Source organism: Varanus komodoensis, unplaced genomic scaffold, assembly GCF_004798865.1.
Source record: "Varanus komodoensis strain SLA01 unplaced genomic scaffold, ASM479886v1 scaffold37, whole genome shotgun sequence".
NCBI lineage: Eukaryota > Metazoa > Chordata > Lepidosauria > Squamata > Varanidae > Varanus > Varanus komodoensis.
The window spans coordinates 3,248,827-3,393,005 of NW_025335889.1; the positions used below are offsets into that span (position 1 = coordinate 3,248,827).

Genomic DNA, 144,179 nt, shown 5'->3' on the forward strand with positions numbered 1-144,179 from the left:
AAATTCGGTGTTTGCATCTGCTGTATATAAATAAAAAGTTAAGGCCCTATCCATAGCATTATCAAACCAAAAAAAGTGCCAAAAGTAGTTGATAGAAGCATTTGTGAAGGAAAACCAGCAAAAGGTTTAAGCATTCACTTGTTTCACCCTGCCTAAGTTCTCTCACATCCACAAGGTGAATGAAGCTCCATATTTGCCTCTAAATATGTACTTATTTAATTTGCAATTTAATTGTAAAGGTTTATGTAATTTTACCTTTCAAGTCTTTTATGGACTGAGCCAAAGTTACTTGAAAAATGATCTTTTTCCAGATAACCTGTCCTACACTATGGAGTTCACTGATGAAGTTCTCCTCCCTTACAAGGGCAGTCACACTCTTGCACACAAGGAAGGGGGCCTTCACAGCAGTAGCCCCACACCTCTAGAATTCGCTCCCCGCTGGGGTTTTATCAGGATCTTTGCAGGTCTTCAGGGAAGCTCTCAAGAGCCTCCTGTTTTGATTATGGCATTTAAGGAAATTGGAGAAATTTTAGATATAGATTTAGAAATGTCAGAGAGCCAGTGTGACGTAGTGGTTAAGAACATGGGACTGGGACTCAGACAATCTGGGTTCTAGTCCCTGCTCAGCCATGGAGCCAACTGGGTGACTTTGGGCCAGTCACAGACTCTCAGCCCAACCTACCTCACAGGGTGGTTGTTGTGGAGATGAGATGGAGGAGGAGAGTGATGTAAGCTGCCTTGAGCCCTTTGTAGGAAAAAGGCAGGATATAAATTGATAGATAAATAAATAAAATGTCACCAAAAATGGTGTTATTACTGTTGATAGAAAAACAAGATATAAATGAAGCTAAGAAAGAATTGATTGTAAGATAATAGCAGTTAGGCTAGTGATAGCTAAATATTGGAAACAGAATTAGGTTTTGCAAAGGCATGAACAGTATAATGAAATATGGAACATGGTAATTAATGATAAACTGATGACAGAAATAAAAATTAAAAGAGGGTTAATGAAAGCAAATAAATATAATGGAATTTGGGAAGATTTTGTAAAAGCAGTACTGATAGAAGGCAAAGGCTGTAAACCCAGTCAAGATTATATGAACTTCTGGAGGGATATGGAAATAATTGAAGTATATTATATATTATCAATTGTTATTAATTATTATTGTTATAGTATGTGAATGGTGGTAGCATTGGTCTCCGGGGTGGTGGGGACACTTTATTATTTACTTTTGTTATTGTGTGTTATTATTGTTGTGATGTATTGTATTTATGGTTTTGTCAAAAAAAAATGGAGGTGGGAGAGGAGCCATCTGTTTTTGCTAGACCTCCTGCAGTGTCTTGGGGTGTTGGTGTTATTGATATCTGGTTTTTATTGATTTCTATTGGTCATCTTTTTAATGGACTAGGTCCTTAATAAGCATTGTGTTCAATTCTGGGCCCCTCATTACAAGAGGGATATAGCAAGGTTGCAATCAGTGCAGCAAAGGGCCACAAGGATGGTGGCTGGTTTGCAGGGGAAGCCATATGAGGAGCGACTGAGGGAATTGGGTCTCTTCAGCCTTGGGGAAACTCAGAGGGGACCTGTTACTGACATAGCAACATGTGAGGGGGGTGTCACACAGAGGTGAATCATGACCTTTTTCCCCCTACGGTGGAGGGCAGGACACGTTCCAATGGAGCAAAGCTCGGGGAACCAAGATTCAAGGTGGATGTCAGGAAGTACTTCCTGATGGTTAGGACTCCTAGGGTATGGAACGGACTTCCACGGGAAGTGGTTGAAGCCCCATCAGGGAGTGTTCAAGGATAGGCTGGACATGGTAGGCATGTCATGAATGGAGCTGGCTGCAGCTGGGGGTCAGACTAGATGGCCCTGGAGACCCCTTCTGATTCATTCTGTTTCTATGTTTGTATTTTCACTGAATCTACTTGGTGTGTTTATCTTGTATACCTCCTTGAGAGGGCTCCATGCTAAAACATAAGTTTAAATAAAATAGGTGTACATTGAAAAAGCCACACTTCTATCCCAGGGGCTGTAGGGCTGGAGATAGATTATCCCCTGGATCTACCAATATTGCTTTAAGCACTTTAAGGAGTCGAAGGATTTATGTACCAACTCCACAGCCCTGGTTGGCACATGCACAGGTACTCCAGCTGGCAAGCAACTTATCAGAGCATGAGGCTCGAGAAGAGGCACGATGGGTCAATGTAAGTAGATTGTGCTTTGCTGCAAATATGGGGTGCTTTGACTCAAAATCCAAATCTATTTTGAGCCAAGAATATTGAAAGCAGGCTACACTGGGAGGCTGCTGTCACCTTCTCTCCCTCGGCACAGACCTCTAACCTGAAACGGGTGCATTGCAAGGTTGTTGTGTGCTGCTCTCACAACCTAAGCTACAGTCCACTGGGGATAAAGGTGATGGAAAACAATGCGAAGTTGTAGTAAGCTGCTCTTAGCCTCAGCACAATCCCTACAATAAGGGGATTAATGGCACATCTCAACAATAGTCTTGAACAGGCATTAGAATAAGGACTATGGTGATTTTTCCAACAAAAGGTAAATTCGTGGAGTGCTATAAGACAGGAATGGAAAACATCTGGGAGTTATAGGTCAGAACATCTGGAAAATCACAAATTGCCTATCTCTGCTGTAGACATTAAAGTATTTCACACACATATGTGCAGATACAGAGCACCAAGTGTTGTCATAATTTATGCTTTATTTACCAAATGCTTTTTTAAAAATGTGCTTTGTGAACCCTTCAAGGAGCCTCAGCTATGGCTCCTCTTAAGTGACAGGATATCATGGCATACAAGAGGCATCTTTCCTAGAGACAGGGATGCTACATTCTATGCATAAGAGAACAAACATAAGGGAAGACACCTGAGCTGTCACCATGTGATCTTCAGGCTTTCATAGAATGGGAGATGACTCCTCCTTTGGAAAAGCTATTGAGCAGTTCCAACGCTGTAGAAGGAAACATCCTGATGCTTGAACAATTCTGCCTCTTCTCGAGTGGCAACAATCACAGCCCTCTCAGGAGGCATTAGAATGACCCACTCTTTGGTATTGAGCACGCACGTGAATTTGTCTTCCATTCCATAACTTCTCCCATAACGTATTTCTTTGTAGCAACCTGCCAAACGACGAAAGAATTTGGTTTGGATGTATTGTGTAGGTAAGCCCAAAAATGCAACGTTGCCTGCAATGTGAGCACCAAGGAGAGCTGCAGTGCTCAGCGCTGACTTTGCCACTATTGTGAAGTAAGCCACCCCAAATCAAGTAATCGGGAATTACCGCTTCTTTGAGAACTGCTCATCGATCTCTTCCAGAGATTGTCCTTTGGTTTCTGGTACTAAAAGATAAATAAAGAGAAGGGCCACCACTCCCACCAGTCCATAGAGAAGGAATGTCCATGATATGCCTATGGCATCTGCAAACAGTAACAGAACAGGATTAATATATGACAGAACATCACATTTGCTTGGATATGATGAAGTTTGAAATATAGTCCATTTATCAAATCTGAACAGTGCTGTGTGAGGCATTATCAATCATTACTTAACAGCATCCAGAGGACTTCCTACTGACGGCATCGTCATGCACCATTAGGAATAATGTGCCTGGATATGAACTTGGACACATGGCAAAGACACAGTCCATCCACAGGAAATGTCCCAGGAGTCATTCATTGTAACAGATTGACTTACATTTCTTGTAAGAAAATGGCAGCATTTTATTTTGCTTCATTGTCCCCTTTTCTCCCTTTGTTGTTCTGGCTTTGACTCCAAAATACATAATACAAAAAATTGCATTACATTACATAAAAAGGGAAGTATCACCGTAGTTGAAGTGTTATGTTGTTCTAAAAACACTCAGAATCAGCTGGATTACATATAGTTTGGCTTTACTTAGAGGATACGGATTATACAGTCTCAGAGAGGTAGTCAAGTGTGTGTGTGTGTGTGTGTGTGTGTGTGTGTGTGTGTGTGTGAGAGAGAGAGAGAGAGAGAGAGAGAGAGAGAGAGAGAGAGAGAGAGAGAGAGAGAGAGACTAGCTCATGTTCAACTTTGGGCTTGTGGGCCAAATCTGGCCCTCTAGGGGTCTCCAGAGAGCCATGCCCCCTTTCCCACAACCAGACTGTTTGGTGGTTTGCCAACATTTGTGCACACCCCCCCCCATTTCTAAAATGCTTAAATGCATCTTCTGAGGCTTAATTACCAGCAGTAAAAACTTTAAGCTAAAATATGCTAGCATTTTTGCTCTGAACACCACTAGAATGCAGTCCCTAATAGTTCTCTGACATTCTGTCTTACTTTTGGAGTGTAAGAGATTCAACATGCCTGCTGAATGTTGTCTCTCCATCTCCATGACCATTGCCCATGTAGGCTGGTGCTGACTGGTACTGAAATCCAAAACTTCTGGAGAGCACTCGGTTGGGAAAGACTGATTAGTTCTATGCTTAGCCTACAGTTTCCCCAAGAAACTCAAGACTTCCATCATTTTTATCCTACAACAACCTTGCAGTCTGATAACCATCTCAGGTTATCAGAAGATGACTGCCCCGAGGTGTATTTCAGCACCAGGAGGAGATTTGAACCTACGTCTCTCTGGTCTTAGTTTGTATTCTCCTCTGTATGCTTACCTGATAATGCCTCTTCTCGAGTGGCAACGATCACAGCCCTCTCAGGAGGCATTAGAGAAGCCAAGGTGCTGAGCAGGAGATTAGCCTAAGCATTTTCAAGGTGTTTCACAGGTGAAAACGAAAGAACACTCAGGCATTTGTGACATGCTTGTGCTTCCATGAAAGGTCACAGCCTGACCATATCCTGTTAGCCACTCTGCTACTAAGCAAACAGTCCAAAGAAGGCAGTGAGATTACTAATGGCTTCTAGTCAACACAGTCACATTAAGCTGGTTCTTTTCCATCTGCAGTGGATGCCAGTCCATGTCCCAACAGAATTCTAATTGCTGGTATTTATTTATTTATACATACATACATACATACCATTTCTATGCTGCCCCATTCGCAAAAAGCCTCGGGGCGGCTTACAACATTAATAAATAAACATAAATAAACAGTTATTAGACTTAAAAAACCGGAAACATCTCGGCACGTACATAAAAACCCCAATAAATACAGTTCATAAATTAACAATTAAAATAACTTTTAAATAAAAAGGTCTTGGCCTGGCACCGAAAAACAAATAACGACAGCGCCAGGCAGCCCTCTCTGGGGAGCGCATTCCATAGGTGGGGCGCCACCGCAGAAAAGGCCCTCCTCCGGGTACTCACCCTCCTAATATCTTTCACAGAGGGTTCCCAGAGAAGGGCCTCTGCTGCCGATCTCAAGGGGCGGGAGGGCATATATGGACGAAAGCATTCCTTTAGATAACCCGGTTCCAAGCTGTTGAGGGGTTTATAGGTGATAATCAACACCTTGAATTGAGCCTAGACTTCAATGGGGAGCCAGTGAAGCTGACGGAGAACTGGGGTTATATGAGAACAACACCCAGTCCCTGTCAGCAGCATGGCAGCTCTGTTTTGCACCAATTGAAGTATCCGGACCGTCTTCAAGGGTAGCCCCACGTAGGGCGCGCTACAGAAGTCTAATTGGGATGTTACCAGTGCATGTGTCACTGTCACCAGGCAGTCGTTCTCCAGGAAGGCTGATGGATCAGCCAAAGCTGAAGGAAAGCGCTCCTCGCCACCGCCGACACCTGAGCTTCTAATGACAGCTCAGGGTCGAGGAGCACTCCCAAGCTGCGAACCTTGTCCCTAAGAGGGAGTGCAACCCCATTCAGGACAAGGTCCAGGTCCCCCATCCCGAAGCCCGAACCACCCACCAAAAGGACCTCTGTCTTGTCTGGATTGAGCTTCAGTTTATTGGCCCTCATCCAGCCCATTACCTTGGCCAGGCACCGGTTCAGTACAGCCACTGCCTCACATGGATTGGTTGAAAACAAGAGGTAGAGCTGGGTATCATCAGTGTACTAATGATTCCGCAGCCCACATCTCCTAATGACCTCTCCCAGCGGTTTCATGTAGATGTTGAATAGCAAGGGGAACAAAATGGACCCCTGCGGAACTCCATGGCATAACTGCCATGGCACAGAGCCATAGTCCCCCAGCACCACCTTCTGGAATTGGCCATTGAGATAGGAGCGGAACCACCACAGAGCAGTGCCCCCAACTCCCAATCCCGCTAGCCTATCCAGAAGGATACCATGGTCGATGGTATCGAAAGCCGCTGAGAGGTCCAGGAGAACCAACAGGGACGCACTTCCCGTCTCTCTCCCTGCACAGGTCATCATACAGAGCGACCAAGGCAGATTCAGTACCATACCCGGGTCTGAAGCCGGATTGAAATGGGCCCAGATAATCAGTTTCATCCAAGAGTGCTTGGAGTTGTCCCTCTACCACCTGCTCTAACACCTTGACCAAGAACGGGATGTTGGCCACCGGTCTATAATTGGCGGCCACCTCTGGATCCAGGGATGCCTTCTCTAGGACTGGCCGGACTACCGCCGGCTTTAAAGGGGCAGGTACCCAGCCATCCCTCAGAGAGGCGTTGACAACCTCCAGGATCCAGGTCCCTATCCCGTCCTTGGCTTTCTTGAGTAGCCAAGATGGGCAAGGGTCCAGTAAGCAGGTGGTAGGACGTACTTGTCCAAGCACCTTGTCCACATCATCAGGCCGCAACAACTGAAATCCATCCATCAATTTTGGACCAAAATTATTAACATTCAAAAGTATGTTAACAAAACTATTAACATTCAAATCTCAAAATGGCTTGGGGCCAGTTATCTGGAGGAGCGTTTCTTCCCTTATATACCCACCTGGACCCAAAACTTGTCCTCAGCAAAAGACAATCTGGCATCTTTGCTTAAGGAAATCAAGTTTTTGATTATTAAGAAGGGGGCCTTTTTTGCTGTGGCACCTCAGTTTCGGAATGAATTTCCACGTTGTGCTCTTTCCAGCTCCCAGGAATTTTAGTCTTTCAGTCTCTGTTGTGTTACATCCTTTATTGTATTTTAAATCCTTGCACTGATGCTAGGTTCTGCTTTGGCTTTTACTTCTACTTTATACTGTGTTAAAACTTTTATGGTGCCTTTTATGCTTCATTTTATGCTTTTCTTTGCTGTGAGCCACCCCAAGAGTTTAGGCTATTGCCAGCATAGAAATGTAGCAAACAAAGAAGCAAACGAATTGCTGTGGAGAAAATCAACAGTGCCTATACTTACCAATAAGGTCAAGGAATGTGAGGCTGACCAGCAGATTGGCAGCCCAGTTGAAACTGTTGCAGAAGGCAAAGGCTCTTCCTCGTATGTTGACTGGGTAGATCTCACTGAGGACAAGCCAGGTCACTGCAGCAGGAGAAAGGAAGGCCTGTTAGCAAAACGAGAAAATATTGGTGGGGCTGTGGAGTTGCCACTTGTGTCTTCACTCATGTCACTTTTGTTTCTGGGGAAAGGTAGTATCAGAGCAGCTCTTTGAGGGGCTGCATCCCAGTGGCTGGCAAGTCCAAAGAGGGATAAAATACCTAAAGAGACCACCCTATTCTAGTTTCAGGCTCTTAGTGCCACAACTAAGCCTTAGGAGATACTTTTGAGCCTTCCATAATGGAGAAAAAAACCGCAGGAAAAACTGGCTAAATACCAAAAAATTGATGATTAGTGAAAGGGGGAGAGGCCATAGGAGGGGGCACAGAGTATGGGCTGGGACCCCAGGTCCAGTCGACACCTCTGTCTTAAAGACTAACAGAGTTATTGCGACATAAAGACTTTATGCCCCAAAGGAAATAAACAGGAACAAAGCATCAATACATCTATTGCAAATGCTGATAAACATCAGCATTAGCAGCAAGCTTCTTTGACAAGGAAGAAAGGAGGTGAGGGCTGGGGAAGGATGCAGGGCATAAAGAAATGGTGGTATACATTTGGAGCAATCATACAAAATAAAATTGGACCCTCTTTTAGGAACCTGCATTCATGGAAAACTGCCTAAAGTCTTACATGTAAACTTTTGAAATAGGAGCAAACACCCACCTACCAAACTCTATATGTTTGAAGAATTTCTTTATAAATGTCTGCATACCTACCTATATAAATAAAATTCTGACAGTGCTAGTTCCTGGAACAGCATGTCTAAAAGCAAATCTTTCAGAAACAAGTTGTAATCCGCTCAGTGAACATGAGTTGTTGAGCGGATTGAAAATGCACTACATGAACAGACAGGTGGGAAAAGCCCCAGTTACCACTAGGATTGTAGGAAACCAGATGGGCCCCTATCTCAGTTGCAAAGTGCTTGGTTCTGTTTAAAGATCTCTGCCAGTAAAATAGTAAAGGTCTTGATCCTGGCAAGCAAATGCTGGGATAGGTGGAGACCTGAAGGAACATCGGACTAACGGAGCTCAAAATAAAGCAACAGCCATCTCTACTGATCACCTACGAAGAGAGGTGCACATAGAGTAGCCTAGGGAGAACATGGGTCAAAGTGGGCAATCTTGTTATTACCCAAAAGTAAGACCCATAGAATTCAGTAGTGCTTACTCTCAGGAAGTGGGTATGGTACCACAGTCCAAGAGCAGGAGTCTCTCTCCCCCAAATATTAGAGTTTATGGCAGTATTCTCCAACGTGGTCTCCCCGGATGTGTTGGACCACAACGCCCACATTTTCCAGGTAACATGGCCTTGGCTGAAGAAGGCTGGTAAGTATAATTCATATACTTACATTTTTCCTGTCCTGATTTGATTGCAGCAAACAGAACTGCTGTAACTTAGAAGTACAATCACACACAGTCATATTGTGGGCTGCGTGGGCAGGAGGAGGATACTTACTTGGCCCAAATCCAATCGAGAATGCACTCACAAAAGCCATCAAGCTTAGCAATGTAATCCAATTTAGGAGCATATGTTCCATGGAAGGAGCCTCACCAATAGATGAATTGATGTTTAGCTGCTTTCGCTCTACTGACTGATTGAGAAAATAGGTTTGCTCAGTGTGTGAAGGAGTGTCTCTCTCTCCATTTTTATTACTAGCAAGAGTCTTGGCAATGGTTGCTGGCCTTGTGATGGCAAAAGTAATGTTTACGTGAATTTCACTAGCACCAGATGCCACTGGAAAGATGGATGCAGCTGGCTGCAGGGAGACAGAGTTTATGGGAAGATGAGCCGAGCTGAGCGAAGTGTTGCTTGACCCGCTGAATGTTTCGCAGTCTTTAGCCATCTCTAATGGAATGGAGCAGCTGGTCAGGCCAATAGCGGTAACGGAAAAGGCCATCGCCATACACCCAGCCATCAACAGCACCCTCCTGCCAGCCTTGTCTGCCAACACCATTGCAAGGAGAGTTGCAAGGACCTTCATCACTCCTAGACCAACAGAGGCCAGGATGGCGGAGGAATCACTCTGAAAGCCCACAGAGCGGAAGATCGTGGAAGCGTAGCAAAGGATGTTGGGCTGGCCTGTGAACTGCTGGAAGAGCACCAGTCCAAGGCCAACCAGAGTCCTGCTTCTCATGTTGTCCTTTGCCCTGAAAAGGTCCAAGAAAGAATAATGCTTCTCCTTAGGCCCCGGGGGCATTGCTTCTTCACCATCTCCATTCTTTGGGAGCCTAATGAGGCTTCTGCGAGTCTCGCTGTAGTGTAAAGTCGAGTGCTTTGGGAGAAACAGGATGCTGAGAAACTGAATGACTGTTGGGCCTACAGCCAGACCAAACATGTACCGCCAGCCCTCAGAGGTGCCTGCAAAGATGTAATTCAGAGCATATGAAAGCAAGATGCCCACAGTGATGCCAACTTCATAAAGGGAAACCAGCAGTCCTCGTTGATGGGCGGCCACCATTTCAGAGACATAGATACAGCATGCCATAGATGACAATGAGATTGCAAAACCTACAGTCATGCGCCCACATACCAGCCAAACCAGTGACCCGGCCAGTGTCAGGATGAGGCTGCCACACAGCAAAACTGCATTGCTGATCAAGATTGCATTCTGCCTTCCCTGTCGGTCAATGATGATCCCCCCGACCAAAGAGGCCAGGAGAGCTCCAATGAGCAAGGAACTCACAAGTACTTCCTGCTCAAAACAGCCAAGGCGAAAATCCACCTGCAGTTGTAACAAGGCCCCAGAGATGATTCCGAGCTCATAGCCAAATAACAGGCCACCGAGGAGTGAGACGGCTGAAGTCAGCAGCAGGACCCACAGTGCATGTCCTGTAAACCAAGAACAGCAGCAGTGAGACCTCATGCAGTTCGTCCATCTAGACACAACTTATAGGAAGTAGGAATTCATGTTTTTGTCAATACAGAATTAAGAGTTCTATGTGCAAACAAAAGCAAAAATCTGAAAAAGTAAAAGGATGGTAGTTCTAATCCAGGGGAAAGTAGCTGGAAACTTGGCTACATACAGTTTTAGTTAACCTAAAACTAAAGAGAATTAGCTTAACCAAAAGAGAATTTGCTTATCTCAAGCCAGAATTACTGTGTGCACACACCTGGTCCCTTCTGCAAACAAGATACTATCTTACTTAATGTCTCAACAGGGTACTGTTTAGTCACAGCCCATCTGAACTTGGAATTACAACGCAATCCTCTTCCTGTTTGCTCCTAAGCAGTAGAAATTGTATAGACTTCAACAGGACTTACTGCCAGCTAAGTGTACCTATGTTTGCAGTCTTAGCTGCAAATTAGTGTGTCCAAGTTCAACCCTTTCCTCTGCCATAGATTCGCCAGTTAGCTTCAGATCAGCTGTGCTCCCTCTGCTTCTGTCCCACGTATAAAGTACTGACTTCCTTACAGGGTTGCTGTAGGGTAGCCACCTCCGAAGGTGTCGCCCACACTGGCTTGGAATGATAGGAATTGCAGTCCAACACACTGGAAGGGCAGGTTAGGGAACACTATTACATGTTATATAAATGCCATGTGTAAGTATTCTAAAGTGCTATAGAAACACTTATTAGTACCAGCTAACTTTGAAAATAATGAAGAGAGAGATACTGTGCATTTCTCTTCTGCAAACACGCCCTCCATTTACAGGCAAGAACTACGATACTGCATGCCTCAAATACTGTGCTCCGTGCCTCTTGCCCAAGAGCAGCAATGTCAGACCTCTTCCAGCCTGGAGCTGAATTCAGTTTTGCCTTCCAGTAGTTGGCAGGGCTGAAAGCAAAAGGGATGGGAACAAAACTTAAATTAAAAGCTCTTATTGCTGGTAATTCAGCTTCAGGAGAGGGATTTCAAACTTTTGGGGGCTTTTGGGGAGAAAGGTTGTGCTAAAGCCGCAAGAAACCACCAAATGATCAGCAGGTGAGAAGGCTGGAGCCTCTGAGGAAACCCAGAGTGGCAGATTGGGACTGTGAGCCTGAGGTGCAACCCGTGTCCATAACACCTCATGAACACTTTAAATTTCTCAGAGTGGCAGCTGCTTCTGTACTGCAATCTGTTGATGTGTGTGCTGCAGCTCACCGCAATGGCAGGACGATGTTTTAAAAAAAGGCTCGTTGGCTCTGAGGAGGGAGCCACACTGCAGCCAGATGAAGACAGCTGCCACGCTGAATCCTCTTCAGACTCGGTGCTGCAAGTGCTGCTTGGCCTCGTCTCACCCAGATGTCTCCTTGCGCCAGGAGAAGTTCCCCTGATCCCTAATGCATTCCCTCCTGCTTCGGCCTCACAGAAACTAGGAACGGTGCTGACATTTTCGGCGTGAATGCAAGCCTTCTGGGAGACAGTGACACAGAGCAGAGCAGGCGGCCAATTCGCCATAGGGCTTCTCAGCTAACTGCTGCTGGCTGGTTTTAAACTGTCAACAGCTCACTGGCCAGGAGAGTTCTACCTATGTCTTTGTTGGTTTGTATTACTGTTTCAGCATTCGGTACACAGAGTGACAACATCTGTGCCACTTCTTCCTACCCGTCAGGAACCTTGCAGGTAACAAATGACTGATGTATTGTTCTAATACCCTTGATAGCTGAAAACAGACTTCTTCACCATGTTGACTACCCGGATCATCTCTCACTGTGTGTAACACTTCCCAAACATAGGAGAGCCAGATGCATACCAGTTGCTGGGGGACTTGGGCCAGATGGTGGTGTTGCACTCGTATTCTGCTTGTGCGATCTGGTGGGCAGCTGATTGGCCATTGTCTAGACAGAACACAGGACTAGATGGATCCTTGCTCAGATCCAGCATGACCCTTCTTATGTTCTGGTGAAGCCTATTTCAGAGCCAAATCAGCGTGGGATAATTCCAACGTACTGCAGCTGAGGTGGCAGAGATCCACTTGCCATGAAATTGCCTGGTGGTAGTGGGGTTTACCCGCTTGTCAAAATACATAATCGAAGACTGGCTGGCTTAAGGGGTTCTGCCGCACCAGGCAGGCAGGACATCCATGTGCCCAGGAGCTAGAATCCAGGTCAGAGCCCTCTGTGGTAACACAAAGGATTCTGGGTCAGCTGTCAAGCTAATATACCAGAAGCAGGCTTAGGCGCTCACTGTGGCTTTTTCTTCCACTCCTTCACCCTCAGCCCTGTGTCTTTCCAAAGCAGAATGACCTGCTCTGATTGCTAAACCCTATTGTGTTTCCTGATTTTTTAAAAAATCATTATTTTATTACTTATTATTCTCAAAAATGTGCAGTCTGGATCAGTTTTTTTAAAGGCCCCAGAAAACTGCACAATTCTCTGTTACTTGGCCATCTTTCCTACTTACAGATTTGCAATATATGTTATCTTACCTGGTCAATGTCCTTGTCTGTTTCAGCTATTCACTGTTTCAGTTGTCTCTACTCCAAAGGGGTTGAGAAGTGCAGTAAATAACATTTTTGTTTAATAACATAAGTAACAAGGAAAGAATGCTTATGGGTAGATTTATTTTCACACGGTTTTCAAGCTATCAGTTGGAAATCACGAGTAAAAGGGTGTGGGGGGAGTCGGTGCACCAAAAAGGGGTGGCAACAAGACCTCCCCTTACCTATGCAATCACCGCCTCAGTGCCCTCCACACTTCTGACACTTCCCTTGGTCCTTTGACAACTGAACTTACAAGCACATCGACCAGGCAAGTAGCATTTATTTCTGACAGGTGCAATTTGTAATTGTACAACACAGCAACTCAGCATGACTAGTTACTCATAATGGGTTCCTGTGTCATGTGAACCCAGTTGTCATTTTTGGAAGCATCCAGTGTTGAAAACCAGAATGTACTCTTACTACTTCTTTGATGCATTATCTTTGTTTTTGAGGTATGCTTTTCACATGGAGATAAATTCATTCTAACTTGACTTTTTTCTCTTAAATTGGTACTCCGGAAAGGTACCACAATGTCAATACAAGTTTTTGTTGAATCCACAATTCAGAGAAATCAGTGGTTGGTAGATCAAGGGTCCCATATTCCAATTGTTTAGTGATAAAAGATGTCATTTTATTTTGCAGAACCATTACGGATGGATCCAGATTAAATGAGTAGCATTTTAGTTCTACTGAAATTAAAGGGGACTAATTCATAACATGCTTTTCACAACAATGCCAACAGAACCTAAATAAAGTAGTCCAGATCTAACCCTTATGGTCCGATCCTATCACATGAGATATTTACTCAGCAGCATATCCCATGAAGATCAGCAGGACTTACTCTCAAATAAGTATCTATCAGAGTGTAATTTTGCTCTTTCAGTTCAATATGCTGGCCTAATTGTTCACCATGATAAATAGTCTGGAAAAACAATTTTGAATAATGGAAATGTTTCTCTTGTTAGGACTTTATATAATTATTTTTACAATCTTTAATGCATTTGGCACAGTCTATTATCTCATGATATCTTTGGTTAATAAATTTGCATTTATTATGTTGTCAAACCTCCATTTGTTTTTCCCCCTTGTGGTATATGCTGAAAAATCCTGACATCTGTGTAGCTCCTCTATTTCTAAATGCTTTGTATGGATAGGTAGCCAATTAGAAACCATTTTTGTTCAGGACAAGCAAAAGAGCTCAGCAAAAAACCGGAAAGGTCCGTTAGTTTCTACCTGGAAACTCTATTAGTACATATGGTGTTGCTGTGAATGTTGAGCCTGATTCAATTAGATTTGCATGCAATTTCCATTCCCTTTATGCCTAATAACAGATTGTGGGCTTTGATTAAAATGCACCTTGTTACTCAGACACTGCATTAAGCAAAAAGTGCAAGAAGCAAAGGCCGGGGGATAGCAAAGCAACAGTAGCTAGTAGAACGAAGCCTATGGCAGCACTGAGGGCAACAGCTCACTTTATGCCACCACACAGTTGGCATCATCATCCAATGCCCACGACGATGCCAGTGTGGCCTAGTGGTTAGAGTGCTATACTGGAACAGGGGAGATCCTGGTTCTAGTCCCCACTCAGCCAAGAAGCCCACTGATGACTTGAGTCCAGTCATAAACCCTCAACCTAAACTCTCTACTTCACAGGTTTGTTGCAATAGGGAGGAGGAAGGAGGGATTATGTAAGGCATCTTGGATTCCTTGCAGAAAAAAAGGTGGGATAGATACACACACCACACAGGTTAGGTTTTGTACCTCTTACAGTGCAATCTTATGCATCCCTGCACAAAAGCAGTGACTTACTCTCAGGTAAACATGCATAAGGTTCAGCAGCATACAAAACTCCCAGGATGGCTAACCTGATATCTGTTCTGACAACAGAATGCCAAGTAGCAGTCAAAACAAGATAATACATACATGAAATAATGATAATCTAAAGGTTTGTAGTGACCTAAATGGATAAATGTTGTCTATGGGGTTGCAATGGGTCGGACATGCTTTGTGACCAGCAACAACAACAAATAGATAAAAAAAAACTTTCAACAGATCAAACTGCAAGTAGGAACATAAGTTTTTGAATGTTACCTCACCTCTCACTTTTTGTGTTCTACATGAAGAATTTTTGAGTGTGGAGGTCCGAACATCCAGCCATGCAAAACTACCAGTCTTGAAATGGCTTAGGTTAGGAGCCCGGAGAGAACTAGCCAAACCCTCTTAGATTACTGCAAAGCACTGTATGTGGGGCTGCCCTAGAAGACCGCTCAGAAGCTGCAGCTCATGCAGAACGTGGCAGCCAGATTAATACCTGGGATCCATAGGTCTGAACATATTAGAGCAGTGCTGGTCTGCTTACACTGGCTGCCTGCGTGCTTCCATCCCCAAGACAAGGTGCTGGGTTTAACCTGTAAAGCCTTGACAATGCACTTCTTCCAACCACAAGCCACCCAGACAATGCACCCAACATCCAAGACTTTCCAGTGAGTGCCAACTATGAGGGAGGTGTGAGGGGTAGAAACAAGAGGGAGAGTTTCCCTTGTGGTAGGTCACCTACACAAAGATCTACTTGAGTCCCACCTGCCACCAGCTTTTTCCGTGTGACCCTTTTTTATCAAGGTTTAAAAGATATACTTGGCTAGCCAAGGGCTTCAGAGAATTATCTATTCTGTTTTTTAACAGAGCTATTCGTTATTGTATGTTTTTAGCTGTATGTTCTTTTTTTGTTTTAAAATATTTGTAAATTGATATGATTTATGGCACTATCTTGTATTATTTTTATAAACTGTTGTAAACTATCCAGAGAACTTCAGCAATTGGGCAGTATAAAAATGAAATAATACTAATAATAATCAGCTCCTGAGAACTTTAGTACTACATAACTGACAACTCTAATTTTCAAGATGTTTCACTGTTCCTGATTCTCTTCTACCATGACTTTTTCCCCGCCCCATAATTTTTGGCTGGGGCTTTGCACACACTACCCAGCCATTAAGTGATCAAAAGAAACTTTGCCAAAAAGGAAGGTGGGATGAGGGAGGTTAAATAAATGGTTGAAGTGAGTGTTATGGAAAATCAACATATCCCAAAATTTGGGAGTAAGGAGTCAGCAAAACTGCCATGTGAATATTTGGGAGAGGGCTGAGAATCAGTGTGGTATAGTGGTTAAGACTGTGTGACTGGGACTCAGGTGATCTGGGTTCTGGTCCCTTCTGGGCTGTAAAGCCAACTGGGTGACTCTGAGCCAGTCACAGTCCAGCCAAACCTACTTCACAGGGTTGTTGTTGTGGGGATATGATTCAGAGCAGGAGAAGAATGATGTACATCACTTTGAGTTCTTTAAAAAAGAGGAAAGGTGGAATATAAATCTAATAAATAAGTAAAAAGGAAGTTTCTAGCTCTATGATTTTAAATACTGTTGCAATGCTGGCATTTTTCAAAGTGGGAGAGGAAATGGAGAAACAAAAGGGCAGTCTGTGAAATATTTTAGTTGTCTAACCTTGCTGGTACACGACAAACTTGTCTGAAACTAGAGATGATAACTCCATGAGCAGCCAGTAAAGTGGCTGTAGAACTGGATAGGTGGAAGGCAAAGGGCATTGAAAGGTAAGGCCTTGCATCTTGAGCTTATGGATCTACAATATTTGCTTTTTAATAGAACCCTCTGCTCACCGTTCTTTTCCATGAAAAGTCACTCCACACGCTTTCTTCATTTCAGCAAGTTACTTTAGCAAAAAATAAATACAGGTATTTATTGTACCTGTTGTTAATTAGTTGTCAAAAACCCTTTGCTGGTCCTACTGCAAAACATCTGTGCTTGTGAATCCTGATTCATCTTTTACAAGCTCAAATCAAGAGATTACAATGGGTGTGTAAATTAAAGATGCTGGAATTACTTTAGCAGGAGAGTTTCTCATACAAGCAACTGATCAGTCAGTGTGTGAACAGAATGCTAGTCTAGATAGGCTTCTGGTCTAAAGCAGGATGGCTCTTATTTCCTTATGGTGGTTCTCTTGATTATTATGCTTATCCTGAGGGTTGAGGTAAGTAACAAGAAGAACCCTCTCCTCCAAACAAACACTAGAGAATATACATGGCATATAATTAAATTCACCGGGTTGCATCCATTGCTGGCCATCCACAAAGAGAATGGAAACTGTAGGTGGAATGCATTCCCCCTTTCCCTCAACCTCACAAAGGTATTCTAAAGGGTTAGAGGACCCTGTGGAACAAATCTGGAAGATGCATGAAAGGGTATCAAAGGCAAAGAAATTTCCCCACCATTTTTCAACTTAACTTTGACGTTGAAAGATTCACCTAAACTGAATCTTGAAATACTTCCGAAGGGTTGCAAGCCTATGCACACATACTAAGGGTAAGTCCCACTGGATGCTGTGAAACATATATTTGAGCAAACTTGTATAGGTCTGTGTTAAGGTTGAACCAAACACTGAATATTTCTTCCCCCAATTTGAAAATGGGTAGGAATTCAACTGAGGTAATTTCTTGCAGTGCAGAATATTGTTCCAAATATGTATAGCCACTTTTTTCCCAACATTTAAAGATTTAAGTAAGATATCACATCCTCTCCCATGAAAACCCATAGAGATCAATTCTTTGATCATGAACAATACAAAACTGAGTGGTCTAGTCAACACTGTGTAAGACAGAATGAAGCTCCAGGGTGATCTTGATAAACTTCAATGCTGGGCTGAAAGCAACAGAATTAGATTCAGCGGGGACAAGGGACAAGTGTGCCACCTAGGAAAAGAACTAAATGCATCGACACAAGATGAAGAATACATGGCTCAACAGAACTTAAAAAGAGAAAGAACAAAAAGAGTTATTGTGGACAACAGACTAAATATGAGCCAGCAATGCAATGCAGCTGCAAAAAGGGCAAATGCTATGTTAATGCATCCTAACATAGTATTTGCCCTTTTTGCAGAACTGTTACTTCCAAATCACTGGAAGTAGTAGTTATACTTATTCACTAGTCAGACCTCATCTATAATACTGTGTCCGTTTCTGGGCACCAAGATTTAAGGAAGATGCAGAAAAATTGGAAAGCAACCGGAGGAGGGCAACAAAAATGATCCAGGGTTTGGAAACACTGCCCTGCGAGGAGAGACTGAGGGAACTGAGCATGTTCAGCCTTGAGAAGAGAACACTGAGGGGGGACTTGATATCACTGTGTAAGAACCTGAACGGCTGTAGCAAAGAGGAAGGTCACAATCTTTTCTTACTGATACCAGAGTGTAATGTACAGAATAAACAACTCAAGTTGCAACAACCCAGATCCAGGCTTAGTATCCGGAAATGTTTCCTCACTGTCAGAGCGATACAGCAGTGGAACCAGTTGCCAGTCATGGCTCTCCCACACTAGAGACATTCAAAGAGAAACTGGACAATCACCAGAGTGGGTTGGTGTCAATTGGTGACCTGCGACAGCAGGAGGTTGGGCCTGATGGCCTTCTTGCCCCCTTCAACTCAACCATTCTATGGTTCTGTGAAATGAAGAATAATGTCATGAATCTGTGCACCAGATTTCATTCTGAAAGCCTCATGTTCAAAGAAGTTATCACTTTATAAACCAATAAGCAAGCCAGATATTCAGCAAGTGTGTTGCACCAGGGGCCTCACTTTACTAGGCCAGGAATTGCTCATGCTTACTCAGAAGTGCAGCTACCTTCAGCTGAACTTGTTTTGATGAATATATTTATAATATTTATTAGCCACCCAACAAAAAAAAGTTCTCCAGGTGACATTCAGAACATATTTAGGACTACTGCCTTACCAGTCTTACACGTGCATCTCCTATATGCTCTCTCTCTATAGATATGCTCAGATGTATGCCCCCTTGTACTTAACGGGCTTACACCAAACTAAATATGCACAGGATTGCAGCTGTACAAACACTTACTTGGACCTACACATTGTGCTCAAACTACAACTTTAATAGCAAAACTATGACTGTTTTTGGCATTAGCGCTGGAATTTCTGGCCTTTGCCTGAGCTCTCCCCTTTCAGTCGGGACCTAGAATTTAAAGGAGAAGGACAATTTTTCCTGAACCGACTTTGGGGGGCATCTTTCTTCCCTGCATTCTTGCAAAGCTGACAGACACAAACGCTCAGAGGGCAGTCTGTTGGGTAGTCTTAATGCACGCTATTCCCGGGATGGGACTGAGATGTCTGAACAAGAGAACGCCTCGGAAAGCCATGGGAGAAAAAAACACGCAAGAGGAAAAAGTTAAGTGTGCCTTCCTCTCCTCCTTCTGTAAAGCAAGCCAGCAAATCGAAGCCAGCACTAAAGGCAAACACTCCCGACCGGCCGCTGCCTCCCCCCGCCCCGTGTTCCCCACATCCCAGGCTAGGGAGGACTTACCCATGGCGCGGGACGAGGCACAGAGAGTTCAAACGCAAGTTTGCTCCCCAGTCCAGCTCGGCGGGCGAGAACGAAATCCCGGCGGGCCTCTGGGAGCGAAGCCTCAAGCAAGCGGTTCAGCGCTCTCCAGCCGGCGGTTGTTGCAGCGTGGAAAGGAGGCACGTCCTGCATTCCAGCGCCAGCAGCTCCGCTAGGATGCGCGCCCGGCCGGGAGTTTTTGGGCTCTTCCAAATACCGGATCGGGAATTCGCATTCCGGATGCTGCCCCTCCGTGTAGCCGCGACAAAGCAGGCACCGTGGCAAGCTGGGAAAGAGGGACCGGGCTAGGGTTCGCCGCGGACGCTGAAGTTTTCCTCCGGATCTCCGGGACGCTGAAGCTCCCCACGGGGCCCGGCCGCCTGCGCTCGCAGAAGGGGCTGAACAGCGCCACGTTGCTCCAGGCCTGCCCACTGCCGCGGGGTGGGGGGAGCCTTGGCGCCCACGGGGGCTTCCCCGGCAAGCTGTTGGGTTGGCGAGGAGATGCGCAAGTGCCCCCGCTTCCTCCAGGCGTAAAAGCTTGGAGGGAGCCCTGCGCGCCTCGGAAAAGGGACTGCGAGGCTGATCCTCCATGCTGGCTTCTGCAAGCTTACTGCAGTTCGCTGAGGGTTCTCCCACCCCCTATTGCTAGGTGCATACCTCAGAGTTTCACAGGTATTCAGAGGCACTAGTATGAGAGTGACAGACGGAATGGTTGCAAACACAACTATGTGATTTCAGGAAGAGTCACTGGAAAGGAGGAAGCTGCGTTATGCTGGTCAGACCATTGGTCAATCCAGCTCTAGCAGTCTGGATTTTGAGAGGCTTTAAACAAGCCACCAGGGCCGTCTGAATGCCTGGGCCTGATGGGCACTTGCCCGTGGGCCCCGTACTAATCAGTGTATGTTAACCCTTGGAAAATTGGAAAGCTTCCAAAATTAACAGTAGTTGTAGTTGTCGTAGGGGCCCGGTACATTGCTTTGCCCAGGGCCCATAATGCTGTTAAGACAGCCCTGCAAGCCACCCTCAGTGGCTCCCTCCTGCAGTGAATATCTTCTGACTATTATCCCCGACGGGTATTGTCCCTTTTCCTCCTCATTGGCAGAATTTGCTTGAGTTTTTCTTCTGAGGACGGGAGTCCAAAGAACTGAAGCATATGCTGATGTGAAAAAAAATGAAGTTCTCAACCTTGAAAGGTAGTAAAACTCCAGGACCAGATGGCAGGCATCCTAAGTTCTTAAAGAACACAAACGTTAAATTGCTGGTTTTCTAGCAAACATGTCATGTCACCAAGATTAGCTTCTGTACCGGAGGATTGGAGAAAGGCCAATGAAACAGCAGTTTTTAAAAAAAGGATCCAGTGTGGACCTGGGAGATGATAAGCCAGCTAGTTTAATGTCTGTGGAGGATTAAATGGTTCAAAGCATTATTAAAAAAAAAAAATAAGCAGGACAAGCCCTCCTCAAATGTAAACAATGTTGCTTCTGCAAGTGAAAGTAAAGTCTCACCAATTTGTGAAAGTTTTTTTGAGAGTGGCAATAAAAATATGGTGTTCTGGGAGGCATTATTTACTTGGACTTCAAAAAGGCTTTTGACGACATCTGTCACTACAGACTCCTGAGCAAACTTACTAGTCCTGGAATAAGTGGTGATATCCTCTTATGAATCATACCTGGGCTAAAGAACAGAAAGCAGAGAGTAGGAATAAATGGTAACTTTTCCCCATGGAGGAAGTTAAGTGATGTGGTTGGATAGTTAAAAACTCATTGTAGAAAGTGCTGAAAATTTCACTTAGGCAAATGTAAAGTGTTGCAAATTGGGACCAAAACTCCCAGTTTTACTCATATTCTAATAAGACCTGGGCTAACAGTAATTAAGAAAGAAAAATGCTTGATGAAAATGTTGACCCGGTGTGTAGCTGTAGTAAAAAGGGAAAATCCCATATTAGGTCTTATTAGGAAAGGATTGCAAATAAAACTGCCTAATTTTATATCAATCTATGATGTGACCACACTTGGAATAATGTGTGTAATACTGGTCATCACCTCTAAAAGGATAGCTTTAGAAAATATACAGAAATGTGCAGCTTAAAGGGGCTCAAACAACTCTTCTTTGAAGAAAGTTCATAAAAGTTTTGCTTAGCAAATAAGGAAGGAGAGATACAAAAGAGGTGTTTAACATTATGCATGGTGTGGAGAAATTTTCAGGGTCCCTCTTACAAAACTAGAATCCAGGTCATCCTATGAAACTGAATGGTGGAAGATTTAAGTTATGTTAAAGGAAGTATTTGTTCACACAGTTATTCACTTCCACAAGCTGTATTGATGGCCATCAATTGGAATGGCTTTAAAAGGGATTGGATAAATTCCTGGAGGATAAGACTGTCAATGGCTACTAGTCCTGATGGCTACAAGCTACCTCTGGTATCAGATCCAGTATATGTGTCCAGTTGCTGAAGAATGTGGTTGGGAGGAGCTAGATGACTACTGTATAGGGACTAGAATATGGACTAGATGGACCCATGTTCTGATCCAGCATGTCTCTTAAGTTTTTACTAATGGCTGTCTAAACTATGCTGTTTACTAGCTCAAAATTGGCATTACTGTAATTTTGTACTAGAGTTAATCCTACAAAGAGGCTAAATAAAGCAGGCCTGTGTTTGATAGCCAAGTTGGAGTACATGGTGAAGATAAACTAGCATGGGATGATAAACTCTGTATGCAAACACATAAGGTTAACTCTTTGGTACTGATAAGTGGGGAAAGTTAACTGCCCTGTTAACTTGCATTTATTTTTCCATGGAGAACAAGGAGACTTCTTGTGGAGAGTACACAGGTAGACTTCAATTCAGGCTTTCCTATGCTTTGTGCTCCCCATTTCTCCATCAGAATTACGAAGTACTGCCTCAAAAAAACAAACATGGATGGGGGAATCTGGTAAAAATTGGGCTGGATACAGTTGTCATATTTGGAATAGTTCCATTGCAATCAGTGGGACTGAATTGTGCCAAACGTGACAGCAATTTACTACAATGGGTCTTTAATGAGCATCAATCCAATCTAGTGAGGTCAGTGGGAAATGAAGCGAAGGAAGAACAATGCTTTCACCAAAACCGTTAGTCACAGACATCCTGGCAGTAAGTAGCCAATGAACATGTGAATCTAAACAAACTTGCAATCTCTCTTGAAAATACATTCTCCTGGATTAACTGAATATAGGACTTGAAAGTATGACTCAGTCAGTCAATCCTAGGCACAACTGCTAAGTGCTAAGTCCCGTTGAACTCAGTGGTACTTACATCTAAGAAAGCATGCAAAGGAGCAGCTGATAGCAGTTTATACTAGCTGCAGCACAGGAAGAGCAAATTATTTTGGTTGCAGTTGCCTTCTCAGTGTTAAGAATTTTTTTAATATAAGGAAATGCCATATTTGTGCAAAATAACTAATCATTCATATTAGGGTGATCAACTTTTTAAAAGTCAACTCCTCTTTATTAATTATAAAGATTTATATCCCACCTTTTTCTTAAAAGGATTCAAGAGAGCTAGCAAAGAATGACTAAAAGCAGAACAGAAGGAACATGAAGGTCTGGCTTCTGTTTCTTTAACAGAGTGCTTTACAGATATTTGCAAATGATTATTTGTAACAGTCATGACAGGTGTTTTGTTCTGTACATCACATCAGACTGATGCTAAAAACCACAGAAACAGACTAGGCTGTGCTCATTTTTTCTAGTTAACAACCCTATTCCAGAAGCACTATAGATTCAGAATTATAAACAAGATTAGCAAAATAGTTCTACCACTTCCTGGATGTTTCCCTGAGGCTGCTTTTCAAATGTGTTTATCATTGAAGTGTTAATCTAATGACAATGACATTCAATTATGCTTTCAAAAGATTAGCTCTCCTGTTTCCAAAGAAAAGAAACCTAAGTTGTTGGGCTATTCCTTTTCTTTCTTACATAAAGGCACTTCTTCAAAGTCAACATTTTGTCACCCAGTGTTATTCTGAAATATGTCTTGTCATACCATACAGCTTAATTCCTGGCTTTTGAACATCTGAAATTGCTGGCGGCAATAGAAATTCTATTTCCTTTCAGGGTGCTTGAAAATATAATTGAAGACGATCTGTTCTGATCTGTGTATATCACAGGGTTCTTTTGTTTTCTCTCACAATCGTATCACCCAGACTATATTTAAATGTGTTATAAGGGCTCCAGATGTTTTGCAAAATGAAGGTTGGCTTCCCATTCACCTTCTCTAATTTTAACTTCAAATGAAATAATTAACAGCATCCCTGAGCATAAAATGATCAGATGACATGAATAGGAAGTTGTCAGCATGGAGGGAAGTGGGGTTCCTTGCCACCTGCACTCTCCCAGGGATTCAAGTACGGCAAGTGAAAATTTTGGTAATTGCTTCAGTGACAGTGATTGACTGCAAGGTGGCCTACAGTTCTCATCAACCCTAGCTAGCATAGTCAATGATGAGGAATGAGCAGCACTATAGTTTTCCTGACACTTTAGCCTACACATTGCCTGATTTATGGGGCTGACCGCAACTTCTGTGCACTTTCAAGCAGCTTTAATTGCTGAAGGGTAGAAAATGATACTTTGAACCTGTGGAATGACAGCATAAAGTCCAAACATAATTTGGAGGAATTCATACAAGAAATCCAGGAATGCAGAATATGTATCTTGTGCTTCAGCACCAGAGTGTGTAGATGCCATATAGATGTAGAGTCATATGCCACTTCTAAACCCAGAGTAGATTATGAAATCTATTTTGGATTCCATGCTCTTCTTTAGACTTTATTTGTTCTAAAATATAACTTCAGTAAAGAGGCTAGTAGTACAATCCCATGCATGTCTACTTTGAAGTAAGCCCTGTGGAGCTCTGTGGGACTATCTTACAAGTAGATGCAGTTTAGGATTGCAATCTTGCCCTGAGGCCTGCTAGTTAATTATATAATAAACATTCTTTGAAGCCTTGTAAGTGTAGACAATGTGTTTTGGCACTTATCCAGGAGAAAGACATGGGGAAACTGGCAGAGCACCCATAGGTTTCAGGATGAGCCACTTTTACACAGTGCTTTTTTTGTAAGAAAAAAGGTGCCGGAACTCATGAAATTATTTACCTTTCGCACGTAGTCAGTCACTGTATACACACCCACACACGTCAGTTGTGTAACGAAACATGTGGTTGCTGCCTTCAGTAAGCACTCAGCACGGCCACACGACCAATCACAAGCCGAGCAGCACCACAAGCCGAGCAGCACCATCACAACCAGTGCGGACAAAGTACGCATGCATCGGATTCGACACACAAGCAGCCCACATGCACCGTTTTAATGATTTTGCCGCTGACCTGCTAAGCTCGACAGGGCGATTCAAATCCACGTGGACCAAACATCAAATTTTCAAAAGTTACTTTTAAAACTTGGAAAATCTGTTGAAAAAAGGTGCCGGAACTCCGTTCCAGTGCGTTCTATGACAAAAAAAGCACTGCTTTTACAAAATGTAACACTGCAGATTAGTTAGTTTGACTTTCATGATCTAAATCCTCAGGGATTGGAGAGAGCAGACAGCGAAGAGCGGCTTACAACCTTTGCAGTCAGGGTAAACTGGGAGGAGACCTGACAGGAAAGAGATCTCGTGACTTCATCCTGTGGCACATCATGTTTCATGATGTTTGATTTCAAATCCTTTTAAAAAGGATTTAAAAGCCACCCTATTCTTATAAAGCTGTGTACCATCTTCTCTTATGTTTGTTTCTTTTGTGGCTTGCTTGGCTCTTGTTATGCTGTCAAATATTACGGTTAACAGATGCAAAAAGAAAGACAGTACTGCTCCAGCTTTAATAACTGTTTTGAAGGGGGCATTTTTGGCTGGTGCAGCATTTTTCATCGCTGCATGATGAAATCCCGTCCTCTGCACAGTTGGGGGAATGTGCAGGAGCTCTGCCCTTCTTTGTACTTGGCCGCTCTGTCAGCTCATGGACTGCAAATAATCAAAGTCCACTTTTCAAACCCAACAGAATCGTTAGAATTTTCAACTGGCCACTGTGGCTCTGCCTTTACCAAAAGCAAAAGGTTGTTATTGACAGTCATTGTCACTGAGATGGGAAACGAGGCAATTCTATTAGACCTGCTGAAAGACTTTCCTCTTCTTCCTTTCCCATTCCTTTTTTTTTTTGGGGGGGGTATATCATATCTAAAGCAAAAGAAAAAAAAGGGAAAAAAAGCAGAGACATCACCCTGCCAACAAAAGTGTTTATAGTCAAGGCTATGGTTTTCCCAGTTGCAATGTATGGCTGTGAAAGCTGGACCATAAGGAAGGCTGAGCGCCGAAGGAGTGAGGCCTTTGAATTGTGCTGCTGGAGGAGACTCCTGTGAGTCCCTTGGACCGCAAGGCGATCAAACCGGTCAGTCCTAGAGGAGATCAACCCTGACTGCTCTTTAGAAGGCCAGATCCTGAAGATGAAACTCAAATACTTTGGCCACCTAATGAGAAGGAAGGACTCCCTGGAGAACAATTGACGGCAAAAGAAGAAGGGGATGACAGAGAATGAGGTGGCTAGATGGAGTCACTGAAGCAGTCGGCGTGAGCTTAAGTGGACTCCAGGGGATGGTGGAGGACAGGAAGGCCTGGAGGAATGTTGTCCATGGGGTTGCGATGGGTTGGACATGACTTTGCAACTAACAACAACAAAACCTTTTTAGAATGTAACCCTGCATGAAGGAACTGCCCTATATTTATTATATGTGATTTTATGTCTGCAAATGACATAAGCTTTCTTCAAGTCCTTTCACAGAGACTTCCTATTCCTCCAGTTTAGAGTTGTTCTTTATCCAGAATATGGCATCAATTCTGAAGCTGATCAGAAGAGGGCTCCACAAGTTCTTTTGTTAGTATAGTGTAAAAATGCTAACAGGCCAGCTTGCTTGTTAAGAGTTTTAACAGTGTTAACCCAGATCCCCAGTTCCGATTTGAGAAGCTGCCCCTTTTCATTGAGTCTTTCCACTTTCCTTTTGCACTGCACCTTGGCTTTTAAATAAACCCCCAAATTGAAAGGGATATGCTGGCTACAGCTGTACATTGAGGACAGCAAAGATTTTTACAGTGCAATCCTATACTTGTTTATTCAGAAGTTAGTCTCACTATTAAAGTGAGACTTACTCAAGTAATTGGGCAAAAGGTTGCAGTTTTGATGGTACTACACAAGTGTATTGGTACTAAAAACATGTAAGACCAAATGTCAGTATGTCTGGCACTGGACAGCCAGTGTGGTGCAGTGGTTAAGAGAATGGGACTGGGACTCAGACAATCTGGGTTCTAGTCCCTGCTCAGCCGTGGAGTCAACTGGGTGACTTTGGGCCAGCCACAGCCTCTCAGCCCAACCTACCTCACAGGGTTGTTGTGGGGATAAGATGGAGGAGGAGAGATGATGTAAGTTGCCTTGAGCCCTTTGTAGGAAAAAGGCAGGATATAAATCGAAAACTGAATAAAAATAAATAAATAAGTATTGCAAACTTTAGCCTGCTCTACAGATGCAGGTGGGTAGATTGCTGAAATGGTAGAATGGACTATATTAGTTCAGACTTGGGTAGTGGATCACATTTTCTCTCCCTATTCAAATTAAGTAAAATAACTAGCAGCTCAGGCTAGTATACTGTATTCCAGCCTATACTGTGTAGTGTGAAGTTATCAAATTGTAGGGTTCTTCTCAAAAAGGGGAAGATTAAAAAATGACATTCCCCACACTTGCAATAAGTCCATTCTCCCTACTCCATTCCACTATGTGTGGGTGTTATAAATGGTTGCTCAGCTGGTCACCTATGGTGAGCAACACTAATCTCCAAGTAACCTAGAAGTTTCATTTTTTGGCAGTGAGTTTTAAACAGGGAAGTTGTACATAAGGCTTCAAATTTATTATTTCATGCACAATATGCTAATAGTAAGCAAAGTATAATAAACTGACAATCAGTAAACAGACAATCTCAGCAAAAGCTGGGCATTCTAAACATTTGGCGTTTGTAGAATCCAGACCATCTTGCCTTCTTTCATAGGCTTTGCAGAGCAATCCTCTACGCACTTACTTGGGTAAAAGTGCCATTGGTTATTTCGGAGTAGATGTGTATAGAACTGTGGGGAGAATGTGTTCTATGGAACAAATACCTTATTTGCAATACAGCCCAATGGAGTTTAATAGGACCTAATCCCCAGAAAATATACATAGGAGGAACAAAATCCAGCCTCAACAATTTTACTAAAAATCACATCCCACTTAATTCAAAATTTGTACGGCCTGATGCATCTTTAAAACACCAGAGTTCAAATGCAGCTTGCTCCAGTCCTAAGCAAAGTTTGAAAGTGTGGGTACAATCCTTAGCATGTTTAAACAGTCAGCAACTACAACTCCCAGCATTTCCCAGCCAGCCATTCTGGATTGAGAACTCTAGAAGTTGTAAGCCCTTTTTTCTGGCGAAACATGCATAGAATAACGCCTAAAACAGTTTGCACAAACTGGGACTTACTTCAAAGTAGTACATATGAATAAGATCGAGCTACAATAAGCTAACAGACCAGGGGAGAAGTCCTACTGAACTCTGTGGGATTTACTTCCGAGTAAGTGAAGATAAGGCTTCATTAAACAGCAATATTAGTCATACTCAAACACGCGGAAGTGCCCACAAAGGGCAGATAAGAAGGGGTTAAATAACAGGGACAGGAAGGCGGACAAGAACTCGCCGCTTTCCTGGTTCGGGCTTCGGTAGTTTCCGTAACTTGGCCCAACGATTCCCGAAGAGATGTGCGAAAGGTTCCACGAGGAATTTGCGCACAGTACGTCGCATGCGTAGTTCTATGCGCTGCGCATGCGTAGTAAAGAGGAAGGAGTTGGGCGCTTGCTGCCATCATGGCGGGTCCAGATGCTGAGCGGGGAGCGGCGAACGCCGAGCCTGAGGTGACTCCTCCGCCCTTGGAAGGGCTGCAACTGATTCAGCAGGGGGCCGAGGCTCGGGTCTATCGGGGTCAATTCCTTGGCCGCCCAACCGTGATGAAGCTCCGTTTCCCCAAGCGATACCGGCACCCAGTGCTGGAGGAACGTCTGAGCCGGAAGCGGACAGCACAAGAGGCCCGATCGTTGTTACGCTGTCGACGGGCAGGTGGGGGTGTGGCTTGAGCAGGGATTGGGCGAAACGGGAACCAATGGGCGGGCTTTTAATTTCTCTTTTAACTAAAGTAGCTCTCGCAAAGTAAGGCGAGAAAATACTAGCTGTTTAGTTTTTTAAAAATGTGATAGAAATCAGTGCTAATACACAGCTTCGTTATATTCTGCGCTTGCTTGAAGCTAAAATTGTTTTTGCATATGCCTGGAACAAGCAGCACTTACAGAAGGCAATGTATTCCACGATCATAGTTTTGTTGTTGTTAGTCGCAAAGTCGTGTCCGACCCATTGCGACCCCATGGACAACATTCCTCCAGGCCTTCCTGTCCTCCACCATCCCCCGGGGTCCACTTAAGCTCGCACCAACTGCTTCAGAGACTCCATCTAGCCACCTCATCCTCTGCCGTCCCCTTCTTTTGCCGTCAGTTGTTCCCAGCATTAGGGTCTTCTCCAGTGAGTCCTTCCTTCTCATTAGGTGGCCAAAGTATTTGAGTTTCATCTTCAGTATCTGGCCTTCTAAAGAGCAGTCAGGACTGATCTCTAGGACTGACCGGTTTGATCGCCTTGCAGTCCAAGGGACTCGCAGGAGTCCCCGCCAGCACCACAATTCAAAGGCCCCAATTCTTCGGCACTCAGCCTTCCTTATGGTCCAACTTTTACAGCCATACATTGCAACTGGGAAAACCATAGCCTTGACTATACGCACTTTTGTTGGCAGGGTGATGTCTCCGCTTTTTAGTATGCTGTCTAGATTTGCCATAGCTTTCCTCCCCAGGAGCAAGTATCTTTTAATTTCTTGGCTGCAGTCCCTGTCTGCGGTGATCTTGGAGCCCAGGAAAATAAAATCTGTCACTACCTCCATTTCTTCCCCTATTTGCCAGGAAGTGAGAGGACCGGATGCTATGATCTTAGTTTTCTTAATGTTGAGTTTCAAGCCAACGTTTGTGCTCTCCTCCTTCACCCGCATCAAAAGGCTCTTTAGTTCCTCTTCACTTTCTGCCATTAGAGTGGTATCATCTGCATATCTGAGGTTGTTGCTATTTCTCCCAGCAATCTTAATTCCAACTGGTGATTAATCTAGCCCTGCCTTTCTCATGATGTGCTCTGCATATAAGTTAAATAGGCAGAGCGACAGTATACAGCCTTGCTGTACTCCTTCCCAATTTTGAACCAATCAGTGGTTCTGTGTCAAGTTCTCACTGTTGCTTCTTGGCGTGCATACAGGTTCTCAAGAGACAAATAAGATTGGTACTTCCATCTCTTTAAGAACTTGATTTTGAGCATAACTTTGCTAGCAAGTGAAATGAGTGCAATGGTGTGGTAGTTTGAAGATTCTTTGGCATTGCCCGTCTTTGGGATCAGAATGTAAACTGACCTTTTCCAATCCTGTGGCTACTGTTGAGTTTTCCAAATGTGCTGGCATATTGCTTGTAGCACTTTTACTGCATTGTCTTTTAAGATTTTGAATAGCTCAGCTGGAATACTGTCACCTCACTAGCTTTGTTGTTGCTCAGGCTTCCTAAGCCCATTTGACTTCACATTCCAGGATGTCTGGCTTGAGGTCAGTGACCTCGAGCCATTATAGTTATCAGGGACGTTAAGCTCTTTCTTGTATAGTTCTTCTGCATAATCATGCCACCTCTTCTTAAGCTCTTCTGCTTCTGTTAGGTCCCTGCCATTTTGGTCCTTTGTCATGCCAATCTTTGCATGAAATTTCGCTTCCTATCTCCAATTTTCTTGAACAGATCTCTGGTCTCCCTATTCTATTGTTTTCTTCTATTTCTTTGCACTATTCATTTAAGAAGGCATTCTTATCTCTTCTAGCTATTCTCTGGAATTCTGCATTATCTTTCTCTTTCTCCCTTGCCTTTCACTTCCCTTCTTTCCTCAGCTATTTGTAAAGCTTCCTCAGACAGCCATTTTGCTTTCTTGCATTTCTTTTTCTTAGGGATAGTTTTAGTTGCTACCTCTTGTACAATGTTGCGAACCTCCATTCATAGTTCTTCAGGCACTCTTTCTATCAGATCTAATTCCTTAAATCTATTTGTCACCGCTACTGTATATTCATCAGAGGTATGATTTAGGTCATACCTGAGTGGCCTAGTGCTTTTCCCTACTTTCTTCAACTTAAGCCTAAATTTTGCAACCAGAAGCTCATGATCTGAGCCACAGTCGGCTCCTGGTCTAGTTTTTACTGACTGTATAGAACTTCTCCATCTTTGGCTGCAGAGCACATAGTCAGTCTGATTTCTGTGTTGACCATCTGGTGATAGCCATGTATAGAATCGTCTCTTGGGTTGTTGGAAAAGAGTATTTGCTATGACCATGGTATTCTCTTGACAAAATTCTACCAGCCTGTGCCCTGCTTCATTTTGTACTCCAAGGCCAAACTTGCCTGTTATTCCGGTTATCTTTTGGCTTCCTACTTTAGCATTCCAATCCCCCATGATGATAAGGACATCAATTTTTGGTGTTAATTCTAGAAGGTGTTGTAGGCCCTCATAGAACCAGTCAACTTCAGCCTCTTCAGCACCAGTGGTTGGGGCATAGACTTGGACTACTGTGATGTTGAATGGTTTGCCTTGGATTCGAACTGAGATCATTCTGTCATTTTGGAGATTGTACCCCAGTACTGCTTTTCCTACTCTTTTATTGACTATGAAGGCTACTCCATTTCTTCTGATGGATTCTTGCCCGTAGTGGTATACCTGATGGTCATCTGAATTAAATTCACCCATTCCTGTCCATTTTAGTTCACTGATTCCTAAGATGTCGATGTTCAGTCTTGTCATCACTTGTTTGACCACGTCCAGCTTGCCCTGATTCATGGAACTTACATTCCAGGTTTCTATGGAGTATAGATCTTTACTGCATCGGACTCTCCTTTCACCACCACATACATCTGCAACTGAGTGTCCTTTTGGCTTTGACCCAGTCACTTCATTCTTTCTGGAGCTACTAGTACTAGCCCTCCGCTCTTCCCCAGTAGCATATTGGACACCTCCCGACCTGAGGGGCCCATCTTCCGGCGTCATATCTTTTTGCCTTTTGGTAATGTCCATGGGGTTTTCATGGCAAAGACACTGGAGTGGGTTGCCATTTCCTTCTCCAGTGGATCACGTTTTGTCAGAGCTCTCTGCCATGACCTGTCCGTCTTGAGTGGCCCTGCACGGCATAGCTCATAGCTTCATTGAGCTACGCAAGCCCCTTCGCCATGACGAGGCAGTGATCCATGAAGGGAGATCATAGTTTACTATTGTGTTATTTCTATCCGTTCCAAAAATTTTAACATTGATTCCTTTTATTAACAGTAAAAATATATCTAATAGTTTAACATGCATCTTAATGTGGATCTCTCCTCTATCCCTTGCTTTGGGAATTACAGAACTGTTCTTTCTATAAGGTTGTAAATATCACCATTCTCTGTGCAGCCTGTTCATTGCAGGGCGCTATCAGAAATGGGATTCAATAAGAAATAATGTTTTGACTTTTTTATAGAGCCCGCGCTTCCAAACTTCGTCTCAGTTTCTACTTCTATGTGGGGAACTTTAGGCTGAGAATATTCTAAGCAAGTTTCTGGTCAGTTGCAGCTGTTTTACTTCCTCAAAGCTTTGTTAAATGTGCTGGAATCAGAAAGCTCAGAACCTGAAGATTCTTGGTGTCCAACTTGGTGGTTTGTGTCAGCTTTGAGCTGAGGGACGTTATGTGCTCCTATCCTGAAACTCCTCATAAACACACTACAGGTCCCAGCTACTTTCCCCAACTATGTCACATTTCTCAGACTCCTTGGATTTAACAAGAGAGGGAAGGAGCCAAGATGGGCAGCTGCAGTTTGCTGTGCTTTCTGAGACACAGTTTTAATGATGACTGTAATAGAGCTTTAAGTTTATTAAGGCTGTAAAAGAGAAAGCTGGAGTTTGCCAACTCTGCAACTCAATCTTGTTTATTAGGGGAGATGTGATGTTAGAGCTGCCCTTGTGTCACATCCTATCCTGAACAGCAAGTAGAATTTAAGGCAGATTGGACAAATTTGGTTGCCTTGAGGCAAGATTCTGTGGTCATAGATGGTGAGGTTAAACACTGATACAAGCTTGAAATTGTTTTGTATATTGACTACAAAAAGAAGCTTTACACGGTCAGAAAACTTTTTATTTTATGATAATATATATTATTTTGCATGATCAGTATATTTAATGTGCACATTAATCTTTAATACTAAAGATTAATAGTGTATGATCCTTCTCTTTGTAGGAATTTCAGCTCCAGTTGTATACTTCGTAGACTACGTTTCCAACTGTATATATCTTGAAGATGTTGTGGGATCAACCACAGCCCGAGACTATATAATCTCTGAACAGCAATCTGGAAACAGTGCCAACAATCTTATTTTGTTGGCAGAGAAGATAGGTGAAATTTTGGCACAAATGCATGATGAGGATCTTGTACATGGAGATCTCACAACTTCTAACATGCTTTTGCGACCTCCTGCAGAAAAGCTGGAGTTGGTGTTAATAGATTTTGGACTGAGCTTTATTTCTGCTCTTCCTGAGGATAAGGGTGTTGATTTGTATGTCTTGGAGAAAGCCTTTTTGAGTACCCACCCAAACACAGAGGTTCTCTTTGAAGCACTTTTGAAGAAGTACTCAGCTGCATCTAAAAAATCAGTCCCAGTGATTAAAAAACTGGATGAAGTACGGCTAAGAGGAAGAAAGAGATCCATGGTTGGATAAAACAATGCAAGCAACATATAGAACAGCGAGGAGAGGTTTAACTCTTTATGCCGTTTGAATATTTTTAAGTATGTAAACTTATAAAATAAAATTCAGTAATTGTCATTGTATCATAATTTTACAATCAAGTTGTTTGTGATTTTATTGGTTACCTTATGATAGCTGAAAAAAATGAAGATTAATGCGAATAACTGCCGAAGGATACAGTTTGACTTCTGTGTCATCTGTCATACTTGTGTAAGGCAAACATTAATTTATATTGCAAATGTTAACAGAAGGCTATCATAGGAAGATTGCATTAATGTTTGACATGGTTTCCTTATGTCAGACTATGCCTAGGATAGACTTCTGGCCTTAAAGACCTAGTAAACAGCCTGACCTTATTTGGCAATTTGGCACCCTTAAGACTGCTGCTTATGAAGGGTTTTGGCTAGCCTCATTCAGCACTGGATCAGGCTATTGGGCTGTAGGCCTGTTCTTGTTTTCTTGGGTATAAACCACACTGAATCCAGTGGGAGATGTGTCTTGGGGGATTTCCTCAGGAAAATTAGGTGAGGGGAAGGAGCATGCAGGCCGCGGCCCCGTTTATGATGGTCTCTTCACTTTGTCATCTGCAAAACCTGACAGTGCTGAGGATGCATGGCCGCTTCGCGGGTGTGAGGTATGGTTTGCAGCTCGGCCCCCGCGTCCTTGAAACCCGAGCCTGTTTACCAGAAAGAGAGTCCAGCTCACCGGTTGTGGTCTACAGGGATCTCTTTCGGGTACCTCAACTGCCTAGAAGGCTGCAGACAAGCGAAAGCGAGTGGCTAAACGAACCGGGGAGAAACCGCACGCAGGAGGAGAGCGGGCGGGCGGGCGGGCGGGCGCACGAGGGCCGTCGCCTGCCCGCTCGCGCGTTGCCTGCGGATGTGCGGCGCAGCGCGCTATGTGCGCTCGCTCGCAAGGGGGCGGAGCGGCGGCTGCAGTGGCGGAGCGGCGGCGCGCGGGACTGCGGCGAGGAGCGGCGCTCCCGCGGCGAGTTCGAGACTCCCCCGCGCTTTTCTCCGCAAGCGTCCTAGCGCGCCCGGCTGCTCGTGTCGGGTGCGTATTCACTTACTTGCTAGAGAAAACGGCTCCAGGCCTAGTGCCCGTTTCCCCTGTGGATCCAGGGTTCCACCGGCCAGGGCATAATTTTACCCCACGGTGTCCATCCTGCGGCAAATAGGCCGCAAAGGGCGATCATCTTCTTCATCTCTGCTCAGAAGGGACCAGAATTCACTACCCGACACTGCAGGATTGCGTCGTCGTTGTTGTTGTTAGTCGCGAAGTCGTGTCCGACCCATCGCGAACCCATGGACAACATGGATTACTTAGTCCCACTGAATATAAGCCGCATGGATTCCAAAAAAAAAAAAAAGAATTAAACTTGCTCATTCAAATCCTGCATGTCAAATACTGTTGTGCAGGGTTGCAGCTAGCCAAACAGGCGCACTTTTCCAGGATACTCAAGTCCTCCCCCGCGGTGGTTTACCATTCCTGACCCCCAGCTTGGAGTGGCAGCTTTCTGTACCCACCTAACACGCTCCGTCCTCATTGTGCTTTGGGGCGTCGTTGCTTCCTTAGGGGTCCAAATATTTGTTATATTTCTGCAGCCTTTGGGGTTTCCCTGAAACTGCTGAAACCTTTTTCTTGCGCAGTGACAGCACCACTTTTGTTATATAGGGACTACGGCTTCATATATAATGCTGATTTGGAGCTAGAAGAAATCACCCCTTTTGCTGTTCTTTGAGGACATTGATTTGGACTAGATGGCAGATACTTCTCCACTCATGTTGGCTCAGATCAGCTACAACCCCACCAATCCATTTTTGGTAATATTTATTTTATTTCTATACTGTCCAACAGCTGAAGCTCTCTGGGCAGTTCACAACAATGTATCAAAATACAAAAGAGGTACAACAAAAATACAAACACAGTAAAACAAAATATAAAATTCCATTAAGATGGTTTAAAATCCCAATATCCAAAAATGTGAACAATTTAGACATCTGAAGCAATTTCAGTAAAATGAGACCTAATTAAAACAGCTGACATAACCCATCTATGAAATGCATTAATAGCCATTAATGCAGGAAGAAAATGTGGGCTGGCATGATCTCCCTTTTCTCCCTCTTCCCCATTTATGCTTTGATTCCCTTGCTGATGCATGACTTTCTGCTAAAGCAGTTTGCCATAACAACTCCTTTTCTGGCTGAGCATGATGCACAACAAAGATATTTTGCATGTGAAGTCCCTTCCATCACCTTGGCTGCATGCCGCTGACAGCTACACCTATATATATTTATTACATTTCTACTGCCCAAAAGCTGGAGCTCTTGAGGCAGTTCAAACCATTAAAACCATACAATGCAGCACCATAAAACTGGACATGAAACTTTAACAAGCTTAAAACAACAGTATAAAATCAAAGTAAAAACCATCAGCAGTATAAAGATTTAAAATTTTCATTAACTTTGGGCTCAGGTCAGAGTGGGAATTACTTCCATGTAAACATTACTGTGCCTACTTTACATAGGCTTGTAGACTGGCAGAAAGAGTAGCTGTTTCAATAGCTGTGCAATTTTAAACTGTGATCCTATGCAAACATACCTGGGCATAGGTCCTACTGAGCACAGTGGGACTTATATAAAAGTAATCTAACCCAAGAAGCTTTAGGGCACAATACTATGTGGCAGAAGTAGTAAGATTTTTTTTTTCTTTGAAACATGCAAAGGATTTCACTCTTCACTGAAAAGATCAATGAATAATGCTGGGAACTGTAGGACCTTTTCTGCCTAAAGTTTGCATAGAATTACACCCTTAATAGTGTAAGTTTATGAACTCAAAAGCAAAGGCTTGTAAATCATATATAAGACCTGGAAACTGTGTGACCCTTTTTGAAATTATTGTGAGTAGTGCACATTGTTTCAGAGACTGAGAGAGCCATGGGATAGCTTTCGATCCATTTATCAGCATGAAATCCTACTGGATAAGAGAGTTCGTTTTTCTTTGTTTAAACAAATAGTTCTGTTGGTGGAGAAAATAACAGGGCAAGCTCAGTAAACTGAAAATGTAAACTGAAAATGTAAACTGAAAACAAATGTAAACTGAAAATGAAATTGCCTCTGAGTGAGGCAATTCCAACAAGCAATCTGACTTGGAGGGAGAATAAAGGGCATGTCAGAAAGCACAATTTCTACTGGTTTTTAATAAATACCAAGTTGATTATTGAGTCTTATTTCTCGCACCGAGACTCAATCTCTGCGGCGCAGGATTTATCACTGGGGTGGCTGTCGCTTGTGCTGTGGGTGAAACCTTGCAGATCTCGGCCTGGTGGCCTACTAGCATAAGAACCCAAGCCATCCATTCTCTCCGAGGCAGCTGCATTCTCACTGAGTCGAACCTTCCTACTGACCTAAAGGTCTGCTTAGTAGCAGGAGCATCTATATGGTTTGCGCTCAGATGGGAACAAGTCTGGGATGTGGTTTGTGGGTTTGGGCTGTAAGAATGTAATGGTCCCCAAGAGGGACCGCTGTCTAGGAGAGACCTGAGTGCCATCTGTGTTTGGTGTGGCCCTTGCAACACCAACCTTTGCTGTCTCCAGGACACTTGTCTCATGGTGATATAGGCTCATGTGGCATGTTTCTCACCGTAGTTTGTCAAGAGCGGCTCACAAAAGATGAGAAAATGCTTCAACTGGGAGGTTACTGATTTGAGCCAGATTTGTTCATTATGTGCAAACAGGGATCAAGGAAATGAGTCATGAGGGGTTGCTGGCAGCATTTCCCAATGCAGCGTGACCAGATTCAGACCCCAGGTAGTTTAGGTAAAATGTGTTAACATCAACAGGAGTGTGCACAAAGGAAGGTGTATAAAATCAACAAACAACACGAAATGAAAATATAACTGACACCCAGCTTAAAATAACGTATTGACAATGACTTGCAAGTAGCAATACAGATATATAAAGCAGCAAGGCTAAACTTATTCTTGAGGATCTAGATTTAGCTAAGGAGTATCAAATAGGTCTTTCCAGGTGCTTATGTGTGATTGTGAGGTTTTCAACCCCACTCACTTTGGTTGGCTAAATAAATCCAGGGTTGCCAGCATACACAGAATCCAGTATCAGTTATATTATTGGGCATGACCTTTAGCTCTTTGGTTAAATGTTCTAGTAAGGCAATACTCCAAATTCTCCTCTCTCAGCTTTCAGTTGGTGATCTGCTTGTAGATTTCCAGTCTTACACAGATGCTATTCTCAGAGCAGGGCCTTCTCTGCTGTGGTGCCCAGACTCTGGAATGTACTTCCCAGAGAGGTATGCCTGGCACCCAGTTTATACTCTTTTCAGCGCCAGGCCAAAACCTTTTTATTTAAACAGTATTTTAAAATTTAACAACTTTTAACCTTCAGTCGCTCTTTTTGTTTTGTGATTTATTGTTTTGTTCTGTTTCTATTATTCATTAGAAATTGTTGTTTTAATTGTTCTTTTAAATATTGTAAGCCGTCCTGAGATTTTTGTATAATAGGATGGCATACAACAGCTTTTAATAAATTAAAATAGATACATTTTTATGAATTAGAACCCACATAGTCTGCAGGATCATCTGACAAAAACCGTTGCATGGGTTTCCTCTGTCCCTCCTTCTCCCTGCTTTCCCCTCGGTCTTCCAGCTAACGGCAGCCCCTATCCCAGGCTCTTTCCAGTAGAATTGGTGTCCCACAGGCCTGTGTGAGCTCACTATGCCAGTGGCCTTTCCCCGGTTGGTCCACTGTGTACGTGGTTGGGATGTGGTTTGCCTTTGCCAGCTCCCCTCCCTTCCATCCTCTCCCCTGACCGCCCCTTGTTAGCCGCCATCCCCTTTCCACTAATGTGAATGGAAGCGGTTCCGCTCCTTTTCGCTCTGCAGCTTGCACTGAGGATGGCTGAGTGGTGGGCACAGCAGTGGCAGCTGCTTCCCTCTGTCCCCCATAAGAAAAGACTGTTCCTCCCTCCCACCCTGTCGCCTGGAAATAGCCAGATTGCTGTTTATGCTGCAGTCGGGGCGGCCACCTGCCTGGCCGTGCCTTTCTGTCAGGGTTTGGCAGCTCTGGAGTGCCCTCTGGTGGCCAGAACCAAAGGGGGCACTGTAGCAATTGCAGGATTGGGCCCAGAACTTGCTCTTGGCCTCCTGATGAATGCCAAGTGGAAGATCTGGGGGAAGAGCTATCCAACAGCAAGCTTTTCTCTCCACTGGCTCTGCTCCTGCATCTTGCCTGGTCCTTGCTTGTCACGCCCTCTGCTGTTCTGGGATCTTGTCACGCATCTGGGGATGTGGTTGGGAAAGGCTATGTTTACATGTGGGAAGGAAGACAGAGCACTGAAAGAATGTGTAGAAAGAACACAGACCTTTGCAAATGCTTTATGAGTCCTGTCTGGTTGGATGGCTAAGGGTGCAATCCTATGTATAGAATCTCACCCTTAGTCAATAAGATCCTTGATCTCTCACCCTTAGTCAATAAGATCCTTGATCAACACTCGATTGATTGATTGATTTATATCCTGCCTTTTTCCTACAAAGGGCTCAGGGCAGCTTACATCATTCTCCTCCTCCTCCTCCATCTGATCCCCACAACAACAACCCTGTGAGGCAGGTTGAGCTGAGAGTCTGTGACTGGCCCAAAGTCACCCGGTTGGCTCCATGGCCGAGCGGGGACTAGAACCCAGGTCCTCTGAGTCCCAGTCCCATGCTCTTAACCACGATGCCACACTGGCTCTCTATCCCTTTGTGATGGCCTCTTGTGGGCATAACTTCTGGTCTGCTCTATTCTTCTGCATTTGGGGGAGGCCAGAAGTTATTCCCAAAGAGGACCGTGATAAAATGATATGAACAGAAAGCCATGAGGCGGAGCTGAAGTGAGACCTGACCTGCATTCCTGCACTCGTTCCCTGCAGGGTAGAACTCAGTACTCTGGCTTTTGGCCCAAGAGCATCATCTGTAAAAATACCACATAGGGTGGCAGAAGGATTAAATTTTGCTTACAGAGTGCTTTGAAGATGCTCATGTCTAGTTTGCAATGTTATTGTGCAGCTATTACAATGTAACCTTTGGCTGCTTCCTGCAAGTAACCAGAATGCTGCAACAAAGGTAGATCAGCTGCTGATTTTTTATGGGTTGAGAAATGTTCTAAAATATATTTTAAGACTCTCCTTGGACAGAGGTCCTTGCAACTCTTCAGGCATCATCACTGTATGTGTGTGTGTGTGTGTGTGAGAGAGAGAGAGAGAGGGCTGGGGTGGTGGCACAAGAATCCCTGCTTTTCTTAGTTTTTCCTTTTTTATTATTTTTAATTTTAAAAATAAATACCAAAGAAAAAGATACCAAGGAACCTTACACAAATATTACATATAATAGTAAATGCAGGAAATTTCACAAAAAGTCAATAATTATTATTACTTCTACGAAATTTATGAGTACAGTTTAAACTTATTAATGCTTAATTAGAATTAATGCTTATTTAAATTGATTATTAACAATTATTACATTAAATGCTTTAACATGGATATCGAGTAAGTGATCATTCATGTTACAGCATATCTACAAATTCACTAACAAAATAGTAATTGATTTTTTCTTTCCTTTCCTTTCTTATCTTAGTTAATGATTGTAGATTTGGGATGCAATTCCATGCACACTTACTTGGAAGTAAGCACCACTGAACAAAGTATGGCTGAGTTCTGGTATACAGAATTGCACTTTTAGTTTTAGTTCAATCTGTGGTTGCCAGCAGTAGTATGATGGTCTCTTCTCTGGGATCAAGGTATGTGCAGACTCCTTACCGGAATATGGGAAATGTCCACTAGAATGGGGAGCAACTATTGGTTAACACCTGTGATTTTTTCTTCCTAGAAAGAACATAGTTATAGGGTGCAACCAGACAGTAAACTGCCCCATGTGAAAGACTGATCTGCACACCTACTTGTTTTTTTAAAGTTACAGCAGGATTTTAAATCTGGGAAAAAATGTTCTTAGAATGCAACTTCTGTTGGTTTGAAAAATCAGTGATGGTTGATCCAGTCACCACATTTCCATTAGCCTACTCTATTCTCCCAAGATTCCTCCTCGATTTTTCAAGATCACTATCATCTTTATCATGACTAACCAAGCACTCCTAACCTCTGGTGAAGGCTCAAGGAAGGAAGAAGGCAGGGCCTGTCAGGAGATCCATGAGTGTTTGAGACTGTGGGGAATGTTGCCACTAGTCATAGTTCCAAACCAGAATATTCTGGTCAGAGGCAACTCGAGTGGCTTCAGAATTATCCCTGGTAACTACACCAGACTGGACCTTAGGCAGTGTCAGAATTTGGATCTTCCCTAGGGGCCTGAAAAACAAGACAGCCTGGTTCACCTTCCAAATATTGGCAGGATTACTGTGTGACCTGATTACTGTGGCACAAGATTAGCCCCAGTTCACTCATACAGACCACCTGGGAGCCACACACAATTTTTCTATACCGTCATTCATTGAAAATCTCGTGATGGCTTACACAATTTTTAAACAATTAAACCAACAATAAAACAATTAAAAACTCCTTAGTGCCACTACTTGATACTAAATAATTGAAATACCAATTAACAATTAAAAGCTGGATAAATAAAACGGTTTTGGCCAGGCACCAGAACAAATAAAGCGTCTCTGGGGAGCCACTCGGTATACCTCTCACTAGCTGGTGTTACAGTATAGTGAAATTACACAAATGTACGGATGATGCTAGACTTTCCTCAATGTAAACACAGTTGTGGAAAATATTACAGAGAGCAGGGGAGGCCCTGGAGGATGACAATATCATACAAACTAACTACTAACTACTGCTTTGAATAAGGAATCACAATAGCTTTGAATGTGGGAAAGGTTCATGTAGAAAGGTTCTCGGCATAGCCCTACTCCTTTAGCTCCTGTTATCTGCAGTGTGTTGTGGGTTGCTTAAGGCATAATGTGCACATTATGGATGTTTTCTTTCTTTAAAGGAATGGGTTTCTTGCAAGAAGACAGGCACTTCTGAGCTTAAAAATAACTGTTTTCCACTTGCGTAGATATAAACTACCAGCACACAGAGGCATCCACATCCTTGAGCTTAGTGACTGGATTACAGACGGTTTCAGCTGCACAGAGATCACTGATTGATTCCAATGTATGTGTTTAAAGCTCCACCTTGAAATCTAACAGTCAATTTATGGCTGTCATTATAATCATGATCATTCATTTTTCTGTATATAAAGAAATATCAAACTCAGGGAAAAGGAAAAGCTGAAGCATCCCTGGCATACCAGATTTCTGTGCCTAGGGAGAGATGATGATGATGATGATGATGATTAGAACATTTCTATGCCGCCCCTTGCCGAAGCCTTGGGGAGGCTTACAACACAATAAAATACAATACAATACAAAAAGATTTGGGATTTTGCCAGAGGGCAACCTTCTTACCTACTGCTTAAGGTTGTGCAGCCCAGGAAAAATGTCAGCACATAATTCTGTTTATACAAATTAGGTTTCTTGATTTTGTTGCAGTGGAGTTCAGAGCAATCTCTGCCTGTGTTGTGAAGTGCTTATGCTATTCATCTTCTCTCATATAATTTTGGTGTGGCAGAATTGTTTTGCTATACCTATTGTTTTTAATCAGACTGGCTGGATTCTATTATTCCTGAACTGTAATCCTATATCCAGTTAACTATAGGAGTAAGCTTCACTGAACTCAAGTGAGGGTTACTTCTGAGTAGGTATGGATTGTGTAGGACCACTATTGTTCTTATGAACTGCACGTGTGGTTTTAAAATATATATGTCACCTTGGGTGCCTTTGGGCAGGGGGTAAGCCTTGATGACTGAAAGACATGCCTAAAGCAGGCAGAAGTTACTGTTTGGTGCTCCTAGCAGCTTGTCTCACATTGTCCCATGCCACTTAAAATAGCATTAACCCATCAGAAGTTGATGGTGGGCTGGATTATAGTTCTCTGCAGTGCACTTTGTTCATTGTTTGCAGATACTGATGGAGATGGGCTATTTTATTTGAATGGAATTTAGGTGAGGAATAAAGTAGAGACCTGTTCTCCCCTGTAGAGGAAGGCAATGGAGCCAAGCTCAGGGAACCAAGGTTCAATTTGGATGCCAGGAAGTACTTCCTGACAGTTAGGACCCCTAGAGTATGGAATGGACTTCCACGGGAGGTAGTTGAAGCCCAATCGGTAACGGTGTTCAAGGATAGGATAGGCATGCAGATGGCAGGCATGTCATGAGTGGAACCGGCTGGAGCCAGGTATCAGACTAGATGGCCTGGGAGACCCCTTCTGACTCACTCAGTTTCTATGTTTCTAAGTTTAAGAAGGACACAATGGTATGGTAATGCCTGATGGCCACGGTCCTTCTGATGTTAGTGAACCATATGTAGGATTGCTAACTCATTACATTAAATCTGAATGTGCCAAAAATCAATAGGTATCACTTTTCATGCTTGGGGTGAATCATGCCAACTGATTAACCTTTCTAGATCAAGCTGTCTTTACCAGGTGCAACTAAGGAAGCTAAGTGAATAGCTGGCAACCTTGATTGTGTGCCATGATAGGATTCTTCTTTATTGGAAGAAGGCTGAACTGTGCTCATGAAAGAGATGGAAATTACACAGAAGCAACCAATGGACCGGACAGGAAGATGAAAGCAGCGAAAGGAAGCATGCAGCCTGTGTGGCCACCAGAGGTTGCTCTACATCTCCAGCTGGTGGATTTGGTACTATTCGCCTTTTGTACCTTGGCCAGAAAATTCCATTTGAAAATTTCTCTTTAAAACTTGGACTATGAAGGTAAATGACAGTTTCTGTGCAGTTTGGGGGCTTTGTACAAGAGCTACAAAATAAAAAGCTTGTGATTTTGCATAACAGGTCCTGGTGGTGTTGAAAAACAGGCCTTAAGTTACAATGGGCCAATTGAAGGTTAGACAAATCTGTCAATATTGGTTTCTCTTCATTTTTCATTCTTCCTGATTTGTTATAACCTGAGACCTTTTTTAGATGTTTGCATGAATACACTTTAGTCTGCACTTCTAGTACTTCCATTCTTGCATGGTTTCCTGCCCAATACATATATATCTTACGAGTAGTTTTCCTTGTGCAGAAATGGATAGATTGACTTTATCATTGAAGGAGAAAGAAGATACTGTCTTCTATCAAACTTGAGACTCTTTTTATTATTGGCTAGAGAAACGGGACTTTGTATAGATTTAAATATGTTTTTAAGTCATCATAAATGGAAAAAAAATGTGGGGGCTGACCCAGCAGGCCTGATGTTTTTGATGATTGATGTTGTTTTTAGTTTTTCTTTGTTTTTAGGATTATTTTTTCAAATAAAACTTATTATTAGGTTAAAAAAAAAACAAGTAGCTTTCCTAATATAATGCATTTTTATCATCACTGGCTCAAATGTATGCATTTTTTGCAGGTAAACCTTTTTGAATGGCAAACTTCTTTGCAAAATTCAGAGAAATGTGAATTTCAAAGGATAAGTGAGTTTTGGTTTGTGTATTGGCTCAGAGATGCAGTATTTCTCCCCCATCCTTAAATTCCATTGATTTCAGCAGTAAATCAACTGATTACAAGTTAGGAATGACAATAAGGATTATATTTATGAGCAAGAGCAGAATGGTGAAAGCTGCAGGGAGTGAACCTCATGTGTTGGGGTTGCTGGTTGGAATTGTGTGTATTTTGGAAGAGGGAATTGCTGTTATCTGAGCTGACCTTGTCATAATAATAAAAGCACACTGGGTTGTTTCTTCCTTTCAGTTGCTTGCTTTCAAAACTGGTACTCTAGATGGAAATTTCCACACCACATGGTTTGTTGTATAAGTGATTGTTCATGGTGCTCCCCAAAAGAAGATGTATTTAGTTAAAGATACTTATGAATCGCTTATATTAAAATACATTTCCACATGATGTACAAAACCATGGAGTATAAATACATAATTAAATACTGTGTGTTACTATTATATACAGAAGACAAGATGGTCTTTCTAGGCATGTTCTGTGTTTTCAGTAGGTTCCAAAATCTCAAGGGGGGTGGTGCCTGTCTAATGGGCAATGATAGGAAATTCTAGAATTAATAACTGATTTATGATGTTAAAATTCAATTAAATATTAAGTTCATATCCTCTCTTCCCTTCACTGGTGAAATAAGAAAATTATAATTCAGACTTTGGGTCAGCTAGTAGTTGGAAAAGAGAGCAAGTACTAGGGAAAGGTAGAGTGGGAATAAGAGGTAGAATTGCCACTCACCAGAAAAAAATAGTCAGGCTTGCTTCTGTGCTTCTAACAGCAGCTTTATCTGCACAAATCAGCAGCTGTAGCTATTCATGACAAGAAGGTAGGGCAGATTGAAGCTCAAATAGTGGTTAGGAGCACAGGAGAAGAGACTGGTAAAAATGCACAGGTAGTATGGTATCCCCTGTGTAATAGATCCAAGATCTACTTCCATGCAGAGTACAATGAACAAGGGCCTAGTGTTGCCTCCCCAACTCTGCTTCTCCTTGTTCCAGCTGCTGTCATTGCATCCTCTCTCTCTGTCTCTCTCTCCCTGCTGCCCTGCATTTCTGGAAGCCCTGTGCACCTGCTTGCCTGCCATTAGTGCACAAATGTAAAAGAGAGCAATGGGAGGCCGAGAGAAAGAAGTTGAGCCCCAGTGCACTAGGAAGGATCACTGGCATAACGGGTAGGTTCACACACCTGGCACTAACCCAGCAGCATAGTGCAAGTGCAGCACTCGCACGCTGGACCCAAGCCGCGTAAGCATAAGGATGGGCAATCTGTGCCCATCCCTTCAACAGTCAGGATGGTCACCTTACAGGCATCACCTTCATCCCTGGAAGAACACCATCTGCCAACTGGGAATGAAGGGCACCTGTCTGCCAGTGTGAACTGTGCCTCCTCTTTCTTTTAGCACCTGCCCTTTGTTTTTGCATGGCAACAATATGCACAGCATTTCTGGTCAATGACTGGTACATATCTGGGCAGCTGTTTGGTATGTAAGAACATCTTTTCCCAGGCTTTGCACAATGCTATCGGAGTGCTGCTATTTGGAAGAAAAGCAAGACCAGGGAGTGCAATAAAAGCATAAAACCCATTAATGTCTCAAGGTTACTGCAAAAAGGTCACTATTTACAAATAGAGGCATTCCTCAGCCACTAAATTAGCTTCTATACCTAAGCGTCTCTCTTTTTGTTGCTGGTGCTGTCTGCCTCATTATCTGACTGCATGGGAGAAGGGGTGATCATAGTTTCAGTATGATCTCAAGTACCCGTTCCTTTTCAAAACCCAGCTTGAACATTAGGCATTTCTCACTCCATATAGGGTAAAATTCTTTGCTGCAACCATCTTTATGATTGTGCCTTTTGTCAACTTGCAAGCATTCTGGAGAGATCTGCTCCAGTCAACATTCTGTTCCAACCTTCCTTTTACCAACTTTTTCCTTTTACCAACCTTCCTTTCCTTTTACCAAGGAACCTTCCTTTCTGTTCTAACCTTTTAGAGAAGCCTCCCCTTTCGAAGTCAAACACGATTGTGCTGGACTGATAAAGACAGGCTGTGCTCAGTTCCTGGCTTCTGATAATCCTCGAATCTCTCCTTGGAGTCCTTTCCAATTTGTTAACATCCTTCTTAGATTCAGCTGATGAGAGCTGAGTGAACACAGTTGACCAGATATGGGTTATCACACAAGTTGACCAAAACAATCTGATTAGAGGACTTTCTGAATGTAGACCTTTCAGTTGTTGGCTGATTTCCAACTCTGGCATTCTTCACCAGAATTGTTTTGATATTTTACTGCTATAGGCTTGACTCTGTCAGCTATCCCACCTTTCCATTGCCTCCAACTCTTTTGGTGGCTAATCTTTGAAGGAGAGAACTCATTTTCATACTTGTTTGTTGTTAATACTTCTCCGTCTCCCAGGCATGTTGCAGGGTCTATTTCATCAGTAGCTGGAACATGTGTTAAGATGTACTGAGGACACTGTGGAATTAAATGAAGAGACCAGGCTATTTTGCTTTTGGATTTTGCTCTTTGCGACATAAACACATTAGTGTGGCAGAAGGAAAATTCAGCTAATTATCTGCTGTCCTCTCATCTTTCAGTGCTTTGATCTGTTCTTCAGTTTGATTATGAAGCATGGAATGGCAGCTGTATCTTCTGCCCTTTTGTCCTGTGTCCCCACAGCTAGGATTCTTTTGCTCATTGCACTGTTAAAAGGTATATTCTCTTTCCATATTGTCAGTGTTTTTCTCCATTAGGGCAAGGAAGAAAAGAGCATTGCTGCTTGGTCATTACAGGAATCCACTTCTCTTGAGGTTTTTGATGTCAGACTGGCACAAACTGTAAAATTCAATGAATGAGACAAGGCTATGGCTCCACAAGAGCATCCTCTGGAAGCAACTTGTATCTTAATTCTGCTGGTCCACAAAGATAGGCAGGCAATTCCATCTAGGGTGGCCAGTTGTGTATTACCAGAAAAGAGTAATTTTTGCAGAGAACACAAGAGACAGCAAGAACTATTTGCACAGAGCTTGGACACAGAGCTATATATGTATTGGTAAAAATGTAGGAATAACAGTAATTCAAATCATTGTAGTGAAGACAGATCAAGTGCCCTGCATGCCTGCTCAAAGCTGCTGTTCAAGGACTAAATGCTGGTGGTCCTCGTTCTCCCTTCTTTGGTCTTTTGGCTTTAAATTAGACCTGGACTGAGCAGCCCATCAAATAGATGACAGGTTTAAATAGAAGACTGTCCTCTGACAGCTCTACAAAATCAAGAACTGCTCTCCATAAAGTTGGGCAGTTGATCCCCTTGTTTTTTTCCCAGTGTCCATGCTTTCTCAAAACAAATAGTGGGAACTTCTGGGTTAGGCATGGGTGGAGCTTCTTGCTTAGATTCAGACATTTTTCCCCCAGAGATCCACCAAAAGCTCCTGAACAATTTTAGAATCCAAACTGCATCATGATATTTCTCTTTGACTGCTGCAGGGATGAAGACTCCATATGTGAAACTCTAGGGTGTGTGGCTATTTTCCAAACGATCATCAAAATTGTAATAGTTGCTTGAAAACTCCAGTGTTGCAAAATATTGCTTTACTGAAAAAACTCTGTTATGAAATGTCTTCATGAACTTTCAACTTTTAATGACACATTAGTTATTTCCTCTGTTTATAATGGCAAGACTGTGAATGCCCATTGCATATGTAGCTAAAATTATGGAATCCACACATAATTGCTCTCACATCCCTGAAAATTTCTAAGATACAAATACAATATGAATGTCTTGTTTTACTGAAAAATCCCATGATGTTCATTTAACTGCAAGGATGCAATCTGATGGACACTCACATTACTACAAGCCCTTATTATAAACTGTTATCAAAGGAATAAGAAATAGTTGTATTCCTGCCCACTCATCATCATCATCAAATATCCACAGGAAAAAGTATCCAGGTAAACACTCCAAGCAAAGGTAGCTCCATGAAGACATACTCATGTTTACCTAAAATAAGGTTCTGTTGAATTTATTTGGGCTTCTCCCATATCCACCAGTGGAGAAAATATTTTTTAGAAGGAATAATAAAAAAAATAAGTTGTGAGGAAGGGAAAGCAGTGCTTCCTCCTTTGGTTTGACTGTATTGGGTGCAAAGCTGTTTCCCTCCAGTGATCATTAGACATGGTAAAAGAGATTACAGGTTTCGCCCCACAGGCACTTACTGTACACTTGTGATTTCTTACTCACAGTGGTTTGCAGGGGCTTTACACAATATCAGGCCTTTCCCACATTTTGCAGCTATTTTTGTGCTTTCTTTTAGAATGAAGATAACCTGCTCTCTCTTAGCTATAAAAACTAAAAGAAGTCCTCAAATGTTGACAATTGTGCTGTACCACAGTGCTGTGAAGGGAGAAAAAGGGTCCCCTCCTGGGGAAGAAATCCCAAGTGCAACGAATATGCTCTTGGTCCTGTAAAGAAGACTACAGAAGTAACCTTGGTGCAACGCTGGGTTAAAAGCTTCATTTAGAGAAGACCTAAGATAGTTAAATGAGACAGACCTCCCTCCCCTCCCCTCCCCCTTTCTCCCCTTCCACCAACAATCACTAAGCAAGACAGACAGTGAATCCATCGCAGTCACACGGCCAATTGCAAATACAATCTCTCTCTCTCCCTCCAAGATAGAAAGATGGTACTAAAGTGGCACGATCGGCCAGGCAGTGGGAACTCTGCTGTGGTGAAGCTACTTAATGTGGTTCTGGTAGGAAGGGGCCTTCTTGATAAGCTATTATTCAGCAATGCACAGGCAGAGAGGCAGCTTGCGGACTGGAGAGGGGAGTCTGTATCAGCACCCTCTGTCCCTGGTAGTCCTGCAGGAAGAACAAAATGCATCCATATCTGGTACTGAGAAGGGAGTGGTCCACCATTCCAAATTTGATGAAGTTGGTGATCCCCTATAAGGCATAGCTTGGACCTTGTAGGAGTTTGCCCGAGATCATCCTATTTCTTTCTTCCCAAGGCTGTGTTGGTGATGCATTCACCTTCATTTGACCTCAGCTACACCAGTGTGGTGGTATCTCATAAGACAGGAAGTAGAGGAGATCCGTAACTAAAGTACTATATTGGATTCACAATATTCAGGCAGGCTTAGCTTGTAGTTTGGTTATAACTGGCTATTCTTTGTTTATAAATAAAGCATACACTGTTTAAAAAGAGAATATGAATTTTACTAAATATGCAAGAAATATAAAAATAGAAAATCCATTAGCTAAAACTCAGTTGCACAACCTGAGTTTTTTAAAAGTGACAATTTTGACCATTGCCTTGCCTCTGGAACAGAAGAGCTTTGGGAATGACTTACCATATTTTATTTATTTAACATTATGTTAAGGCTACCTTTAAAAGTAAAATCCTCTCCTTGCAATATAAGGAGAACCAGTGTGGTGTATTGGTTAGAGTAAGGATTGTGGCTCAAGATAAGTTAATAATTGTCATTATTGTCATGTTTTGAGGTTTGTGTGTATGTATGGTTTAGTATCTGTGAATATACTTGGGGGTAGTAGATGGGGAGGAGTCCCTGTGTGAAGGCTGCATATTTTGCAAAGGGCTCTTGCTGGATTCTCACCCATCATCATCACCATCATCATCACCACATACAGAGGAATGTGCATAGCTTCTCCTGGGCAAGCCAGTCCTTACTTCTTATGAGTTATGCATAATCTGGAATTTGGTGCATGCTCCCTATCCACTCTGGTGGATGCTTTATGGTGGATCTACAAAAGTATGGAAGTGTGGATGCCTTCAGAATTTGTTCCTGTGTTTCAAAGGTCGCCTTCCTCTGTGGCTCTGAGAACAACCCTCGTTGTTTTAATTGCTGTCCTTATCGTTGTTACCCTTATCATTGTGACGGATGCGTGAGAAGGCAGAAGGCACGCAGCATCCTAAGAGTCACTTGATTCTCTGTGCAATGGAAATTGTTGCCGAAAGAGGACCAGGTGGGTCAAAAGGAGGACTTTTGCGTTGGCTGTGTGAGTTCCACACACCCCTTCAAACGCTTTGCACCTCCGTTTTCTCTTCCTGTGCAAAGGGCTCCCGGCTGCTGTGGATGCAGCGCCAGCCCCGCTCGCTCGACTCCTTGGTCCGCAGGACCGACCATTAGCCTCTCCTGTGCCCTTCGGTTGATCTGCTAGTTCACTCGCATGTTCCTGGGGAAGAAACACAGACAAACACACGCTCTTAACGAGGAAAGAGCACAAGAAACGGTCGTGGCTGGGTCTGGCAATCGGCAGAGGCGATTCCTACCCGGCACGTTGCAGCAAATAAGAGCCGACTCAGGCAGGATCTGACCCTATGGGATGCTTCCACAGCTCGATCTTCTTGCATGGGCCCAGCTGAGACGCGCGCCGCTCGGTGTGTCTGGGCATGTGTAACCCCCCTCCGCGAGGGGCCCAGGGAATCCCTCCGTCGCTGCACCCCTCCCCAAGCGCTGCCCTTCCTTCTCAAGGTCAGGCTGCTTCTCCCCGGCCCCCTAGCGGCCTGTGCGCAGACCGCCTGGCCAGCAGCCAGGTCGCCAGTGCGGCTCCTTGGCTTGCACGTGGCCGGGAAGCCGCCCCCTCGACCTCGGGCTGCCGGGGGCGGGCAGCCACGAGGAGGACGGCCCTTGCACAGCGCGGGAGGGGAGGGGAGGGGAGGGGAGGACGCGGCTTCCGCTCCGTCTGCTCTCACCGGCGCTCGAGGATGGAGCGGGAGGTGGGAGTCGGTCGAACGGGCGGGCTGCTGCGAGTCCCGTGCTCCGTGCCGCCGCCCCCAGGTAAGAGTCCGGCCTCCTCTCCTCTTCCCCCTCCCTCGCTCGGGATAAAACGGCGGGCCCCAGCGCCGCGGCCGGTCCCTCTGAAGCCGGTCCCTCGGGGTGCCTGTCGGGTTATGGCAGCGCTGGGAGCCTTAGTGAAGAAAGTGTGGAGTACACGCCGCTACTTGGTGCTGCTCTGCACCCCGCTGGTGCTGCTGCCCATCCTCTTCAGCCTGCCCCCGAAGGTAACCCTCTGCCCCTCCCTCAGCGCTCGCTGGCCCTGCCCCTGGCGGGAGGTCATCCTGCAGCGACCCCCTCGCCCCCAACTTTCCGCTTTGCCCCCCTCCAGAAAGCCCTCCTGCCCACGGTTGCTGCTTTTAGAATAACCACCTCCACCCATCTAGTCTCTCTCTGCTTCCACCCTGACGAAGTTCTTTAAAAGGAAAAGAAAACCTTCACCTTCATTTGCTTTCTTCTCTCTTCCCCATCACTGTGCTTAGGAACATAAGAGTTGGTCTTGTACCCATTAGTCTGTCAAGCCCACGATGGTCAACACAGTGGGCTTCAGGCAGGAATTGAACCAAGGACCTCCGTTTTTGCAGCCGCTGAGCTGTGGTCTCTTCTCAGCTACCCCCCCCCCCGTGCCTTTTTGCTTCTGGCATTGTAGTTGTTAAAGGCATGGGGAAAACCAAGTATTGGTCACTTAGCATATCCTGACACAAGTGAAACCACCTAACCTTCCTGACAGTTGTCTCCTTTCCCATCATGACCCCATTCTCACTGTGCTCCTGTCTTCAGCATTTGTTCAGCTTTCGCTGCTCTTCAAGTAACAGCTCTGCTTCCCTCATACATACTCAAACAGTTCCTTCATGCTGCCACAGCCAAGGGTTTAGCACCTTGTTCTCTTGCGATTACGATCTGCTCTTCTGGTACCCCATTAAGATAACATCCTGATTTCTGTTCTTACTTTCTCCACATCCACAGTCCAAGACAGTATCTTGCTTACTGCCTCAACCCAATAATCTCTACAGTAGCAATCTAGGCTTGGATTATAAGTACCACATGAACAATGTCTTGCTTTCTTCTCCCGGCACTGTGACTATCATGGCAGGGATGATCATGGGGCCCTATTAAGTATCGGCCTTTTGAGATCCATGGTGGCTTCTAACTGAAGGTTGAACATAGGACATAGAAAGTTGCCTTATTTTTAACCAGACCATGCTTTTAGTGGAGTACTGTCCACATTGGCTAGCAGTGACTTTATACAGTCCCAAGAGGACTTTTTCCCCTAGTCCTATCTGGAGATGCTGTATTGCTGAGTTACAAGCACTCCATAGACATTCCTTTTGGAATCTGGCTTGGATATTCCTTTGGCACCCACTCCTGTTAACTGCTACTTTACACTCTTTCCAGCCACTTGGGTGTATGGCCATATGATTAGCTTTTGTTAAACTGTTTCAGTCTATGTGTTCTGGATTGTCAGGCATCTTTCATTCTCCACCCATTGAAGCAACTGAATTTTTCATACGAGAATGCCATTGGTTTGAAAATATGGACTTGTGTTAATGTTCTTTAGTGCGTTTTTGCAACCAGTGAAATTGTGCCTCAATAGATATCTTGCAGCTTTTGAAAGGTTCTTCCAAAAAGCATCTTCCCACCGAGCCCTGTACAGCTCAAGTGACCTGAACCCAAAAAGAAAGCCCCAGCCCTCTAAAAATATACCAGATGCTTTTATTTCATTAGATTGTCTCTAGTCCCCTGCAGATGTTTCTGACTACAACTCCTAGCATTTCTGATTGTTAGCCGTGCTGCTTGAAACTGATGGGAATCAAAGCTTAAACCATCTGGCACCTGTTGGGGTGGGCTACATAGAAGAGTAATGTGTACTCAAGGTTACTGGAAAATATTCCATTCCACTCTGTAGCATACGAATCACAGTTCTGGACTTCATCTTTTTACAAAGCTAGGTTAGCTTTTCAGCTTCTAGAGCTATCTTTCATGTATGTCACAAGAAAATAATTACCCTGGGGAAACTCCCAGCATTTGTCTGGCCTTCCAGGCAAACTTTCACATTTGGTTGTCTAAGCTATGTGGAATAATAAAATTCTTCAGTTCTTGTTTTTCCATCTTCTGCTTTGAAAACACATCCTTTCACAGGCAATAGACAGAGGGTGCTCCAGAGGGGCCGCTCAGCAAAGAACTAACCGCCCTATCCTGCAGATATTTATTTGACAGTAAGTTCCACTATGTTTAGTGGGACTTTCCACCATGTTAGGTGAGGCTAGGTTTTACAGCTTAAGAGGGTAAGCCTATGCTTAGTAAATATGACACAGTTGTCAGATTGCTTTCTGAGCAATCCCCTTAAACCTGCCCGAAATACTGGCACTCCAGGTTGCTGTGAGAAATAGTAGGGGCTTTAACTACAGATCTGCTTATTTAGTTGTGTCAATAATATCTGTAAGTGATACATGTCCATGTATAGATAGATGTATAGGAATGAATATTTGAATAAAGAATTAGTAAGGAGAATGGTCCAGACATTTCTTCCAAATACTGGAATGGTCCACCTTCTTTTCCTTTTCTTGCCAAGTCCCTGTTTAGGCTTTCAAAGCTGCATTCATTAGCACGGAAGAGACCCGTTACTAGGACACACAGTTCCCCTTCTCCAGCAATATATGCCTTTTCTTTCTTGTCTTGCCTGCAGCTTCAGCCTCTACATCTAAATCTTTTCCACAATAGTTTTTCTCAGAGAATCTGTCATGATGTGCAGTGGAGCTAAGCACTGCTGTTTCTCAGGTGATGAGTTTTCCACTGTGTTTGTACATCTAGATTGCTCCTGCAGAGTGTTTGTTTTCTAGCATTTTTGTATGACTCCCAATCCATCCTTACCAATTAAACAGGATGGCTTGTAATAAAACCTTTTCCCTTCCATAGTAAGAATGAAATTGTTTTTATCAACTTGCATCTTAAACCAAGTGACCCCTACTTAAGCTTCCTGATGGCTGTTGCTTTGATTGGTTGCCAGGATTAAGAGGACTCACTGGAAATGATAATTTAAATATTCAAGTCAACAGAAAGGTGAAGATGGCACTGCTGTTTTTATATCTAAGCAAGCTGGCTGAGGACACTTCACCCTTGTTTTCCTCTCAAACCTTCTTTAACCCTGCACAAATATATGCTCATACAGACCAACATGGATAGAAGGAGTCAGCAGGGTATTCCTTTATTTCATTTGGCCCATCAGGAACATTTTATTTTGGTTTCTGTTCAGCATAAACAAAACTAGGAACAATTGCAAGATGGCCTTTTCTCATTTTACCCTCCAAAGAACCAGAAATGGTGTTTTAACCTCGTTGAATGCATGACACAACACTTTTGCCAGTCTGCCTGTGAAACCTTCAGTTCTTATTCCCTGTGACTGAAGCAGTGGACTTATTTTAGGTATATTCTATTATTAGGGCCAAAGCAGACAATGATGTTAAATGCATCTTCGCATTGATCCTGCTAGATCTTTAAAAATGCACATTGCACCAACTGGAAGTGGGTGGGTCAGATAATGAATGGGATCAGAGCAGGCTTGGAGAGGAAGTGTAATCTGTTCCTCCCTGCTGCAGTCCTGAGAAGAAAATCCACCTCTGAAGCTAGTTTTTGCATTGGGTGAAATGCTCCCATGCCAAGAAGCCACTCCGGGACCAGAAGAATGATTTCTAATTCCCTACTCCTTGCGTATCACAGTCTTACTGTCCTCTCACAGCTGATGCAATTTGCATTTTTAAAAACCTATGTGTTTATATGCAAAGATACATTTGTCTTCAGGTTTAGATAACTTTAACTAGGAAGGAATTGCTCAAATGGAAATTTTTGAGAAGGGACATTCTCACCTCTGAACTTTGTTCAACCGCTTTGCTTGTGAATATATTAACTTTCTAGCATTGTTGCAAAGAATGAGGAATACTTTTTTCTTTTTTACTATGTATTTATTTCCTGAACCTTCAGGCTGAGTGTTGCCTACCCAGACCCTTCTTATACACGTTGACCAAAAATAGTTCTTAGGTCTATTACAATTCTTTGCGACCACTTTCCCTGTAGTGTTGTAATTACTACGATTATTTCATCGGTATACAGTGCAATGTTAGGAAAAGACAACTCTCAGCCCCAAAAAAGTTTACACAGCAATTGTAGAGTAGTTTTGGGATTGGTCCAGCTCCAGCAACTTAGGCAAAATATACAGGATGTTTGCTGTAGCTATTCAGATGCTTTGGAAAGACAGCCACTCTCTGTAAGATGCACATACACAGCTTTTGGGCTGAGTACATTCCTTGTGTTACAGAAGACATAAGAGATAATTTTTCCATCCCTATTAGCTACAAATAGGAAGGAAAAAGAAAAGGGAATAACCTGTAATAGGAAAAGGACAAAAAAGAGTAACCAGAAAGATCAGTGGTGGTGGTGGTCACAGAGCATATTCCTTAAGAAAACTGACTTGGCAGTTTAAAGAAAGGGTGACTGAAACGGAGCACAATTGTTGCTTAGTTTTTCTGCATGGAATGGTGATGGGAATATGGTTTTCTTCACCCCTCATACTAGCAGACTTGGGGTCATCTGAATATTTTGCTTGGTGGGAGATTCAGAACAAACCAGTGGAAGTACTTTGTGCAGTGTATAGTTATTGTATGGAATTTGTGGCTAGGAGACGTGAGGATAGTCGCTAGCCTAAATGGCTTTGAGGGGATGGGACAAATTCATGGAGGGTACATCTGTCAGGGGCCACTCCTTAGATTTCACAGGCGATCTGGATTACCAGCCACAATAAAAGAGGGCATGTGCCATGATGCCGTCCCTCCCTGCTGTTTATGGGCTGCTTCCCAGAGGCATCTGGTTGATCCCATGTGGGACAGCAAGAGTCTGGAGCACATGGGCTTTGATCTGATCCACCAGATTCTTCTTTTTTCTCATACGTATATGATAGATACCAAAAAGGAAAAGGAGAAAATAGTATCCCAGTTAATTTGCTTTGGAAGTAGGTGGCCACTTCCTCATAGCCAAAAGGAGAAATGAATCATTAAAAAAGAAGATACAGGTTTGTGTCAAATTCATATGTATAGACATACCTGTGGAAATAATGAGGATAACTTAAAGAAAAGTACAGTACATCTCTGTCTCACAGTAGTGGGGAAGAGAGTGATTATGTGAGCTTGTCCTGGAGCTCACTGTTGATGGATAATATTAAATGTACTTGCTCTGTCTTGTAACCACAGGTAGACTGGAGTGCCTTTCCAGCAGGGTACCCTCCAAGAGAAGGATGCAAGGCCACTTCAGTTAGATGTTTTGCTGCTTAGTGTACAAGAATACAAAGATGTTGGGGGAGTCAATGTAACTAAGGCATCAATGAGGCTTGAGCCAGACCTGATTGGAGGAGATGTGAGGGGAAGGGGCACTGATGGAGAAAGATGAGGGAGAAATTAAAATATACATGCATAATGAATTTGTGGATTCCACAAGTATGTTGCTCATATTTACTTTGGAACTGGTGTTTCTGTAAATAACCTTCTCCCAACTGTACCGTCCAAATGTCTTACAGTAAAATTCTTGCTGGAAATTTTAGTCCAAGACATATAGAAGTCACAATACTGGGGGAAAGTTGCTTTGATAAAGGCATTTATTCTCTAGCATACAGTATCCTCAATGTTTGAACAATCTTTTGTTTGTTATTGCAAGACACAGACTGGAAAGGCTCTTTTAAAGGTTTTAGTAATCCATAATTTCCTTCTCTGAGTATTTCTTAGGTAATTTTAAGTGTAAGTGTAGTGTTTCATTTCGTTCAAAGAATAAAAATAGGATCACACAGCTTTCATTTAATTCTTTTCAGGAACTTATATCTCATTATATTAGGTAGTTGTATGTATAGCTGAACAAACAACATTATTAGTTTTTAATGCCTTTTGAAGCCAACACTGTTCTGTGTATTAAGGGAAAAACAGCAGTGGATAGTCTTAGGAATGCAGAATATGCTCAGAAAAAGGAACTCCTCTTTCTGATAAATCATAGTTATACTCTTCACATAGTACTTTTTTGTTTGAACATGTGCATTTTTTCAGCAGATGAGCAGATAATATGGGCAAGGTGCTGTATCTTTCAGTCTAACCTACTTCATAGGATGAGTGCAATGACGAAGCAGCAGGGAGGAAAAACCATACATGTTCTTTGGAAAAAAGGAGGATATAAGTGCAGTCAATCAGCCAGTCAGTCATGAGCCACCTTGGCAAGTTTGCCATTACTCATAGGGCAGCTGTTGAGAGTATGAACCTTCTTGGTTATTAAGATCAACAGGAGATGCCCTTTTGAAGACCCTTCCTTACGGAGGCCTGCTTGTTGAGGGTGCATGACCGGGCTTTCTCTTGTGTTGCTGCAAAGCTGGTATGCACTCTTTGGAGTGGAAATGGTCTATACTCTTTGTGCAGTAAAGGGTCAAGACACATCTTTTCAGAGTTGCGGTTATGGTCTTCAAGGTGGTCTTCAATGTTTTACCATGTTTTTATTTGGTGTTTGTTTTCATTTTTTGGACTTTTTGCAAGCCACATTGGTTTATTTATTTGGAATTTTTGTATGCCGTCCCATTCGCATAAGCCTCGGGACGGCTTCCAACATATAAATAAATATCTATACAAATACATATAAAAACTGGAAACATCCTGGCATAATAATTTAAAATCAATAAATAAAATCGGCTATTAAAATATCGTTTAAATAAAAAGGTCTTGGCCTGGCACCGAAAAACAAATAATGACGGTGCGAGGCAGACCTCTCTGGGGAGCGCATTCCATAAGTGGGGCGCCACTGCAGAGAAAGCCCTCCTCTGGGTACTCACCCTCCTAAAGTCTCTCATGGAGGGTTCCCAGAGAAGGGCCTCTGCCGCCAGTCTCAAGGGATGGGAGGGCAAATACGGAAGCAGGCGCTCCTTTAGATAACCTTTGGTTGGCTTCAGAAAGGCAGTATAGCATCCATCAAGGCTGCCGTCCTGTGTGTGGTGCCACTGATGGATGGAAGCCTGCAATACTGGGGGCTTCAGAGTATCCATTGTCCTATTGGGCTGCTGTTGGTAGGCCAGGAGGAACGATGGAGATGATTTTTGCTTCATTTTTGTAAATGTTCTTCTAAATGGGCCTCTGGATCTGTCTAGAACAGTCATGTTCCTGGGGGTGATGCTGGGTCTAGAGAAGCTGTAAGATTTCCTCTGTTCTGGCCTTCCTCTCCCATTCCCTTGCTGAACATTGCAGCCCCCCTCCCCTCGGTCAGGCTTACCTGAGTTGCTCAAGGTTGTTCTTGTGATACCTGTACTGTATATAGGCACCACAGTTCTTTCCCTATGGAAAGGATCACGTTGGAGGTTATAGAAGGGTCTACAGCCTCAGAAGCAGGTAGGTTCTGAAGAATCATACTCTTATGGATCTTAGGATGGTCTCCAGAGATCAGCTCAGCTCTCTAAAGAAATAAATTCACTCTGTGTCATATATCCATATGCAGGTGCTTGCTAATTAACAGCATTATCTGATCTCATTTACTACCCTGATCAGCTTTTTAAAATTTTTTACCCTTCTTTGTCCAGAATTGCTCCCTTGTCATGCCTATGCCTTTGCGGTTGCCTTTGTAACCCGTGGTGCCCCCTGATTCTCCATTGTCGTAATGCAGGGAATGTTATGGATGTAACTTGGCAGTACAGTATATTTTTTCTCCAGAAGATTTTGGATTAAATCTCTGACATCTCCAGTTAGGGCTGGGAAAGAGCCACTACTGGTCACAGTCCTAAGCCAGTTGGACCAATGGTCTGATCTGAAATAAGGCAGCTTTTCTATATTCCTAGCGTTGTGACATGGAAACAAAAATCTATAAAGAACTACATAGAAATTATACAATTTTACTGCCAATAATGAAGACATTGAAATTGAGAAATATTTTACATACCTCAGCTCAGTCACCAAATCAGATAGAGAGCCAAGAAGTGAAAAGAAGACTGGGACTTGGAAGGAGAGCAATGAAGGAACTAGAAAAAAATTATCTATTGAAAGGTCGTTTCATTAGAAACCAAGGGCAAGAGTGTTCACTCTTTGGTACTCCTGATCACAATGTATGGGTGTAAAAGCTGGAGAATGAAGAATGTTGACAAGAAGAACATTTATCCATTCAAGACATGGTGCTGGAGGAGAGCTTTGTGAATACCCTGGCCTTTCAGAAAGACAAACAAGGGGGTCCTAGATAAAACCCTAGAAGCAAAAATGACAAAGCAGAGGCTGCCATCATAAGAAGGCAAACCTCCCTGGAGAAGATCATACGAAGGAAAGTTGAAGGCAAATGAAGAAAAGGAAGACCAAATATGAGATGGATTGACTCCAGCAAGGAAGACATACACTTGAATTTACAAAATCCGAGCAGGGCTGTCATGAATAGCTGGAGCTGGGGGCCAGACTAGATGGCCCGGGAGACCCCTTCTGACTTGCTCTGTTTCTATGTTTCTATGAATAGAACATTTTGGAAGGCTTTCATTCATAGGGTTGCCATAAGTTGGGGACATGCCCATGCATATATGTATTTCCACTCCTCAACGCTGCAAGGAATCTGCTATAGTCTGATTCTCCTTTCCCAGCTACCAGGTTTTTGGTTGTGACTGGCTACCTTGCCAATCTGGAATGTGTGGGAAGGAAGAACCCAAATGTACTCCCCTGCTAGGTGTATAAGTCTTTGCTGCTGGAATCATATGATTGCATAGCTTAACATCAAACAAGGAGAATAATGTTTTTACTTTTGTACTTGAGAATCCTCTATAAAGGTAGAGCGACTTGCTTTAACATGGTATTCTCCAGCTGTGTTGGACAAGAATCCCCATGCTGGTTAGAGTTTATGGGAGTTGTACTCCATCGCACTAAGAGGACATAACATTGGTAAAGCTGCTATAGAGTATACAAAAACACCCATAGCAGAGATTATACTATCTCAGTAATAATTTGTGCTCAGAATAAACAGATTTCTTTGGGTCAGAAAAGAAAAAAAAGTCTTCCTTTGAGTTTGGCAGCCAAAAATGCTTGTTTGTTGTGCCTATGTAGGATTAATTTTTCTCGTGCTGAGGCGTAGGCTTTAGTTTGTTCTGCAAAACTACAGCCCAGTGAGTTGCTGCTGGGAAAATGGGACAGGTTACATTTTTAACAGCATCTTGGAAAATGCCAAGGGGGTCGGGAGAGGCAAAATCACAGCAGGCAAAGGAGGATCATGTGGTTGTTGGATTTCATGCAGCATATCAAGGAGAAAGGAATTTTGTGCAATAGTCATGTGTTTCTTAAGTGAGATCTAAGTTAGACGTGGGGCACAAGAATTTCACCAATTAGTTCTAAAATCAGTTCTGAAGAACAGCATGTGGGTTATTTGGTTGGCACACTAGCACTCAGGTTCTCAAACAGTGTAGCAGATGCTAATGGGTGTATGAATTTTCTTCTACATTTTTTCCTACAAGCAAATGATTATGCTGTTTTTGGTGGTTAGAGTGACTTTTGAACATCCCTGCTGGATCAGACCAAACACCTGTCTAGTTAAGCATCTTGTTCACACAGTGGACACCACTGTCATCGTCGTCGTCAGAATTCTAACCTGTCCCATTAGCTGTATGGCTCCCTGGGCAGGTTACAACAACAAAATGCAAAATAAAATACAGAATAAAATGCAATATAAAACAGCACTTCCAATAAAAAAATTAAAACCAAAAATTAAAAAAATGCACAAAACTGATGACATACCCACAGTTAAAATACTATTTAAAACAAGTTAACAATTAAAATGCCATCAAAATAAAAAGGTCTTCACCTAGTGCCTAAAAGAATGTAAAGAAGGCATTAGGTGAATCTTTCTGGAGAGCTTGTTACAGAGTTGGGGTGCCACCACAGAAAAGGCCCTTCTTCATGCCACCTCCCTCCTTATTTCCTGAGGAGGGTGTTCCTTCAGATTCCTCTGGGAAGCCTGCAAGTTGGACATGAAGGTCTTTTCTTGCCCTTCTGAAACTGGAGGCAGCATAGAGCCATCATGACTTGTAGCCCCTGAGAAATTTATCCTCTGCTTATTGGTCTAATCCCTTTTTGATGGTCTGTAAGCTGGAGGGTGTCACCATGCTTCATAAATGAACTATGGTGTTGTGTGAAGAAGTACTTCCATTTACCTGAATCTTCTGGCTTAACTGGATGACCCTGGCTTCTAGCATGTGGTTTTTGGAATAATGAACCCACCATGTGTCACAGTGGCTTCCATCTTGGAGGAAGCATTGCTTCAGATGTGAAGAAGGGGCACCCACAATGATGCAGTCTCAGATGTATTTGTTGGTAGAATGAGAGAGAGAGAGACTACAAACCTAGATTGACTACTTAGTTGTGGCCAGAAAAGAGGAAATGCAACACTCAAAAGGAGAATGAAAGAGGATACTGATTTGCCTAATAGTTACATATGTGAATTGATTCAGATTTAGAATAATATTTAAATAGGAATGCAGTATTGGGGAAAACTGACCAAATGACCTCCTGTCTACCTGATGCTAAGTCTGATGTCCAAGTGTGAGTAGTTGATGGTGAAGTGGACAACTGTTCAAACAGAGGACTGTCCCCTGACAGATCATTTGCTAGAGGACTGTCTTTTGTAAGGTAGCATGCCTTCTCCTACCACACAGGCTTTGCACTCTGTGCCATCCTGTTCTCCTGAAGGCCAGGGACCTGCTTCAGGTACTTAGACAAACAGCTGCTTTGGCTGCTCTTTCTTCCCCCCAGGAGATGGACCTTTGCCAGATTGGCCCTGTGAGGAAATGTACCAGTCCCTCATTACATAAGAGTTGCAATGCACGGTTTTCTTAGGAGGACTCTCCCCGTTGCTGCTGCCTTTAAGCCCTGCTTTGTGTGAGAAAGGGTCATATGTGCTGCCATATCCCATGTTTTGTTGCTGAATGGTTTAACTATGGAGCAGGAAGAGCCAGGACCCTCAGCTGGTACATGGCAAATGATTGCAAGAGGGGCCGGCAGGGCAGAGGGGCTGTTCTTGGCCAGGGCAAGGAGGCGCTTCTTAATGAGGTGTGCAAAGTGCTTGTCACTACAGCTTTTAATGAACTCTGTGCTCACTACCCAAGCTTGAAACAGGCATCCGCAAGTGCTGTAGGCAGCTCTTCTCAGTGGGTGGACCCGAGCCAACATGCTGGGCCACGTCGCAAAGGCTTCCAGCTCCAGGGATGGAACTGCTCCAGGGCTGCGTGGTCATCAGGCTCAGGTGTCACCTGCGAGTGGAAGAGAATGCGGCATGGCATGAGCGCCAGCCATAGTGCTGTATGGCTGTTTCCTCAAATGGACAGGGAAGCTCCCTTACCTCCCGGCTTTAAGAGGCTTCAGCTTGAAAGGCAAGGTAGGAAGAAGAAAGGAAGCAAAGAAAAAAAAAGAAAGCAAAGATGAAAACAGAATGGTATGCTAGAGGAAAGGTGAAAAGCTGTAGGTCCTGCTGGCAGGATGAGCAGGGAAGGACTCCTCCATCATCTCCTAGAAACACTCACTTCCTAGACTCCAGGGCTCCTAACATTCAGTAATAGTTAATGTTAAGAACATATTCCTGTAAAGCAGGGCTGGGCAACCTTTTAACCTAGGTGTGGTGAGTTGACTCACACAAACATACACACACACTCAAAGACACGCACATGCTCTCACACATACAGAATGTGTGCACTGTCCCAAGCACACAAGTTTGGAGTTTGAGACTCACTTGTTTCCTGGAGACAACTTCCTAAACCCCACAGAGGGCAAAACTGGACATGTTGTTAATTAAGTGGACATCTTCATGGACCCTCATGCAAATGTATACAAAACCGTGTGGTTGTGCTTGTGCATGTTTGTTCCTGCTTGGGTTTTTGCGTGAATGCACGCTTCCTGATTCCGCACTGTTCTGGTAATTGAGACTACAGGGCTATGTTTGTCTTGGCCAGGCCTGGAAGCAGGCCAGGCACGCGCTCAGCCATTGGGACCTGCTGGAACCCTGTGCTCTGTTGTGGTGATGTGGGTGGAGTGGGAGAACTTGGGGAGCAGTGTGTTCCTTGATGGAAGAATTTAAATTTGCACCTCCTCACCTTCCATAATGCTATGGGGGTGAGAAGTGGGGTCTGGAGGTATTCAGGATTCAGAAGAAATCTGATCCTTCTCTAACAGCCTCTTCCTATATCACCCAATAGTTGGCCCTTTGCCAGTGGTAGTGATACAATGGCATAGTGTTATGCCAGCATTGGCATTAATCCAAGAGCTGTCAGCAGGGACCTAATCTCTCCAGCCAGACTAATTTCAACATATGTGGCCAACATGTTGCAGCTTTTATTTCAACTGCAACAGATTGATTCTAAAGTATTGATTAAATAGTGTTAAGGTGTGCTGCATCGCCTCCTTCACTCCTACAATAGTTTGATGACTCTGTTTGATAAACATACCCTCTTAAAAAGAATTGGTGGAAAATATGGATGTTATTAGTTGTTTCCTGGAATGGCGAATATTTCAATTGCACGGTGGCTTGTGTAATTTCTTAGCTCAGGAGGATAGAAAGGAATGATTCAGTTCAAATATGATACATAATAGGCAGCTAAAAACTGAGGCAGTTGTGAAATTAATAATTACTTTTAGTGTGTCTTATTATCATTGTAAGTACTTTATATATAAGAGAACTAAAAATCCAGAATCCCTATTCTAGTCTTTGTGATAAAAAGGAAGAATAAGTATTATTTGCAGCAAAAATCGAGCAACTAATGACTTCTTATTGTTCCTCTTCTTGTAACTGCTCATTTCCAGTCACCATAACCTTTCAAAATTAGCACTGCATTCTGTCTGTTGTGGTGATTATTACTATTCATTACATTTGTATCTTGTCTCTTTAAAGTTACATTTTATATCCAAGGTGGCCTAGATAATTCTGCCTTTCTCCATTTTTCCTCGCTGCAACCCTGTGAGGTTAGGCTGAAAGCCAATGTCATCAGTGAGCTTAATGGTTAAGGAGTGGGGACTAGAGCCCAGACCTTCCAGTGGTTTTGCCCGGTTCTCTAACCACAACCAAAAGGAGGTTCTTACATATTATTGTACCATTGAAGGCAAGTAGATATATCCAGGTAAGAGTTGGGGTAAGGACATTGTGTTGGTGGCATGATTTTCTTTCTTAGTCGTGATTATGTTTTGTGAGGAGGAAACTTTAGGAGTTATGGCCTCCCTTGACATATGGTAGGAAAGATGTAGCATCTTTGGTATTAGACTGGTTGATAGTTGGTTATGCTGCATTACAGGAGTTGATACCATAGGCTAGATGGTGCACTTGTGTTACCAAGGACAGTGCGGCTATATTTCATTAGAGAAATGCTGTCTTGTTCAGCCCAGCATCATAGCGGCTCCTAGTAATTCCCACCGCAGCCCTTAACTAGCAATGAACAGCATTGGCAGTCAGTGGTTCAATGGTATATTTGGAAATGCAGCTGTTCCTCATGTCATCTCCATAACCATGGCTCCATAAAGAATCCAATAATGCAGGTTTCAGGCAGCTGTGTAAAGGGGAAGGTGAGTTCTTGAAGTTTTATCACTATCAGGAGCAAGTCTGTTGTAAAGCTAATGTGTCTTCTCATGCCACCTCAGCATGATTTATGTTCTAACGAGGAATAATATTATTGCTAGGAAAACTCATTTCCCCACAGCTGCTATGGAGATTGCACCTAAGATCAGAGGGGGCAGAGAATTCGGAGTGAGAGATGATATAGAAACATAGAAACAGAGTGAGTCAGAAGGGGCCTCCTGGGCCATCTAGTCTGACATCCGGCTCCAGCCAGCTCCACTCATAACATGCCTACCATGTGCATGTCCAGCCTATCCTTGAACACCCTCAATGATGGGGCCTCAACCACCTCCCATGGAAGCCCATTTCATACCCTTGGGGTCCTAACTGTCAGGAAGTACTTCCTGGCTCCACCCTAAATCTTGGTTCCCTGAGCTTTGCTCCATTGGAACATGTCCTGGCCTCAGCTTCCCTGCTCCAGTGCTCCATCCCTCTGAGTCCTGGCTGTGCTCTACCACTGTGGGTGACTTGATATAGTGTAACTGCTTCTGTAAAATTATAATTGCATGGATGCTTCAGGTCAACATGGTCTGACCACCCCCAGATATTTTGATCCCAGGGCAGAGCTTCAAGGTAGACGGGGGGATTTTTGCAGCTTCCCAATCAATAATATTGGAGAGTGGAGGTCTAACTTTAGGGAGCACCCCCCAAAGTTAGAGTCCCAAATCTTTGGAAGGGCATGTGCCCAACTACCCTGCTGCCCATGGGAACTTCCTGAAATAAAGATTCTGAGGTCCTCATGATCTGTGCTACATCTGGATTAGCTGCCTTTTTGTCCAGAAGGGGCTCCCCTCCAATTGCCCTGCAAATCCATCTGCCTGAGTTTTATGCCTTTCTTTCCTGTATCCATGCATCTCCTTTTTAGAAATAAAAGTGCCCTTCAGATACAGGATCCTCTAAAGACACATGTGCACACACATTCATACTTTAGAATATCGAACATATGTAAATTAGCATAGGCATTGTTGTACTGTGGACCTGAGCCCTGAATTTCTGGGTACCCAGAACACTCTTGTGGCTTGGTATTAAACATTTGGTTTGTACACAGGAGGACCCAGCTTCAGTCTCAAACTGAAAGGGGCTCAGGTGTCAGGACTGAGAAAGTCCATCGCTAAGAGATGAAAGAGCTGCCGGCAATCTGGGTAAACTGAGCTAGACTAGCTAGTGGTCTGATTCAGCATAAATGACCTTCAATTCTTCAGTCTCAGTCTTAATAAATAGTGATAATCTTTCCTCCAAGCATCCATTCTCACAGTTTGCTACAGTTGATGGTATGATGCAAATGTACATGTGCATGTTTTCTCCTTGGAAATACGAGAGGATTACATGGATCTTGGAGACCGGCTGCTAGGGTGGCCATATGTCATGCAAAATAGGGAACAGTCCTCTGCATTCTTCCCCTAGTGGAAAGGGTTGTACAGCTCAGTTTTAAGGTTTAAGTGGATAATGAAGGAGAGCAGCAGCCTTGAACTTGCCCATCAAGAGTTAGCAGCATCTGGGGAGTAGAATGAGCAGATATACAGCTCATCTGGTGATGGACTTCCATGATATGGTGAGATGTATTGTATTTCTATTCAATTGACAGGAATAATGTCTAGATTTGCATAGGTACATACACATAAACCTATTTAATTTTATATAAATCTGTATCATGTTTTGTCCTTTTTGATAGTGCATTGCCCAGAGTAGGTGATTACTGAAAGATTACCTACAGACATTAGGCAGGGATGTTGGATCTGGAATGGGAGGCATTAGGTAAGGACCGTATGTCTCCTGGTGACCACTCTCCTTGTTATTTGAATGGTCTGTGGTACATATGCACAGCTGGTCCTCAAGTCTGTGGGTTTATTTAGATAGGAAACTGATAGCTTAATGGATATTGCTTCTGTATTTGAGCAAAGACAAATCCCTTCAGTTGTTCCTCAAGGACTGAAAGCCAACTTTCAGTTTTATGAATCAGATGTAGTGTTTGAAGCACATTATCTGCCATCAATCAGCTACCATGTTTTTGTAGGATCTCCATTCCTTCAGTGAGTTTTGTGTGCATTAGGATAGCTAGTCAAGTGAATCATCAGTCCTGGGCCCACTTCCCCATAAGTGGATATTATGTACATAATAACAATCAGCTGGTAAGCAGGCCTTGGTGTCATTTTTTCCATTAGGAAAATCTCTGAAAGCCATAACATTCTTCCCTTTTTCTTATAATAGAGGTGATCGCATTATTTATTAAAACATTTCTGTGCCGCCCCTTGCTGAAGCCTTGGGGCGGCTCACAGCACAAATAAAATACAATAAAATACCAAAATAACAATATAAAATTAACAATATAAAATAAATAACAATATAAAAGAAGTCGCCCTGGCCAGATAAATAAGCAAATATTGTTAACAATTAAAATGATGTTTAAATAAAAAGGTCTTTGCCTGGCGCCGAAAAACAAATAATGACGGCGCCAGGCAGACCTCTCTGGGGAACGCATTCCATAGATTGGGCGCCACCGCAGAGAAAGCCCTCCTCCAAGTACCTACCCTCCTAATTTCTTTCACGGAGGGTTCCCGGAGAAGGGCCTCTCCCGCAGATCTCAAGGGGCGGCCGGGCATATATGGATGTAAGCGCTCCTTCAGGTAACCAGGACCCAAGCCATTTAGGGCTTTATAGGTCATCACCAACACCTTGAATTGGGCCCGGAATTCAATGGGAAGCCAGTGAAGCTGACAGAGAACTGGAGTCATGTGACCATAACGCCCAGTCCCCATCAGCAGCCTGGCAGCTCTGTTTTGAACCAACTGAAGTATCCGGACCGTCTTCAAGGGAAGCCCCACGTAAAGCGTGTTACAGAAGTCAAGGCAGGAAGTCACCAGTGCGTGTGTCACCGCCACCAGGCAGTCATACTTCAGGTAGGGGCGCAGCTGATTAATCAGCCGAAGCTGAAGGAAAGCGCTCCTCGCCGCTGCTGTCACCTGAGCTTCCAATGAAAGCTCCGGGTCGAGGAGCACTCCCAGGCTGTGGACCTTGTCCCTAAGAGGGAGTGCAACCCCATTCAGGACCAGGTCAAATCCACCCTCTCCGAAGCCCGATCTGCCAACCAACAGGACCTCTGCCTTGTCTGGATTGAGCTTCAGGTTATTGGCCCTCATCCAGCCCATTACCTTGGCCAGGCACCGATTCAGCACAGCCACTGCCTCACCTGGATTGGTGGAAAACGAGAGGAAGAGCTGGGTATCATCAGCGTACTGATGATTCCGCAGCCCACACCTCCTGATGACGTCTCCCAGCGGTTTCATGTAGATGTTAAACAGCAAAGGGGACAAAATGGACCCCTGCGGTACTCCATGGCATAGCTGCCATGGCGCAGAGCCATAGTCCCCCAGCACCACCTTCTGGAATCGGCCGTTGAGATAGGAGCGGAACCACTGCAAAGCAGTGCCTCCGACCCCCAATCTCGCTAGCCTATCCAGAAAGATACCATGGTCGATGGTATCTAAAGCCGCTGAGAGGTCCAGGAGAACCAACAGGGACGCACTCCCCCTGTCCTTCTCCCTGCACAGGTCATCGTAAAGGGCGACCAAGGCAGATTCAGTACCGTACCCGGGTCTGAAGCCGGACTGAAATGGGTCCAGATAATCAGTTTCATCCAAGAGTGCTTGGAGTTGTCCCACCACCACCCGCTCTAACACCTTGCCCAGAAACGGGATGTTGGCCATTAAAAACTCAGAACCTTGTGTAACTCAGAAAAAATCTTGGTTGGCAATCATTACACAGTTAGAAAATTAACTAAATCACAAGACAGAAAAGCAACTTTGTATTTGTGAGCAAAAAATGATTTGAACTTTAATCAAGCGAGATAATGATTTATTCTCAAAAAATCATTCTGAGTCTTGGTTGAAGCTGGCTAGTGGGTGCCTTAGAGCAAAGTGAAGCTTGGTGAAGGTGGAGAAAGGTGGTCAACAAGGGATGCTGCTTCCATCACTTTTCCATTTCCATAGCAACAGGTGTACTTTGATCATATCAGCCACATGGGCACGCAGAGCATGGACTTTGGCTTTTTAGAGCCATATCTTAAATGTGAAAGGCAAGAAATTGGATTGCTCTGATTCATGTGTATTTATAAATATCATGGAGGAAGAAGGGTAACCAAATCTACTTTGGGTGGGAAAAAACTCAAGATAAAAAGGACTGAGAATTACATGTAGAATGGCTTAGTGTAGTGGAAGCAATCTAAACACAAATTCACTATGTTCCAATCTCAAGACTGAATATGCATTCAACATATTCATATCTCTTTTAGGGGAGAAACTGCATGTGGTTCTCACCTCAAAGCATGTATTCTGCATGGGCATTTTGGGGGATGGCTTCCTCCCCTAAAGCAGGTTTGGTTGCACATATCAAATGAAAACATTGTCCCGGTTATGTTATCTGTTCATCATGTTTTTGATGGTGTGAATGCAGGGAGAGGTAGTTGCAGTGGCTGCCCAGCAATGGTGGAACTCCTTTGTCTCCCTTGTGCTGCATATATTTGTGGGATCTTTCCATTGTTACTTACCTTGATCCTTAGAGATGAGGCTAGCCATAAATCCAGATGCAGAAACTGAGCTGTCCTTGGCCAAATAGTTGTGTAAGCCTTAAGCTCCTATTCATAAAGAAATAGAGATGATAAATTAGTGACCTACTTCATAGTGTTGGTATCAGAATGGTTAAGGCTATAAAAATAAAGACTGTAGAGGGCTTTGCACTTCCCCAAGTGCTGTTGAAGTTAATTATATTATCACTTACTTATTGTTCATTTTATTTTCTTGCAGGAAGGAAAATGTCTCTACGTAATTCTGGTGATGGCTATATACTGGTGTACAGAAGCCCTACCATTGTCTGTGACTGCTCTTCTTCCCATAGTTCTCTTCCCTTTCCTTGGTGTTCTCCCAGCCAGCAAAGTTTGCCCCCAGTATTTTTTAGACACCAACTTCCTCTTCCTGAGTGGTTTAATCATGGCAGCTGCCATCGAAGAATGGAATCTGCATCGCAGGATTGCACTGAGGATCCTTATGCTGGTGGGAGTCCAGCCAGCCAGGTAACTGATGAAATTACCATGCTTGTACTTGAATTTGTGCCCAGAAAGAGGCGGACTGATAAGGGACTGATTATAGTGTACCTGTTAGAAGGATCTGTCACTTAAGGAATAAAATAGTATTGTGAGGTCTACAGAAAGCTTCTTCATAGTTCCTGGTGTAGCTTTTCCTATCATATTGTTTCAGCAACTGTAGAAAACAGCTGGTGGAATTTTCTTTCCTTTGATAAGAAAGGAAGGATACGTGAGCCTTCTCAGGGACTAGACCTGATAACTCATGATGGTAGATAACTTTTAAAATCAATCTCTCTCTCTCTCTCTCTCTCTCTCTCTCTCTCTCTCTCTCTCTCTCTCACACACACACACACACACACACACACACACACCGTATTAAGCAACTATTCAGATACACCAATGCTACAAGTGAATAAAGGCCCTGTTTTATACATGTTTAGGCAAAAGAGGATATTCAACTCCCAGAATGGCCCAGGCAGCATGGTGTAACTCATCCATATTGCACTGTGTGAAAGTGTTTAAAGCTGCAATCACATGCCCCCTTATTTGGGAGAAGGTCCTACTGAACAGAGTGGGGTTTATACGTATCCGTATAGATATGTACAGTGTACTGCACTGTTACTCTCTCTTCAAAACTAATGAAACCTTCGTGATTAAAATTTGTGATTAAAGTTTGCCAGAACCCACCTTTAAAAAGTGAAGTTATAGATAATGCAATCATTTTTTATTCTTAGCACATTTCTGGTAGCACACACACGCACAAAGCAAATTATCAGGGATCATTGGCACAAATTCCAACTATTAAATCACAGAGACGGTTCCTCTGCTGAGACTGAGTTAAATGACTTCTGGGATGATTTACCATATGGCATGAATGAAAACTAACCCCTGGGAGAGTGTGTTCACAATTAATGCAATTCAGCACAATTCCTGTATATCAGGGATACAAATTCTTTGATTATGTGTAACTTTAATGCTAGGCTTAACTTCAAAAGGTGCTGCGCCCCAGGCATGTGCCCAGCTTTGCAGTAAAGCATCTGTAATTGTGGATGTAGTGAAGAATGGAGGGGGGAAAAGTGAGCCCAGAAGTGCTTGGTCTGAGTGATAATCTTTCCTTAGCCAAGGTGATGTTTCCACACTTGCTCAGGGCATGTGTGCCTGTGGATCCTTCCAGAATATAAATGAATGCGGGAGGCTGAATAGCTCGAGCCTGCGGTGGGGACTGTGCCCTGCTCTGATTCTTGCTGCAGTGTGTCTGATAGAGCTGACCCAGAAATTAGAACTGTCTCCAAATACACAGGAGGGCTCCATTCATTACTCCTGGTTGGTTACTCCCAGTAGCAGAGTGGCCTTGTAAGGTACATGGGACCAGCAAATAAAAGATCAGAACTTGTTCTGAAATGGAATTATATTGAGAAAATAAGCTAAGCAGCAACTCAATGGTTTGCTATTGAAGGCTGCCCCATCAAGAGGGAGAAAGAGAAGGGGGTGAGCATTCCTGCTGCTAAAAACGTTGCAGGGTGGATTGTTTTAGTTGTCTACAAAAGAGAAGGAGAAAGAAATTGTAGGAGGAATTAAAAAGCATGGGGAAATGAGCAAATGCTCAGACAAGAAAGCCATGCCTTTCTTTCCTTGCTCTTTGTCCAAACAAAGTAGGAGGGTGGGGGATCCTTACCATTACAGTCCATCAAAAAAAGAAGGTAAAGGGTAAATACTTTCATTGGTGTCCATGGGTTTATGGCCTTAATTTACATAGTAGATGTGCAAATGCAAAAACAGTGGCACTGAAATTTGGAGTCAGTTCATCAGCGTTTATTGCAAGAAGACATCTGGCATCACCTGGAGTTCAGAATTTTGGGCATGGAAGAATGGACACCCAGCTGGGAGCTCTAAAAACAGAAGGTTCACTTCCGGCATAATGTGCAGGAAGAGACTCACTTTGATAGCTCATTAAGAGCAGTCGACACATGTTTAGTTGCATAGTTCTGATTGAGTTCTAGGGGTTTTGTTTATTTGTTTTACGGATAGCCAGCATGCCCCCTCCTGTTCTAGACCAAGTGGCTATCAATGGGCCAGGAGGATTTTAAGCCTTTTCCCTGCTGTTTGGATCAATCCAGATTAGGATCCCCATGACAGCCATTTGTATTGCCCCCAAAGCTCTAACTGAAATGAAAGGAAACTCTTTTCTTTGCAATGCAAAGTGCAGGTGTTGAGTACCTTACTTACACTGGGCACATAGTAGAATTAGAAACAATTAAACCTTCTGTGGGTTCTGATTCAGATCAACACTCCTGTATTGACTATTTGTTTAAAGAAACATGCACCCAAGGGCAGAACTATTTGGCAATGTCATATGTAGTTTCGCCCTGATCCACAAACAGTTAAAGGCTTGTATGACAAAAGAGTCTGCAATGACAATTTCCAAACACGCAAAAAATAAGTTTGCTTTTTATGATTGTAGCTGTCTGTCTTGATGGTCATGTTTCTATTGAAGGCGTGGGAGGCAACTGTACTGCTAAAGCGTGAGTGGAGGTGGGGTTCCTCTTTAAAAAGAATGTGGAAAATTTCTAACTTTTTCCTTTGACAAATAAATGAGCTACTTGATCACTTTTCTAATCAGATTAACACTTATTCCTTCTGGACTTCGACTTCTCACAGAATATAACTGAGACAACTTTGTTCTCATAATCTTAAGAGGCCTTGGTATGGGAGTTCCTCAGTTGGAACAGCAAAATAGGGACCTCATAACTCTGGCTGCTAGGCCTTACCTTCTTTCTTTTTATAGGCTCATTTTAGGAATGATGCTGACCACTTCCTTTCTGTCCATGTGGCTAAGTAATACAGCCTCTACTGCCATGATGTTACCAATTGCAACTGCTGTTCTGAAAAGTCTTTTTGGAGATGAAGGAACATCTAGGAATCACAACAGGGACAAGGAAGAAAACCAAGGTAAGTCTGACTGGAACCTTCCAAGATTGCTAATAATTAGATTTCTCTTTTGACAAATATAAACTCATTGGCTTCTGAGGTATCATAGAAAATAATTCAGGCACCCCGCATTGATAGAATATTGCATTTTGGCCGTACTCAAACAACATACTCAAACATCAGTACTAGGAAAATGTGATTCTCTATCCCACTCCACAGATTCATAAAGGTAGGTATTGTGATCACTTGGAGATGCACTGAAGACAAGATTAGCTTTGGATTTCAGTGCTTTGGAAGGTAGGCTGTTTGGGCTTAGATTACTTTGAGCAAGACCTGCTTCAGCTCAGGCTGGTAGAAGACTCTTGCTTCAGAAAATCTGAGGCTTCCTATGCCTCTTCATTGATACATACCATATATTTACAATTTTAGGAGAATCAGATGAAATTGATCTACTTGGAAATTTGCCCTTTCTGAGTGCTAGATTTCAAACAAATAGGTACAGAGGTTTCTGTGCTAAGCCTTTAGATTGTAAAGATTTAAAAACACTGGTCAGAAGGTAGATTGGGATCTACTAGTAGTTCTCTAGAAGATTTGTAGTAGATCTGCAAAGATATCTGACTCCAATTGTTTAACAATGGCAACAGCAAAAAGAACTCTCTCTCCAGGTTCTGAATTAGGCCACATTAAGAAAACTTGGGAAAAAAGACCTGAAAGCTCATGTTTGGTACAGAGAACAAATCAAGAAATATTTGCCCTGGACATGAGCTTAATTTAAAATGTACATCTGCACCACTAGAACACTGTTTGGCATCTGGGTCTGGTTGGTGAATCAGCAAAAAACAACTAAGATTCTGGAAGCCTGATGCCTGTTTTCCTTTGGGGCATGTGATACTGTGCAGGAGATGGTTTTTCTTCCCTCCATGAATCTGAGATGACATCTCTCCCACCTCAGATTCCCTGCATGGTGCAAGCGGATCACATGGCTTTAATCCAGCTTTTGTAAAACAGCTCTGCTGGCTGGCTGGCTGGCTCAGGCTGGCTGCTGCTGCTGCTGCTGCTGCTGAGTGCAAGTGTTAGGCTAGATTGCAGCACTGGGGTAAAGGTACTCAGAGCCTCGTTCAGCCTTCTCACACCTTCAGATATTTTGGACTTTAATCCTTATCAGCCTTAAGGTAGCATGATATTAAGAATGCTGGAGAGCACCAGGTTTAGGAAAGCTGGCCTGCTGCATGATCATATAACCCTTTCCAGTCTCTTAGTTTTGCATGTTTTAGAGCAGAATGTTGCCACTTTGGTGATCTCTGCAAGTAGAGCTCTAATGACTTAAATTGTGGCAAAAAGATCAAGACTTTCCCAACCTGGCGTCTCCCAGGTGTTTTGGACTTTGTCTCCTATCAACCAAAACTATCTAGAGGGCAGCAGAAGTGCTATGGGAATTATCTCTCCCCAAATGAAGCAGAGATGGCAGGTGTTATCTTTTGAATTTAAAGCAAGCACAGTTAGTTTTCTTCTGATACGTATTGGGGGAATATGAAAAGATAAGTCAAACAGGTCATGCATGAAATGCTCGGAAATGTAGAAATGGTTCCATCTTCCTTTTTTTTTTTTTTTTTTTTTGGTCTATCCAGAAGAGACAGTTCAGGAACAAGAAATATCTACCTTTTGTATGCCCCCAGTAAGCTAAGGGGAATGACTTTATTTCTCCAGTTGTCAGCTAAGAATGAGAACAATTTGTCCCTTAAACCACATAATTTGCTTTAAGAAACTACTTTCCCATCTAATGCATCACTCCAATATAGTTCAGAAGTTTTCTGCTGGATGGATAAGCTAATAATCTGTTGATATTATGGCAGCTGTATGCGAACTCCTGGTTGTTGCATATGCTTTCTGTAAGTGCAGATAAGCGACTCAAATATAAGAAAACATAGTCTCTTAACACATGGGAAACCTGTAGCGTTCCAGATGTTGTTGGGTGTTAGCTACCAGCATCCCTTATAATTGGCCTTGATGGCTGGAGCTGATAGGAGTTGGAGTCAATACCTAGAGGGCCAGAGATTTTCCCAGCCTTCCTTTAACATGTAGCAGAAGAATATGGACGAATGACCGACTTCTGAAGGCCTAGAAGCCTGCTTCCCCCAAATAGTCTAACATTTTGAAATCTAATTCAGCTAGGGCAGGATATATTTATTTTATATCCTACCCTTCCTCACAAAGAACCCAGGCCAGCTAACAAGCTATATAAAACACTGTACACCATATTAAAATCACAACTCTGAAAAAATGCAGTATATGATAAAACCATCAGTCAAAACACAAGTAGAGCACTTGCCTATAAGCTCAAATCCTGCACAGATAAACAAGTCTTTGACTGGCTTCTAAGTAACAACAGAATGGGGGACAGCCAAATCTCTACTGGCAGAGAGTTCCATAGCTGGGATGCCACCACTAAAAATGCCCTGTCATGTGGGGTAACCCTATGGGCCACATTTTTCAAGGGCGCCACAAGCAAAGCCTTTTATATGCATAAGATTTCTATGGGTTTTATAGATAGTGCAAGGACTAGCAACCTCTGCTAGTCAAAGACTGTACATATTTGTTAATTTCAGAAGGCCTAAGCATGTGTAGGGGCTTTTCAGCCTCCCCAGTTCAGCAGTAACCCCTTTGAAGAGCGGTACCCGAAGTCACAGGACAGGACCCCGTGGAGTAATATTCCATTAGGCAACGGGGCTATCATGGACAGCAACATTTTGCACATGTGCACAGTGGCCATTGTTTGGGCATCAGTGGCTATATTATAACAACTTGTACACAACTGGAGATGTGAATAGTTGCAGTGTATAAAATAAAGAGGATGTGCAGTGTGTTATTTATTTTCATTTATTTATTTTTGGATTTATATCCTGCCTTTTTCCTACAAAGGGCTCAAGGCAGCTTACATCAATCTCCTCCTCCATCTTATCCCCACAAGAACCCTGTGAGGTAGGTGGGGCTGAGAGTCTGTGACTGGCCCAAAGTCATCCAGTTGGCTCCATGGCTGAGCCGGGACTAGAACCCAGATCGTCTGAGTCCCAGTCCCACGCTCTTAACCACTACACCACACTGGCTCCCACTGTTAGTATTCTTCTTTGTAATTCCTGCCTGTTTGTTATTGTGGCCATAGAAGTGAGCCATATTTGTATTGCTTCAGTAAGAAGTAGCAATTTCAGTGCTATTGAAATAGTGGTGTAGAACATGGCATTGCGAAAGGCACCGGTTCACTGAGCAGCACTAGACCTTCATGCCTTTTAGAGCAGAGTGGGTTAGTCTGCAGACTTTGACCACAGTGTGCTTTCTTCATATGGGGAAATGGGTAAAAGTAGGCCACGTTTCCAAATGGAAAAGTTTGTGCTGGGAAATCTAGGATCAAAAGGGCATTTGTTCTGTACAAATAAATGAACAATAGAACATTCCAGGGTTTAGTGATCCCAATCCTGGCTCTCTGCTAAAAATGCATTAATATAATAAACCATGGAAAAAGGCAACGTCAAACATTTCGTTGAGGTATAATACCTTGGTAGTTTCCTGGGTTCCAGAAAAAACAAAACAAACCCCCTAATGTTTCTGTTCATCCAAAGTCATGAAAGATTCCAATATGCTAGTTGGCCTAAAATTGCAGCAGGTATAATGGCTTCAAGGTGAAATGTCCCAGGTGTTCCAACTGTATCTTCACAAGGCACAAAGTGGGTGGTACTTTAAAGCCCCAGCTAACCCTTGCAGCCTTCTTTCTTTTGTACTCTAGAGAAAGTGCGGGAGCCCCAGTTGTGGTTGAAAGTATTGATCCAAAGGCAAAAGTGCTTACTGCTGACCAAGAATGTCTAGGAAGAATCATTTCAACTTTTACAATGGGAAGAACTCATGGAAAAACCAGGAAACCATCAAACTGTCAGAACAAGAAGGCAAGGCCATATGGAGGACTGAATTGGTCCCCCTGGAGGGCCTTTTTTGGCCCATGGGACCAAGTCCTGATACCTCTTGCACTCATTGGTACCCTCATCTGCCTATTCCTCCAGTCCTGGCCATGCCCAGAATAATGATTGAGCTGATTTATCATCCTCCTGCCAGTGAATCCCATCTGGTGCCTTATCTTATGTTTATACCCCTTACTTTCTTTGTGGTCAAACAAATCTGAGCTTCTAGAATATTTGATGTCTATCAGTGATACAGAAACGTTAGATTAGTTAAGCAATACCTTTTTATGGTGCCAGCTAATTGCATAAAGAATTGTGTGCAAGCTTTTAAACTGCACAGGCTCTCCTAGGCAGGGGCAATTGGAAGAAAAAGAAAATAAGAGACACAAGACTGGTTCCTGGACCTGCATGGCTGGAGCATCAAATGGTGTCTTGAATTTGTGAGTGAACTATTACTGAGCAAACATCATTAAGGACGCTGTCCAATGTAGCTGCCCAGAGCCCTCCAAACTTGGTGGATTGCAGGCATCTAGTAGAAGGTGGGAGGCAGGCAGAGTCTAGGATTGCTTCTGCACTCTGTCCTCTTTCTAAGCCTTCTCAGTGTTTCCCCCCTGCTTCCTAGGGGGACAGGCTGTGACACTCTCAGGATGCCTTGGAGGATGCTGCTGCCTAGCTGCTCTTCCTGTCTCCCCTGCCTTGTTAGCTCCCTTGTTTTTGGAGCCTAGCTTGGAGGGCATTTTCAAGGTCAAAGGTGGAGCCCTAACCTATCCCAGGGCCCACAGACAATTGTGGGGGGGGCACAGGATTATACCCTAAGATGTCTTTAAATTGCAGTTGGGGCCAGATGCTTATTTTTTACCAAGCCAACCTGTCAGAGGCAAGTCTCACTTTGATCCATTCTGGATACTTGCCTGTTTTATTTTGCCACCACTCATGGCTGGGATTTGTAATGTTACTTTTTTCAAACAGCAGCTTCCCCTGCTTTAAATATGGTTGAGGAAGTGTTCTTTGTGTAGTTAAAAACTCTCTGGAAATCTTGCTTTTTCAGCTTCTGTACTCCAGAACAAATTGCATGTAGTGCCAACAGAGACGCAGCTTCTAGCAAGTACTGATGAGTAAGTTAAAATAAAGTTTCTATGAAAGTTGGAAGAGGAAGGCAGTGATCATCAAATATGATTCTTTGTCCTTGTGCTCTCTCCTATATACCGTATTTTTCGCTCTATAAGATGCACTTGACCATAAGACGCACCTAGTTTTTAGAGGAGGGATCCATGGAAAGCTTCCTGATAATCACAGGCACATTCCCCATCACTTCCCCATGGACTTCATTAAAAGACGGGTTGCCATTTGAAAACACACACTGACCTGTGATTAACAGCTCTCACCTGCGCCGGAGGAGGGGGGCGGAGCAGGGTGTGCCGAGCGCGTGCCAGCCAGGTGTGGTGCAGCCGGGCTGGCAGTGTGCCAGCGGTGGTCTTCCGGGTGGCGCAGCGGTGGCGGCAGGTCTTCCCAGGCGGTGGGGGTGAGCACTCCGTCTCTCCGTGCGGCCGGTGGGTTAAAGCCCGCGGCTCCTCCTCCTCCGCATCTCTCCCACTGAGTGGCACAGTTCTCACCTGCACCGGAGGAGGGGGGGCAGAGCAGGGCGCACTGAACGCGTGCTGGCCAGGTGGTGCCACGTGGTGCCGCCGGGCCAGCAGCTTCCCAGGCGTCGGGCACACACATATTCGCTCTATAAGATGCACAGACATTTCCCCTTACTTTTGAGGGGGAAAAAAGTACGTCTTACAGAGCGAAAAATATGGTAGCTATTAAATGTATTGAAACCCTGCCTCCGTCTTTTTATCTAGTTACCTTCTTTCTCTGTCTGATTCTCTGTAAAAGAAAAACAGAACCCTAAGTTGGAGAGAGAGGTGGGAAGGGAGGGAGGGGAAGACAAAGAGGAATAATACTCTTGCTGATGCTGCAATTCACTGTTCAGATAGGGCATGATTCATCTGACAGCCCTCTTTATCACTGGTTGAAGACCAGTGGATGCTATTTTCCAGTATATTTTGCAAAAACAGCAGCTATGGAAATGAGAACAAGCAAATGAAGCAATTCTAAGTCATTTGGGAATAATAGATTACATACATTGCCACCATGGAATGTTTTCAAGGAAAGACTTGACTGAGGAGAAGGAAGTCACAATAGAAGTTTCTACAGATGTAAGGAAGGAGGAGGAATTCAAGACAAATGTTTGGAAAGGCTTCCTCATCTCGATCCCTTATGCGGCCAGCATTGGTGGTACAGCAACACTAACTGGAACTGCACCAAATCTCATTCTTTCGGGACAGCTGAAGAGGTATTGGGGAAGGGGATGGGTGGGGAACTGGATACACCTTGGTGTTGATGAGAGGAAAGGTTGGTGATGACCTATAAAGCCCTAAACGGCTTGGGTCCTGGTTACCTGAAGGAGCGCTTACATCCATATATGCCCAGCCGCCCCCTGAGATCAGCGGGAGAGGCCCTCCTCCGGGAGCCCTCAGTGAAGGAAATTAGGAGGGTGGTTACTCGGAGGAGGGCTTTCTCAGCGGTGGCGCTTAAGTTATGGAATGCGCTCCTCAGAGAGGTCTGCCTGGAGCCGTCGTTATTTGTTTTTCGGCGCCAGGCGAAGACCTTTTTATTTAAGCAGCATTTTAATGTTAATACTATTGAATTTTATTTGGCCAGGGCGGCTTATTTTATTCTAATGTATATATTTTAATTGTTATTTTTTTAATTTATTGTGTATTTTATTCTATGCTGTGAGCCGCCCCGAGGCTTCGGCAAGGGATGGCATAGAAATGTTTTAATTAATAAATAAATAAATAAATAAATAAATAAATAAATAAATAAATAAATAAATAAATGCCCTGGCACTGACCTGGTTGGCATGACATAAGGTGCCCTGCAAGTGTCCACTGTGTTCCAGCTTGTCTTCTTAATTACTCTCACTGGACATAGTTACATGAGAATCCGGGAAACATGACTTGCTTAGGTGGTTAATAAACCATCCAGTGACCCTACAACAAAGCCTGGGTGTACCAGGAGAGGCAAGGTAACAAATTGGCCTCTGGACTTGTACAAAAATGACTCTTAAGCAATGAGGAAGGAGAAACTGGTGCTGTGCTCTCATGTTGGCTAGATGATGGGTGTTGTAATCCAAAACCTTTGGAGAGCATCGACATTCTGTGAAGTTATTTTATAAGTAAAGCATATTTTAAAAAACACATCTGGAATGTTTGTGTGATATGATTATGCTTGGTAGTCTTGATTGAAAGGGCTTTCTTTACCCTCCATTCACTGGGCTTTCTCCTTAAAGCTTTTTTCCAGGATGCGATGTTGTGAATTTTGGCTCTTGGTTCGTATTTGCGTTTCCCCTGATGCTGCTTTTCCTTTTTCTCGGATGGCTGTGGATCTCCTTCCTTTATGGATGCATTAGCTTAAGGTACTTTCAAGTCCGATTTATTTGACTTTGGTTTCAGCTATGGTCAAAGTAACCAATTCAGCCGAGCTTTTGCTAAAATGTTTGAGATGTTTTCCATGGGATTACTCTTGAACAGGCCTTCTCTTTCATAGTTGGGACCATTTCTATTTTCTTGTTACGATACAGGAAAAGGAGGGGAACACCTAGAACCATTTTTTAGAAGAGGAAAACTGATGCAGGCCACCTAGATCAGGGGTTCTCTGGCCGGTCGTCGCATTGGTGCAGAGGAGACTGTGCATGGTAGTTCTTGGGATCTCTCTCATGTAAAACAACTGGGGCAGGATGCAGCCACATTAGTGTTGGTAAGGGTGAGGCGATTCAGTCATGTCATGCCTGTGGTGTGCTAACTGCTCTGGTGGCCAGTGCATTTCCGAGTCCAATTTAAAGTGCTGGTTTTCGTCTCTAAAACCTTAAATGGTTTGGGACCAAATTATCTGAAAACTGCCTTCCTCTATATCAGCTTGCCAGCACTATAGGATCAACAAAAAGGGTCCTTCTCATCTACCTACCAGGTAAGCAGGTCGATGGATAATCACATGTACAAGGATTTCTGTGCTGTCCCAGAGCTTTGGAGTGAGTTGCCATTGGGGGACTGCTACACTCCGACAGTTTTATGTTCTTTTAAGAAGAATATAAAAGAGATTATTTTACTCTGGTCTCCTCCTGATAATGTTGCTGCTTTTTATTGTGCTCTTGTCTTTTTATTTTGTGTTGCTACTTGTAATATTGTATTTATTTTATGTGTTTTATTGTTGCATGCCACCTTGGGAGGGCTTCTGCCCTGAAAGGTGGATAAGAGCTATTTTAAATAAATAAATGGCAAAATTAAGGTCTTGAACTTGGTGTAAGAACTGTAGATCAGTCTCAGTCCACCTGTTCTGCATACAGAAGGTCTCAGCTTCAGTCCTTGGAATCTGGTAGGTTGGGGAAAGACCTCTGTTGAAACCACAGTTGCTGCCAGTCAGCATAGCTCACACGTCTCCAATTTGAGACCCTCCAGTCATGTTGGACTAAAACTTCCAGCTTCCAAGGTTGAAGGTCATGCTGGCTGCAGGTGATGAGAGTTGTAGTCTGACACTTCTAAAGAGTGCCAGATTGGAGACAGAAAATACTGAGCCAAGCAGACCATAGTCACCAAAAGTCCTTGTGGCTGAATGGAACTGCTATATTTTCATTTGAGAAGACCTAATCTAGATATTAGTGAAACCTATAACAATGAAACTTAAAATAACCGAGGGTGTTCAAGAATAGGCTAGACATGCACATGATAGGCATGTCATGAGCAGAGCCTGCTGGAGCCAGGGGTCAGACTAGATGGCCCAGGAGACCCTTCTGATTTGTTCTGTTTCTATGTTTCTAAAAGAAAAGCATATGTAGAGTTAACATTAATAAACAATAATATATGTAAACTGTAGACATGTTATGCTCTCAGTAAATAAAGCATAGCATTGAAAAACTGTATTTTAATACTTACCTCAAAGATTAATTTATTAGACTCAAGCGGAGTAGGATGCAAGACGGGAATGCAAGATTTTATGGTGAATAGATGTGTTTTTTATTAACTTTTATCAATATAGCTTTCTATGTAGTTCTTCATTTCTTGCTGCCTTCTAGATGTTTTGGACTACGACTCCCATTAGCCCCTCACAAGTTTAGGAAAGACTGCTCTACATGTTCTAGCTTTATAATTTTACTTTTGCACTTGGTAATTTACTTATTTCTTTTTTTGCTTGACCTGAAAATTTGATTATGATTTCTTAAAAAGGCCTTTGTGCTTTGATGGCAGATTCAATGGCATGGTTTACTGGTAATAGTAAGCCAGGATTGAGTATTATATGCATGAGGCTCTTCAAGTCCTCACAAAACTTTGGGCTTGTGCTCTGTCTCTTTGCCTCTCCTCCTCCCATGCAGCCAGAGAGAGTAATTAACTATGGTTCACTTCCTTGAATCCTTGCTTGTTATTACATAGTAACCAGGCATTTGTGGCTAAACACAATCACTGAACAAGCCAAAAACAAGTCCTGGTTTTTCTTCTGGCTTGTTTGAACAATCAACAGTTCATGTTAACCTATTATTCCTGGCTCGTACATAACAATAAGCCAGGGATCAAGAAAAATAAAACTGTTTAATAATCAATTCTTTCTTCCAGTCATGGAGGAGGAGTCTGGAGGAGGGAGTACACAAACCAGAGGCTGTGACTGGGTTTGCAGTGACTCAAGCACATCATGCTAAATTATGGCTTAGTATTACATAAAACCCAGCACAAGATCAATATAGATCATCATGCCCTGATTCCTGAATTGCTGTGCCAGAAATTTATTACCAAGTTACAGTGGATCATCAGGTGATATATATTGGCATAAGTTTTGAGCTCCAAAGTTTGCAGTTTTGATAAGTTGCTATAAAAAGGGCAAAGTGCAAAGAACAGATTTTTAAACTGTTTGCTTTATAAATCTGTTCCTTAATGAGTTCTTTAGCCACATGGGCCTTCATTTCATGAATGAAGAATGAATGAAGCTTGGCATTTGTGCATATTAAGTTCATGGGAAGAGATCTAATATTTTTCAGGAGCAGAGTTTTATGCTGTGCTAGTTTTGTAGGTTTGGGTATAAAGTCTGCATTTTGAAATTTGGCCCAGAACATGTTACATTTGACAAGGATTAAGCTTCAGTGATTTCATTACACAATTTGTTAATCGGTAACAGAGCAGTAACAAGTTTTATCGTAAATCTGTTGCTAATCTTGCTATTTACATCCTCCCAAAGCTCTCTGGACTCCTTCACACAGTGCTTCGATTAGAGGCATTGCTGATGAGTTGCATATAGCTTTTAGCCAGTCTTCTGTAGTTTTTAAATACATACATTCCAATAGTCATCTCAATTCACTACAGACATTAAAAACATAAAAAGAGTCACACTGGATCAAACCAAAATTCAGTATAGTCCAGCACTCTCTTCACAAATAGCTACCCACCTGCCCAAATTCCTCAGCAACTGATGTGCATAGGCCTTTGATACTGTAGGCAGCATATAACCATCAGGACTAGAAGCCAAGGATAGACTTCTTCTCTATAAATTTGCCTTATCCCCTTTAAAGCCACCCAAATTGGTGTGGTAATGTGGTGGAAGTGAATTCCATAGTTAACTATGTATATAAATGTAGATGGATACGTGTACATAAACTGACAGTCCCAGCTATTGCAACCCTTCTTTATAAAAGAGTTGCTTCGGCCTTTGATCATTTCAGTGGCCCCTCTGTACTTTTCTCAGCTCTACAATATCCTTTATTGAAGGTGTGGTAATCAGAACTGGTCACAGTATTCCGGCTCTGCCCACATGACAGAGTTGCATAAGAGGAGTATGATCTGTGTAGTTCTATTTTCAGTTTCTTTTCTAATTCTACCTAATTCAGTGTACAAGTGTGTGTCACTTTATGCTTGTATAGACTGAGCAGCATTTGCCATCTGATGTGCATTCTCTAGTTTGGACACGTTCTTTTGGAGTACTTTGCAATTCCTTTTTGTTTTAGCCACCCTAAATAATTTAGTGTCAACAGCAACCTGGGGGCCTCACTGCTCCCCTGAATTCTGGCTCACTGATGACCAAGTTGAAAAGTGTTGCTTCCTGTATAACTCCCTGTGGGACCCCGCCATTTACATCCCTCTATTGGGAGAACTGACCATTTATTCCTATCTCAGTTAAACTGTTGTATTGTTAAAATACACTTCTGACATTCTATAGCCTACTATTAAACCTGCAGAGAATATTTATTATATATAGCAAAATGATATCAGTTCCATATATGGTCCCTATAGCTGCCTATTTTTCTATTAGGTAGATTAGCTTCAGATGTGCAATTTAGATCAGAGAATTGGTGCAGGGGTAGCTATTACATTACTACAAACACTATTGCTTTTAGTAATGCACAAAACACTATTAATGGTCAAAGTGCATTACACACATTTTTGCTTATTTGTACACTCAGCAGGATAACACACTGTTCACTTTTTCTAGATAAGGACTAGTAAGGCCAAAAAACAGAGAATTGCCCAGGAGTGTCCATAGAATTTATTGCTGTACAGGGATTTGAATTCAGGTACAGTGTTCCTCAACATTGTCTAGCTGCTTGATTTTTAAAGTGGAACTTCTTGATGCTTAGGTTCTTGTTTAAAAAGAAAAAGAACATAATTGGAAAAGAGAAGGAAACTGTGTTACAAACTTATTTCCCTAGAATACGTCACTTTTTAATCAGCTTGCTTCCCATTTTGCTTAAATAGCTTAAGTATAAACAGGCAACCTTTTCCTCTGGAATACTCTTCTTATTCATAAGTTTAAAAGAGTCATATTCGTAATTTTAACAGAACATATAATATAGGATAGACTATTCTTTTGATGGGATGTGCTTGGTTAATGGAAATCCAGGGCTGGCGTCCCCAAATTGGCACCTCCTAGATGTTCTGGCTGAGAAAATGGGAGATTAATCCAATATACTGGAGGGCAGCAGGATGGGGAAAATGGATCCATGGGATAGAACAGTCTTTCATATGTAACATCTTAGTGGGTGAAGAAGAGAGATGAGAAACAGGGAAGGTCAAACCACATAGGAGCCCAACACTGCTTACTAAAGAGTTTTAGCCTGATTAATAACCAGTGGCACATGAGTATTTCAGCTGTTACTTCTCAAAATTCCTCATATTTTGTTTGATCATCAGTGAGCACTTTGCACTTCGACTACCCAAAAAATGTGTAAGTGAAGGAGAAACTCATGGGAACAAGAAGATAGAAACATAGAAACAGAGCAAGTCAGAAGGTTTCTCTCAGGCCATCCAGTCTGACCCCTGGCTCCAGCCGGCTCTGCTCATGACAAGATGCAGTAGCTCTGTATCCCTGCCCCTGTGTATGCTGGGCATGCATCTGGCAGTTTGCCTATTTGCCTTTGCAGAGCACAGCTTGCTATGTCATCTGAACCAGGCAAGTAGGGTGGCTTCAAAATTACCTCCTATTCGTTGTAGGACTCCGGGGTGATTTTGAAGCCACTTCCTGCAGTGTACCATGCCTTTACCCAAACCTGCCCACTTTCTTATCTCTAGGGAAGATGCATAGAGGTGATAAATTACTACAGGAGGTGCGATGAATCATTCTTGTGAATGCAGGTTTAAATAACCAATAAGAAGCTTCTTCTGTGAGTGTGGATGGTTTGAGGATCTTCTGCCTAATTTCCAAGAGATGAACTTCATCCTTCTTTGGATGAGCTTGGAGAAAGGGAACAAACCAACAGCAAAATTCCTATGGCTTGCTGAGCCTTTTACAGTGCAATCCTAGGAATGTCTCCTGAGAAGTAGACCAAGCTGGACCCTTTTGAAGTGACTGCCCACTTAAACTGACCCCTGACTCTGGGTGGCTAACCTTCAGTTTCAGATTCTTTCTCTAGGGTGGTGTATCTTACAAACTTCAGGGGAGCAACTAAACTTTTCAGTGCTTTTGCATTACTGGAATAGCATTAACATAGTTTCAAGTTTGAATTGCTTGCTTTAAAATGTGTTTTGTCATATGATACTGTATTTTATTTTTTTAATGCATTGAAGTAGGATGCCTGGCTGTAACCCTCTGAACTCAGCTGGTTATGGGCATCCAGCTGAGCACAGGAATAGCACAGAGGCAAAGCTTGCCTGTAATCATTCCCTACCCCACAAAGAGTCCATTTCTCTTGTCTCTGCTTGCAAGAAGGAGAGGCTGAGGCACTGGCTAATTTCTTCGAAGAACAGTGTTGCCTTGCTTCCTCCCTCTCCACATCTTCTGTCTTCAGAACTGCAGCCCGTGCAGAAAGGAACTCGCTGTGAGAGAGGAGTTCAGGTCCAGGCAGCACCTGCCAGCCATAGGATTGCACCCTAAACTGCTATTCTTTAGTGCAACACATTTAAATATAAAGATACGTAGAGATGACTTATAGGAAGGAATCCTGGGAGCTTTTGTTTGATGAGGTGCTGAAATGCTATCCACATTCCCACTCATGGCATGTCAACTGTCATGGCACACCTTTTTAAAGATCCAATTTATGTTAGCAGGGGCTCCCTTTCCCCCTCTCTGTGGTTCTGTACGTGTGATACGGTCGTCTGCCCCTGTGCTGGCCCAGGTTTTGGGGACCCTCAGCCAAGAAACTCTAAATGGTCCCCTTTGTAGCTTTTCAGTAACCTTGTCACCAGCTCCTGGTGCTGCTTTTCCTTCTTTTCCTCGGCACTGCTATTACCTTCATGCTTGCCAGGTAGAGAGTCGGTGAGTCAGCAGGCAGTGGCCTTTACTGCTCCTCCTCAACAGGACTGTGGAGTGTGAATCCCTTGACATGCCAGCCCTTAATACCAGCTCTGGTCTGCCCAGCTGTCTCTCAGCATCAAGGGACACATAGAGTCCAAGCCAACACTCTCTGGTGGGAAGGTATATGTGCTTGCAAATGTGAGAATGAAGCCTTTCTTTTCCTCCTTTGTTGTGTGTTGTCAGGGGCTGGAGAAAGAAGAAATCGGATATACGAGCTGATGCAGAAGCAAGAGCCAGAGCAGTAATAACAGAGGATTACCAGAAACTGGGACCTATCAAGTAAGTCACAATGAGAAGCAAACAAGATGGCAAAAATATCAGGAGAGGAAGAAGCAGCTGTGTACAAGAGGCCTTTTAAAGCTTGTTTTCATTCTGAGACTGCAAGTAAGACTGGCTGGGGGTTAGAAATAGCCTTGAGCATCAGGTGATTGGATTTGTAAGGGAGAATCAGTGCTTGGGAGAAGGGCAAGGGCTGCCCCCCCTTTTTTTGAGGTGGAGTGACAGCAAATGGTATCTCCCCCCACAGAGTGATGGTGCGTATGCAGGGCTAGTCAACCTTGGCACCTGAGCAAGAAAAATCCAACATGCACTTCTACTCCCTCCCAGTCACTAACAATGAAATAATACTACGTTAAATATTTCATACTTCTCTGTTTCACAGAATTAAATGTCTGTGGCAGCTGCCTGACTGTCACTCATAGTAGGTCTGACCCTGGGTTTCTCTCCTACTTCCCATTTCTTTCATAGAAATCACAGATGCACAAATCACAGATGTATATGATACTTTTTGTAGGTTTTTTTAGTTTGCTGTGCTGATCTTGTCTGTCTGTCTGTCTGCATTTTATTTGAGAGGGATGAGAAATGTTTTTTGACCCCAAGGGACAGATGCAGCAATAATCTACATGGCAGTGGCAGTAGAAGGCAGCAGTAAATTTGCTCCCAAATTTACTATCAAATACACACACAGCTTTCCCTCTCCTCTCCTCTCCTCTCCTCTCCTCTCCTCTCCCTGAGAATAGCCTATGGTGGGTTGCTTGTTTTCTAATCCATGTTACTCCCAACAGGAGATCAAGTGTCCTGCAGCTTATTTCTCCCTTAGTCGTCTTAACAGCTGAACAATGGCCTTATGGGAGAGAATTCTGGTTTGGGCAACCAGAACAAGCCACAGCCAAGGCCTCTGAATGTTACCTGCAAAGTATAGACTGCCCACTTACGTGTTGCAGTGTGAGAAACCTCTGTCATATCTATTCTTTGGGGCTTTTGGTGTTTATTTTTAAAGGCACACTAGTTCCCAACTATGGTTTACTTGTTCAAGGAGCGTTAGCTCAACTTGTGTCTCTGCAGTGAATTTTAAACTGTGGCATCAGCTTGAAACTTGGTGGCTGACAATGTGTTGCTTAATTAACCTGTTAAATTATTTAAGCAAAGAACAAATTAAATCTCCAATTAGCCATTCTGCTGAGTTTTGGACATTTGTAGCACCAGTGTGCTCATGACTGATCCCACAGACAAATGAATGATGAACTGAAGTCTCCATGAATAATAGTGTATGTAATGATCACAAAAGCTAGGAAAGTTCTGCCCAGGGAATTAAAGGGGTTTGATTTCATAAATTATGCAGTGCCAATCACTCCTTTCATTTTCATAGTCCAGCAGATGAAATTAGACTGATTGCTTTGAAATGTACTTTAGCCATGCAGGAAGCTTGCTTTTATGCTTGAGTACATCCACACACTAAAAAGAAATGGTGAAGACATAACAGCTTGCTTGCTCTGAGACTCATGTGGGGGCCTTTGTTGTGAGCTTCCAATGGGCAATGAAATACATACATTGGTGACACCCCTGTAACATGCTTTATATGGTCATGACTTTAAGGATTCTTTAGAAAAGTTTTATTAACTTTTCTAATAAAACTTAGAAAAGTTATACTCAAAATACTCTTGTCCATTTTTTTCTGAGGCAGGCAGACAGAAATATTACACCTCTTCTGCAACTACAGCATTGTCTGCCAGTTTGTTTCCCAGATGAATTCAAGATGATGGCTTGGACCTATCATGCCGCAGAGAGTCTGGGCCTGGACAATGGGGGGGGGGGGTGTTTTTCCACAGGAGTCCTGCCCTAGTACTTGGCAAGGTCCTAGTTCCATTTTTTAGAGTGCAAATGTATGCATGCCTATTCAGAAGCAAGTCCCACCATGTTGAATGGAACTTATTCTGTAGCACCCTACTTGGCTGCTTTTTGAAAAGGAACAAAACCTAAGCTGTTTGATGCTGACCAATTTTAGCCATTTGTTCTGTTTCCTTAAGTTGTTATCTTGTGAACTGCTTTGTAAATTTAATCTGTAAACACAGGTATATAAATGCAGCAAAATAAATACATTGAGAGAAACCGAACCTGAAAACTACTTATAAAGATTTCAGCATTAGTGGCTGGTTATGAAAGAAATTAATCCCCTGCTGATCCATTGAAGTCATTATATACCAGTAACCTGCAAAGTGTCATTGTAAGAATCAAAGGTGCTTTTTAATTCTAAGAGCACAGAAAGTCCATTAAACAGCCACTGCCAATTTGATTAGCAACTCCAGATTATTTTCAAATGGTTTATTTATCTCTCCTTCCTTAAATCAAATAAGTGTGTGTGTGTGTGTGTGTGTGTGTGTGTGTGTGTGTGTGTGAGAGAGAGAGAGAGAGAGAGAGAGAGAGAGAGAGAGGGGGGGAGGGAGGGAGGGAGGGAGGGAGGGAGGGAGGTGAGGGGGACTGCTTTCCACCTTCCCTTATGGTACTAGAATGTGAGGTCATCCCCTGAAGCTGAATGATGGGTGGCTCATAAAATAAAAGCAAATAAAAGCATGGACTTCTTTGCACATAGTACAGTTAAGCTATGAACATTCCTACCACAAGATGAACTTGCTCAGATTTAGACAGATTCGTGGAAGAGAAAGCTACCAATGGCTATTACTTGTTGTGTATATTACCTCCAAAAATAAGGTACCGTAGCCTGTCAATACTAGTCAGAGGGGTATTCTGCACACATCCTGCTTGTGGGCTTCCATAAATATATGGCTATCCATTGTAGGAAGAGAAAGTTGGACTGGAAATGCCACTCCGTTCTTTAGATACTCATGTGTTTCCTGCAGAGAAAATCCAAAGCTGCTTCAACATTTCATTCCTCATTATACTGCACTGCCCTTTCAGTCTTAGCCACTTTCCATCCATCTACTGATTCTAGGTGAACTTGATCTCAAGCAAACCTGGTGAAAAGGTCTTAATTACAATGTCTCACCATATTTCCTTCTTTTACAGGTTTGCTGAACAGGCTGTATTTGTTCTCTTCTGCTTATTTGCTATCCTGTTATTCTCCAGGGATCCTAAATTCATCACAGGTTGGGCAAGCTTATTTTCACCAGGGTAAGAGTCAGTTTCTTATCATTAAGCTGCATTTCCCTAAGGACCAGTATTTCTTTTGCTGTTGACGTTTGCAATTCATTTCTTTTATACTACAGAGCCAGCCTAGCTGATCAGCTTTAACATTGTAAGAAAGCCTTTTTCCTGATCTGCTTTGAAGAAGGGGGAAAGCAACAGCCATGACAATAGTCTGGCTGTAGATCACATACATGTTAAGCACCTCATATTTTGGGTGCTAGAAGTTCCAAGAACTTGGGTACCAGAAACTCAAAGGTCTTCTGTCCCAAATCCTGAAAACCCGCTGTCACTCATGGCATACAGTCTTGGAGAATAATCTGGTTCAGTACTCAAGGCTGCTTTTGGCTCATCAAAATTAGAGGGGTATACAAATGTTAGAAAGCAATACTTATTGTTGGAGTGGCCATAAGAATATGTCCAAGTATTTTTGATAAAGGACAACTAATGGCTTTCTGTAGGACCACTTATATAGGCATCTTTATTCAGTCAGTGTTTGTAGCCAACATGGCCTTTGGACTTTTCTACAGTCCACTCAAGGGTTTCCTCCAATTTCTTGAGGCTTGAGGGAGACAAAACTTTCCCAACCTCTTAACCATGGAAGATGGTTGTAGGACTGGGTCTCAGACAATAACCAATAGTCAAAGTATTGCTGTTTAAAAAATGCAGGCTTTCCTTTTGTATTATCTCCATTGTGTATGTTTAATGCTTTACTCTTGAGTTTTCTGCTGGAGTAGCTACTTATTTTAGGGCTGTAATATGCAGAAAAGATTTAGGCGCAGAAATACAAATGGTGTGGGTTCCTGAAACCAGATGTAAAATCTTAGTTTTTTTTTAATGAAACCTGGTTACTTATTCTCCCTTCCTCCATATTAGGTTTGTCACAGATGCAGTTACTGGAGTCACAATAGTGACAATATTGTTCTTCTTTCCTTCAAAAAAGCCATCCCTTAAATGGTGGTTTGACCTAAAAGGTAAGACTCTGGCCTATGAAACCTTGAACCCAGCCTTGTCATCTGTATTTTCTGTATAGCTGACCATAAAAGTAAGACTCTGTGTACAGAGTCACTAGGTCATGACTATTCACTCATACATGGCTATTCACTCACTCAAACCATTAACTCATACAGAAGCTCAGAATATTCAGCCAAGCAAACAGGAGAGCAAGATGGGAATGGATTGGTCTGACATCACAATTGGTCTGACATTCACTGAGATGGCTTGCATGTCACACTAAGCCACCCATGATGAATAACCCATGATGGTACTGATTGAAGGTCAGACTCTCCAAGATCTTGTACCCAGCTCACTCTTCCCTCCTGCTGCTGGCATGCACCCAGGTGCTTTTGCCATAAAATTGCCATCCTGCAATCTTTTGCTCCGTTCCTAAACCGAGCAGCCCTTTAACTCTTGATCCTCTTGGTGCTCTGAGCTTGTCTCACCTTTGCCGGATCCTGATGGAAGGTTTTCCTATCCATCCCTCACCACTTGGCACACGGAAACAAGTCTTTACTTGTATTTTTCAGAGAAAATGCGCAGATCCTAACATTCCCTTTTGTGGTTTTGTTCCTCTTGCACTTGTTCATGGAGAGTATGATTGTGGTCCCGCTCATCCTCTCTCTTGCTTGCCCTTGCATGGGAGAATGCGGTTGGTGTCAGCTGCTCTGCAGATGCCTTGACCTGCTTGCTTTGCTTCCTCCTGCTCAAGTCACAGAACAAGTAGTCATTCAGTTGTCCCTAGTCATGGTCTGATGAGGCCAAAAGTTCTGCTATGGGCCGCACAGGGAAACCTGCTTGGCAAGGCTCATAGTGGGGTGGAGATGAGTCAGAGAGTTGAGACAATTGAGGTGCCACGGAATGGTGCCATGGCTGTGGAGGAGTCGCTGGTGGGGGAAAACAGCTGTGGTGCAATGTCGGGATGCAGCTTGTACTTGTTGGCTTTGGTGCAACCAGCATGCAGTAGCATCTGCCTTCCTGCCAGTGGTGACAGTTTGCTCCCGTTGCCTGCTCACAGACCTGAGGCTGCCACGCCTTGAACAGCAGGTGCTTTTCATTGTGATGCAAGATGACAAGACATGCCCTGATCAGGACCCTTTTAACATTTTCCTGTTTGTTAATTTCCCTGGGAAGCTCATATGTGCACTTCCCTGATGCTTCAGTAGCAGTGACCAAGTCCTGCAAGTGGCAGCCAGTTGGCTCCATGCCTGTTTTGGAGAAGTGCCATCCATAGTGCATTGGTGGTGGCAGACCTTCCTCCAGTTCCTCTTCCCTTAGCTAGATAGAACCTGCAGTTTCCAGAATCAGTTGCTCTGCTGGTGGTTTAGGCTGTTCTTCTTCAGGTTCATCCTTTCCTTCAGGGCCTTCAGTTGCCGACTCTTCTGGAAGGACAGTGCAGGATGGGTCACTAGGATGTGTGAAGTCTAATGGGATTGACTCTCCTCCATCCCTCATCTGGGACAGATCAGGGAGAAGGGCCCTTTCAAGTTTACCTCCCACATCTTTCAGGTTTCACTCACACACGTGAGAAACTGCATCACCATCTGGTCTAGAGAGCTACTGGGATACACCCTGTCCTACTGCTTCTCTGGAGACAGATGCTTGGATGGGAAAGGTGGGAGAAACGTACTCTCTTGAGTGGGCCAATATCCATATCTCCCATGGCGGGGGGGGCAGCTCTGACTGCACTTTCAGTGGAAAACTACTCCCAGTGACTTTTCAGATAGTACTGCCTACATTGGTTGTTTCCGATAGAGTATTTCTAGGTCCATGTAGAACATTAGGTGGACAGGTTGCTTTTCTTGCAGCAATATGTTGAGCTTCTTGTGCTTGAGGAGGTGAACTTGTGCCAGAAGCGGAGCAGGCAGCTTCCAGGGACAGCTGGGATGGACTGATAGGGCATATTATAATTCCCAAAGGCTCTGGATAGAACTCTTTCTGTGGTTGGCCAACAACTTGGGGTCTTGAATTAGGTGCAGCTTGGATGCTGTGTGGCTTGGGCGTACAGGATACATGTAGCCACTCAGTATAGAGTTCGACACAACTTGCCATGCTCAGAATCAGGGACAAGGGATTGGGTAGGAGAGAGGCAGGCCTTCATGGCATGATACCTGACTGCCTGAATTTGGGGCAAGGCAGTCCTGCTTCTAGCAGTATAATCAGGCATTGCATCCCTCAAATGAAGCACAATAGTCACCAGCTTTTCATAGAATGGCAGAATGTGTGGCATGACCCCAGAGCACAAGTTTTAAGTTGTGATTTCCTTACACATTTTCTTCAGGCAGTGAAATTGTTTCTTGCACTGCAAGGTGGAGTGTAGAAAGCCTCAGATCTGGAAACAAGGGGGAAAGATGATCATACCTGGTACTCTGCCAATATTCTTGAACCTCAGAGCTCTGTGAATGTGTCAAGTTTCTTCTGATTTCAGAAACAGACCTGAACTTTCTGATGCTCTTGGGACACCTCAGTTATGGTCCCAGATGCATCAAAGTCCTACTCTTGCGATGCTTGATTTGCAGGATCCAGAGGGGGAAAGGATAGTGTAGGTGAGGACTCAAAGTCCTCCTCCCTCACAGGTTCTATCCTAGGGTTTGATGAAAAGTGCTCGATACCAGGCAAAGGTGGTTCAACTTTGCCTATTACTATGCCTGGTCAAATGCCTCTCCTGTTCTAGCTTCATCTCTTCCCAGCCTGTGGGAGAATGGACAGGCTTTGGGTTCCTATGCATAGAGAAGGCCATTATGGGGAGGACAGATTTGGGCTCAGTTTATAAGAAGGAATAGGCAAGCAGTAGTGGAAAAAACGTAAGAAAAAGGTTTGTGTGTGTTGATCTCATTGCAAATCCATTGCACAAACAAAATGAAATTCTACACATGATTAAGGATCAAAGTACTGCCTATGTTACTTCAATCAAGGCATTAATTTTCATTCTGTCTCACCATTTTTCCTGCAAGGAATCCAAGGCAGCTTAAAGAATCCTCTTCCTCCTCTCCATTTTATCTTCTCAACAACCCTGTAAGGGAGGTTAGGTTGAGAGCCAGTGACTGGCCCAGAGTCACTCAGTGAGCTTCATGGCTGATTGGGGACTAGAACCAAGGTCTCCTGAGTCTCTGTCCAGCACGCTAACCATTTCCCCATGCTGGCTCTTAAATCAGAGGTTTCTTCTCCAGGCGCTTTTCAGAAACCTTGATTTTATGTAGGTTAATGGAGGCAGGGTGCAATGAGTACAAAGTGAACTTGGCAGAACTGCAGGTTCCTTCAAGGTCACTGTGTCAATTGTTCACAAGGGAAAGGAAGAGGGAGAGGGAGGTTGCTGACAAATGAGGTGACAAGCTTGCTTTGAGGTGGGGAAGAGAAAGCCAAGGGAGGACAGATCTATAGCAATGCAGGCTGTTGCCAGGCAGAATTTGGAAAGAGATTGTTTGCAAAAGATGGCGTTCATTATGGCCACTTTTGCTCAACAGCTTTTCAACAACCCACAATGAAGTTGCACTGCCAGTTCAGACACCTCACTGAGCCACCAGGAGGGCAGAGTATCCTAAAACAAGTTAACAGGGCTAGGTTTGGATGGCAGAGCACACCATGGTGGGTTGTCATGGCATTCAAAGAAAGGCTAGTAATTACTGCATGTCCTAGCAATGTTAGTCCTTTTCAGGTGGATCTCTTTTCCGGGTTAAAGACCCCCAATTCCCCAAATCATCAATGTTCTGACTGCACCTCTGACTGCACCTCTGTGCCAGTGCAATGCTTCGCAAGTAGAACATGGGACAAATTGCTTGCAGATGTCTAGAACATGAGTACAGAGATGAGGCTACAGAAGATGATGTGGCTTGGCTTGTTCCTTGTTCAACACGAGGACTTTAGCAATGCCAAGGAACAGATCCATACTTACCTTTCATCACAAGACCCCTTTCTTGTGTAACAGGATGTCTCACTTTACAAAAATCCATTTATGAGCTTTTACGGATTCTCCTTTGCCATAAATTTCACAATCTTTGAGCAGTGAGTAGAAAATTAACACTGCAGATCCAAAGGGCAAATGAAAGAAGGACGAAGCCCATCTGCTGGGACAAGGTAAGAGATATGCAAACATTACATTGTAAAATACACTTGACAAATATGCCTGATATTTGACAGATGTAAATATGTGCTACAATGTAATGCTGGTTCTGTGGGCAATCTACACAGTGATGCTACAGACCTCAGTGTGTGAGATCCAGAAAGAGTGGCTGAGTTCACACAACTAAGCCTTCGGAGGGGTGGTTTAGCATGTTAGGTAGAATCCCTCCCTCCCTCCCTGCATGCGTGCGTGTGCGCACACACACACACACACACACACACACACACTCTAGGTGATTTATAAACAACTTCAACTGCCCATGGCTTAGCATGTCATCTGAACCCAGGTGACACAGTTAGGCATCGCCAAGCCAAAATATTAGTCCCTTGGTAAGAGTGACCGAAAGGGTTGCCAGTCTGGCCAAGGAATTCTGGCTGTCCTGCACCTCCTGCTCTTCAAGCTCCACTCAAGGCTTGAGATGGGAGGTAGGTGGTGAGAGGAAGGTCTGCTGATTTTGCTTCCGCAAGGGGAAGCATCCATACTGGTCCTTTCTACCTGCTCCCCAACCTTATTCAGAAAGTTCTCACTAGCTGGGTGGGAAGTGGCGGGTGGTGGTGGCAGAATCCTGCCTATCAGCATCATAAGCAGAATTGCCTTCTCCTAACCCAGCTTTGCAAGTCGAGTTGGGAGTCTGGGCAGCACCTGAGAGGTGATTCTGGCCGTCAGCACTGAGCATGCGCAGGACACTGACCAGCAGACTAGCCCTCCCCAACCCAGCTAGCAAAAAATGTATGAGTGGGGTTGGGGTCTTCTGAACCAACCTTAACCAGATCAGGACTCCTGAACTTACCCTAGACTAAATGTGCATGCGCACATGTGTCCCTTCATGGCTGTGTTTTGGCTCTCAGTATCTTAGTTTAGAGGCAATTATCTTTCATTCTGCTCCAGGTCTGTGCTTTTCTAAGCACCCGTGATTATTCTTTAAGCGCTTTTGGAAAATCTGCAGTGCTGGTGTGAACATCATCATCTGAAACCTGAAATATTCATGTACAGCAAGCCTCAGGCCCATTTTCCCTTTGTCCATGCAGCTTTGGCTGAAAGTCCATAAGTAGTTTTCTGCAGAGGCACTTAGCCTGTCACACAAAAAGGACTTATTAGCCACTGTACCTCTCTGCTTACACCAGTTCATATTTATGTTTCGTTTTGTTTTGAAGCCTATATGTGGGAATGGTCACATGTTTTTTTCAGGGTACAAATATAAAAAAGGCATTTGGTGCTTGTGCTAAACCAGGGGTGCAAGGCCCCCAGTCTCTATAGCTGCAAAGCTCCATTTCACCATAAAGTGTCTTCCAGTTTCCGAGGGGATTGTGCTAGGGACAGCTCTTTGATGGCAGGATCCATCAAACCCTGTGAGAACGGCCCTCAGAATGACTAGTTGAAGATTACCTGCCAGCCACTCCCAGAAGTCTCAGTGACTGTCAGAGAGCCCTTGGTCTGATGGTTTCTGAGCCTGGCAGGGGGCACAGAGAAACGCTGTTTGCAGGAAGGAAGCAATGCTGGTAAAATTGGTGTTGGGACTCATACATAATAAGTAACCGTATGTAGCACACAGAAGTGTATGTCTCTATGTGTGTTTCTATATGAGTATGTGGCTCCTTGGCCCCTGCTAACGCAAGAAGTGGCCCTTGGGCCAGAAAAGGTTATGCACTCCAGCATCAAGCTGTAGATTAGCACGACGTGAACGAGACTACGTGGATTTCAGGCTTGCATGTTCTTACCTCCCCTCCTCTGTGACATTATGAGGAGTTCAGACATGTTTGCTTCTGTTTTCCCTAGCTACAGCTCATTAGCTTGTCAAAACTAATGCGTTACAGTTAATAGCAACCATGGTTTGTTTCAAACATGGCAGTTGGTAACTTGACATGACAAGTTGTGTTAAGCAAAGCAGAAACAAAAGCTTCCAAACTCCTGGCAGCTGCACTGGAGGCGTGGAAGGAGGACCACCTCAGCCCCATCTGGGCTCATTCAATAATGCCACACTTTGCTTTATAGCCATTGGGTGCCTGGTGCAAGATGCCCGAAGTAAAATATATATTGGCATGGCCACAAGAATTACCTTGATTGATCAGAATGTTTTCCATTTAATCCAGGAAGAAGGGCATTGAAATATATCTTTTGTCAATATGCTTGGTATTTTTCACTGTATATCACATTTCTATTTAGTTTTCACAATTAATATTCATGAATATACATATCTTTCGTAAGGAAGATGAATCTTCCTTAAAGCTATCTCAGTTGCATTGTATAGCAGCAAAACCAGTCAGTTAAGTGTTGAATTTTCTTTTTCTGTCATTTATTTATTTATTTATTTATTTATTTAAAGCTTTTATAGACCGTCCCATTATTAGCATCTCGGGACGGTTTACAGCACAGATAAAAATGGCACAGCATCCAGCAATTCACAATAAAATCACAGTTAAAACCAATTAAATATTAAAATAATGGGAGAATAAAAAGGTTTTTGCCAGTCACTGAATGAAGGAAAAAAAACATTGACACCAGGCAAACCTCTCTAGGGAGCGTATTTGATAATTGGGGCGCCACTGCAGAGAAGGCCCTTCTCTGGGTAGTCACCCTCCTAATCTATTTCATTTGTCTGCCCTGAATGTGCCTCAAGTTTTAGAATAGCTTTTCCTAAGTTGGTATTCTCCAGATGTTTTCGACTCCTAACTCATCAACCTGAGCCAGGAGAGTCAGTGGTCAGGAATGCTGGGAGTTGTGGTCCAAAACATCTGTAAGGCAGCTGGTTGGGAAAGGTTGTGAGAGATACAGTGGATTCACACACATCCTTTGACTTTTCCCACTTATTGTTGCATTATAACCTGGGACTGAAATGGATTTAACTGGCATTTTTACCACTTGATGTAGATAAGTTACCTCAACACTGTGAAGGTGTGAATTTTTTTAAATTGTTCCACAATGTTTATGTAAACTAAAGCAAACTGGCAGTTCTCAGTTGCATACATGTTCACTCCTCTGAGTCAAGTCTATAAACACCTCTGGCAGTGATTATAGCTGCAGGTCTTCCTCTTGGATCAGTTGATATGCTTTGCACATCTGGATCCTGTACCTTTCTGCCCTCTTTCCAGACTATTCAGAATTGTACATCACCATCAGTTCCTTCAGTTTTCATTGTCTAAACTAAAAATGCTGAAATGTGGTTACTGCTATATTATTCACGTATGTTCTTTTTCACAAGTGTGACTAAACATAACTGGGAGAATAATAATGTTCAGCCATGAGGCTCAGGGCAAACCTAATGCTAAATCTCTCTTCATAAACCTCTTTGTCTAGCGCCAAACACTGAGAATGAACCCTTGCTATCGTGGAGAAAAGCCCAGGAAAGCGTCCCTTGGAATATTATCATCTTGCTTGGAGGAGGCTTTGCTATGGCCAAAGGATGTGAGGTATGCCGCCAGTCAAGCATTTGCCTCACGTCCCTGGTTTTCTAAGCACACTTGTTGCAGCTCCTGACACTGGATTGCTGCAAATCCATTTATGACATTCACTGTGTGTGTGTGTGTGTGTGTGTGTGTGTGTGTGTGTGGTGTTGTGTATATAAGTAAGATCAGGACCAGGTTTCTCTTAGCCCTTTATCCCATCACTGCAGTCCAGATGAAGATAATCTCTTAGCTGTCCTCCCACACCCCAAACAGCTGTTGTTATTTGACAAAGAAGCCACCATTGGTATCAATAGCACTTTTGCAGGAAGAAGCTGTTGTAGGGGATAGGATGGATTTTTGTTGAGTCTGAACTGCAGGGGAAAGGGGGTACCCCCCCCCCCGCCCCGCTGCCTGCACTGCAGGCCCAATCCAGTTCAGACCTGCCCTGCCTTCCCCAAGCTTCCTTAAAAAGAAAACCATCCACACAGACACCCAAACGGAAGTACATGTTGGATTGTCTATTTTGGCCCTAAGGACAAAAACAAAGGATACTCCATGAAGTACAAGAAGTAAGGTAGTTCGTTTGGTTTTTTCCCCCCACAAGATCATTGTTCATCACTTTGGGAAATGTTACAAAGCCAGCCAGGGTTTTCAAGGATGTACCTTCCTGATAGCTTCACAAGGCAAAGCCATTATATGAAAATGGTGAAGAAAGTCAAGGAGGCTCTGCCTCAGAAATGCCATGGAAGATGGTGTTAAATTGAAGTTGCTTCATGTTTTAGAGGACAAGTATTTATTTTTATTTAAGTTTTTATATGCTGTCCAATAGCACAGTCTCTAGGTTTTTATATGCCATTCAATATCGTACACTTCCTGATAAAGTGTCATCCTCTGTATCATCCTACCAGTTTTTACCATGGCAGGCAGAGACAAGTAGTAAACTACTCATGGGTTTTTGATCTCATCACAAGAGAAGAAAGCCTTTGGTAAGGTCAGCTGCCATTGATTTTTTAACAAAACCTTCTGGATTTTCTTCCCTGCTTTAGGAGTCAGGCTTGTCTGTCTGGATTGGAGGTCGGCTTGATCCTTTGGAGAACCTCCCTCCTCCTCTGGCGGTTATTCTCATCACAATCGTGATTGCGATGTTCACAGAATTCGCCAGCAACACAGCCACAATCATCATCTTCCTGCCTGTTCTGGCAGAACTGGTAAGAGCGAGATGCAGAGTTGTCGCCCACGTCGCAGCAACTCAGTGGCACCAGCAGAGACGTTTCTTTTCACAAGCGAGGTTGACATTCTCTCAGATGTAAGACCTGCCTTCTTGCCTTCACCACGCAATCAGTTTCGGGGGGGGGGGGACCTCTTTTCAGATTGTGCACTGAATTAAATCAGCATCCACTACAAGTATGAACAGGTGGCAGTGCAGTTGATACCCTCCCGACCCAGGACTGCCCTGTTATTTTATGTTTTGTTTATAAATATTGGTTTCTCAGAAGACTTTCTCCACCTCTGTGCAGAATCCCATCAAGCAGTACTACGTAGGGTTAGTCTTTCATTGTTTGGAGACTGACAGGTCTTTCTCCATCTCTTCTCTTGTAGAACTAAAAGGAACTCTTTTCCTTTTTTGACTAAGGGGAAATCATCTAATCACCATCTAGCTGCTCATGTGGCTAACTGAAAAGGGAAGCATAGAGCAAGTGAAACAACAAACTAACTTCTTTTGGTCTGTCTAGAATCATCTGGTGGAAGCTTGTGCAAGAACTTCGCATACGTTTCTAGTCTTCAGGAGCTTTATCAGCAATCTGTACTTCAGCTAATACGTCATAGTGCAACTTCCCTTCTTTTTGTTTTCTTTCAAGGCTATCCGTTTGAAAGTGCATCCTCTCTACCTAATGATACCAGGGACTATAGGATGTTCATTTGCTTTCATGCTTCCAGTCTCCACACCCCCAAATTCAATTGCCTTTGCTTCTGGGCACTTGCTGGTCAAAGATATGGTGAGTTGTTTTATATATAATAGAGCAGGGTTGTGTTTGGCAAAAAGTAGCTCTGTAGATATTTTGGATTTCATCTCCCAGAAGCCTCTGCTAGTTTGGCCAATGATCAGGAATGCTGGGAGCTGGACTCAAAAAACAAACAAGCAGGAAAAAACACCTGGAAATTTTGTTTCTGATGTAGAACAGAGAAAGGCTTCTGTTTTGTCACAATGTGACTGCATTGAATTGGCAGCAGCCTTCATCCATCCCAGTTATCACTTGATTTATAGATGTCTTTTCACAGAAAATACTAAGTGTTTTATGGTGGGCAGTAAAGTCTTCTGTATGCAATGGATATGTAAGTATGTCTCAGGCAGACTGAAGCATCCTCCCATTAAGAATCTTTGTTCAAAGGACTAGGAAAGATCACGGTAGGAGATTTTTGGATAGTTAGTCAAATGGACCAATGCTCTCATTCAGTGGGATGCAGTTTCATGTGATTTTGATGAGCCTTGAATCCATTTCTGCTGGATCGCACCCAGAAATCTTCCTGACTGATTTGTAGGAGCATGAGGGGAGCTGGGGCACAGAAGGCAGAATGCGCACTGCAAGGTAAAAGGAACATCTGCGCATGGCATTTTAAACAGCAGAAGCATTTCCTTCTCTGCTGTTCATGCACGGTGTCTTGGCTGGAATAGCCTCCGGACCACAGGGAATAGGAGATATTTGATCCTTTCTCTGCTCTGATCCATCCAGAACTGGACTCTCAGAAACTACTTGATGCATTGGTGCTGCCCTTTGTGGGCTCCCCTTGAAATGCAAAGAGCAACTTCGATAGGTTCAGGCCTCCAGTGGCTGCTATTTAGGAACACGCATATTAATGACCTCCAAGCAATTAATGTCGCATTTAGGGTTATTTTCACATTTAGTTTGGCTTTCTGCAAAAAGTGGATGGTTGCTGTTCTTTTGTGTTTTTCCAAGAGCTAAGAAGGAAATCAGAGCCCGTCTTATATTGCTTTACATGTAAAAGAAAAATAGTTCCTTAGAAAAGAATACTCTGCCAGCTATTTGTGCACAGGACTACAGGAGTTGTGTAAGTGTTATATATATACAAATGTACATTGGGTTAATCAAAATTCTTTATGCAGCGTGCAAATTAAAAACAATAAATGCTGGTGCTGCTGCTGATGGTATAAAAGCAAGCTAAAACCATCACCTCCCAAATTAAAACCAAACGTAAACCAGCAGCTGGTATAAAGCAGGCTGTACATTAAAGAATTTAATCTTATTATTTGTTGTCATTCATTTTGGGGCTTATAGGGTCCAAGAATATGAGCTGACCACTGCCTTGTCAAAAAGGACTAGACAAAAAGCAAATCTACTAATTATTGAAACTTAATTTCCCCAGCAGATGCTCATCCAGTATTGCAGAACATACATTATCTTTCTCATCCTTGTCTAAAGTAGCCCATGTTGTGAAAACTTCCTGACTTGTCTATTCCAGTGTTCTCTACATGGGGCTTCCCTTGAAGACAGCCTGGAAGCAGCAGCTGGTGCGCAGTGCTGTTGCCCATGTATTGGTGGGGCAATGAGATATGAACATACTGCATCCATTTTGAAATCCCTGTGCTGGTTGCTAGTGAGCTTCCAGGCCCCATTCAAGGCCCAAGTACTAGTTCCCTGAACGGCCCTGTTCATAATTGGTCTGCATTCAAACCCCTGATAACTCAGGCAGGATTTCAGTTGAATATTATGAGAAACCTCTTCATGGTAAATGCAGTTTGATGTCGGATCTCCTTAATTTTCATCACTTTCTTATTGGAGGTCTTCAGGTGAGGTAAGATAGCTATCTGTTAAGGATGCTTCAGCTCTAGATTTTCTGTAGGGGGTTGAATTAGATGGCCTACAAGACCCTCACCTCAAACCCAAGACTCCTCCATAATGGAGAACACTTTCTAAACCAAGAATATTTAACTCCCCCTTTTCCTTCCACAGGCAAGAACTGGTCTGCTTATGAATCTGATGGGAGTTATGCTTCTGAGCCTGGCCATCAACACTTGGGCCACAAGCATCTTTCAGTTGGGCACCTATCCTGCCTGGGCCAACATCCATTCAGAAAATACAACTGCTCTGCAGATGGATGTGCAGAACATCACATTGAACTCATTGAGTAAATTATGAATGTTGCAACCTTGTTTGAGCAGGGGGGAAATCCTCTGTTCAGATTGTGCACTGAATTAAATCAGCATCCACTACAAGTATGAACAGGTGGCAGTGCAGTTGATACCCTCCCGACCCAGGACTGCCCTGTTATTTTATGTTTTGTTTATAAATATTGGTTTCTCAGAAGACTTTCTCCACCTCTGTGCAGAATCCCATCAAGCAGTACTAGGTAGGGTTAGTCTTTCATTGTTTGGAGACTGACAGGTCTTTCTCCATCTCTTCTCTTGTAGAACTAAAGGGAACTCTTTTCCTTTTTTGACTAAGGGGAAATCATCTAATCACCATCTAGCCACTCATGTGGCTAACTGAAAAGAGAAGCATAGAGCAAGTGAAACAACAAACTAACTTCTTTTGGACAGGAGAACCATTTAAATATTGCATATTGCATATTCTTTACCAGTCTATGAAGCAAAAATAAAAAGAGATCTTTTGATCTCCTTTATCCTGGGGGATGACTATTTGGCTGCATCAGTTGCTCTTTGGGTGGAAGAGCCTGGAACAATTGTGTTGATGAAATTACAAAGCCTTGCCCCGAAAGATAGCCAGCAGCTGAAGATTTTGAAATCCACTGGAGATAAAAGTAGAGGACTGAGGGTGGAGATACAGAAATAAGACTATGATAATTAGAAAAGTAAAACATTTATCCCTGTCTTGTAAATGCAAGCATAGAATTTAAGAATGTAAGAACAACATTCCAGTATTCAGAAAGCTGGGGATGAATTTGGAGAGCGCAGCAACTGGGCACCCAATTTGATTGAAAAAAGATGGCAGTTAGTGGCCAAAGGATTCTTGGTACCTCTCAGACCACACTGTCATTTCTTGTTGCAGAGTTTGATGACATTTTTCAGCTGTTACTCCTTTTTCAGTAGACTCCCCCATAAGATTAGACTAGCAGGGTCAGGCCACGTGAGTGCTCTTAGCTCACTGTCTTTCACATTTGTGCTTTACTTCCACAAAATAAATTTTATGCATTTTCCTTAAATACACGTACTTCCTTTCCCAGAAATTACATGGCTAGGCATTTTAATTCTACATGTACTAAGCATTAATTAATATTCTTAATAACTGAATGCTTACTATTGTACCAGATACTTATTGACCCTGCCTTGCTTTAAAAAAATGGTGTAACGGGCTAAGAAGAAGGGAGAACGGAGAGAGAATCCTTGATACCGAATTGTGGCACAATCCTGTATTTGGCATAGGCTGCCTGTTAAAGAAGAAATGCCTAAGGGTGCAGTCTTATGCAAGTTAGACAAAATTATGTAAATTCACAGATTAGAAATGACAAAGGAAAAGGATTTTAATGCAGGAGTTGGGGCGGGACAATGCCCTGAAAGAGGAACGAGAATGCCTACAAGTCTAGGCGAATCATGCAAAATCTTGTACCCTTTCAATAAAGTATAACACTTTGATCATTAAGTCCAGGAAAGGGCATGTAAACAATGACTGACCATAAGAAGCAATGTGAACTGTAAACCCTCCTTCTGAATATAGCAGCAGCAGTGGATTGTGTGAAAAGTGGCAGTTTTGGTACATTTTTCAGACCTGTGTTATAGCCCTCCAGATCCCATCTATTATCCAGATGACATTTCTTCTGTTTGTCCTGCCATATTTCTAGTGATGGTATCCTGACTATCTACACACAGTGCTGCCATTTCTAATGAAATGTTGGAAGGTGCTTTATGCCATTGGAGGTCCATCTTGTGGTTATTTGAGGCCCACACAAAAAGCTATCAAATCAAAGCAGGTAAATTCCTATCCTGGTAAGCAGAGTGAGGTCACTGTGGACAAGATCCAGTTAATGAGATATAATCCAATGTAAATAGAAAAGTCAAGGCAGAAGAAAGCAGGGCTATGGATAGCTTTCTGGAGCCCTGCTTGGTGGACCGATCCACTAGGACTGTAGGAGGAAGCTGTCCCAGTAGGAAGTGAAGCCAATTTAAGGCTTATGTAGTCTGGAAAGACGTGTGATGTTGTCAGCTCTGTTTCTCCTGGAGAAGCCAACTGGGCTGATTTTGTAACCTGAGACTTCTGCAAGGCTAGGGAGATGGTGTTTCTTCTGGGCACTCATTCTCTGAGCACAGGATGATGGCAGGGCTTGTTTGTGTGCGAGGGCTAGCCCTGGATAATCCACTAACTGCTTAGCCCCCAGGAAGTAGCCTGTGCCTTACCTTGAGTTTCATACTGGACAGAGGGCCGGGGTTTTGACATACCTAGCTCTATATTGTCCCATCCAGCTGGCTGTGGATCTCAAAGATTTTAAACTGGATCTTTTTCACTCCTTCCTGGATATGCTAGAGAATGAACCTGGAATTGAACTTTGGCATGAAAAGTGTGCGTTCTACCTGTGGCCTACAGTCCTTGTTTGGTGCTCAGTATTGGCATGTTTATCAGGATCAGACCCAGGTAGAAGTAATCTTTAGATGCCAGGATTTGGAAAAATGTGTGGGCATTATATGTGATCATGACACTTGACATGAAGATTATTCAAAGGCTTGTGAAAGACAAATTACCATAGTACTTTAGTATGAAATGTGGTGCTTTCCTCTACCACATGGTATTTTACAAAGTTTGGGTGTTGCCAGTTATGTCCACCAGTTGTAAAATCTGGCATTGACTTGCAGATAAAGCATTAGACTGGTTTTATTCTTGCTCAGCAACTAATTCACAAGACGAATGCATACAATTAAATGTTTTAAGCATGGTTCCGGAAGATACTTCCCCCACACTGTGACCTAGGTTTCAAAACTTGCTTTATTTTAAACGTGGTATGTAATTGTTTATACCTATCTATACTCAGAACTTACAAACGTTTTGCAAAAGCACATGAGATACAGTGGTAACAGATGAGTTTGCCAAACTCAAAACTGAATCAAACTGGAAACAAAAACCTGGTTTTATTACCTTGGGGCAGAAAAATACACCTACATTCATCACAGGAGGGAACTTTCAAACCAGCTTCACGACACTTAAATGTTACAGTGGTCTTCACTCCTAAGGCATGTCGCTGCCTCACAGTCACATTTCAGATGGGGATAATGGTGACCTATTCTACTTCCTAAGTGATAAATTTACTACATTCAGTTCCTGCTGCTAACTAGAGAATTGTGGAAAGGTAGTGCAATGACCTATGTTGACCGAAGATCTCTTTAAAAGTCTGTGCTTTTGCGATAAAGGTGGCCACCAGAGACATGCTGCTTTAGTGGGCATTGTGGAGGATTATTTGTGTTCAGGTATTGATGGGAGATTTTTGATCTCTATATATAAAATTGATTAGCTGGGTACTTTCAATGAAAGTGTCTGTAAATGGACAGTGATCCATTGTAATCCAGATTTTACAATTGCTGTTGTAATCCAGATTTTATATTATGTATTGAATGTTTGCAGAAGGACTGGACAAAGCAGTTGAAAATTGGTGCTGAATGCATGTTTTGGAAGACATGACAATGGAAGTTGTGCTGAGCATGGGAAGGAGACTTGAGAGTGAATTCTTGCGATGATGTAGAGGAGAGTGACTTTGTAATTCTGTGTTATTGTGCCTTATTTAGGATCTGTTCCTGGAATATACTTGGTGAATACAACCATTAGACCCACTTCTCCCTCTTTCTTTTTACCGTAGCTGTGGTTGATGTAAACATTGCATCATAGATGCGAGGGTAAGCCAGAGGTCAAGCTGAAAGCACCAGATCAGTCTCTATGCCAAAGTCTCATGATTATGAGGACTTAAAATAATGCCCTCTTTACCCTACTGCACTGTTGTGTTCTGCATTTGTGAGTCACAGAGAAGGACAGTACTTACATCTCTTTTCTTGGTAACCATCTGTTAAGCTCATGTAAAGTTTCCATAGCATCAAATCAGAGGCATAAGTTCATTGGTGTAACAGACACTGAATCATAATCCATTCCCATTGGCAAACCTAAGCTACAATCCTATGCACTTTACGCGTACTTCTTATCATCTTCTGAATAAAAATGATGATAATTGACAAAACATTGAAGCCATTTGGGAATTCTGAGTGACAGGGTAAACAATTTATTTTAAATTGTTTACACCCCAGCTTTTCTCCTAGGAATTCAGGGTGGTTAATAACTAAATTAATAATTGTTTTTTAAAACTCAAAGCAAAACCCAGAAATAAGTTCAAAACAACAAGTGGAAAATCACATGCCACATGCCTTCCTAAACAAAGAATAGTCTTCAGCAGCTTGTAGAAGGCCATCAATGAGGAAAAGATTGATTCCTTGGAAGTGATTTTAAAAGCCTTTCAAGGGAAACCCATCTCATTTAGGACCAGTTACTGGAACCCCTGCTCTTTGTAGGGTGGCCACTTCATATACCCAGTCTGTGATTTGCATTGAAGAGCAGCCCGATTACAGAAGTTTAGGCTGATGCAGCTTTTCCAGATATAGAGGCAAGTGGAGGAAAAGAACCTGTTGAATTTTTGGGGCATCAAGTTGTGATTAAAAGCATGCGCATGGTCAGTAAAAAAAGTGGGGGAGGCAATTTTGTTCCTCCTCCTCAGCCCACAAACACTGCTCTTCTTTCAGCAGTCTTGCACCTATTGTTGCATAAAGACTGTTAGAGTTTGGTTTAAGAAATCCAGTGCAGGCACAAAAGTGAAACAGATACTGAAGCAGCAGCGCAGTAGCTATTGGTGGCACTGCTTGGGGGAATTCTTTCTGGCCTCTGCAGGACAGCATTAAGGAATTAATATTGTTGCGAGTATTTTTAATATACTATACAGGGAGTTAGTACAGGTAGTTCATATTGTTACAATTGGGACAACTGGTGCTGTGAGCTTCCTGGACACAAATTGCACATCCTTGAACTTAACCTGATGCCTGCCACTGTCACTATGTTTAATTCCTGATTGGGAATATTTTGTTTCATTTTTTTAAAAGGTTGGATTGTTACTCATCCAAAGCCTGTAATCGTCCAGTACCCTGGTGGTAATTCATGTCTGGAGAGATAGATTCACATCCAGGAGAGGGTATTTGAAGTGTCCTCTCCTGGATTTAATTTCAATCCAGTTAAATTACTGGATTTAACATCTAAGTCTAGTAATTGCATGAAGATGACTCCAAGGCAGGGTTAGACATGCACACCTCCTACTTAATAGAATTGATATATAAGCCACCCAAATCCCAGGAGTGGCTATAAACGAATGCTGATTGGTGTAAATTTTGCTGTTATCATCTCTTAAAGCAAAGGTTTACAACTTGGTTTTTCATACCGTGTCAATTATTATGCATGCACTACTAATAATGCAATGCAATGCAGAATGCCTGTCTGTAGGTAACACAGGAATAGCTTTCACACCCTTGCTATCTCCCCAGAAGTCTTCAGACTTTCTCATTGTTTCCCCTTACTAGAGTGGAAACTCCCACGATCTCTTTGACATTGTTCAAAGAGATGGAGCAACATTCTGGGGTTGTGAAAAAAAGGAACAAGAAAAAAACATTTGACATCAGATAGTCTGCCAGGCTGGGGGAGTCTCTTCAGGCTACTGCCCCTAGAAGTTACTACATCTGTGGGGAGAGAGGGCAGGATCCCTGTATTAGCTCCTGTTGAGCAGGAGAATCGGAAAATTCAGTTACATGCTAGTTTGTTGGTCTTTTGTAAAATCTCCCAGCTGGATATGCCTTCACTGTTTGGTTATTCCATGGAGTATGATGCTAGATTTCTACAAAGAATGATTGCCCGGGGGTGGGGGGTGTACACTCTGCCTTGCAGAGGCTGTCCATCCTCAGGCAGTTTAGCCTGGCCTTGGAAGGTGTGTCCCTTGTGGAATGTCTGACCCATAAAGCAGGAGAGCACAGCCTATGACCTTTCTGATGTTGGACTGCAGCTTCCATCATCACTGACCATTGACCATACTGGATGAGGCTGATGGAAGTTGGAGTCCAACAGTTACTAGCCAGTTCAGTTCTGTGGTTATCAGGAGACATTCTGGTATTACCCAAGTTTTCAGAGGTCCAGTCTGTCACAGCTCAGAAAAGACCCCTTAGTGTTATAGCGCCCACTCTCTGGAACTTGCTGCAAGTATAAATTCACCAGTCAACAACCTTTCTTGGTTTTCCTTATCTACTGAAATAATACCTTTGCCAACAGGTATTGTCAGGCAGGTAATTTAGTCCTATTTATGAAGACTTCTTTTTGTACATTGCTTAGAAATCCCTTTAATGTAAAAGTCATAAATAGTGTTAAATAAATAAACAGCACCTGGAATGCCAAAGGTTGCTCATCTTTGCCTTAAAGGCTTAAAAGAGGGATACCAGGAGAATGATGTGAATATCCTGGTATGTCTGTGGAATGACAAGGGATCAGCAGTTTTTTATCCAGGTAGAAATACAGTTTGGTAATTGTTTCCTTCATATGCATTAAGATACTCCAGAAAGTCAAGATCTTCAGTTATATCACCAATGGTTTATGCAAAGTAGCAGACAGTTCCCCCTTTAATAATCTGTGCTCTCTTTTGCGTACTCTCTGTCTTTTCATAAAGGGCCTTGTTTCGTAGAGGGGAACTCTGTTAACACCTACAGATCTACAAAGAAGAATTTTATACAAACTTTAATGTTAGTTACCTACTAGAGAGTGACTAAACCAGTTCATCAGAAGAGGGTACTTTTGCACTGAGTATTCATATCAGAGTTCATTTATTTAACATGCACAATCATCAGCGTTTAGGTCAGTGGTTTTGCAAAAACTTGAATCCATGTCCAGAAAAGTGGGTCCAGTGACTGGCTATGGAAGAAAAAAAGATGCCATAAGCCTAATTCCCCTTCACACATTATCTGTATGAATGTCTGCACAGGGCTAGAGTGACACTGGACTTTTACAACAGCCCCTCAGTTGAGCTCTGCCATTCCCCTGCCTACCAGTTGGTTTAAGGAGGAAATGTACAGCCCTCATGTGACTTGCTAGTCATGGATGTGATGAATCCCTGCAACTGACTAATGAGGAGGACTAGTTCTTTGTCTGGAAGCTCTTTGCAGATCTTACCTCCAAATTCTGGTTTGATTATAATCAGTGCTGTAGAGGAATGACAGTATCTGGCCACAAGGAGTCAGCATTGTTTCATACAGGTGGAAAATAAATTTAATATAAGCACTATTAGTATACATTATGACATTCCAGGAAATCAAGTTCTGCTCTTCATCACCAAGGATTTATACAAAGAAGGAGAGGATGCAGTTTAGGAAATCTCAGTTCTGCTCATTCTGTTCATCTTTCTGTAAAGGGCCCTGTGGGAAACTGATTAACATCTACGCATTTCCTAAGAAGTCATCTGTACAAACTTTTGCATTAGTCATCTATCAGAGAGTGAATAAATCAGCTCAGAAGAAGAGGGGGCATGCACTCTGGGTATTTATGTCACAGAATTTAATTAACAGGCACCTAGGTCAGTGGTGCTGAGCCCTGCAATTGGCTAGGGAGGGAAATGTTCCTTACTCAATGATAGAATAGTCCAGATTTAACACAAGGGATTTTTCAGCCAGGTTATGACCCAGGAACACTTACCAGGGCTAAGCCAAAGGTATTTTGTTGCCTGCAGTGAAGGACAAAAATTTATCCCATCCTCAGATTTCATGTACAAAAGCCCAGCTGCATTAGCAGTGAATTGCCAACAGTGATGATGGGACAGTGTCCCCCGCCGTACATGACGGCAGCAGGTTCATTTAGGGGCACAGGCCGCCCATGTGTCATGCAGCTCTCCTCCAGCACCTTGCTGTTGTTTCACCACCTGGTCTCTGAGATGACTTCCTCAGTTTATCTAATGGTAGGTAGGGCTCTGGTTCTGACCAAGCTGGAAGAAAGTGATGGAGAGTCAGTTCTGGATTCTTCTTTCTCCCTACAGCTCTCAGCCTTCTGAAAAGCAGGTCTGGAAGGCTCTGGAGCAGCATAAAGGGCAAGGAAGGAGCCGCAGATGGACTGGAGATAAGCAGTGATCGTCTCCTTACTCTGCTCTCCTGCAGGGAGTCTCCACTGTATTGCAGATCCTTCTGCGTATGGAAGGAGAACTTCTGCTCGGGGAATGTCTGTCCTATACCGGCTGGCTCTACGATTTTGTGATGAGGTGGCAAGGGCTGGGCCTAGCATTAGGCAGAATGAGGCAGTCACCTCATGCGGTGGGTCAGCAGGGCGGTGTGCAGGGCAGAGATGAGGGTGCTGCATACCCTGTCCTGCACCCCCGGCAGCTGGCCCGCTGCCCTAAGGCAAGACGTGGTCTGATCGGGAGTGCTCTATCCAATCTCTCTGTGTGGGATGGAGGGACAGCAAGCTATCCCCTCAGGCAGCAATATGTCCTGGGCCGCCCTGGAGGTGGCTTTGGTGCACGTGCATGTAACTAGTCAGATCGAGGTTGATATATTAAAGGACAATGTGTTTAAAAATCCAGTTCTGTGCATACTTAATACTTACCCCTCTATAAGTACCTCAAAGGCTGTCACAAAGAGGAAGGTCAGGATCTCTCCTTGCTGAAGTCAGAGTGTCGGACACGGAATAAGCGATTCAAGTTGCAACAACCCAGATCCAGGCTGGACATCAGGAAAAGCTTCCTCACTGTCAGAGCAACACAACAGTGGAACCGGCTGCCTAGAGAAGTGGTGGGCTCTCCCACACTAGAGACATTCAAAAAGAAACTGGACAGCCCTCTGAGTGGGAAGGTGTAATGTGGTGTCCTGCAACAGCAGGAGGCTGGACTCTATGGCCTTCATGGCCCCTTCCAACTCCACTATTCCATGATTCTATGAGAATGAAGTCCCGCTGTGCTTAGTCCAGTTTATTTATTTATTAATTTATTAAACAATTTTCTAACCTATCCACTCCAAATGTCTTGGGACAGCTTACAAAAAATGAATAGAATAAAACAAACACCACAGCATCTGACAATTGATACACTAAAACCCCAGTTAAAATCAATTAAACATTAAAATAACAGAACATGAAATGATTTTACCCTTTTTAGTAATTGTGTTTAGGATTGTAAGCTAAAGGCAGGAACGTTTGGCCACTAGGTGGCATCTAGACAGCCACCAGCTTATTCAGAGTCCTGCCTCTGACCCCAGAAATTCACTCCAAGCTCAAGGCTGGGACTTGGAGCTCAGAGGACACCACCCTGGACAACCAGTGTGGGAAGGACCATGCTGACTGCAGATCGGAGGCTGCAGGAAAAGCATGAGCTTGGAGATGGTGCTGAGTGGGTTTTCCAGGGGTGCTGCAAGGCACAATGTTTAGACTTTTGGAATCTATTTAGACAGACACATAGAAATATCGACATTTAGGGTGAGAGTTTGGATCTTGCTGAGGGAACTAGCCATGAGACTGAAGCACCTGCCAGAGTCCAATGAATACATCCTGGAATAAATTCCACACAGAACTCAAGTGCCCAGATCCAGGGACACCGAACAGTGCTGAATTCTGGGTGCATCCTGTGGCATCTTACCCAAGAAGCCTCCACTCTGAATACAGAATCAATATTTATTTAAGACCATGCAAGTTGGAACAACACAGTGCTGCATCTGCGCGCACACCGACTACCCCCTACTTTTGGGCTTCTCTTCCCCCAGAAATAGCACTTGTAAAGAGACACACCTAAACACCACACACCCCACTGCCTGCAGTGGCTGCTGCCCTCCCAGGAGCGGCTGGCCGGAGGCAGCTCCATGTTTCTGTCTGATACAGTGATGTCAAGTGCATAATGTGTTGATGCTGCATACCTGCCAGGGAATCCTGGCAGCGTCTCATTGAGCACATGCTGAATTTTCTCCATGAGATCTTGGAATGTAAGAAGCTTGTCTTATGCTACTCACCCATCTAGCACAGTGTTTTTTATACAAGCTTTCCCGGCTTGATTTCCTCCCAAATATATTGGACGATAGTTCCCAGCAAGCCCCATGGAGGTGACAGGGATTAAACCTGGGACATTTTGCATGCAAATTAAATACTGTACCACTATGATACTATACTCCTTCCCATAATTATATGAAGAACAGGTGAGAAATCAGTTCACCTTTTAAACCTACATTCTAATGTGAATTTAATTAAATTTGCACTTTGAGCTGCTGCATGAACCAAAATAATTATCCTTTAAAATTTGCACTTCTCCAAATTTTGCAATGGAATTGCTTGATTGAAAAAATATGTGCAAAAATGCATACACTGGGGGAAATAATGAATTTTATTAAAAGAATTGTTTGCCAATTCCCTTTTCTCTTTAGGAGGATTTGGAGACAATAAGCAGACCGACTAGTGAGAGTAAAAAGCAATGGGTTCCATTGAATGAAGAAGAAATGTTTCCTTTTAATTAATTAGAACCTGAAATTTCAGTGGATTGACCAAGCTCCTGGCTTTATTCATATTGGGAGAGTGAATACTTACCCCTGTTCACTCAGAGTTATTAGTATGTCTTGAAATATATTGGAAATCCATGAATAGTTGCTTTGTTTGTTTGTTTCTTTGTTTATGAGAAAGCAGTATCCATGTATTTTGGCATCTTACTATTCACCTGCTTGGTATTTATTTCTGGCTAAGAGGAAATGTTGAAGGTTGGTTTTGTTTTCTATCCTCAATTCTTAACAGGTTGACAGATTCATGTCAAACCTTAGGACCTGTCTGGCCATTATTGTCAAATAATCTGTCAAATATGCTCAGAACCTGTTCAGAGCTATCATTTTATTTGTTCTAGAGGCTGCCATTGCCCTAGAGGTCCTGGAGCTCAGCTATGTCATGTTCTTCCTTTGACAATCCTCTGATCTTTTACTTGCCTAATATGTAGCAAATAAAAGATTTCTGTTCAAAGGGAATTTGAATTACAAATTGAATTGCAAAGGAATTTGCTTTGAAAATAACTTCACAGCCAAGCAATATACATTGCAGAGCAATCTGTTGATTAAAAAATTACCGTATTTTTCGCTCTATAAGACGCACTTCCCCCCCCCTCAAAAGTAAGGGGAAATGTCTGTGCGTCTTATAGAGCGAATGTGTGTGTGCCCGACGCCTGGGACACTGCCGGCCCGCCTGCACCACGTGGCACCACCTGGCCGGCACGTGCTTGGCGCGCGCTGCTCCACCCCACCCCTCCAGCGTAGGTGAGAGCTGTGCCGCTCGGGGAGCGGTGTGGAGGAGGACGAGCCGCGGGCTTTAACCCGTCAGCCGCACGGAGAGACAGACTGCTCACCCCCACCACCCGGGGAGACCTGCTGCCGCCGCGCCACCCGGAAGACCACCGCTGGCACGCTGCCGGCCCGGCTGCACCACACCTGGCCAGGACGTGCTCGGCACGCCCTGCTCCATCCCCCTCCTCCAGCGCAGGTGAGAGCTGTTAATCACAGGTCGGTGTGTGTTTTCAAATGGCAACCCGTCTTTTAATGACGCCCATGGGGAAGTGATGGGGAATGCACCTGTGATTATCAGGAAGCTTTCCATGGATCCCTCCTCTAAAAACTAGGTGTGTCTTATGGTCAGGTGCATCTTATAGAGCGAAAAATACTGTAATAAGCCTTAATAACTTAGCAAGTGATCCATAATTAGCTTCTAATAAATGTAAGATGTGGCTGCACTGGAATTTGAAACTACGGCACTAGGATAAACATTTAAATAGGATAATTGACTCTGTAGAGCCAAGCAGGTGGGTACTTTCTATCAGCCCAGCACTAAGGCTAAGCATGATGGGCAGTTGAACATCAAGAGAGACTTCCTAACTGTTAGAGCTATATGGCAATGGAACCAATTGCCCAGGTGAGTTATGGGTTCTCCCACACTAGAGGCATTCAAGATACTGCTGGACAGCTGGAGAGCTTATTGGCTTTGCCTCATGCCACAGCCTGCGCTGTTCACTCCAATGAGAGCTACTTCATATCACTCTGGCCTAGGCAATGGTGGTGGTGGTGGTGAGGAAGAGAAGTAGATGCCGCATCCTCCTTTCTTATTAGTTCTCTATCTGTGGAGAGAGCAAGTGGGAGCCATGATGAGAAAGCAGATGAGGAGCAAGAGCAGCAGGGAACAATGTGGTGAGTAGGTAAACTCAGTGTGGGAGGGGGCCCATGAAAGGTGCCTTGGCAAAGCTCCTGGAGCTGCCGCTGCTTTCTCGCATCCTTGTTAAAATATATCGGCAGAACCACTTTCATTATAAAAATATCAGTATCCAGCCATAACGTTCTTCTGTTGGAACTGGAGAACCTACATTTCCTTTGCTCTTTCCCTCTCTTGCCTGCAAAGAGGTTGATAATTTACAAATGAACAAACAGGAAATGCATTGCCAAAGAGGACATAGGTTTGCATATCCATATACAAAGATGCTGTGTGAGTGAAATAGCCATTTAAACCGATGGGGAAGGCTGTCATTTTGATTTCACATGGGCAGGGCACCATGAACTGACCTGATGGCAGTGGTGAGAAGATTTCACTGAAGATCTTTGATGCATCCCCCTTTGTCATCTAGAATATTGCACCTGTAGCACCCTAGTCTTCACACACTCTGAAAAGAGTCCTCAGGAAATTGATATTTCCAATGGTTGCTAGTTGTTGACCTTCTTGTGCTGCCCTGTAGTCATGGAAGTCAGAACATGTCATTCCGGAGGTATGGGATGGGGGAGGCCATAGGCTCACAGGTCGCATTCTCCTGACTTGCCCCAGAAGGACCTGCAACTATGCTAGCCCCAGAGCAAAAAGAAAAGCAAAAGCCCTGGTAAAAAAAAGGAACCAGTGGAAACCACTGCCTCCTGGGCACAGGTAGGGCTAGATCTCTGGATGCAGTTCTGGGGCCTTGTGATGCAGCCCCCCACAACACCCCCTGAGAGTCAGCACTGCTGGCAGCTCCTGTCGCAGCTGTGGTGTCTCCTGCTGTGGCAGCAAAGGTTGTCCGTCTTCTTGCCATGATGCATGGAAGGAAATTGCCCATTGTGTTATTTCAGCTAAAAGCAGTATTTTGGGACTAACTTTGATTGACAGCAAGCAGATGCTGCTGTCAGGTGCATGGCCAAGAAAGGTACCGGAGTAGCAAGAAGACCGATGGCTTCATTGCCCACATGCCCTCAAAGCCAGCATCCAACTGGCTCGCTCACCGCCAACGAAGGTTAGCCAGAGCAGTGCTTTGATTTAAAATATTGTGCTGTGGAGCTGCAGCCTCAACAGGCTGTCACTGCTGTGCCTTCCTTTGCAGCATCCAGGCAGAGGAGTCAAGCTGAAGCCGTCTGGCCGAGGGAGAGGCGGGCCAGGGCGGGGCAGGCGGCCTGGAGGGTGCATTGCACAAGCCGCCCCCTAGTGGTGCTTCTTTCCACCCTTGGTGGCCAAGCTGCTGTGAGCACGCCGGCTCCGTGTGGTGGGGCTCCAGTATGGATTTCCGACTCCACATCCCCACCACACAGGTACATGAGCCTGCTTTGTCCATCTTTTCAATATTGTTCCTTATGAAAAGAAATGACTTCTTCTTGAGATCAGCTATCAGGGTTGACATCAAGAGCAGGCTTGGTCAGACACATGCCCAACCAAGTCCAGACCACAGCAAGGATCCACTGAGAAGAGCCCTCTGGACTTCCTCCTCTTCCAGTCTTTGCAGCCTCTTTGTTGACCTGCCTTTGTTTCCAGCCAGACAGGCATGAAAGAAGAGTGGCGGATCCTGCTCCCTCCCTGCCTCTCTGCCCGTCAAGGGGGCAACTGGAAGCAGTGATGAGGATGAGGATGAGGAGCAAGAGTAGCTGGGAAGCATGGGGGTAAGAAAGGAGATGACTTGAGGGCAGGGACTCATTGAGTATGTCTCACAGGGGCCCCCAAAAATCTGGGGCTCGCACTGTTAACTGCCCCCGCTAAAGAAACAGACAGATGCATGCAAGTAGAGCCTGTGGCTTTTAAAGACCACAGAATTACCAAATGATAAAGATCCCATTCCCCCTTTCCCTCCTCCACCCAGCTCTGTAATATTGCCCTTTAAGGAGATGTTGTTTGTTAAGGAAGGAAGTTCTATGAACAAGCAATAACAGAAGATGCTCCTTCCACTTGAAAGAGGAAGAGGAAGTGAGGGGAGTCCCTTAGGGCCCATCATCTGCTTTCTGAGCTAAATGAATTCAGCTGTTTGCAAAGGAAACAATTTCCTTGTGCATTATCATTGCATCAAGCAACATGACTGTAATATTGGTAGCTAATAGTGCCCACTCACTCAGCCAGTGGGCATGCTTGCATTCCTTCCCTGTGCTCCTGAGTCATTCATTTGGGGAACAGAGGTTAAAAGCAAGGTTTCAGCTCACAAATGGAGCAAATGTCTTGGCTAAATATTTACAAAATATTCCTAGGGACAAACAGCTGTTCCGTCTTGGGAAGAGGACGATTATTTCCTGCTCCATTGCCCTGCTTGGCCAGATCCATTTTTTAGCAATCTCCCGTCACATCCGAGGCTCTCTGAACCAGAAGAAGTGGGGAAGAGGGAATTTAAGTCTTTCCCTCACAGCCACAACCCTGATGAAGATCAAGTTGGCAAAGCTGTTTCATTTTTGTTCTTAATATTTCTAAGGAGAACCCCATTTGGCGCTAGGGGGAGCTTCCCATGAAGTGCAGCTGGGAACTTCAGGGAGCCAATTATTGTCATGATAGAGGCGGAGAGAGCAAAAGTCCAATATTTTTTTCCTAATCCTAATGTTTTGGACCCTTTCCCTCTCCGCTTCTATTTCCATAACCAAAAGAATATATGTTAACTGCAGTCACACAATTAATGTCATATCTGGTTTGACTCTTATGCATTTACAGTATATACACAAATACTGTTGTTTGTTAAATTTATGCCCTGCTTTTTCCCCTGCAAGGAACCAGAGACCAGTTTACATAATCCTCCTGCTCGCCTCATGCTGGGGTCACAGAGGCATGGATGGCCTCCTTTCGTGTTGTTGTGGTGGAGGAGCTGGAGTGGGTGTGAGAATAGGACGGGGAAGGGCTTGAAGTCCACTGACTGTGGAGGGGTGTAGTGAAAAGCACACTGTTCCACGCAAACGTGGTTCAGCTGTGCCTGTTAAAGTTGCTGCAGCAAATGCCTTACCAGTTCTGGATCTGTCTTTCCTGGCCTTTGGGAGAATTGGCAGGCTATGGCACAGAGAAGGCCATTATGGGAAGGATAGATCTGGGCTCTATTTACTAGAAGGAGTAGGCCAGCAGTAGCAGGAAAACTTAAGGGAAGGGTGTGTCTGGAGATCTCATTGCAGATCCATTGCACAAGCAAAGTGAAATCCCACACACTAAATCATGTTCGTGGATTGTACAAGATGAAGGGTCCTGCATAGTAGAAGTACTGCCTACATTACTTCAGTGAAAACTTGTTTTGTTTATTAAATGTATAGCCCACTATTTTTCCTGCAAGGAACCCAAGGCGGCTTACACAATCCTTTTCTTCCTCTCCATTTTATCCTTCCAACAACTCTGTGGGGTGAGTTAGGTTAAGAGTCAGTGAGTGGCTCAGAATCACCCAGTGAACTTCATGGTGAGTTGGGACTAGAACCAGGGTCTCCCGAGTCCCAGTCTTACATTCTAACCACTGCACCACACTGACTTTCCTGTATTCCAAGCCAAGGTAGAGCTCCTCTGGCATAGATCTTGTATAGCCTGCTCACTGCTCATGGTCAATGAATATTTTCTTAATAGCCATCAATAACTATAAAAACACCACGCCAACAATTGTCTACATTTCTACAGTGAGATGCACCTGGAGGAACCACGCCTATGTCTGGGAGTTAAGAGCCCAGAAAGAACAGTCTGTGATGTTTGATTCTGAGTGAAGAAACAGGAGGGTTTCTGGAGCAGCCAGGAAGGAGCTTGCAAGGAAGATGCTGCTGCCTTGGATGACAAGCCATGCTTTCTGAATAGTCACAGTGCCCACCAGCACATGCCGCAATGCACCATGGGTTAAATAAGCCATCGTGAGCTGTGCCAATGTGTGGATTCATGAGACAGAATGGTGGAGTGGTTAGAGCATTAGAAATCTAGATTCTAATCTCTGCTCATCCACAACGTTCACTGAATGCCTTTGGGTGAGCCACTGCTTCACATCCTAATCTGCAGATAAATTGGAGAGGAGGAAGAGATAAATGGAGAAGTGGAGGTTTCTGTAAGCTGCTTTGGGTTCATTGCAGTGGCTTCCCAGGGTAGGAGTCTGTCTAGCATTACTTGGAGATTGCAGGAATTGAATTTGAGGTTTCTGCATACAAAGCATAACGTCCACCACTAAGCCACAGCCCTTCCTTTTACTTCAGTTCCCAGGACCTTGAGACCTCATTTCTGGATTGATCTTTCTTTGGACTGATCTCTCACACTGTCAACATCTGGACTCCTCTGAACACTTCTGGACTCCTCTTACACTTCTTGAGTTGGACTGCTTGCTGATGCTTGAATTCATCTCTGTTTCAGACCTTCCTTTTGTACCATTCTTTGCCTTGACTGGTAATTCTTTGCTTCTGGTCTCTGTCTGGCTTCTAACTTTGCTGAGCAGGCTTGCCCCATAGCTGGCGCCAGGACTGAGTTTTCCTCAGCCATAGGAGAACAACCAACTCATTCGTAGGCAATGAATATCTTGCAACAATATTCACAATCAATAGAAATGGAAATGAGTAGGGTCCAATATTTTCATGTATTTAAAGTAAAAAATACATATCAGTCATGCATGAGTTACAAAGGAAATACTGTCACTTGTTACTCTGCTGGAACCATTCATCCCCCCCCCCCACCCCTGGGAATGACCTAGAATAGGTCAGGATATAGGGAGGTGGATAGAGCACTTGACACCATAAACTGTCCAAACTTCAGCTGAAACAGTTTTGGTAGGGCCACTTTATGTGTTGTCCATGTGACGAGGACTCCATGAGAAGACGCAAGAGCAGGATTATGCTTCCACTGGAATTTGGATCATGATCACATGGAAGTCTGTGCATAAGCAGGTGCTCACAAGTAGGCTTCCCCCCGGCTGTCCAGGTGGACCTTCAGGGTGCAGGATCCACAGCCCAGCCTATCCTCTCATGGTTAACGTGTGAAGGGTGCTATAAAGAGTCCAGCATTCTGGTCATTTTCCTTACTGCACAAAATCATCCAGTCACAATGGCAAGTGGAGGAACTTGGGACATCCATAAAATGGGAAGATGCAGGCTTGAGTTTTGCCTGAAGATTCCTCTGCAGGTTCTTCTATGGGCCTGTGCTTTGGCTTTGTTTAAAAACAGTTGCCAGTGCACTCACTCACCTCTTACAATTTCTTTAAGTGTTTCAAAATGATTCCGCACTGCTTCCCTAAAGTGCCCCTGCCTTTATGCATCTTAGGGTGCAACTCAATGGCCACATGTGGAAGGTTATGGGCATGCTATGCCGAACAGTTCGAGCACGGCAGTGAAGGTCATGTCTGTGCACCCTCGCTCTGCAAAGTGGCTAGATGGTCAGGTTCTGCAATGTAGCTCCAGCGCTTTAGATGGAAAAAGGAAGCTGAGGTACCACCAGGACAGTTGTAGCCTTGGGGTGCTGGGTCCCTTCCCCATCTCCCTTTTCCAAGGTCACTCTTAAAACCCCACAGAAGCAGCCAGTGTGGTTCTTTCCAAACTGGCTGCTAGAGGGAAGGAGGATTTGAGAAGAGATCCCCACATCCAACGTTAGTGGTGTTTTCTGACTGCAGAACTGGGGATCTGAAAAATCCTATGGCCCCTTAATGCTCTCAAGTGGGCCAAAGGTTGCTTTGGTTTAGAAAGGCCACTCAGGTAATTACTATGATCTCTGTGCATCTGTTTGGGTATCTGGCATGTTCTTTCATTATTACAGCTTATAGTCATGTTAAAAAAGCTTATATTTACATTTTGCATGCTGTGTACATACAGACAACATGGCTTTTAATTTGCCTGTAAAATGGGACTCTTCTATTTATCTGTCTGAAATCTTCCCTTTCTAATCTCATGGAAAGATAATAGAACACCTGAATATTTCATGATAGTTGGATGAAAAATATGAAAGTTACTGACAGCAGAAGAGCATCCTGAATGAAGTAGGAAACGGAAACAAATGGAAATAACAAAAAATGAATGAAATGCTGAAAATGAAAACAACGAATGAATGATGAAAATGAATGGAATAACCAAATGATTTTTTTTTACTCCTTGCAATGGCATAAATTCCTAGTGTTCTCTTTATAAAAAGAGACTTCTTTCTGTTCAGATGTGATCAATAATAAAAGCCAGAAGAGGCACAGGTGACCACTAGAATGTAATTGCACTTGTGAGCTTATTACCAGCAACCAGTCAGCATCTATGTGAACAGAATTCAAGACCAGATAGACCTTGGTCTGATCCCAGCATGGCTCCTCTTATACTTTTTCTGGTTCTTAATTGGACCAACAAAGATGTGTCAAAATAATGGGCTAGCTTTCAAAAATACTTTTGGAAAGTTAAAGTAAAAACTCTGAGGAAACTTCCTGAGTGTGTGTGATTTATCATCAGAATACTTTGGTAGTTGATATCCATCAGGACTGCAGCATAGGAAGAAAATATTATCACCTGCCCCGTGTCCCAGTATTTTAAATGTGATCACACCTTTAAAATAATTTTGCTCTTTTGGTTTCTATTCCAGTTGCTGCTCCCACAATATATTTCATACATTAATGACAACTTATGTAAAGAAGAAATTCCTTTTGTCAACTATGAACCTATACTAAGCAGTTTTACTGAGTGATATCAAGTTCTAGTATAATGGAGGAGGGAGCAATTCTGACTCGCTCTGCCCCTCTGTCCCATTCATGTCTGCCCATGTTTCTGTCTCTCTGTAACCATGTGCAGTCATTTTTCTCCCTTAAACTAAAAGCTTCAAACATTTCAGCCTTTCTGAAAAAGGAAGGTGAGCTAACACCTTGATGGTTTAGGTGCACAATTCTATGCATGTCGGGACAGAAAAACAACAACAACAAATCCTGGTTGGGGAATGCTGGGAGTTGTAGGACTTTATTCCATCTAAACATGAATCCTTAGTCACCTTCTCCTGGAAAAGCTCTAGGATATCCTTGTTGAGATGGGACAGCCAGAACTGTAAACACCATTAGAGGCCTACAGAACGGCATTAGGATACCTGCCATTTTTATTTTCTGTCCCTTGTCAATGTCCCCAAACTGGGTTAGATCTGGATTTAGGGGAATGTGTGATTTGGCTGGCGGAAGTACGCTCCTCCACTTCCTCAGGGGCTTCCCCACCTTCCCAGCAGCCTTTCCAGCTCCTGAAAGATGCTACACAGGGTCCGAGGACTTTCCTGGCAGTTCATCGCGAGAGGGCCGATCTCCACAAATCTAGTGTAGGAACCATCTGTGAGCAGAGAACAGCTCTTGGATGCAGCCCACTTGAGTTTGCTTTTTCTCTGCTACTTGACACCACACTGCTGTTTTAAAGTAAAGGTTGGGTAACCTAACTAAAACCATACAACACAACGTGTTTAGAGCTTTTTAAAAGCAGGAATTGGTTAACTAAATTCATCACCAAGATCCAGTGATTATTCATAGTGACCTATCACCACAGTGTAAACTTAGTGTTTCTTTCCTGGAAGCGCCTTCTGTCCACACCCACTCAGGGCTCACTTCTGTAATAAGTAGGGTGGTTTTCAAGCCAGGTTCATCAGCACATACATACGGTTGGTAGAAATTCTCCGAGAGATTCAGACAGAGATATTGGTGCCTTGTTAAATATCCCAGAAGGAATGGAGGTTGGAGAAGACGGTATCATGTCATACAATATCATTTAGGATATCCATTACCAGTTTGTCCAAAACATTTCAGGTTAGCATACAAACCCCCTTTTAACCAGAATAGACTTTCTTGGTTCTGTTTTATTTTGTTGTGAAATTTATCTGAAGTTCTCCCCTGCAACCCACAACATACGAAAACAAGAAGAGCATTTGTGCGGAACCCAAGCACGTACAAAGGAACTGGGGACATCTTCATAAGACTAGGTATGTAGAATTTCATGTTGTTTTAATGCCCATCTTTCTGGGTGTCTTGAAAAAGTGAAAGATGTCTGCTATTGAGGATTGTTCCCCAGAGAAAATCTGTTGCTTAATGGTATACTAGGATATATTAGTCAACAGCTGCATGGTTTAATAATGCCATTATGTATCACCTTGGAGTCAACGCAACCACATTTCAAAAAACTGCTTCAGAGGAATTCAGTGGGGAATCTATTTTCCGTGCTATATGAGGCAAGGGAGAGGAGGGGGCTATGCAAAGGCATGTGCAACCTACTTGTGCCCCTGTGCAGTACAGACTCCCCTCCCAGGCAAAATGGGCCGGCAGCCTGAGTCTGATCATTAGGCATCTCCCCACTTCTCTCTCTGAACTGGGAGAATGTCTGAGCACTGAGTTAATTGATCTGTCTGAAATGGAGGTGAAATTTCCAGCTGCTATGCAATGCCTCCCCACTTCCCTGTAGGGATGAATCGTACTACTCCAAATCCAAATTTGTATCTAAATACAACTGTGGTGGGCTCAGCAGGGAGGGAGGAAACCTTGCCCTTGGTCTTGGCTTGAAATCCAAACCCCCAGTCGAAATTGAGAGAACACTTGCTAACAAGGATAGCAAAGGGGATGGAAGGGAAGCAAGGATCCCCAAGGAAAGTAGAAAGTTATGTGAATCTAGCCCGGCTACCCTGAGCCCCTGTGGGTTAGGAAGCAGGTCTGTGCTTCAGAGTGGCAGCTTGTCAAGCTGGATCCCAGTTGCAGCAGAAACAGTTGCTGTGTCGATCAGCCAGAGAGCACCCAGTCATATCGACAGGAAAAGTCCACCTCGATCTGCTGGGCAGAGAGAGGAGCAACAAGGGACTAAGGAAGGTGGTGGTCCAGCTCAGCTCAGACTGGCTGACTAGCTCACAGGCCTTCCCAGTCATGAGTTCAGAATCCCCGGAAAGGCAGCACAAGCTGGGATGCAACTCCTGGGGGTTCTGCCTAGGGAAAGCTGATAGGGCAGCTCTGGCATCCTTGCAGACTGTTTGCAGCCCTCTGCTCAAAGAAGTCCACGAGCAAGCATGTGGTTTAACAGCTAGTATCTGACAGTTTGGGACAATTGTTGAGCAATCGTGTTTATCATTTCACAACAATTAGCAGCTGACTATATGCAATAGAATTTAGAATCTGAAAGTATATAATAGCAACGCATGCAGCTGTGTTTAGTATCTTAACAGCAGACCATGTTTGGGGTTTATAGCTGATCTCTGTCAACACAAATTAAAGATACAAAAAAAGAGGGTTTATTTATTTATTATTTATTTAGAGGGCTTCTATGCCACCCCATTCGCTGAAGCCTCGGGGCGGCTCACAATAATAAATAAGGACAGAATAAAACAATATAACATGAGTCGACCTGGCCTGAAAAATAAAATAAATAAATAATATTAACAATTAAAATAGTGTTTGAATAAAAAGGTCTTTGCCTGGTGCCGAAAAACAAATAATGATGGCACCAGGCAGACCTCTCTGGGGAGCGCATTCCATAGATTGGGTGCCACAGAGAAAGCCCTCCTCCGAGTACCTACCCTCCTAATTTCCTTCACGAAAGGTTCCCGGAGAAGGGCCTCCCGCTGATCTCAAGGGGCGGGCGGGCACATATGGACGTAAGTGCTCCTTCAGGTAACCAGAACCCAAGCCATTGCAATGCTTTATCAGCCTACCTGGGAGTAAACCCATTGACTTCAGAGGGACTTATTTCTGAATATCTATTGTACGAGTTCAGTATCACAAACAGTTCCAATTAGAGGTAAACATTCAAAAACCAAGCAGTAAAAACTGTTACTTCGGCCGTTTTCAAATATTTGCACTTTCATTTCTAGCAATCAGGAATATTTCTTTGTTACTGGAACAGGATGGGCATCTGGACCTGGTCTCAGGACATTCTGTTCCCGAGAGTACAAGAATTCACCATGGGAGCCTGGCTTGCTTACTCCTCACCGCTCCCATCCAACCACAACCAGCTGTTATCCCTGTTTCTGATGTGCTGCTGCATTGCTGTGTCGATTGGAGGCTTCTTCTATTGCTGGATGTTTTCTTCCTTGCAGTACTCTTTCCAGTTCTCCGCCACAACTGCTTCGGCCATTGGCTTCCTGGCCTTGCTGACCCTCTTCTTAGTGCACCCTGTTCGTTGCATGTTCACCATCATTGTGCCCACCCTGGGGACGAAGCAAGGACGGAGGCTGCTGCTGTCTGCCTGTTTCATGATAGTAACTGCTAACATAATCCCAAACATCATGAGCAACATCAGATCTATCCTGCAGGTCATTAAGTGCATCTGCAAGGATTCCTCTGAGAGCCTTCTGACCTCCACCGTTCTGTTGGATGATGCTTCGTGGGACTTCGCTCGCACTCTTAAAACAGTGTTTGACAACATGCCATCCAAAATAGGGAGAACTAGAGATAGCAATGTTCATTTAGAAAGGCACAACAATAGCTTCCTACTGAGTCAGAAAATGACTAGCGCTAGCCAAGGGATCAAGGAAGATTTCTTGGAAGCTGAAATGCTAGTCCAGAAGGCCATACTTTGGGCCAACCGGATTACTGCTGGCTTCGTCCTCTTTTATCTGGTTTTTGAGTCTTCCTGGTACCTGAAGAGCTACCTCACAGATCTCCAGTTTGACAATATTTACATCACCAAAAAACTAGAAGATTTGGCTCGGCAGAAAAATGCAACTCACCTGCTGGTTTGCTCCCCTAAGAAGTTGATTAAATCAGCTGGTCTCAGGTTATCCCGAGAGGAATTCACGGGTTGTTTAATGCGCATATTTCTTGTTTCTCTTGTGTTCATATTGACACTGGTGATCATAACAGCAGACTATATCTCCTTCTATTTAGCACAAGCCACAGTGACAGAAGTGTCTAAGTTGCCTGTAGTGCCAATTAACTTCTGGATAAAATATAATGTGAGTACTGAGGTCTAGAAGCTTGGGTCTTTAAGTGATGGGGTAAAATAAGCCCATTGTCAATGGAAACTGAAACACTCTTTGAACATGACTGATTTCAGACATACAGAATGGGTATGAGTGAAAATTAGCATACCGTGGCCAAAATGTACTTTCTCTGTTCATAAAGTAGTGTGGATTCAGATGAGCAGGGATGTGATGATAGCTTAAAAAACTACCTTTTGTTGCCTACCAATGCAGGTTGGAAGTAGCTCTCTGCAGTCAGGCTCAGTCTAATCATGGCTCAGTTCCCAAGGTTTCTGAACGCCCAGTAAGTCCTAGTTTACACGGCAAATTCATCTGAATGAGGATTAAAACCTTGCGGTGTAGACTGTACCACTGCAGACTGCAAGTAGAGGATGCCATTTTGAATACTCCCCCCACAAAACACACACACGGAGACACACAGCAAGCAAGCAAGCCAAACAAACAAAAAACTCCCAGTTAGCCAAAAATTAGCACACCAATGAGAAAAGCTAGTCAAGCTGTTTCACCATGACAACAATTTTCTAGCAGGGAAGGGCTTTTTTATACAGTGGTGCATCTAGAATATTTCTTTTATTCTACCTTTTGCTGCCTGAAATGATAGTCCTTTCTACCAGCTGTGACTTCCACCACTTCGTTAGTACCTCACTCTATAACATGTAATGACCTGGCCTAATTATGTGCTTCAAATGAGATCCATTCCTGAGGTGCAAAAGTTATTTTAAAATTCATCTTACATGCTTTTTGCTCATTTTTCCAAACTAACCCTGTAATACTAATCAAGATCATCTATGTAGTTTTCAAAGAAAACTGTACCCCTCCCCCTCAACTAGCATGGATTTAATGTGAAAATGGCCAGCTGTATAGATTTGACTACTATCTGTGTGAAGCATGGATTTTTTTCTATACCATTCATGATATAAGCATGATAATTTGTGCTCATGATACGACTAGTTCAAGTGGCTTCTTCACCACATACGTTTTTACTTCAGAACAGTTCCAACATGCATGTGCCATTTTTAGATGACAGAATCCTAGGAAATCTTTCAACTATAGAGAAGTATGAATTGGTTAACAACTAATTTATGCTGGTTGCAAAAAGAAAGTTTTGTTGATTACTTGGAAAGTCAGAGATAGACCGTATGTGAGATTGGAAATTTTGCTCTTAAGGCTCTGATCCAGAAACTGTTACCCACTGGCAGATTCTAAGGATATTTATGTATCTTGTAGGTTCAACTAGATTTACTCTCTGTTAAATGTGTTCAGGATTGCAACCATAAACTTTTCTTGAGTAAGTTGTGCTAATAATTTTAAAGAAATTTAAGTGTAGTTAACTTTCTTATAATTTACAGTTAAGGGGCTTTACAATTTAGAGGGATTTTTTCACCACTCCTAATATATATCTACATTTATAATATCTTACTTCTTCACCATTTCTAATACATAATGATAATTAATAAAAAATAGGATTAATATATTTGTCCATTACACACACACACATGCACATGCATGCTTTGTGATGGTTTCACAGTTTTTACTGAATCGTTCTCATTTTTTTTTCTCTTTCAGGCTGAACTGATCTATTTAAAGTTTCTTGGACCTATTCTCAGAGATGCCATTTCTACCCAACAGTCCATACATCAGTTCGAAAGGAATTACCATCAGAACCTGACCCTTGTCTCTGGGAACTGTTCCGTGGGGTCTCTGAATCCTCCCAACACAGCTGTCACCCTTGCCGTAGGACTCCTCTACTGCATCATTTATGTCACCATATTTTTGGAAACATACTCCCACAGACTATGCCGAAAGATTTCAGCCTCCTTTTTTGAGAGCCAGGAAGACCAGAGAGTCCAGTACCTCTACCGGAAGCTTGTTAGAAAGTACAAGAAGAAAGAGCAACAGCAGCAACTGCAGGGATCAACAGTATTTTATTAAATTGCTGTCTGGCTGCAGTGGATGGGGATTGTGCTTTCATGGCTGGAAGTGATGACAGCTCAGAAATGCTCCTCTGGTGAGCCCAAACAAAACTGGCTTGGTTGACCCTCATGGCATGCAGGGAATCTATGGGTTGGGTCCAGATTGGTCGTGCTTACAGTTGACTCATTCAAATAGAGAAAGCCTCAGCTATTGGGTGGTATAATAAATAAATAATTGGGACTTCACATGATTAAGTTAAAACACATTGATGTCAAGGGATCTTCTCTAGGGATTATTTCAGTCTGTATGCAAGCTATAATTTTGTGAATGTGCTGAGATTAGCCGTTGCTCACCTCAAAATGTACCTAACGTCAGGATATCTTGGTTTACCAAATGTTGTTTGTATTTATTAAAATATATCTACCTCTTCCCGCTATGAATATCAGTCCTGAAGTGACTCACATGCTCAAATGCGGGATTCCATAAAGAATATAACTGAAACCAACTCAAAAACAATAATCAATAATCAGCATGATGCAGATGAGAATAAACACCATAAAACTATGTACTGTGAAAAGTATTCACCGATAATGCACAAAAGCTGTCTTCCCCTTCCCTATCCTCTAAAGAGAGCACTGCAAAAGCAGCTGCAAACCATCAGGCCTTAACAGATGTCCAAATGCCCATCTTTGCCATGTACCAAATAAATGCATGTCTTTGGGACAGATGGGAGAATCAGAATCTTCCATAAACAGGGGGCCACTGCAGGAAAGACCATCCCTTGGGCTTCATTTTGAAGGGCACAGAGAAGAATCTCTGACTCCAAACCCAGATAAGGCTTGTGGGGTGAAAGGAGGTCCTGGGTTAGAAGCAACACTTCCAGGTTTAATTCCTGATGCCATTTTCAGGCACTTTATAAAAGCATACTACTCTTGCTTTGTGAAAGCTCAGAGTTAGTTTGTTTTTTAATTTATTTACAATTATTTCTAGATTGCCTTTAAGAGTGGAACACTTTCAAGGCAGTGTTCAAGATAAAAGCCATATAATACTATAGTCCAAAACGGCATTCAGTAGAGGGCTAATGAGGTGTTATGTAATCTAGTGTTCAGTCATTTGGTGCTAGCATTTGCCATTTGTTTCTCTGCTTATTAAGAAAGGCAAATTGTGTGTTCTGTAGTGTTCTCTCTCTTTCTCTCTCAGTGGTGCGTGTGTGTGTGCATGTGTGTGTACACTCCACACACCTCTTTCAGTCCTGAAAGAACATACATTCAAAAGAAAACTGAGTTGTCTTTTGCCAAATGTAGACAGGGAACATCAGGAAAACAACCATATATGTATAGACTGGATAAATTCAAATTCTCCCTTCTGCCAATCATGACCTGGGTTCTCTCCCACCCACACCCTGAAGGCCCTGCCCGGATGGGTCCCATTGCCTTCCATGGAAAGTAAGAGACAACAGATAGGTTTTTTTTTTTTTTTTTTTTTTTTTTTTTTGCAGTAGTCATTTAACAGAAGGATTGGAAGCCATTGTTTTGGGATGATCTTTTTTGAATGTCCTGTACAATGGAATATATATAGAGGGAGGGGGAGGGGAGAGGGAAGAGGGAGGGAGGGAGTGCCAAACAAATATTAAAAAAGAACAGATTTATAATTGTAAGCTTTACCTCATGGTTACATCTTCTTTATTTTAATTTGTTCATGATCTCAGAACTGATGGCAAAAATGAAATAAGTGATTAGTGTAAATTAAGCATTTATAGCAAAAGTGAAAGGCAGCCATAAATCTAGATGCATAAAGACGCACTGAGCTGAGTTGCTGGTGTGATCAGCACAGTTATCACCACTTCTCAGGTGTGCTGCTATAATATATAGATAAGCCTTCTTAATAGAAGATAAAAAGGGTTCCAATTTCAGTTGTTTCTTTTGCTGTAATTCCAGAGAATTCTTTTAACAGCGGGCATATTGCGCATTAAAGGAGAAGTCCGTGTCTTGCCTAAAGCAGGAAGTCGTCATCCACCCAGTTACTTATTGGATAATATTTCCCTTGGTGGAATGTTCCACTGAGACCACTGCAAATGGGAAGATGGAAATTACAATCCAAAGTATCAGGAGAGCACCTGGTTGGGGAAAGCCGTATAAGAAAGCTAGCAAAGGGTGTCTGCCTGTCTGTGTTCGCTTGTTTGTTCTGGAGCATAAACAGGATTCTAGGTTGTATCCCACCCCAGCCAGAGGAAGGCTGGACACCACAGTAGCCACCTGAAGATTTCATTCATCTTCCTGTCCTGCACCTGGGAGATGAGCTGGGCTGCCATTCGTTATGGGCCCAGGAAAGGCTTCAGTCTACCAGGTCCTTTCCGTTTCTATTATGAAGGAGGTGTATTATGCTGAACTGGCCCACTGAACCTTGAATCATCTTCTTGGCATTTCAGCCAGGCTCCAGGAAGCCAGGAAGGGCCCGTGCCAGTTCATTTGCCTCACAGAACACAATGCTGTTGCTGTTACAAATATGGAGCATCAGCTGGAGCCTTCAAACTCCATTAACTTTTAGCACATTGGGAAAGATAGAGCCATGTAGCTGATACACAAGGAGACAGATTACCTTACTAAGCAAACTTCTGTTGTGATCATTTTTTATCAGCATCTGGGCTCTGCTTTGTTCCCCTCCTTCATTCAACAGCCTTTTCTGATTTGCAGGGATTATAGTATTACTTTCAGATGCAATGCTTTTTCTTTCTTTTAAAAATTCTCTTGCATTTGCAAACCTTTCCTTTTCAAACCAGAAAGCAGTCCATCAGTATTACAGAATTCCAGGAAGGTACTTCTTTTTAAAGCCTTTGGTAAGGAAATAGGATTTTTAAAAAGTGTAAAAATCTTTCTAGGTGTGTTCGTTAAACTGCATGCGCACGATGCACACACATGGGGTGGGGGGGTAGGTTCCTTCTGCCACTTACATTTGCCCTTTCAGAACCAATCTATTCCATTGTATCTGTTGCAGACCTGGCCCAATGCATCCTATCACCTGGAGCAAAGAAGCAATGCCACTGTGCCGCTGCTCCCACAGCCCCCCTCTCCTGCCACACACCTTGCCCAGGACGGGGCTCCTGAGAGAGCTTGGATGAGCTTTCACAGCAGCTCAGCCAGTTTCTCATGAAGCCCCTGCGGGAACAAGCTCCATGCTCACTGCCATGGCAAGGCAACGTGGCACTGTCCCCAACAGCAATTGTGCCAGGGAGCCCTGCCAGCCGCTCCTACCCTGCAGCAAACGCCACCGTGGCACGGGAGCTGGCAGGCTCAGCAGGATCTCACTGGAAGCAGCATGAAGCAGCAATGGGCTCTCCTGGAGGGAGCAGAAGAGCGGTGCCACTTGCTCCTCTTCCTGGTCTGTTGCTGCTGTGAGCACATGAGCCCCTGTGGTGGTAGGGCTGCCCCACCTTATCTGCTGTATAACTGCCATGGCTTCCCCAAAGGAATCCTGGGAATTGTAATTTGGTCAGAATGTTCGAGATCCCTTGCTGCCCTCATAGAATTGCAGATGCCAGGGCCCTGGAGCGTGTGGGAACGGCTTAAAACCATAAAGATGTGAGAACTGGGGAGGAGCGAAGAGGTCATGTTTCTACCCTGATGCTTGCATGTCTTGGTAACAGAAAGTTATGGTAGTCCTACAGTTGAGGAAGCAAATAATACTGGCCAAAACTCATCTATCAAGCCATGCAGATCAACCTATTGTAAAGGAGGGAACAGCAAAGGTAGAATGCTGCTTGTGACATTATTCCTTTGTACTGAAACAGCGAGACAGGCGTAGTTTTGCTATTTTTGTACCTGACTGCTCCCACTGACCTGCAGACATCAACCACTATAACATTCCAAAATGCTCATTCCAGACAGGAACTGGTCAACGCTGTGGATCATCTTCCTAGTTTTCCTAAATGGGGTAATGGCCAACCTGATGCTATTGGGGAATATTGAAGAGTGGAAAAACTCCTCTCCGATGGGCTGAATTCCCACAGTGACTGTGTTCACACAACATGAAATGCCATGGTGGTTTATAAGCCAGGGCAGATTGCCACGTTGTTTGAACCCGGCAGCATGGTTCCTTACTCATTCTGGCTGGGATGAAAAACATGAGATGTCGCCTTGGCTTGGGTGAACCCAGTCAGTCTCAGCATCTGCACCTGCTAGGATGACCAGATAGCTTACCTGAAAGAGGGCAGTTGGAGGTCAGCCCTTCAAGGCGTTCTTGTTGAATGATTGTCTGCTTGTCCAGTTTCAAGAAAATGAACCGTATAAAGAGATAAGAAGAACCTGCACATTGCCCAGCAACATTAGCCCATGAGTCGCAGATTGAATAGCCTCACAGATTCCCTGACCAGTCTTTTCTATGCTTTTGAGATGTTTTCTGTTTCCATTAACAGTATGGTAATTTCCCCCTAATTGCAGGTGGCCTTCCTTTTGGGCAACGCATCAGTGGCAACCAGTCCTCCCACTGTATCTCTGAATTTCTGAATTCCAGTCTGTCTGTCTTTCTGTCCCTGGCCTAACAGAAGGCGCAGGGGCCCACCTGCCACCCACCTGTTTCCACAATCCTGGTCTGCCCTTAGGTTGAGTGTTTGCAAATGCCAGCTTGGGACCGCCTGTACATGTTACTCGTACGAACTGGCAGGTGCTGCCTCAGTGGCCTTGAAGGCAGCAGTTCAACCAAACCACATGCATACGGGGCCACATGACAGAATCTGGCACCGTGATTCACCACCCTCCTGAAAATGCCTGCTCACACCCTTCTTTCTAAGCCATTACTGTGACTCAGAGACACCCTGAACTCTGCATCCTCCTGGTACAACTGCTATTTGGGGCAGGGACTATATGGATGAATCACACCTAAGAAAAGTGTAGACTTAATTAGGGTTATTTGAACTTTCCTCAACTAATCGAAAAGTTTCCCCTCAACAAGGCCTTACTACACACTACCTTTCAGACAAATTGGCAGGGCAGGGGGCTTTATTGGGTCCCCTTTCTTCAAGTTTTCACTTTCAGACCTTCTGTCTAAAATCTGAAAGTGACTAATGCTGTGCAGTAAAACAGTAGCAGTTAAAAATGCATACCAGCTACTACAACGGTTATTTTCCTCCCCTCAAACTAAATTAGGAAAGGATAAACCTCAAATGCCGCCCACATTTTTGTTTGTTTGAAAATATGTGGGCTGATGCCCTTCCTCTTCGGGATTTATTTATTTTCCTTTATGTTAAATGTCACTTCTGGTTCTACTGTGCTAGCAACATGAATTTTGTTTTTGGGCTTGCTTTAAAAATTCCACACAATTCTCACAGAGATAAAAAGGGTGATAATAATTACATATAAGGGAAGTTTGAAGATATGTACCCCTGGATACTCTATAATCTAGCTATCTATATTCAGACAGGAATCGTATTCCACAAGTCAGAGGGAAAAGAGTGGAGGCTGAACAGCTGCAGGGCTGAATCTGAGCCAGGATTCCACAATCCTTGAACCATTTTCCTAGCGGCAAGGGATTAGCTTTGGAACAGGTTATTTAAAACTCATCCAAGCAAGTATTTTCAGAAGCTTAATGTTTTATTTCAGATTTTTTATGGGGTTCCCCACTACCATGAATATCCTTGGAAAAGGATGCAGCTTTTGATCAAAGAGGCTGGATTTGGCCTCCCTGACTTTCTTTATGCAGTTCAGCCTACTTGTAGACTTGGAATTGAGTTTAGTTTTAAATTAGATTGGAAACACTGCCCTATGGAGAGAGACTGAGAGAAATGGGCATGTCAGCCTTGAAAAGAGCATACTGAGGGGGAGCATGGTATCCCTCTGTAAGTACCTCAGAGACTGTCATAAAGAGGAAGGTAAAGATCTCTTCTTGCTGACGCCAGGGTGTAGGACACAGAATAATCAATTCAAGTTGTGACAACCCAGATTCAGACTGGATACCAGGAAAAGCTTCCTCACTGTCAGAGCAACACAACAGCGGAACCGACTGCCTAGAGATGTGGTGGGTCTCCCACACTAGAGACATTCAAAAAGAAACTGGCCAGCCATCTGAGTGGGAATGTGTAATGTGAAGTCCCACAACAGCAGGGGATTGGACTCAATGGCCTTCATGGCCCTTTCCAACTCTACTATTCTATGATTTCAGATTCCTCTTCCTGGCCTGTTTTGAAATCTTAGTTTTGAATCCTCTTCCAAGGTGAATTACACTGGGATCTTGCCATACCAAAATAATGCATTTCTTCCAGGTGCAGCAGAGAAAGAGTTAAGAATATAAGAGCATATGAAAGCCATGCTGGGTCAGACCAAAGGTCCGTCTAGTCCAGCACTTGGTACGCACGGTGGCAAGCCAGCTGCTCACAGGATCCCTCAGGCAGGATGGGTGCAAGACCTCCTCCTGCCCAAGCTCCTCAGCAACTGGTGCATGCAGGTATGCCACCTCAGGTAAAGGTGGTAGCACATACCCAGCAAGGCCACTAGCCACTGATAGCCTCCTTCCTCACATACTCTCACAACAATTGCAGTTTATCATATTTTCTTGGGAAAAATAAAGTTATGGGGAAAACGGAGTATCCAGACTGGTATGAAAATATTTGTTTGGCAGATCTGCACAAATAGGATGATTGTTACTTTGAATCAGTTAGTCAGCCCTGATATTTTTTTTTCCCATGCTCTGCTTTGCAAGCTAAATATAAATAGTCAGCTACTGCTGGAAGGCAATATATTCAGTTGAAACATTTGTTACAATTCAGTTTTGGTCTTGTCACTTTTACAGCTTCAAAACTGCCTGCATTATTGGATGTATTGATTGAGGCAAAAAAGAAAAAGAAAAGACAAAATAAAACCAAAACCCCTCATTGGTCTACAATTTCTGTTTATAGATACTTAATATCAGTGAGCAAATTTTATTTACAGTGTCTCCAGGAAGAATGGACTAATAAATTGGCACTCCCCATATTGCCCAGCCAAGAGAGTGCTTCATTACTCTCTATTTCAAAAGGGATTATGGATTTCATGTTGCACTTAAAACACCAAAAAAAGATATTTCATGTGTATTGGACACCACAACATCTCTTTAATAAGAGTTTAATAATTAAGAGAGTTTAACTAAACTCTCCAGCAACCGTCCAGCAACTGCTCTTAATTCTTGTTTCCATGTTTTGACAATGCCCAGTGGCAGTGTCCTTTGGGGAGGATGTAATAATCTGGATAAATCTGATAAACATATGGATATGTGAATTGCTTTTGACAAAGTACATGCATACTTATTTTAAACAAGAATAGTATGTTCTGTTTTATATTAATACATGACAGCCTATAATATATGTGCAACCAGCACTATGGATCTTTTTCTTCTTCTATATACTATTCAGATCTTGCCTTTCTTCTTTTATTCTCTTTTCTTCTTTTCCTACAGTGAGGTTTGATTACTTTTCTATTGCACAACATAAAATAAATTTAAAACATATCCAGGTTGTTTTTAAGGGTAAAAATCCTTCTCAGGGGGGTTAAATAATAATAAAAGATAAATGACACAAAACTAAATGCAGAAGTAACTAATATAAGCCAATCATGCTATTAAAACCCAATCCCCCCCTTCCCCAAAGAAACCCCCCACATCAAGAGTAATTCCTAACTAAACCAAATTCACTTTGGCAGTTCAGTGAATAAGGGCTTGCTGATGGCTGCGGCTTTTACATTCTACTCAAAACTAGGTGACAGAATTGTTGATTGTACCACTTTTGGATAGAAGGGGTTATTGTTATGAATCTCCCATTGAGCTTCAGCTACATGAAGTAGCTGTAATGTAATACATGAAGTAAATAAATGAAATAATTATTAATCCCCCCACATATTAAAACCTTTTTGTTGGCAACGCACCAGCAGAATATGAAACGGAGTCATGGCAGTCTTTTCCCTGATGTGGTAGTTTATTACATGCAGGGAGTGGTTGTGGGAAGCATTGAAAGTGTCATTTCCATGTCGTGCAGGGTGAATTTGGCCTGCCCGCTGTTCCATCTGGCCTGTGCGCTCAGCAACTCACCTCCAGTTCCTGGGATCCCCAGCAGGGTGGGTGCGAGGCTCCGTGAGTGCTCCAACCCCTCTGTGTCCTCCCCAGCTGAAGAAAGTGTGGGGCAGGTGAAGAGGTCAAAGTGACTTTGATGTGGACAGGCACTCTTGAAACCCACGTGTAGGGAAACTGAGGCCCCATCTGAGGCACTGGCTGGAGGGGCAGGGGGAGGTGGGGCTGGCAAAGCACCGAATGTGCTCCTTGTTCTCCCAGTTAAGATGACAGGTGGCACATTAAGGGGGCTCCCATCTGTGTGAGCATGAGCCAGGGCAGTGTGATGGTCAGACTGTTGGACTGGGAGATCCAGTTTCTAGTCCTCACTCAGCTATGAAGCACACTGGGAGACTTCAGGCTGGTTGCTCATGCTCAGCCTAACTTAGTCTACCTCACAGGGTTGTTGTTGCGAGGATAAAACTGGAGTGGAGGAGGACTATAGCAGTAGTAATAGTATTAGTAGTAATCAGTGGTTCCTCTGTGTGCCATTTGCCTAGCCAGTCAGTGTGAACTAGATCACTACCTCATTTGGTGTAATGTGTGGATGAGCTCACTGATTCTGACCAGAGCAGGGTGGCAGGGGGTGCTGGTGACCCCCATCCCAGTGGGGCCCATTATCTTCTGCAGCTTTTATTTTGAGCTGTGTACAAACTGTCCGTGTTGCTCCTACAAATCCCAAAGCAAAAGCCGTGATGCATAGTGAGTCCCACCGAGATGGAGTGACCCTAGTGGGAAGTGCTCGAAGCATTGATCTCTGCCGTAGCCCAGATGGGGTGGTGGGGAGAAGCGGCAAGGGGCAGGAGATGCCATGGCTGGCTTGCCCCCGACTGTCTGCCTGTCAAGCAAGCTAGTGGTGGGGGAGAAAAAGCAGGGGAAGCCACAGCAGCTGGGATGGCAGCAGAGGGCAGATTGAGTTAGGAGGGGGCTCAGTGAGGGTCTCCTGTCCAAGCCTTCTCCAAAACCTGGAGCCAGCACTGTGTATGGCCAGGATGCAGAACCAGATATATAGAAGCAGCACTGGCTGCCTTGGTGAAGGGGTTGCGACACAGCACCTTGCAGCTCACTCTGCATCATCTTACCCAAGGATGGTGGCAACTACGCCCCCATCTTTTCCTGGCAAAGATTGTGAAACAATGACTGATTTACCAGTCATGTGTACTATTACACAATTCAAGGGTTTGCCAAAAGAAAAAAAAGTAGTACTTGATCAGCAAGCAGAACTGCTCAAAAATCAACATGACAGAGCAGATCTGAGTACCTTCTGCAATGGAAGTGACTTTGGGATCCATGGAAATAATTGAAATTGGGGGGTTACTTGGAAAGTTGAAGCATGCTGGCTATAGCCGTGTCAAATGGAGCTGTGAGTGGCACCATCTTTGTCTGGGTTCAAGAGTGGTTTTGTATTTTGGAGCTCCTATCTCAGCTGTCTTGAAATTCACTCCTACAGCAAGGTAGATTTTTAGTCTCACAGTTTGCCTGCTGAGAAGTCCTGTGAGTGTTCACTCCCAACATGGCAGCCATAGCATAAACAGGCAAGCCCTGATGGCACCCATTTTGTGAAAGTGTCCACAACACTCTCCAAATTCCGAATGTGCCCATCTGTGGGCTGGTGCAAAGGCAAAGATTTACAAATGTTAAGCTACTCACAAGTAAGCAGGGCAAGCCTTTGTACGTCCATTCAGGAGTAAGCAGGAATGGGTTGACACATCATGATGGGGAGCAATATATGGGGTAAGGCACTCCCTGAGATAATGTGGTCCCGAGAGTCGGCTGGAAAAAGGGGCCTTCTCCCTTTTTTCCCTCTGCTGCTGCCAAGCAGCGGCACGGAGGGAGGGAAACCTTGGTGTTCCTCAGGGGTCCCCTGAGATACCTGTGGGAGAAGTGAGAGGGGCGGGAGAGGCAGCTCCAAGCCACAGAATGCCAATCATCTGTGGGGTGCATTGCAAACCCCACGGCAAACCAGCCGCTTTGCATGGCTTCCTGCACATGCATCATTCAAACACAGCCTGTGTGTCTCCCCCTCCCCCTCCCCCTCCCCCTCCCCCTCCCTTGCCCTCTCCCTCTCTTTTGGCACACCAATGGCAGCTAGTGACCCTTTTGTCAAGGTATGAAAGTTGAAATGCCACAGAGCCAGATAACTTATTCAGAGAATCGCTCGCATCGCTGTGTGTGCTGGCTACTTAAATCCCTCGACAACTTCAAGATGGGTGACTCACACCTGCTGTCTGGCTAGCACGCATTTTGAAAAGCAGGACTACATTCAAGTCGGCATCGGCATGGTATGTACCCTCCAGTCTGACAGCATTTAAGGGCACATTTTATTTTTTTTTCCCTAAGGCCACCCAAAAAATCTGCATGCTGACATTTAGCAGTGAAAGCAATAGACTGAGATAAATTCCTCCTGTTCCCCTAATCAAAGAAGATGCGCCACCAGCAACAAACACGGTGCGTGCTCATTATGACTCTGCCATTATGTTTTATTAAGTACACATCAGCCCATGGCTGTCATAACAGAGCCCTGTTGGTGACAGTTTGGAATTCTATTTTGGAACAAACACAGTATAATTAAAAACAAAGAGAAGCACAGCTTGATTCCTTTATGATTATCATCTTCAACACTACCACCCCCCTTTCAATTTAGGGGATGTGAATGTACTTTAATAAAGCCCAGCACTTATTCAAATTTAAATTGTGACTGGAGACAATGATATATTTTAGGTATCGTAATCATTCCTGTTTATTAGTTAAACATTTCTTCCAGGCCGTTTGCATAAGGGATGACCTTTGTCTTCGCTCATCTTTTGCCATGCACAGGTTTGTGTTGAGCGATGGCAGTGAAAGACTGGGCACAGTTAGAAAGGAGCAGGCGACCGCTGCTTTATAACAGTCAGCAGCAAGTGATAGCAACTCCTAACTTTTCCTCCTCACCCACTTTCTTTTGGTACTTTTACAATTAGAGTATGGAAAAACCAGACAGTGCTCCTGTGTAATTTCAGGGCACAAGACCATCTGTCATCCAAGAGTAATAAAACAATGTTTAACCGGAGGAGGAAGAATGGATCGAAAAGTCCTGACCTTATGCATGTGCATTGAAAAATAAACCCCACAGTGTCCAGAGGAGCTTACACAGATAGAAAGGGGAGATGCATTGCCAAAGAAGAGGACTCAAGAGGTCACAGATGGGAACTACTGTATTTGAAGTGGAAATACAATATATCTCACCCTAGCGAGGAAGATGGGGAGCAGGTGACCTGTATGCCTGTTCAGTTGCTAACTGGATGAGCAACTTCAGAGGAACCTGCAGCTCTCTGTTCTTAGAGTTCATTAACTTTAAACTGGGGTCAGGCCAAACAGCCCTTCCAATGGCAGTCTGCCTTCTATAAAGGAGGACACATGGCATGCCTGTCTTTTGACCATGCCAGACCATTGGTCCAATTCATGGAGATCCAGTGTGATCTAGTGATTAGAATGCTGGACTGGGACTCAGAACATCCAATTTCTAGTCCCCACTCAGCCACTGTGTGACTCTGGGGCAGACTCTCAGGCTAACCCACCTCACAGGCTTGTTATGAGGATAAAACGGAGAGGAAAGAGAACTTTGTAAGCTTTGGGTTCCTTGCAAAAGGAAGAAAGCTAGGGCATAAACAGCATAGAATAGCCGTCATCACTGTCTGCACAAGGGCTGGCTGAAGAAAGATTGGGATTTACGAGTGGAACTGCGAGAACTGGACTCCAAGCTGTACAAGAACAGCAACAAAATTCTATGCAGCTCCCAATGAAATGAGGGTGCTGAAATGATGACACCCTGGCATAAGTAGGGTGAACTTCTGAGTGAAAGGACCATGAACTCAGTCTATTTCATGGCCTGAAAACCAGTTGCTGGGCTTGGAATGTGCTCCGAGGCTCCCTTCTCTTTCAGTCTATGACTGCACCTGACTGTAATTGGTGGATCTTGGGCTCTTGTAAAAATCCAGAGATGACCTGGCAAGCTGGAAGTCAACCACCCTGCTCAACACTGGCTGCCAGGGTTTCCGGCAGGGGTCTTTCCCAGCCTTGCTGGGAAATACCAAAGTCCAACCTTGGGAGAGCTTCTACGAACCAACCAACCAGCCAACCCACCGCTGTACTACTGAACAGGACCCCTTCCCGAAGTACATAGAGTTGCAGCTGAAATGTGCAAACTAGGCAAACTAAAAGAAATAATACTTAAAATCAGATTGCCTATAGTGTGATTTCAGGTGGACATGCTCCTTGTGAGTAGTTGTTCATGCTCTCATTTCCTTTCAGATCCCACTTTGAAATCTTCATACATCAATCTCAGCTAAAGCATTTAGATCTCCCCCCGCAAAAAATAGGCCATCAAATCTTTAAATAAGATACAACTTATTTTATCTTTTCTTTCCTTCTTAGACCATTTCTTGTGCAGCATTTATATAACTAGAACATATGTTTCTGAGAGATTGTGTCCTATGAGACAAGAGGATAGAAAGAAAGAAAGAAAGAAAGAAAGAAAGAAAGAAAGAAAGAAAGAAAGATTGAATATTGTTGTTTAATTAATTCAGAAAATCAGAACAAAACAGGCTCTAAAATATGCTGTTATGGATCCTTGCATTAATAAGACATTCATTAGAGTCAAAGTAAGTTTCAGAAGAATTAATTATAATTAAAACCATGAAACAGAACTGTATAGGCTGGTAGTCCCTTAAAAAGATAATGACTCATCCACTATTCAGACTGTTTGCTCTTGTTTGGTAAAACCTATAACATTGCTGAATTTAGTAATTCACATGCTAAATGGAATTAAGACCCTCAATCCATGATGGGCAATTTGAGTTTAAATGAAAATGTAACTGAAATTATGTGCTAGGATAATTGCTTTTACAAAGGGAGCTAAGGACATCTCTCCATTATGGGTGTTAGTTTAAAAATTAAATGGAAATGCAGCTAGAATTTAGTTCAAGATCAAACAGTGACACAGTTGTGTAATCTTAAGATTTGGACTTAATGATTTTATGAGCTTCCTTTTCTGATGGCCACAGAACTAACATTTTTCCTTTCCATCCACCATAACTATCATTACATGCTTTGCACCTGCTTCTACACATTTCCTGTTAGAACAGCAATAAACCTGTTCGCCAGCTCTGACTTAAGTTCAAATCAATAGGAGCTAAGAATCATTAACACCGGCTCTTTCATGACCTATTTGTGATAGCCAATCCATTTTAAAAGTGAACAGCTGGACTAAACACCCTTCCCTGGATGCACACATTCATGTGATGAGGGGAGCCTGGGAGTGCTCAGAGAAGCCACCAGTAGTGCTGCCAGGAAGCCAGATTCTTACTTGGCTGGTTTTCTAGCAGGTGGAATTGCGAATGGAAGAGAGACACCAGACTTAGATGCATCCATGCTTTTAAGCAGAAGAGAATGGATATCTTTAACAGTGATGGGGCAGAGAAACTTCTGAACATCAACTACTAGGCAGTAGTAGTGGTTGAAGGTGATGCTGGTGAAAGATCTTTCACAAACAGCAGCAGTGAAGCTCAAGCTAACTCTGCTTAGTACAGCACAAAAGAAGGAAACGGTAAGCCACTTCTGAATAGTCTTAACTTGTAAACCCTATGGTGAAACAATCCAAAGGATAGTGCCAGAAGACTTTTAAGTAAAGTCCATCAGAATCCTATCAATCAGAATTTGTGAAAAACCTATCAGCATTATCATCATTTAAGTATACTCTCCAACAACAGATGACAAAGAAGAATAAATCAAAAACTTGTATGTAAGTGTCCATGAGGAAATTGAGAACACACCAAAAGCAAGACATGCTGAAATCATAGATGATAGATGCAACCAGAAACCAAAGCAGAATCTGATGTTATGGAAGAATTTGGCCTAGGGGTCAGAAACAAAGCAGAATTCTTTGAAATGAACCATCTGTTGAAAAGGTATGGAAAAGCATTCTTCAGGCAACTGATTAGACAGCTGTACACATGAACATCAGCAGATGGCCAATACCGAAATCAAAGAGACTTTGAAGTTGGAAGTAAAAGATGGAGAATCTGTATTCTTGCTGCCAGAACAAGCAGACTGTTATAGTGACCATGAACTCTCTCTCTCTCTCTCTCTCTCTCTCTCTCTCTCTCTCTCTCTCTCTCTCTCTCTCTCTCTCTCTCTCTCTCTGTAAATCTGAAAAAGTTTGCTAACAAAAGGATAGAGCCAAAATAAAAATTAACATTCATGAGCAATTTAAACCCATACAAGGAACAGATTTGCAATATGGGACTCAAAGGACCTTGACCCAGAAGAACTGTGAACTGAAACCAGATATTTTCTTAGGAAAGAATGCAAAAAGACAATTTGCATTAGGGAAGAAACTCTTGTAATTGCTAAGGACAGGCAAGAAGCAGAAGCAAAAGCAAAAGATATGAAAGGATGACAGACGTCTCCAGAGAAGAATCCTATGAGGAGAAACCTGAACTCCTGATGAAAGTGGAAGAAGTAAGTGCAAAAGCAAAACTGCAACGGAATATCACAAATATAAAAATCATGACTACAGATGAAATACATAACCTTAAGGTCAACAAGAAAAAAATTGAAATTGTGTAAGATTTCTTTTTTCATTCCTTGGCTCGGTCTTCAATTCAAATGGAGACAGCAGCCCAGAAATACGAAGGAACTAGAAAAGATAATCCACTGTAAGGTCATTTCACTGGATACCAAGATCCTCCACCCTATTGTATTTCTGATCACTAAGTATGGGTGTGAAAGATGGACAGTAAAGTAAACTAGCAGGAGCAAAATTTGTGTTTAAAGGAGAGCTTTGTGAATGCCTTCGATTGACAGAAATATAAACACGTAGTTCCCAGATCAGATCAAATCAGACCTTTTCCTGGAAGCAAAAATTGTCAAAACTGAAGCTGTTGTACTTTACTCAAACCATGATGAAACAATGGCTACACTCACTAAACATAATTCTTCTTGAGTGCATTTGCATCAAATTAATTTCCCTGTTAATTTCATTCCAAGAATCCCCTTTCTTCCTCACACAGAAATTACCACATTTCACTGCTCCCTGAAAACAAAGTGCATGTACCATGAGTATACTAGTGCCTGTGAATCCTGTGATTCTCTTTAAATAATCTCTAATCATCTTAACAAATAAATCCATCCAATTGTTTGAAAAGAGGCATTTTCTTTGGATCAAGGCACTCATTCAAGCATTAAGTTAATACCGACAAATTTCATCTTCAGCAGGATTAGAGAGAAAGAACTGTCATGGGGTTTAGACTCCAGCTATGAAAAACTTATCATGCTGAATGCTGAGAACATTTTTTTCCCAAAACAGTTGAGCAGTGAATGAGGAATGCAGGGGAGTCCAGCTCCAGGAGTGCCCCCCCCCACCCCCAAGCAGGAGTTGTGATGTCATTGGTGGAGCACCAGCATGATTGATTGATCCTCTTTGCCTTGGAAAGCCAGGCTTTCAGTTTTTAGTGTTTCCTGTGACAAATTACCAGAGAGGAAATTGGGGGAAATAATCACGCAGGAGCAGGAAACTTTTTCCTTAATTCACACTGCTCATTTAAATCCTGTTAGTTCCTTACAAGATTATTTGTTCTTCTAATTACAGAGAAAGTTTGCATTTCAGTTGGCTGAATATCTTAAAAAAAAAAAACCCTCAATGACTGCATTCACATGACATGATAACCCATCCTGGCTTAGAAATGTAACTGGCAAACATGTCATGTAAACTCAGGACAGGTTTATCAGAGTGGCTTATTCAGGGTTTATAAGCAACTCTAACAAGTCATGGCTTCTAGAAGGGTTTGTTTTACCCGTTATGGGTTCTTGTGTCATCTGGACCTGGATAATGTGACCTCTTAGGGGCTAAGCCCTGTGGCAAGCAAGCTGTTTGGCAGGAACAGCACTAAGCTCTTGACTCTCTTGCAAAGGGCCTGCCAGGCGAGAGTCACCGCTGGCCTCCCCAGAAGTGCCCAAGTGCAATGCCGGGGCTTGGCAAAGCAATGGGAGTATGGGATGAGTAATCACTGAAGCCGATTCATAAGTCAGCAGCAGTGGCCACTGCTCTACTGCCGCCCACCATGGCCATGAGCACCTTCTGGGCACGCTGCAGTGGGGTGCAGTCAAGACTTATGCAGCTGCTGAGACTGGCTGACGGCTGGCTAACAAGTCAGCTTTGCCATTCTTGGTGCTTCTGACAGCTGCTCCCAAGTGCCACTTGGGAACTTTGGGGACTTGTGGTCATGGTGGAGAAGGAGAGGAATGCAAGGTCCCCTGGGATACCTGTGGGAGCCCCAAAGGAGAGGAGGGGGTGTGCCAGCTGCGGGGTGCCTGATCATCTGGCTAGCAACATTATGAGGCCTTGGGCATTAAACCCACACTTTGCGGCTTATGCTGCAATGTGGGTTTAAGTGCCATCTCAGCCCTCTCACTGTGTTTGACAAGTTAAACCTCCAGTGTCAGAAATGAGTGACACTGACCACATAGTCACGAGAATCACGGCCCACCATGGTGGGTTGCCAAGCTTGTATCCACCCAGCTTGCTTGTTTATTTATCACATTTATATGTCACCCCATGGCCAAAAGCTCTCTGGATGGCTCACAATGTGCAATATAAAAATATTTAAAATACAGATAAAATGAATAAGAAACAAAACCATGAAACAGTAGAATTGAAATACATTATAAAGATGAACATATAAATAAGAAACAGGAGGAAAATAAACACAATATGACCAATAACAATAACCAATAAAACAGTAAAACAATAAACCAGCAGCAAACCAATAATCCAATCTAAAAACAGATACTAAATAAAAAAGTCATGAGCTGGCATTGAAAGCAAGATAAATTGGCTTATTTTTATATGCAAACAATTGAGAATGGGATTGGAGGCAAGCTACCCAGAATCTATAGGTTGTTTTCACTGGCCACTTTCCCTGAGTCCAAATGTAAGAAACTACAGTGCACCCCCCACCCCACTGTACCTCAAATATTCGAAATGGTGGTGGCTACTGTGGCAAGAAATCCCACAGGGAAATTCTTGACGGGGGGCTTCTTGTTACATGCCAGCTGGGCAACTACTTTCAACAGATCAGGTAACTAGTCCTAGGGTCGTACTCATCTTCATGTTAACCTCATTGTGAAGTTTTTTAGTTGTTCATTTGTTTGATTGTCCTTGTTTTATGATGTTTTTAAGCAGTATAAATTTTTAAAAAACCATTCATTCTTCTAGGTAAACTGCCCCATCCTATCTATTGTATCCAAAGGATATCTCTTCCACTTGCAAACCCAGACTTCTTTCTCTT

The 144,179-nt window shown here is 43.4% G+C and overlaps 4 protein-coding genes across 8 annotated transcripts; 3 read left to right on the forward strand and 1 right to left on the reverse strand.

Moving 5' to 3' along the window:
* Positions 1 to 2,700: 2,700 nt before the first annotated feature.
* Positions 2,701 to 19,570, reverse strand: SLC2A10 (solute carrier family 2 member 10). Of its 3 annotated transcripts, none has more exons than XM_044440396.1 (5): positions 19,173 to 19,570; positions 8,842 to 10,215; positions 7,246 to 7,368; positions 3,299 to 3,356; positions 2,701 to 3,137 (listed from the first exon to the last, which is right to left on the reverse strand). In XM_044440396.1, exons 1-5 carry the CDS (start codon positions 19,174 to 19,176, stop codon positions 3,038 to 3,040), a joined length of 1,659 nt encoding a protein of 552 aa, XP_044296331.1. In that variant the 5' UTR covers positions 19,177 to 19,570; the 3' UTR covers positions 2,701 to 3,037. The 3 variants fall into 3 exon arrangements, with proteins under 3 accessions (XP_044296331.1, XP_044296330.1, XP_044296332.1); XM_044440395.1 differs by having other exon boundaries at positions 3,299 to 3,434; XM_044440397.1 differs by lacking the exons at positions 2,701 to 3,137; positions 3,299 to 3,356 and having other exon boundaries at positions 7,252 to 7,390.
* A 121-nt stretch (positions 19,571 to 19,691) lies between these two features.
* TP53RK (TP53 regulating kinase) lies at positions 19,692 to 33,205 on the forward strand. Its single transcript, XM_044440220.1, has 3 exons — positions 19,692 to 19,720; positions 28,074 to 28,351; positions 32,606 to 33,205. Exons 1-3 carry the CDS (start codon positions 19,692 to 19,694, stop codon positions 33,082 to 33,084), a joined length of 786 nt encoding a protein of 261 aa, XP_044296155.1. The 3' UTR covers positions 33,085 to 33,205.
* A 9,278-nt stretch (positions 33,206 to 42,483) lies between these two features.
* SLC13A3 (solute carrier family 13 member 3) lies at positions 42,484 to 106,873 on the forward strand. 3 transcript variants are annotated; one of them, XM_044440376.1, is made up of 13 exons: positions 42,484 to 42,934; positions 68,869 to 69,134; positions 71,932 to 72,095; positions 77,070 to 77,136; positions 78,177 to 78,362; positions 79,362 to 79,487; positions 86,021 to 86,116; positions 89,141 to 89,245; positions 90,134 to 90,231; positions 97,668 to 97,780; positions 98,803 to 98,964; positions 99,616 to 99,753; positions 101,728 to 106,873. In XM_044440376.1, the coding sequence occupies exons 1-13, from the start codon at positions 42,929 to 42,931 to the stop codon at positions 101,911 to 101,913; spliced, it is 1,713 nt and encodes a 570-aa protein (XP_044296311.1). In that variant the 5' UTR covers positions 42,484 to 42,928; the 3' UTR covers positions 101,914 to 106,873. The 3 variants fall into 3 exon arrangements, with proteins under 3 accessions (XP_044296311.1, XP_044296312.1, XP_044296309.1); XM_044440377.1 differs by lacking the exon at positions 42,484 to 42,934 and adding an exon at positions 50,378 to 50,449; XM_044440374.1 differs by lacking the exon at positions 42,484 to 42,934 and adding an exon at positions 50,589 to 50,673.
* A 14,922-nt stretch (positions 106,874 to 121,795) lies between these two features.
* Positions 121,796 to 127,205, forward strand: LOC123028438 (osteoclast stimulatory transmembrane protein; the record flags this gene model as incomplete). The annotated part of the gene is made up of 3 exons (XM_044440221.1): positions 121,796 to 121,893; positions 123,795 to 124,845; positions 126,439 to 127,205. Coding segments are annotated over 3 exons (1,515 nt in total), but the record flags the coding sequence as incomplete, so codon positions are not given.
* Between the last annotated feature and the right edge of the window lie 16,974 nt (positions 127,206 to 144,179).

Excerpts from the sequence above, each read along its gene's own strand:
- SLC13A3 (XM_044440376.1), top strand. Across the intron at positions 79,488-86,020 it reads TATGGATGCATTAGCTTAAG|GGGCTGGAGAAAGAAGAAAT; the intron begins GTACTTTCAAGT and ends GTGTGTTGTCAG. Across the intron at positions 97,781-98,802 it reads CTATGGCCAAAGGATGTGAG|GAGTCAGGCTTGTCTGTCTG; the intron begins GTATGCCGCCAG and ends TCCCTGCTTTAG.
- TP53RK (XM_044440220.1), top strand. The coding sequence starts at position 19,692 with ATGCGCAAGTGCCCCCGCTTCCTCCAGGC. Across the intron at positions 19,721-28,073 it reads TGCCCCCGCTTCCTCCAGGC|AGGAAGGAGTTGGGCGCTTG; the intron begins GTAAAAGCTTGG and ends TGCGTAGTAAAG. Across the intron at positions 28,352-32,605 it reads GTTACGCTGTCGACGGGCAG|GAATTTCAGCTCCAGTTGTA; the intron begins GTGGGGGTGTGG and ends TTCTCTTTGTAG.
- SLC2A10 (XM_044440395.1), bottom strand. Across the intron at positions 3,435-7,245 it reads CACATTCCTTGACCTTATTG|ATGCCATAGGCATATCATGG; the intron begins GTAAGTATAGGC and ends TACTGTTTGCAG. Across the intron at positions 3,138-3,298 it reads GAGCAGTTCTCAAAGAAGCG|GTTGCTACAAAGAAATACGT; the intron begins GTAATTCCCGAT and ends GTCGTTTGGCAG.